Source organism: Lithobates pipiens, unplaced genomic scaffold, assembly GCF_037356315.1.
Source record: "Lithobates pipiens isolate NorthernLeopardFrog02 unplaced genomic scaffold, aLitPip1_a1.2 Scaffold_19, whole genome shotgun sequence".
NCBI lineage: Eukaryota > Metazoa > Chordata > Amphibia > Anura > Ranidae > Lithobates > Lithobates pipiens.
Window position 1 is genome coordinate 418,562,221 of NW_027507764.1, and position 144,179 is coordinate 418,706,399.

The following is a 144,179-nucleotide window of genomic DNA, read 5'->3' on the forward strand; positions in this document are numbered from 1 at the left end:
TCAGGGCCATCTAGTTCAACCAATAGTATAAAACAAATAGAAAAGCTCCATATACACAATCCTAATCCCATAGATGATCCACAGGAAGGCAAAAAAACTAACAAAACAATAAAGCATGATTCAATTTGCTCCAGTGGGGGAAATAATTCCTTCCTGATCCCCCAGAATACAATTGGATATTCTCTGGATTAATCACCCCTAATGTTATTACCTAGAAATGTTAATGGTCTATTCCATATTTTGTCAGCTCTTACTGTGAAGAAGCCTCTTCATATGGGGAGGTTAAATCTTTTTTCCTATAAGCATAAAAAATGTCCTCTTATCCTCTGTAATGACCTCCTCCAGACCATACCAGGCAACATGTCCCCAATTTGGGGAGTAAAGGGGCCCACAGAGACCAGCCTTCCTTATGTGATTATGTAAGGAGTACTCTCTCACAAAAAATGAACAGTAAATAAAGACACCACACTTTTTGACAAGTCCTTTAATAAAAAAAAATAAATAAATGTTGTAAAATGTACATCCACTCAATCACAATGAACAACCACTTGTGACAGAAAAAAACACTGGTGGAGAAAATAAAAAATCTGCCCGGACAGTCTGCTCCTGTCACTCATGCTCCCCAAATGACAGCTCTGGTCTCCGCTGCTAAAAAATAAACAAAGTGACTGGTGACATCTTTGATTTAATTGAGTATTCATTCTCTGTAGTCTACATAACCGGGGTTGTGGCAGGTAGTAAAGCCCGCTTTGAGATGTTTACCTACATGTAAGCCTATAATAAGGCTTACCTGCAGGTAAAATTAATATCTTCTAAACGTGCACTGTTTAGTAAATATTCACCCTGGATGCAGCCAGTGACATCACTGATGCATACGCTCTGAAGGTCCGGCATACCATGCCAGACCTTCAGAGATTCTAGCCAGAACCAAGGGCTCCTGCGCACACGCACGGGAGTGACGTCTTTGCGGCTCCAGCCACTCACACAGCCCAAGCCCGTGGATTCGTAAGAAAGACCGGGGGAAAGATGTCCTCTCAACAGTGACAGTGCACCTCTGGAGGGCTTCTTTCCAAAGTAAGTATTTCATAATGTACAGGTGTTTTTTTTTTTTTTTTAAACTGGCACGGTTTACTTCTGCTTTAAAGGTATCCATCAGCTCAGAAAGTTGCGAGGTATGCAGTTGCCAATGGCAATATAAACAAAAACCATATTAGCGATCATTATCTTATATTGGTTTTATCTATTTGTGCTGTCATTTGATTATTAGAGAATTGTGTGTTCTACAGAAAACAGCCAGAACAAGTTCACTCTCCCCTCTTTATTTCTTAGGCCGCGTACACACGGGCGGACTGTATGGCGTACTTAGTCCGTCGAAACACATTTCAGCGGACAGTCCGCTCGTGTGTGGGCTTCAGCGGACTTTTTCAGCGTGCAGTCTGGCGTACTAAGTATTTCGGATTTTTCGAAATTCTGTCCATCGTACTTTGGTTTCAGCGGACAATCCGCTCGTCAGTAGGCTAGTTCGACGGACTAAGAATGGCGCATGCCCAGAAAGGATTTACACGGCGGAAGGGTGCTTTGCTGTGTATTGGACTTCCTATTTCTAGTCCCGTCGTACGTGCTGTACACGTCATCGCGCAAGCTTTCGACGGACTGTTTGTGCATCCATGTGTGGTCAAGTCCGTTCAGTCGAAAGTATGACGGACTGTCCGTCGGATTGTATGATGGACTAAGTACGCCATACAGTCCGCTCGTGTGTACGCGGCATTACATATACAAAAACAATCAGGGATAGGCCCAGCAGTAGCACAGTCCTGTACTAAAATAATTATTAAATTGGATTACCTCTGCATCACATGAATTTCTCTAATTAACGGAATTGGCAGCCGGCCTCAGACTTGTCACTGAGCATCTCTCCTGTGACAAATCACACTGTAATTTCTCACATACAATACTTATCGAAAATGTCACCCCATTACAGTTAATCAGAAAATATTATCCTTGAGGAGACCTTGCACATAATTATTTACTTGGAGAAATTATCATGTTATTAAATACATTTTTTATATAGGGATCATTGTATTCATAATAACCTTAAAGGTGCAGTAAATTATTACTTTAGTGGGAATAACGTTACACTTATTGTAAAATAACATGGATCTAAACTCTATAAAACCAAGGCAACTGTGCAATTCCCAGTACGCTGCACAGCATGGATCTTATAGAAATGTTGATAAGAGAGTACAGGACTTTGTGAGATGTTGAGGGAAACTAACTTATAAGGATAATTATAACAAAAATCAAAGTTTTCCCTCAAGCTTACCAGTATCATAGCTCCCAATTGCCTCTTATTTGGAGGGACTGTCCATCTTTTGGAACCAAATATATCTGTCCCTATTTTCTCCTTGCTTGTTGGTACTGGTGCAAACTTCATTCTGGAGGGCCTGGAGGCCCAATTGTTCCAGAAACCTAACACAGTGGCTCCTAGTTCCCAGGGTCTGTCCCACCCCAGTCTATGACTTTCTCAGCTCTGCTCTGGTCTGAGGTGGGTCAAGGTTAACCCATCACATGGCTGCAATGGACGGATAGATAATAATTGCCTGGTTGCCAAACCCCAATTCTGTACAGTATATTGCATGTATGCCAATTGAATTAACATAATATATTAGGCTTTAAAGTGGTTGTAAACCCTTACAAACTACTTTGACCTACAGGTAAGCCTAGATTAAGGCCTACCTGTAGGTCCAAGAAATATCTCCTAAACCTATACGGTTTAGGAGATATTTGCCCGAAGACAGGCACCGCTGTCTACGGCACATGCGCCGTAGACAGCGGCGCGCAGGCGCACTGAGCGCGACATTTCCAATAATGGAGCTGCCGCACGTGTCAGCTCCCGTGCGCATGCGCGGGAGTGACGTCATCGCGGCTCCGCCGAATTACAGCGGCGGAGCTGCGAGACCCCACCGAAAAGATGGATGCGCCGGACTACAGGGGACAGCGGTGACATCGCTGGCTCCTGTGTCAGGTAAGTGACACATAATGGGCTACTATGCGATGCATAGTATTCCATTATGCTTTGCCTTTGCAGGGAATGAAAGAGGAAGTAAACCCATCAGGGTTTACTTCCTCTTTAATAAAGCAGTGCACAGTACAGTACACTATAGCAGCTAATCAGATTTCAAATTATAGTGAATATGATTTCTGATTTGCTGCTATGGGTAACCAGACCAGTACTTTTTGCCTTGCAATAATGAATAAACTTATATGGTACAATTTATATTTTCATTGTTTCATATCATGACCAAGACTTTTCACAACCATCATTATTTTTTTGTCAATACTAAAGCAATAAAAAAAAAACACTCACAACATAATGTATCGAACAAGCTAAATATTATATATTATTCCTAAAGGCTTAGCCATTGTACACACGGTCGGACATTCCGACAACAAAATCCGTCGGATTTTGTCCGAAACTTGTGTTGCATACACACGGTCGGACAAAGGTGTCGGAAAATCTGATCGTACGTAACGTGACAACGTTATTTCGTTACGATGGGACTACGTTCAGGCTAGTAGCCAATAGCTTTGGTGTAGGAATTTGATCTGAGCATGCGTGGCACTTTGTCCGAACGGAATTCTCTACACACAATCGGACAAAGTCCGATCGAAACATGTTGTCGGAAAGTTTTATAGCCCAGCTCTAAAACTTTGTCCATCGGATATTCCGACGGAAACAGTCCAATGGAGCCCACAGTCGGTGTGTACAAGGGCCAAGTCCACATTTTAGAGCATGTTTCATGTTACACCTATTTTTAGAGTGGAACATAAAACATGCTCACACACAATGTCCCCTAAATCTAAAACTCCCCCTTTAAGCTGAATCACAGGGGGCTTCTGGGAGAGGGCATTCAGGAGGCTCCATCAATGAAGATACTACAAATGCCAACTTCCACTCTGGAAGAGGGGACTAAGCACAGTGCAACAGCAGAGCGGTGACATCAATTGTAGTTTATTTGTTAATTCCGCTAGGCTTATAACAGATGGTTTGTATGCCAGCCTAGTACTGGAGACACGCAATGCAAGAACCCCTGCATTGCACCTGCTCTGCCACAGATCACAGCTCTGTAGGCCTGAATGCAAAAATGTAATGGAAAACACCAACCTTTACACCGGGTTACATGGTACATCCATATTTAGCGTGTAACATGGCGCTAAGTGGACCCCCTCCCCCCCACTTCATGACAGCACACAGGAGGTTCTTCTCCCCTACAGCAGCTTTTACTTTTTAAATCAGCAAGGCTGTGTGGGGCTGCTATGCAAAAAATCGCACATTTTTAAAGTTAGCATTGTTGGTGCATTTTTTTTAATTTGCCAAAAGGTGGACTATGCCTTTAATTTCACCTTGCACATGCAACTGATTTATGGCATTCACACACTGCATACTATAGCACACTCTAGTGGTATTACATTTTTACATAAGTATATTAATATTGAAATACTTTGGGCCTGTTTTAACATTGTGAAGGAAAATTATAGTGAATAAAAAGATTTCTTGTTTAGTTATCCCAGAGAATCGAAAATAAAATCTAAATTCTAAGGACAGGTTCCTCACTTTGTTCAAATTTTAATAAATATGCCCCACAATCAGACAAATTAATATCGCTGAAAGAAACTTCTTGCATTTGGTACCCTAAAAATAAAAAATCAAGGCATTTAGACATCAGAAAAACACAAGTTACTCGAGCCATTGTACATTATATACCAGCTTTGAAAGAGGACCTGCTGACATCAGTAAATGTAATCACAAGAAAATGATATTTCTGCTAATGTATTCTGTCCTTTCTCTTTATTCGACGTTATTTTCAAACACCTACCTGACAAATAGGAAATAAGAGTTGTAGGTAAAAGGAAGCGGGCTCACACTTTTGCAGCCCTCTTGCTAAATGCCTAGTACGTTAAGCTGGTACAATTTGCAGTGCGCATTTTTTTTTTGGCTAGATAGAAAAAAGAGAAGAAAAATTTTCACCCATCCATAATTACCCTCTAGTCTAAAACTATAACTTCATTCCTTAAAAAGTAAACCAGCTAACATACTGTAGCTGAAAAGCAGCTTTCCATTGCATTTTTTTTTCTTTGGTGATGTAGCGCCCTCCTCTAGTTATCCTGTTAGATTAAATTAGTTTATGGCTTCACTGTAACCAGTGGAGCAGTGATCTGTAGTTTCTGTCTGATCAGGGCTTTCTGGGCTGGGTGTTTGATTTCTCCCACCTGCTTCTGGGAGAATTGGTATATCATAAAAAGGGTACCTCTGTCCTAACTTATGTACACAAAAAAATTGGACAGAGGCATTTATGGACTTTCATGGTACTGTACAAAGGCTTGACATACACAAGGCAAGTATAAAAAGTCAATTTTATTACAAGCAATGAATTAAAATGAACATAGGTGTAAAACACAACAAATTGTGTCCTTATGAAACTCTAATTGGCTCTAAAAAATCACAGATGATGTGACACTCAGAATGGCCACTATCATGTTCACATGCAACGTGATAGTGGCCATTTCTCAGTGTGACTTCATTTGTGATTTTAAAAAGCCAATTAGCCAACACCTATGCTCATTTTAATTAATTGTTTGTAATAAAATTGACTTTTTATACTTACCTTGTGTATATCAAGCCTTTGTACAGTACCATGAAAATCCATAATAGCCTCAGTCCAAATGTTTTGTGCTTCTGGAAGAAGTGTCAAGTATGAATACTCATCATGACCCAGCCAATGCCTGGAAGGAGATTCCAGAAGGTGGCTGGGGAAGTGATAAATATTGGGAGGCCTTTTCAGAGGTTTCTTCCCTCTTCAGGGAAGGTTCCTGTTCTCCTAGGGTATAAGTCATCAAAGACAGGTATCCTGTCCCCCCTCCCCTCGAAAGGTGCCAATTGTGGCACCACAGGAGAGAGTCAAATGAGCGGAAGTTCCACTTCTGGGTGGAACTCCGCTTTAAGGTTTTTTTTTGTCCATCCAGCAGGTTGAATGAAAAAAACTTAAATCCCTTTATCAACACAAGCAACTCTTACCCGCTGAGTCATTGTATTATGACAAAGGGGGCTTCCCCCAGAATACACAGTTTAACAATACAGCCTTTGTTTGCAAGCACTGATTGAATGCTGGTTTTCCAATAGGATTGTTCAACAGAAATGGGTCTTTAGACCGGCTTATGCTGAACAGTCAGCGGTACACATGTACCAAAAATCGGCTGATTCCTGCTGAACCGTTTGACTTTCAGTACGTGTATACCCAACTTAACTGCCTCTTTTGTTCAAAAGCTTGGCCTGTTAAAGGGGTTGTAAACCCTTGTGGTTTTCCACCTTAATGCATTCTGTGCATAGAGTGATAGCAGCGCAGCCATTGGCTGGAATTGGGGCCGTGTCCTGCTGTCTGTGTCAATGGATGCAGCAGCAGAATTCGGGAGCATGCCTGCTTGGGTGTCCCCTTGGAATGCAGGTCTCCGAGGGGGCACTCAATGCAGGGAGGAGCACCGCTGGGGAAACCCAGAAGAGGAGGATCGAGGCAACTCTGTGCAAAACCCTTGCACAGAGGAGGTAAGTATGACATGTTTGTTATTTAAAAAAAGAAAAAAACAAACCTTTACAACCCATTTAATGATAGTAAAATAAATAATTGACGTAGGGCTCGTTTACACCAGATGCAGTCAAATGTGTTTTTAAACACAGTACAAATGCATATGCATACATTTCAATGAGCCCACTTTACCCTGTGGTGCTTTCATGTGTGTTTAAAAAAGTACAGCATGCCGCATTTTTTTTTGCACAGAAATGTACCGGAATGCACATAAACGACCATAAATGCACCTCAAATGTTTGTATTTCTAACTCAGTAAAAAAGAATAATGTCTAAAAAAAGCACCACAAATGTGGCAAAAATGCACGTGGAACTGCACACTGAGTGTGAAGATTGTGGTGCGATTTCTCTTGTGTCTGCCATTGCGTTGCAATGCATGACAATGGGAATCACATTCTTATTTAAATTGTCTGTTCATTAGTGCAACATGGCGCAGTACAATATTTGAAAAAGTGTAGTTGCTTATTATGGTGCAGCATAGTGTGTTTTCAGCCCCATAGACATCAAAAGGAACGCATGAAAAATGCATGTAGGCACGTTTTTAATGTGTTTTGGTAGGGTTTTTTTGTTTAACAGTCATGAAAATGCATCAAAAATGTGTAAAAACACAATACAAAAGCACACTAAAAATGGATAATTATACAGCTGCCCTAGTATAAACCTAGGCTTACTGGCTGAATATTTAGAAGAAAATAAAGGGAAAAAAAAATAAAAAAGGAAAATGAATGCAGCCATCACATCTAAAAAATAGTAAGCTGCATTTTTGCTGGGATTCGTACTGCTTTAAAAATTAGGGACTTGTTTATAAGCTGCAAGCAAAGTAAACAGAATATTAGACATGTGCAGAGTAAAATATTTCGTTTCGGAATTTCGTTTTCGTCTGAAAACTTAATTTATTTAGTTACTCCCGAAATTCGTTTTTATTTATTTCGTTTTTCGTTCAAAAATTGCATTCGTCCGAAAATCCACATGAATCACGGTCGAATCTGTCTTTGAAGGCTTATGGTGTCTGTCGAATGTATAAAGAAGATTCGACGGAGCTAGTATATAGCATACTTTAGAACCCTATTAAAGTCTATGGGACTCCAACGTTCAAAATCTAAAGTGCTCATTTTAAAGGCTAATTTGCAAGTTACTGTCCTAAAAAGTGTTTGGGGACCTGGGTCCTGCCCCAGGGGACATGGATCAATGCAAAAAAAAGTTTTAAAAACGGCCGTTTTTTCGGGAGCAGTGATTTTAATAATGATTAAAGTGAAACAATAAAAGTGTAATATTCCTTTAAATTTCGTAGGGGGGGGGGGGTTGTCTATAGTATGCCTGTGAAGGGGCGCATGTTTCCCGTGCATAGAATTGTCCCTGCACAAAGTGTCATTTATGCAGGAAAAAAAGTCCTTTAAAATCACTCGCAGCTATTATGAATTGTCGGCTCCCGTAATACAGAGAACACTCATTGAAAGTCATTGATAAAAAAATAAATAAATAAATAAATAAAAAAGCGTGGGGGTCCCCCAAATTCAATTACCAGGCCCTTCAGGTCTGGTATGGATATTAAGGGGAACCCTGCCTCAAATTTAAGAAAAAATTTGACGTGGGGTTCCCCCTAAATATCCATAACCAGACCCTTCAGGTCTGGTATGGATATTAAGGGGAACCCCGCGTCAAATTTTAAAAAAAATTGACGTGGGGTTCCCCCTAAAAATCCATACCAGACCCTTTATCCGAGCACGCAACCTGGCAGGCCGCAGGAAAAGAGGGGGGGACGAGAGAGCGGCCCCCCCTCCCTCCTGAACCGTACCAGGCCACATGCCCTCAACATTGGGAGGATGCTTTGGGGGTCTGTGACCCCTCAAAGCACCTTGTCCCCATGTTGATGAGGACAAGGGCCTCATCCCCACAACCCTGGCCGGTGGTTGTGGAGGTCTGCGGGCGGGGGGCTTATCAGAATCTGGAAGCCCCCTTTAACAAGGGGACCCCCAGATCCCGGCCCCCCCCTGTTTGAAATGGTAAGGGGGTACAAAAGTACCCCTACCATTTCACAAAGAAAGTGTAAAAAATGTTTAAATAAAACAAACACACTTTTGAAAAATTCCTTTATTAAAAATAAAAAAATAAAAAAAAGATTCCAGCGGCGGTAATCCACTCTTGCTATCCAGCGACGGACGGTCATATCTCCAGCGATGTCTCATGTCATCCAGCGCAGTTCAGCATCCTTCTTCTGTCTCCGTGTAGGAGACATTGCAGGCATTCCGGCGGCTGACGTTTGTTATATACGGAGGGCGGGGCCACCTGTCACCTGACCGCGCCCCCCTCTGACGCAAGGGGAAACCCGGGGTTCCCCGTGACGTATAGGTGACCCCGCCCCCCTCTGATGTAACGGAAACCTGCCTGTGTTACATCAGAGGGGTGCGGGTCACCCCTACGTCACAGGGAACCCCGGGTTTCCCCTTGCGTCAGAGGGGGGCGGGGTCAGGTGACGGGTGGCCCCGCCCTCCGTATATAACAAACGTCAGCCGCCGGAATCCTTGCAGTGTCTCCTCCACGGAGACAGAAGAAGGATGCTGCGCTGCGCTGGATGACATGAGACATCGCTGGAGATATGACCGTCCGTCGCTGGATAGCAAGAGTGGATTACCGCCGCTGGAATCTTTTTTTTTATTTTTTTATTTTTAATAAAGGAATTTTTCAAAAGTGTGTTTGTTTTATTTAAACATTTTTTACACTTTCTTTGTGAAATGGTAGGGGTACTTTTGTACCCCCTTACCATTTCAAACAGGGGGGGGGCCGGGATCTGGGGGTCCCCTTGTTAAAGGGGGCTTCCAGATTCTGATAAGCCCCCCGCCCGCAGACCTCCACAACCACCGGCCAGGGTTGTGGGGATGAGGCCCTTGTCTTCATCAACATGGGGACAAGGTGCTTTGAGGGGTCACAGACCCCCAAAGCATCCTCCCAATGTTGAGGGCATGTGGCCTGGTACGGTTCAGGAGGGAGGGGGGGGCGCTCTCTCGTCCCCCCCTCTTTTCCTGCGGCCTGCCAGGTTGCGTGCTCGGATAAAGGGTCTGGTATGGATTTTTAGGGGGAACCCCACGTCAATTTTTTTTTAAATTTGACGCGGGGTTCCCCTTAATATCCATACCAGACCTGAAGGGTCTGGTTATGGATATTTAGGGGGAACCCCACGTCAAATTTTTTCTTAAATTTGAGGCAGGGTTCCCCTTAATATCCATACCAGACCTGAAGGGCCTGGTAATTGAATTTGGGGGACCCCCACGCTTTTTTTATTTTATTTATTTATTTATTTTTTTATCAATGACTTTCAATGAGTGTTCTCTGTATTACGGAGCCGACAATTCATTATAGCTGCGAGTGATTTTAAAGGACTTTTTTTCCTGCATAAATGACACTTTGTGCAGGGACAATTCTAAGCACGGGAAACATGCGCCCCTTCACAGGCATACTATAGACAACCCCCCCCCTACGAAATTTAAAGGAATATTACACTTTTATTGTATCACTTTAATCATTATTAAAATCACTGCTCCCGAAAAAACGGCCGTTTTTAAAACTTTTTTTTGCATTGATACATGTCCCCTGGGGCAGGACCCGGGTCCCCAAACACTTTTTAGGACAGTATCTTGCAGAATCTTTTCTCTCTGTCAAATCTTTTTTCTCTGTCGAATATTTTCTCTATATAATCTTGGACTAATAGAGGTAAGGTTAGGCACATTCGAACACAGGTTCTATAGACACAGATTGTTGTCAGAGTCATGTCGAATCTCCTATTCTATATCGAACTGTTGTAACAATGAAAACGAAAATAAAGCATTTATTTATGTCGGATCTTTCGTTTTTCGGATTTTGTGCTTTCGTTATCGTTTGTCAAAACGAAAACGAAAATAGCTGAAATTCGGACGAAAATGCATTCGGACGAAAACGAATGCACATGTCTACAGAATATTGGCATGCATTAAAAAGGGGATTAACTCAAGAGATAAAGCAATAATTCTCCCTCTCTACAAGACTCTGGTCTGGCTGCACCTGGAGTATGCTGTCCAGTTCTGGGCACCAGTCCTCAGGAAGGATGTACTGGAAATGGAGAGAGTCCAGAGAAGGGCACTTCTAATAGAGGGACTGGAGGACCGTCGTTATGAGGAAAGGTTACAAGCACTGAACGACCACAACATACAGGGATATACAATGTAATACTGAAATAAAATCACACACATAGGTTGGACTTGATGGACTTTTGTCTTTTCTCAACCTTGCCTATTATTATTATACAGGTTTTATATAGCGCCAACAGTTTGCTCAGTGCTTTACAACATGAGGGCAGACCTTACAATTAAATTACAATTTGGTACAAGAGGAATCAGAGGGCCCTGCTCGTTAGAGCTTACAATCTAACAATACTATGTAACTATATAAGCAGAATTCTTATATATTTACCAGTTATTACTGCTACTACAGCTGTTACCGCAATCACTGGCAAGAAAGGGTTGCTTTAAATATATTAAAGGGTTTTATTTTTTATCACAAACTTTCCTCAGATGTGAGTGTTTTTTTTTTCTTGGTCTTTTATTTTCAAAGTAAAAATTACATGTGTGATTTATTGGTTCTAGTGTGTAACTAGAAGTTAGTTGAAAAGATGCTGAAGAGTCTGTCCTGGGAAATGCAGCTGTTTGATTTTCAGGAATGCATGGGTTAATACATTGCAGTGTGTGTGTGTGTATGCAAGTCAGCAGCAAGGGGTGGGCACGTGACCTTTGGTAATCTGCATATGAGGAAGTCTGGGTGCTGCACTCAAAGCTGTACAGGCTGCTAGCTTCCACTGTTGACATTGACGTTTTCCTGTTGCAGAATTAGAAAGCTAAAAGCAAATCACTATGGTTAAAGAAAAGATTACTGGACTAACCGTGACCGATGTCCGCTTCCCAACTTCTTTGGGTCACCACGGCTCTGATGCTATGGTAAGAATAAGAAACCATTTGCACTTAAAACTGATTTAAGCCAGCGATGTCCCTGACACTTCTTCATCTTCCTTTCTGTTGTATTTTGCATAGCTCCCAACTGTCCCTGATTTCAAGGGACTGTCCCTGATTTGGAGCAATGTCCCTCTGTCCCTCTTTCTTCCTCATTTGTCCCTCATTTTGGTCTGATCTATATAGTTGTATATAAAATGTACTTTTTATCTTTCAAAAAGTGTTTCCCAGCGCTAAACCTTTTATCAAAATTCTAAATCGCTGCATTTGTAAATTTCAAAAGCCAATATAAAGGAATAATAGTGGTAAAAAAAGCACTTGTTGATTTAGTTAACAATTTTTTTTGGTTAATTCTCCTTTAACCACTTGCCGACCAGCGCACAACGATGTACGTCGACAGAATGGCACGGGCAGGCAAATGGGCGTACATGTACGTCCCTTTAAATTTGCCACCCTGCCATTGGGAGCGCGCCGCCGTGAGTCCGGTCGCGGGACCCGCGGACTCGATCGCCGCGGGCATTCCCGCGATCGTCTCACGGAGCGCTCGAATGGAGAAGTGCCGTTGTAAACAACATTTCTCCATTCTGCCTAGCAACTAGTGACGCTGATCTCTGCTCCATGTGATTGGAGCAGAGATCAGTGTTCACTAAATGAAAGCCCTACCCCCCCACAGTTAGTAACACGCCCCTAGGAACACTTAACCCCTACATTGCCACCCACTGGTTAACCCCTTCACTGCCAGTGTCATTTACACAGGAATCACTGCATTTATATAGCAGTGATTACTGTATAAATGACAATGGTCCCAAAAATGTGTCAAAAATGTCCGATGGGTCCCCCACAATGTCGCAGTCACAATAAAAATCGCTGATCGCCGCCATTACTAGTAAAAAAAAAAATAATAAAAAATTATTAATAAAAATGCTATAAAACTATCCCTATTTTGTAAACGCTATAACTTTTGCGCAAAGCAATCAATAATCGCTTATTGCGATTTTTTTTACCAAAAATATGTAGAAGAATACGTATCGGCCTAAACTGAGGGAAAAAATGTTTTTTTATATATTTTTGGGGGATATTTATTATAACAAAAAGTAAAAAATAATGTGTTTTTTTCAAAATTGTCGCTCTATTTTTATTTATAGCGCAAAAAATAAAAACCACAGGGGTGATCAAATACCACCAAAAGAAAGCTCTATTTGTGGGAAAAAAAGGACGTCAATTTTGTTTGGGAGCCACGTCGCACGACCGCGCAATTGTCAGTTAAAGTGATGCAGTGCCGAATCGCAAAAAGTGGTCTGGTCTTTGACCAGCAAATTGGTCCGGTCTGAAAGTGGTTAAGAGGGTGTGGCAGGGGGCATGTGCTATGCCTACATACATTTGGTAGTAGGTGTCCCTCAGACCCATCTCAAAATGTTGGGAAGTATGTTTTTGTAAAGTTCACTTCAGTTATGTTGTGGGAGCAATGTATACAACTTTGATCAGTTCAAATAAAGACAAATAGGCTCAAATACAATATTAAATGTGTTAGTGATTGGCTAACAAGCAAACCTGCATCAACACATTTGTATAGCTGAATATTTATTATAATGTTTCTTCCAGATTTGTGTATAGTGCTAATTGACACAATTTGCCCATTACTGGAACAGTATGAGCCCCTGTACACACGGTCGGAGATTTCGACAACCAAATCCGTCGGATTTTCTCCGTTGGATTTTGTCCGTTGGATCTTGTCCGAAACTGTTGCATACACACGATCGGAAGTTGTCGAAAAATCCGATCTTTCAAAACGTGATGATGTAATTTCGTTACGATGGGACTACATTCAGGCTAGTAGCCAATAGCTTTGATGTAGGAATTTGATCTGAGCATGCGTGGCACTTGGTCCGATCAAAATTCGCTACACATGATCGGAGTATGTCCGACCGGCCCAGTTGGTCGGGAAATATTTCCAACATGTTGGAAAATTGGGTCCGACAGATATTCCAACGGAATCAGTCCGATGCATACCACACAGTCGGATTATCCGACGACGCGGTCCGATAGGACACTAACAGTAAAGAACCCTTTACGCAGTTTAATGTTAAACTGTATCTCTTCTAATTTTAGTAAATGGTTGTGTGTCTTTTTAAATTCCCTTCCGTTGAATAGTTTTATCCCTATTGTGGGGTCCACAGTACGGTATTTGTATATTGAAATCATATCCCCTCTCAAGCATCTCTTCTTCAGAGAGAAACAGTTCAGTGCTTGCAGTCTTTCCCCATAGCTGAGATCCTCCAGTCCTTTTATTAGCTTTGTCACCCTTCTCTGGACCCTCTCCAGTTCCAGCACATCCCTTCTAATGTAGAGTTAGCTTTATAAAACACCAAGCATTGAAAATAGGTCAGCTCTCCTCTTCAGACCTAAGGTGTATTAAAGTCCAACTCCAGATAAAATAAAACCCTCACTTATTCCTCCCTCCCACTACCCTATACCTGATTGTGAAATTAAAAAAAAATATATCTAAATACATTTTTATTTACCTAAACCAAAGGTCACATGACTTTTGGGTCTCGAAAATGGTAGGGTGCTCTCAGGATCCAAAAGTGGAGTTAGTCATCGTGAGGCGATTATAAGGGACGTTAAAGCGGTTGTAACCCTAAGGAAAAAAAAATATCCTGTTCCTTTAAAGCATGATAAACATCATGTCATTTGTGCCATTCTATGCTGTAAAATACCTGGCTGATTCTGCCTGTTCTGTGCCCCCCTAGGTGTGCTGACCACGGTAATCATAGCTGCTGATCCATGATACCTTGGTCAGTTTACGTTCCTCCATCATTCCGCTGTGTGGTCAGTCTCTCCCTCTTCCATTCCCTCCCTGCCTATCAGTTAAATAGTCTATGCTGTGAGAGCCAATCTCCTCCCTGCCTTGCCCCTCCTAACACTATTGCGTGTGACTGTAAAGTCACTGGTATTTCCTCTGTTATAGCAAGGTGTATTGTACAGTGTATGTGTTTTTTTTTTTTTTATAATGATGCTAAATACCTTAATTCATAGTGCCGTTGTGTGGTCATGTGACCTTCTGGGTGATATCAGAGGTGAATCTTAGCCCCTCCTGCTATAGTCCTTACATCAGGGAAGAAGAGTGGTGGGAGGTCACATGACCTTCGCCGAGCTTCATAATTAAAAAGAAAAAAAAAACACGTAGCTTGCTATAACAGAGGGGATTCCAGTAATTGTTCTCAGTGACTTTAGAACCACTTTAACATCTTTACTGGCGGTTCCGACAGCATAAAAATGCACTGGTGATAGTCCTGAACAGCGTACTCAGGTTCCTGCACGAGGTAAGACAGAAAAATCGGCTAATATGATAAGTTAGAGGGGATAGGAGATAGGGTTGGGAAATTTAAATTTTTGACTGGAGGTGGGCTTTAATCACCTTATTTTATTAAAGTATATACAAAGCCGCGCCAACCCTCCCCTACATATATAATATAAATTCAAATTAAAAAATAAAGACTAGTACAATTAAGCAAAAGACTTCAAAAAATGTGGAGATGACCAAAAAAGGCAAAAATGGCATAAAATAAAAATAAAAAGTCCAATTTAAGAAAAGTTCACAGGTGAATCCAAATAACAGACATAAGTGTTCTTAAATGACAGGACCACAGTGGTTCAACACTTTCCAAGGCGCGTGAGATACCCGTCACCATATGTTGAATGCGCTTACCAGAAAATATATGGAATGAAGCATATATAAATGATAAATGGATGACGTCCAGGTTAACCTTCCTCAGCTGGGTCAGCACTCCATCTCTTAGCGGTGTTTCCAAGATAATAATCTGTTCAGTGGTCTCGATATGAAGCACTCAGAGGCCCACAGAAAAGAAAGGGACTGACATAGCGTAATAACGTAGGAACAGTTTAATGAATAAAAGTAATGCACTTACAGGTTTGTAGATAAAATACAGCATATAGGAGCAAATGTAAAAAGCCGGCCGGCAAACAGGAGCCCGTCCTCCTCTCCTACAACGTGGTGGCGTCACTGCGTGCCTTCCCAGACGTGTTTCGTCATACCAGACGTTGTCAATGGGGAACGGGCAGCGCAGTGACGCTCTGCCTAATATAGCTAACGAAGGGAACCAAGCCTCGTATTGAGATACCTTATTTTATTGGCTGGGCTGATTGAAACTGCATAAACTAAAACAAAAATATAGTTACCTTTAGAAATATAAATTGGCAGCAATAACCCAGAGCAGTCCTTGTGCCCTGAAACCCATGTGGAGAGGGGCTCTATCATGCAAATATCAACTGCACTCATGAAGTTGGGGCACTTGTTCTGGTTAGTAAAGCTACCTATCCCAGTAAGGAGGCTCGAGATAAGGAAAGGGTGGGCCAAAGGGCCAACATACCTGTAGCATTTAAAAAAAATTCACATTTCAGGGCTCATAATGCATCCTAGAAGATGGTTGAAACTTAGTCAGGCATCAATAGATATACAGTATCTCACAAAAGTGAGTACACCCCTCACATTTTTGTAAATATTTTATTATATCTTTTCATGTGACAGCACTGAAGAAATTACACTTTGCTACAATGTAAAGTAGTGAGTGTACAGCTTGTATAAAAGTTTAAATTTGCTGTCCCCTCAAAATAACTCAACACACAGCCATTAATGTCTAAACCACTGGCAACAAAAGTGAGTACACCCCTAAGTGAAAATGTCCAAATTAGACCCAAAGTGTCTTAGTATTTTGTGTGGCCACCATTATTTTACAGCACTGCCTTAACCCTCTTGGGCATGGAGTTCACCAGAGCTTTACAGGTTACCACTGGAGTCCTCTTCCACTCCTCCACGACGACAACATGGAGCTGGTGGATGTTAGAGACCTTGCGCTCCTCCACCTTCTGTTTGAGGATGCCCCACAGACTCAATAGGGTTTAAGTCTGGAGACATGGTTGGCCAGTTCATCACCTTTACCCTCAGCTTCTTTAGCAAGGCAGTGGTCGTCTTGGAGGTGTGTTTGAGATCGTTATCATGTTGGAATACTGCCCTGCGGTCCAGTCTTTGAAGGGAGGGAATCATGCTCGGCTTCGGTATGTCACAGTACATGTTGGCATTCATGGTTCCCTCATGAACTGTAGCTCCCAGTGCCTGCAGCACTCATGCAGCCCCAGATCATGACACTTCCACCACCATGCTTGACTGTAGGCAACATACACTTGCTCTTGTACTCCTCACCTGGTTACCGCCACACACGCTTGACACCATCTGCACTAAATAAGTATCTTGGTCTCCTCAGACCACAGGACATGATCCCAGTAATCCATTTCCTGAGTCTGCTTGTCTTCAGCAAACAGTTTGCAGGCTTTATTGTGCATCATCTTTAGAAGAGACTTCCTTTTGGGATGACAGCCATGCAGACCAATTTGATGCAGTGTGTGGCATATGGTCCGAGCACTGACAGGCTGACCCCCCCCCCCCCCCCCCCCACCCCTTCAACCTCTGCAGAATTGCTGGGAGCACTCATATGTCTATTAACCAAAGACAACCTCTGGATATGACGCTGAGCACACGCGCTCAACTTATTCGGTCAACCATGGCAAGGCCTGTTCTGAGTGGAACCTGTCCCGTTAAACCGCTGTATGGTCTTGGCCACTGTGCCGCAGCTCAAGTTCAGGATCTTGGCAATCTTCTTATAGCCTAGGCCATCTTTATGTAGAGCAATAATTCTTTTTTTCAGATCCTCAGTGACCAATATGAGAAAGTGATAGCGATAACACAAAATGTAACACATCTTCTCCCCATTCACACCTGAGACCTTGTAATACTAACGAGTCACATGACACCAGAGGTGGAAAATGGCTAATTGGGCCAATTTGGACATTTTTTGTTGCCAGCGGTTTAGACATTAATGGCTGTGTGTTGAGTTATTTTGAAGGAACAGCAAATTTACACTGTTAGCCCTTGTACACACGGTCGGAGATTCTGACAACCAAATCCGTCGGATTTTGTCCGAAACTGTTGTATACACACGGTCGGAAAAAGTTGTCGGAAAATCCGACGTGATGACGTTATTTCGTTACGATGGGACTACGTTCACGCTAGTAGCCAATAGCTTTGGTGTAGGAATTTGATCTGAGCATGCGTGGCACTTTGTCCGATCGGAATTCTGTACACATGATTGGAGTATGTCCGATCGGAGCATTTTGTCGGAAAATATTTCCGGCAAGTTGGAAAAGTTGGTCCGACGGAAACAGTCCGATGCAGACCACACACAGTCGGAATATCCGACAAAACACTCCGATCGGACACATTCCGACGGAATCTCCGACCGTGTGTACAAGGGCTTATACAAGCTGTACACTCACTACTTTACATTGTGGCAAAGTGTCATTTCTTCAGTGTTGTCACATGAAAAAGGTATAATAAAATATTTACAAAAATGTTAGGGGTGTACTCACTTTTGTGAGATACTGTAAGTCAGGTACAATTTGCCTATATATTTTCCTGGTTCATTAGCTATCAGAATAAAAACGTACAATGACCCTTATGTCTAAGGTTGGGATGGTTATAAAAGGCAACTAAGGCATATTAATGACATAGCCTACTTCGGTATCCATAATCAAAGGTTGCTGCATCTATGATGCTTACATATTGGTGTCTCTTCTCATCATTACAAGTGCTGTGCCCAAGGATAAAAGGTATAAAGAGTTCAGTTCAATTTGTAGTTGTATTGAAAAAGTTAACTGTAGAAGGATGAACGTCCTACTGGAGCTCTCACACACTGAGAGGCCAGCCTTTTTGGCAAATACCAAAACATTCAGATTGTCAGTCTGAGCTAGCAAATGTGCCCCAACATCATATGTACTAAATAAACCTCAACATTATGAAAGATAGGTTTATGGTATTTTTTTTTCTCTTTTAAAATTCCACAACTAAATTCCTGTCTGTGCATTTCCCAAAATTATGTTTGCTAAAACTACCTTTTGCCTTTCACAGTGATGTTTAAGAGACCTGATATTGAACTTTGACTTCCCATTGCTTGTGGAAAGTAATCATTTACTGCCTTAACCCCAGACATTGTTTTCTCCTAGGAAAATATTGGTTCTCTTGTTAAGTGGACCATTAAAGCCATATGCACATTTTTTCAGAGATAATATTAAAAAGAAATTATAACCCGTGTTCCATACAAACATACCATGTTTTCAGGAGCAAACAACACAATTTTGGTTTGTATAAGGAACTTATAAAGAGCCAAAAATGCTACAAGAAACACACAATGTCCATTCTAGGTTACACAAAAACCAAAAAGGTATAGTTTAAATAAAAGATGCTCTGTTGTTGAAAATGTTTCCAGTCAAAATTCACAGTCATTGGGTCAACTATTACACATCGATGGGTATATTATGTACTTCTCTTTCAAAGTGGTGAAAACCCAGTTCTTGTCCATTTTACCACCTGTCATAAGTCAAGTCATCACTGTCCTTCCTTTGGTTATCTTCCATCCTACATGGCCAAAACAACCTATCTTTCACATGCCAATAAGTTTTCAGTGTAGACATCGAATTTAGAATGGACAACCAATGTATTTAGAAGGGTAGATGTTTTACCAAACATGACATTAAGAAGTCATCTGGCAACTTTCAAAAGAACTCACATAATTCAGATAATGTGGAGTAGCAGTGTACCTATAGTTAAACGCATCACTCCCTTTTCTGCAGAAGATAGAAATAGATTGGGACCTGCTTGCATGGAGCAACAAGCAGAAAACTTTCTGTGTTTGATAAGCCATTGCCAGTGAAAGACAAAGTGAGGGGGAGTCTCTTAAAGTGGACATTTGTCCAGAACACAGCTGTCAGTTGAGATATTAGTTTTTTCATTTCTGTCCTATAACCAGGACAAGAAGTGTGAGGAAATATTAACAACCCGGTCACCCAGAAAAGAGTTATACTTAGAAAGATTTATACTTTCTTCACTGTACCATGAGCAAAAAGATTACTTGACTGGAGCTCAAAGTTAAATTTTATAATAAATATTAAAAAAAAAAAAACCTAGTAACTAAACAATATTTTCCTCATTTCATATAGAGTGGGTAAACCTCTGTCAGGTTTAATTTCTGTCTGTGTCTCTGTCTGTGTCTCCACTGGGGAAGATTCACCTTCTCTATTTGTCTTGACGACCATTGCCACCAGCACTAAAGGCGAGGAAGACCCACAATTCTGAGTTACAATTTCAACTTCCCAAGAGAGGATTTCCTTTAAAGCTGCACTCTGCAAAGCTAAAAAGACCTCCCTTTCAGTGGGGACTTCAGGTTAACTGCTCATTTATGCCTAGGGAAAAAGCAGTTTTATTTACCTGATCCTACACTTCTACAGGCTGTCCACACTGCTAGACCTGTTCCTTCAGCCTCTGCACTCCTGCTCTCTGATGGTCACAGTCTAGGGTTATCTGACATTGTCAAAGCCGATACAGAGCCCTTAGCATTGAATGTGAGGACACATAGGGACAGTCCGCTGCTGGAGTGACGTTCAGCACCATTTGCTGGGTACCAGAGGATCATGTAAGTAAATGTGCTTTCCATGTCCCCCACACTAAACAAACAGCTGTGGGCACAGCTATCTAGAATTCAGCTTTAATTTATAGAGATTTCCTCTTACTTCTTTGTGTGCTTCTAAAAAAGGAAATGAATAAAAATCTGCTCAATAGGGGACAGACAGAAAAACTTGACAGGGATTTTAGCCATTTCATACTCTATCCAACTAAAGTTTAATGTAAAGAAAATGATTTAAAAATATTATATATATATATATATATATATATATATATATATATATATATATATATATGTGTGTGTGTGTATATGTGTATATATATATAATTATATATACTATATACAGTATGTGTGCGTGTTTATTTAGAATGTAACACTCTGAGTATATCTTCCTTTTTTGCCTACAACACAGCACACGGACCCTGACTACTCTGCAGCCTATGTGACCCTAGAAACAGATGCATCGGATGGTATAAAAGGATATGGCTTAACCTTTACTTTGGGCAGAGGCACAGAAGTTGGTAAGACATTTTTTTTTTTTTCCAGCAGACATGTTGAACTTTTCATTTTCCTTTCAAGAATTAGGGATGTATTAGGGAAGTAACACTTAGTGTGTTGTAATCAGTCTGGATGTGTTCACTTTTCACCCCAAAAGAGGTTTTCTTAAAAACAATAACAGGAACCAATACTTAAAACCAATCCGTTCCCTATACAAGAGCATTTGTTTGTCTCAGACTGTCAGTGTTTGGATTAAAGACCAGCTAAAGCCAACGATTTTCTTTACCACTTTCAGCCCCGGACCATTTTGCTGGCTTAAGACCAGACCACTTTTTGCAATTCGGCACCGCGTTGTTTTAACTGACAATTGCGCGGTCGTGCAGCGTTGCTGCCAAACAAAATAGACGTCCTTTTTTTTGCACAAATAGAGCTTTCTTTTGGTGGTATTTGATCACCCGTGCGGTTTTTATTTTTTGCGCTATAAACAAAAATAGAGCGACAATTTTGAAAAAAAACACATTATTTTTATTATTATTACTTTTTGCTATAATATCCCCCAAAAATATATAAACATTTTTCTCCTCAGTTTAGGCCGATATGTATTCTACATATTTTTGGTAAAACAAAACGCAATAAGTGAATATTGATTGGTTTGCGCAAAATTTATAACGTTTAGAAAATAGGGGATAGCTTTATGGCATTTTTATTAATAAATTTTTTTTTACTAGTAATGGCGGCGATCAGCGATTTTTATCGTGACTGCGACATTATGTCGGACACATCGGACATTTTTGACAAATTTTTGGGACCATTGTCATTTATACAGCAATCGGTGCTATACAAATGCACTGATTGCTGTGTAAATGACACTGGCAGTGAAGGGGTTAACACTTGTTGCAAGGCAAAACGGGGAAATGCTGTTTACATCGGCATCTCCCCGTTCAGCCTCCCCATGAGATGATCGCAGGTATCTCCAATAGCGATCGAGTCCGCGGGACCCGCGACCGGACTCACGGGGGTCCCGACCGGCACTCCTGCAGCTCTGTCAGTGTATCGATTTGCTAGTACCTCATACAAGGAAACCGATACATTCTGACAGGAAGACTCAATAAACTACCACTGCATTCACAGCGCTATGGCAGTTTGAAAACTACAAGCCGATAGCCGCAGAGGACTGTGAATGAGTGACGCGGCTGGGTGGGTGTAGCAGACACAGGCAGCAGAATTGTGGCAGCAGACATGGGGAGAAGAATCCCGGTCTGCTGTCTCAGGGAAGGGGGTGCAGGGCCTGCTGCATTCATAATTAGGATTAGAACCTCCTTCAGGTGTGTTCCTACCTTTCTTTCTGTCCCAGTTACACTCTGTCACATTCTGACGTGCAGGGTATCAACAGTATTGTTCATAAGTGGACACAGAAAGCATGAAAAGAACTGAAAATGCCCTAATAATTCTGCACTTTGCTAAAAAAAATCCAAAATCCGTTTATGTTGCTATTTACGGTACATGCCAGTAGGACCGGAAGAGAGGGAAATCTTCTCAGTAGGTTCAGATTCAACATTTAAAGGAGAAGTTTGAGGTACAGAAAAAAAAAAACCTTCACCCTCCAATATATGCTCCAGTCTTATGTTGGCTCTAAAACAGACAACTGTCTTAAGCCCTGTGCACATGGGCAGAATGTTGGGAGACATTTGCCAGTACAAAAAATACGACGAAAAACAGTTAATATCCACTTATATTCCAAGGCTGATTACATAACAATTGTAGTGCGAAGGTAAACTCTCATATTATTTTCTGCATGGTCTTAGCTTGCTTTGACTCATGTAAAGGCATGTTCACAGTAAAACACACGCACTAGTGTATTCCATTGACGTGTTTGAGATGCATTGTGTAATGCCTTTGGAAATAATTTTTAAAGGAATCTGGTACCAGAAGAAATATGGGTACTGACCGCTTTCCAAGATTGTTAATTGCTAGGCTGACTTTAACTTCAGTAGTTTGTTACTGACTAAGAGCAAGCGTTAGGAAAGTAAGAATGAAATCAGACCTCCTGATCTGAAAGCTTTTTCCTGGTCTATGCCTCAGAATATATTTATTAAACTTATTTTGGGATAATTTAAAATGCTGATTGTGAAGCGGGTCTTATCATCAACATCTGTACCTGATCTCACAAATTCTCTTATTTTCTTATGACTGAGTGGACACAAATTACCACAGACACCTAAATCTAGCAGTAGGCGGCACATTGGCTAAGTGGTTAGCAATACCCCCTAGCAGCACTGGGGTCGTTGGTTTGAATCCCAACAATGGCACTACCTGCCTGGAGTTTGCATGTTCTCCCTGTGCCTGCATGGGTTTCCTCTGGGTACTCCTGTTTCCTTCCACACTCGAAAGACATGCAGGTAGGTTAATTGGGTCCTGTCTAGTATGCATATGTGAAGGCAGGGACTGATGTTAATGTATAATATATGTGTGTGTGTATGTGTGTATATATATATATATATATATATGTGTGTGTGCTGCGTAAACTGACAGCACTTTTTATGTTCCTGACATAAATAATAGCAGAACACCTTTCCACTAGAGTAAAGGCTGTTACAGCAATAAGGAGGGGGAGGCAACCCCATATTAATGTCAATGGTTTTCAAATTGGGTGTCCAGAAAGCTCATATAGGTGTAATGGGCAGGTATCCTTAAACATTTGGTCATATAGTATACAGCAGTGTCAAATTCAATTTAATTGCGGGCCCCATCAGCATTATGATTGCCCTCAAAGGGATCGTTGTATGTGCAGAGCACCCCCTCTTATATCAGATTTCAAGAGCTTTGACCGCACCATCAGAAGTCAACCATCTCTTACATCACAATTCGTCCCCCTTACCTTGTGCTGCTGCTGGAAAGAAGCCAGGGACGGACCTGGGAAGCAGAAAATGCAGAATTAGGAGGAGGACCAGGCTTGAGTCAGCTGCTGGAGTCCGCTGAATGTTGAGACCAGGGGTGGTAGAGGGGTTGCTGCACAGAGAGGTGCAGAATCTGTAGGAAGAGATCTGTTCTCCTCTCTACTGCCGAGGGGGGTGAGTCAGAGACAAGAGTTTCTGCGGCTGCACAAGGGAGGGTGCCGCAGCTGCAGGAGAGGTGCAAGGGCCACATCAAATGGCCTGACACGTGTGGTTTACAGTATGTTTGTTTCTGTTTTTGTACCAAGATTTTAAAAGTATAAAAAAAGGTTATGTGCAGCTTTTCTGTGTATATCATACCATTGTAAAATTGTCACCTGAAACCCTATATAGTACATCATTAACTTGCTTGCAACATGACATAAATTTTTTTTTTTCAGTAGCCCTGTATATGACTAACTTCCATATATCATCTCATCAGAAATCAGTCATTTAGCCGAGCGATATTTTACTATAGTAATGTTTTTTATCAGTCATGCTATCTGCAAATGCTATTTTTCTGGGATCGCCAAGGTTCGTGATTATACAAAACAATTTTTGTTCCTCGTAAGCATGAGGGCCGTATTACTGTACCTGAAACAACACCATTAAATACCATTTGTGATACTTTTTTAATTTGCATGGAGAGTTTAATTTTTTAGACAACCTTTCGGGGCATTTCCCCCTTTTCCCGATCCAAGCAGTGCTGATACACTTTGGGGTCAATTTACCAAAAACCCACTGGACACATTTGACAAGTATTCGCCTGACCTTGATGAATTCTGGCCGTCTTATTCTTAATACAGTGATTTCCAATTATCATCCGCTCCATCTAGTGACCATAATACAATATTTTTTCTGAAATACTTCAATCAGAAAAAATACTGCATTATTGACGCTAGATGGAGCTGACAATCATAGGAAATCACTGCATTAAGAAAAATATGTTCAGCATTTGTTAAAGATGGGCAAATGCTTGTACCATACTATACATCCAACTAATCTTTTACAAATAGACCCCTTTATGTCACAGATTGTACTGAACAAATCAGGACATTGCAATACAACTGCAATGTACTGCATAGAGGTTTATTGTATTAACAAACAACCACTTATTCTAAAATAACATCTAAATACCATTGTGTAATAAATCGTATGCTGTTTTGCAGTGGTGTGTGCTGTGAAAGCTCTTTCAAGACATGTGGTGGGAAGAGCGTTTGAAGACATTGTCAACAATTTTAGGGGGTTCTACAGGGAGCTAAGCAGCGATGGGCAACTGCGCTGGGTATGGTGAACTTTGACTTGGTTTTTTTTTCTGTGTCTGTTTAAAATGTTTAGAAAAATACCTTGTTTGGAAAATCGGACATAGTGTAAGTACCGCATATACTCGAGTATAAGCCGACCCGGATATAAGCCGAGGCACCTAATTTTACCACAAGAAACTTGAAAAACCTATTGACTCGAGTATAAGCCTAGGGTGGGAAATGCAGCAGCTACTGGTAAACTATACCCATCTGCAGCCCCACTGTGGCCATCTGCAGCCCCACTGTGGCCATCTGCAGCTTCACTGTGCCCATCTGCAGCTTCACTGTGCCCATCTGCAGCTTCTCTGTACCCATCTGCAGCTTCACTGTGCCCATTTGCAGCTTCACTATGCCCATCTGCAGCCTCCCTGCGTCCATCTGTAGCCTCACTGTGCCCATTTGATTACACACAGTGGGTGTCTCCCGCTGTGTCATGCATTCCTCCTTGTCCATTATAAACGGAACACTGATTCAGTTTCCCAGTACTGTATCAGTGTTCAATGTTCCGTATGGGTTTTTTTTTCTCCAAAAGAATCGGAAAATAGTATCAAATATTTACCATACTTTTCCTTTCCTGACACCAGTCCATGGTAGCATATACAGTATGTGTTATAGCCTCATCCCTATCTCCACCCATAGGACCTGTTTAGATCTATAAAAGGTAAAGTTTGAGCAACCTCCTCCATTCTCCATAATAAAAAGATAAAATAAGGGAGGGTTCATATGCTGCCATGAAGTTGCTTCAGTAAAGGAAAATTGCGGTAAGTATTTGACACAATTTTCTGTTTTACTGACGCCAATATGGCAACATAACTAACGAGATAAGTAGGGAGGGCTAAAATGTATAATTAAACTTTGTTACAATGGACATGAAAGCCTGAACATGGAAGCCTGCTGCTTTGCAGATGGTCTCCAGAGACATTTTGCATGCGCTGTCCCTCACTTAAAGATTTAGAGATGAAGGAGATTGCTCTAGCTTTCCTTTTATAGATTTAAACAGATCCTGTAGGTGGAGATGGGGGCTGAGCTATATCACATGTATGCTGCCATGCTGGTGTCAGGAAAATCACATTCACAGTTAGAATTTCTTTTGAGAGAAGATATGCATCCTTCTCCTGTGAATTTTCTTGTCACTATAGTCGAAACCCATTATCAATTTGATCAAATAGCCGTTAGAAAGTCAAACAAACATTTTCTAACAAATGTCTCTGAGTGTATGACCGACTTTATAATGATTCTGAAAGTATTCAGTGAATATACAGCTTGCAGTTATTTGGAAATATTGAAACATGAATTTCATATGTGAATTTTTATTTATTACAGGTACTTTCATAACATCTATAATTTACTTAGCGCTCTACATATACAGTATACTGCACAAGTCCCTGCCCTCATGTAGCTTACAATTTAGGGTCTCTAATAGGGGTGCACCAAATGGGGTTTTTGGTGCCGAAACTGATACCGAAAATGGAAGATACACTAGGCCGAAAACCGAAACTGATACAGAAAATTACAGTTTAAAAAAAAAAGAAAAACATACCAAAATGAAATATTAACAAAAAAATAGGCATAATAAAAAATGCCAAAGAGTAGACTAAGAGCCTCTATGTTTGAGTAGATATACGGTATTTGCAATGATTACTTTATTTTTCAAAAATAGAAGAACCGAACCATAAAACAAGACAGAGGGCGCATTGGCTATTATACACATCATAATACTAAGCTGTCAGTTCTGTATCAAAGCTTGTTGTCAGAGTACTGTAAAACATCAGCTTCCAGTCCACGATACATCATCATTCACATCACATAATGGGAGTGCGACAACTGGAAAACCCAACAACAGGCTAAGGTGTTTCAAGGACTTCCTTAGAGCCAGAGCTCCGAGGAGACAAGGCAAGGCAATTTAGACAAGTCCTCAAAACATGTTAGCCTGTTAGATTTTCCAGTTGTCCTAGGCTATATGTGATGTGATGTATTGTGGACTGGAAGCTTACTTTGATGACAAGGTTGATAGAGTACACCTGTTGGTTTGTTGTATATTACTAAGTTACCATTATTAATAGAGAGGTCTTCCTTAATCCACTAGGTCGGGGTGCCCTCTGTCTTGTTTTATTTCGACAGTGTAAGTATATCCACTGACTTCCCTAGTCATAACTCATAAGAGAGAGTATTAAGAGGGCATCAATGTGAGGCATGTCCAGTAAACCCAGCAGGGAAAAATGTAGGCAACAGTCTGGGGCCCACTTCCAGGCACCAGAGATTGTGGATTTGATTTACTAAAATTGGAGAGATTGAAAAATATAGCGCAGCTGAGTACATTAGGTTAGCCAATGAGCTTTGAAATTCTTTGGCTTGTTCAAAGCTTTGACAAAAAAAATTGGAAGCCGATTGGTTACCTTAACCTGGCTTCTACGCATAGCTGCACCAGATTTTGCAGTCTCCAGTTTTAGTAATAATAAATCAATCAACCTCTGTGTGTTTTCCTTTTCAGTTTCATATCCCTTTACTTTAAATGGCAAAGTTACTGTACAAAACAAACTGTTATAAAATTAAAGAACGACTAACCATAACAAATATGGCAGAAGGCCGCTATTTCATTTCACAGTTTTTCTGTAAATAATTATATAACATATTATATGATATATATTATTTTTTTGTTATTTTATTTTCAACTTAAATGAGAACTAATTTCCCTAAGTTCTCTCCCTACGGTGTCCATGGCTGCATGTGCGATAAAACTGTATGTATATGTAATATGTAGCTGCGGGTTACATACATAGTCATACAGTATATATAGCACTGTGTTCCGTCCCTGGGTATGGGCAGAGACTTCCTGGAACAACACAGACTAGTCTATAGTCTGGTCTACAGTAGCGGCGCTCAACCAATCACAGCAAGCAATGTTGACTAATCAGTGTTTCTGGAAGTCTCTGCCCATACCCGGAACACAGTGCGGTATAATGTATGTATGTAGCCAGACACAGATACAGAACAGATATACATACAGTTTTGCACATGCAGCTTGCTGACAGTTTAGGGAGAGAGTGAGACATAGTTTGGCGCAACAACAACAAACTATGTGTACAGTAGTTCAAAAGCTGGAGCTCTCCTATATTGAAGAAGTTCCAAAAAAAAAAAACTGTAGAAGAACTACAATGAACATTGAATAACCAATGGCACAACTAGGCATTGGAACATACATTATTTGTTCCAATTGTGTCCACTAGCACAGTCTGACTCATACCAATTAATTTACTATGTTCAACATAGTAAATGAATTGGACTGTGCTACTGATTTATTTATAAATCAATTTCAGAGTAAAAGTGGCAGATTTCGCTTGAAGAACAAAAGTTGTTCAGCTTTCTCACAGGAGAGACGGTTTCTCTTCTCATCAAGAATATAAGATGCTTGACTGAATAGTCTCTCACTCTCTGTACTGGTGCTTGGGGCAGATAAATATCTGTGTGCAATCTGTGCAAGCAAAGGAAAAAGTTGTTTGTTGATGCGCCAGTACTCAAGGGGATTGGCATAATGCAATTGCATACTGTCAGTCATGTTTAAAAAAAATGAATGCGCTTGTCAGTGTAGTATATAATTTATATAACATATGAACAACTTAATGCTATTTAAATTAATTGATGTTTGACAGAGCTATATAAGTAGTAAAGTAGTACCTAAATAAAATATAATTATTACCTGGCCTGTTAATTTAGTAGTAGAAGAACTAGTAGAAGTAAAACAACTAACTATAATAGTACTACAAGTACACAATCACATACATACAGCTGAATATCACTATAGCAAAGTTTGTATTACATACATATTATTATATAGTTAGTACTAGATGGATTGTTTGTCACTGTCAGTTCAAGAGAATGCTCACCGGCAAACAGTAGTAAGAATAGCCATCCAGGAGGGACGGTGTCCACTTTCCATTGCAACCCTGTATGCAGCCTCCTGAGACACAACTGCGTTTCAACCATGAGGAACGTGCTCCCAACTCCAGCCACAGCGAACTTCAGCGTCTCGACCATGGGGAACGTGCTTACGAGTCCAGTCTTAACCATAAGGAACGTCCGTGACATGACACATTGTTGCGCGCACCACTACTGCGCATGCGCAATTTTTGGCAAGATTTTCCGTTCGGCAATGTGCCGAAAAGACCATTGTCGGCAAATATGTTTTGGTTCATCCCTAGTTCCTAACTCACATACTAGGGCCAATTAACCTAACAGCATGTCTTTGGAGTGGAGTGGAAGAGAACCACACATGCAAACTCCAGCAGGGTAGTGCCGTGGTTGGGATTTGAACTGACTACCGTAGCACTGTTAGGTGAAGGTGCTAACCACTTAGCTATTCTAAAATGCCAAGCTGCAACCAGTAATTCTAAATCCATGAAGACATGAAAGGTAAACATTTTTAATAAAATCCTTGGAAAATGTTTAAAATGCAGAGAAATGCCTTTGCAGTATCCCTTTAATTGAATGTGGTAGGCAGTTAGGAATTCTAGCAGAGGAAAACAGTAAAAAAAAATACCTAAGTGCCAAATACAATTATATTCTAGAACAATTCCAACCAGAAGCGTTTACTGCAAAGAATATCATGAATCATAGTTATGAGGCCATTGGGAGATTTAGCCACCCATATTTCATTGCATTGAACTTTTGTTCTAGGTAATTTAATAGGCTGAGTCATCTAAGCTCTGACGTCACCATTTTTTGGCTTTTCGCAATTTAATTTTTTTAAAATCTAATTTATTTAGCAATATGACTGACAGGACGCTTGTATTGGATTTTGTAAATAAAGCCTCTGAAAACAAAACTTTTCCTGTATTATTAGGATGAATTGAGGTTTTGGTGTAGTGCATGCTAATACATTTTTATTCTGCTAAATAAATACCATACTTCAAATTAAAGACAACAGGTATGGAGCGCTCTGGACCTCTGCAAACTAGAACTAGGCAACATCTGAAGAAAAAAAACATAATTTGCCCACTTGCTTCGAACAGTAAAATGATAATCCAAATACGTAGTTGAAAGGCATTTACCTAACGTTTAAAACAAACTGAACGGATATGCATATAAATATACTGTGTATCTGATGAAATCTCACCCTGTAGTTTAATAGTTGTTAAATGCCCTTGTAGATATGTATAACCAAGTCTAAGCTCCGGTGCTTGGTACGTACAGATTAACAGCAGCTCTCCGCTGTGGCTATATTGAAGTTGTTCCATCAACAATTAAGCTCATTGCACATGAGTAAAGTAATGCAGTATATCACCTTTCACTATTGTTCTATGTGTTTTTGAATGATAACTTGTCTCTTCCTGAGGACTGGGTGGCAAGGCAGGCTTCAATGGTCTGCTTTGTAGATCCGAACAGGCTACTTATCCACCCAGTACCTTCCATCCAGAACCTTACATCATTCAAAATCCGTTCTTGAGTTCCAGTCAAGTAACTTTGCCTAGGCTGAGACAATGTCATCAGTCTACTATAGGCAGGAGCAGGGCCTGTGCAAGAATTTTTGTCTACACAGGAGAAGGTGCGTTCCATTATATGGGCAACACTGACAGTTCTTTGTAGGGTAGTGGGGTAGTGGTACTGTGATGAACGAATCCTTTAATATGCCAGGTCTTGTAGGTAATGTAACTGCTGCAGAAATGCATCTTCTATGGGGCATAACGTCATTTTTTTTATTTGTTGTCAGATTGGACCAGAGAAGGGTGTAGTGCAGCTGGCAACTGCTGCAGTACTTAATGCAGTGTGGGACCTATGGGCTAAAAAGGAAAGAAAGGTATGTATATCTTGGCCATTTTAAATCTTGTGATATTGTGCTTTAAGGCTCAGTTCTCTTTTATATTAAAATGTACTATGCAGTCAAGGGACCCAGTACTTTTTAAAAATACTGAGCTCTTTACAAAACTGGTCCTCCATTTTTAATGCCATACCTGTAGGCCAAGCTTGGCTTCCCCACAGCACAGCTAAAAAACTAGCATTGGGAGTAATCTGCCTCATCCAGTTGAGAACTGGGATGTACTGTGCATAAGGCATGCCTCCAGCACCACAGGAGTAAGCACTCTCCTTCTTTCAAGACCTGCGCATGCACAGTGCACTGTCCACCTCCTGAGCTCAGCCGCTGTTAAGAAGGGCACAGAGTACGCTGTGCATGTGTCATATTTGTGAACAAGCACTCGTTTGTGTCATCCTAGGAGCATGCTCAACAGTCAGAGCATCCTAGCTTCTATGCTGGATCATGGTGGACCTGACAGGCTGAGGGGAAGCAAAGATTGGCATTACAGGTATTTCATGTAAACTGGGCTGTTTTTTTAAAGCTGGACATTGGTTTTCACACTACGGGGCCCTTGAGTACATAGTCATTTTTTAAAATAGGTGAACTTAGCCTTTAAAGTGCAACTAAAAGCAATTTTATTTTATTTTTTTAACCTCGTCAGTGTTTCTTATGCCATCTGTGTCCCATTGGGAAGATTTCCTTTCACTTTCTGTCCCATAGCTAAAACAGTAAGTAAGAGGAAATCTCCCAGAATGAGGGGTATGTTACCAGCCAGGGTAACCAGAACTAGTGTCCCTATGGGAAGATTTGCCCTCTTTTAGTGTTCTGATGTCAACTCAAAATTTGGGATTTTCGGGGGGCGTCGGCGGTAAAGCGACGCTATTTTTAGCGACACTTTACCGTCGTTTTAGCTGCGCTATTTGGGCACTAAGGCAGATAGTAATTACAACTGACAGCTGTTTTTATCACTTTCACTACCCAAAACTAAAAAAAAAAAAAAAAAAAAAAAAAGTTTTGCCTTTAGTTACACTTAAAATGATAAATCTTCATCAGTGACCATTTTCAATCAATGCAATGAGCTATCCATTGAGCAAGCTACAATGTTGCATGTGACAAATGTTTATTGGCAACATAAAGATTTAAATATAAAGATATCAACTACCACTTTACACCCTCTAATTGGTTAAATTGGTAAATTGTTAGCAATCACCTTAGAATGCTCACCAAAATCAATCACTTTTTCTACTATGATTAAATGGCTGGATACACATAACGCAGTCCCGAAAACATGATTATGTCATATCTACGAACACCTACACAACAGGTAGCAAAGTGAATGTCTCTGATTTTGCTATAAATAAAAAATAAATGAATGGAGAAAAAGGCAATAAAAATTAGCAACAATATATTATTACTACTTATATCATGATTTTTGTTTGTTTTTGTATTTTAGCCCCTCTGGAAGTTGCTGGTTGACATGGTAAGGCTTTATGTAAACCATTCTCCAGATAAATTGTTAGATAACGTTTTTGTGATTCTGTACAGCCGGTGTTATGATCTAGACAGAACTGCAGTTAAGCAGTTCAGCTTGGTCCAGGGCTAATCATAGCCTATGACTGGACAATGAAGGAGCTTTTGCTGATGAAGTCATTCCTGTGCTTTACACTCCTGACAAGTGGACAGTGTGCTGATATTCCCTAAATGCTTCTATGCAAGGGACTACAAGAGGGTGATAGCAAAACACATTTGGGTACTTATGATGATATACACAAATACAGTTAATTGACTACTTAAATAGATTACATTTTTATTATCTGCTTGAAGTTCGATCTTAATCAGTCCGTGGGAAAGTTAACCCACATCAGACTCATGAACTGCATTTTCCTCTGTGAAAAGCATTAGATGGAAGCGTTCATTCTCTGCCTCCTAAAATTTATACTTGTTCTAATGCAATGCAGTTCAATGTATACAGCTTTGCAGCGCACAAACCAGCATGGAATGCACTCGGGAAGGTCCGGAAAACAGAAGTGACGTTGGGACATGTCAGATGGCGCGTTTCAAAGCTTTTGCTTTTTCTTCAGATCGGATTAGTTACTGTAGTAGGGATGGGATGAACGGTTCGGCCCGAGCATAAGTTCAGTCCAAACTTTCGTTGTTTGGACGTTCGGTGAGCAGCCAAATAAACGGGTTGTCCAACCGTTTGTTCGGCCCCCCGAACCAACCACAATGCATTGCGGCACTGAACATTGCATTTCAAGCCCTAATTGGCTGAAGCAGTGAAAGCTTCAGCCAATCAGGGCACAGAGCACTGTCAGAGTCATGACTTTATCCAATCATGGCTCATTCCCACCCCACAGTATAAAAGTATTCTTTCAATGGCAGACATTTTCAGTGTGATGTTGGCATGGAGATAGAACAGGGCTCTGCTGAGTGCTATTAGTTAGTTAGTGTGATATACTGAGCTATTTTGCTTCAATTGTCAGTGTACAATATTAGTTTAGTGTCAGTCTAGGGATAGTGTGATTGTAGTGTGGAGGACCTTCATTCAGCTTTGCATGGTGTGCAGCTAGAGTAGGGACAGCTCAGATAGTTTCACTGTAGTCTAGTGAGACCGTGTCATTCATACATACATACATTAGTGTAGAGTAGGGGCAGTTCAGATAGTGTCAGTGTAGTGACGGTTGAACACCATCTATTTGATTACATTATTGCTAATTTAACGCCATTTACTTTTGTGTGCGCTACTGCCAGTTTAACGCCATTTACCTTTGTGTGCGTTATTGCCAGTTTAACGCCATATAGTTTTGCATGCGTTACTGCCAGTTTAACACCATATAGTTCTGTGTGCATTACTGCCAGTTTAACACCATATAGGTTTGTGTGTCACTGCCAGTTTAACGCGCCATTTAATTCTGTGTGCGTTACTGGCAGTTTCAAGCCATATTGTTTTGTGCGCGTTACTGCCAGTTTCACGCCATATAGGTTTGCATGCATCACTGTTGTTTGGCTCATTATATTGCAGTATATTGCAGTATATTATAGTGTATCCATGGAGTGTGTCTGTGTAGTGTGAGTACTCAAATTAAAGTACGCCAAACACCTCTTTACATTGATTAAAGTGCATCTACATACAGATTTCAATTTCTTCTTTACATTTGCTCATACGCACCCCCCCCCCCCCCCCAATAATTCCCTTGGCACTGTAAGGGGGTCAGCAACAAATGTGTCCACAGGCAATGGTGGATGTGGTGGTCAGTCTTCAGGCAGGGCATAATTTCCTCTGTTTAGTGAGTTTGCCCATGCTATCCAGCCATAGCATGCAGAGGAGGTGGTGGACTGGCTTACTAAAACTTCCTCATCCTCTGTCACGCAAGCAGATACAAGTGTGCAGTACCCTGCAGTTGCCAGAATGGATAAACCTGCCTCCTTGTCCACATCTCTTCCTGCCATAGCCCCAACATCAGCCATTGAGGAGTCAGCTGAGTTATTGAGTTATTTAAACCACAGCATCAGCCACTTGCTCCTTGATTATGCCCAGCCATTACTGGATTCAGATGTTGGTTCTGAGGTTGAGGATGATGGGAACATGAGCCTAGAGAAAGCGAGGAACACTGGTAGACAAATTGGCATTCATGTTCCCCAAGCCGCAGTGTATTGCCAAGTTGTCTCCAGTGGTAATAATGAAGATGGGGGAGACGGAGATGATGAGGTCACTGATGCGACTTGGGCACCAGATAGAGCAGAGCAGGAAACTGAGTCAAGAGTAGAGAGCAGTCACCCTATTCCATCACATTCTACAGCTATTATCTCCCGACCCACTCCCCAAAGCTGAACTGTCTGGGCCTTTTTCAGCACATCTGCAGCAGTTCACACTGTGTCTCAGGCTCATCGAATGTGGCAAACACACCATTTGGGTACCACATGCTTAACAATGCATATAACGTCAGCCCAATGGCAAGAGCACCTAAAAGCCACACAAAAGGGTCACAAATCTGTCCCTCATCTTCCTCCTCCTCCTTACCCACTTCAGTCTCCCCTTACGATACCGAGTCATTAGCTCTCAGCAGTCTCCACTGACAGGGATGATGGTATAGCACAGGGTGTCCCAAGTCCTAGCAGTACATCTACCAGAAGCACACCACTAGCTGTAGACTGTAGCCGGCAAATTTCTCTGGCCCATCTGCTGCAGCGGAAAAAAAAATACAGTCCCTGCCACCCACATGCCCAGCGTCTGAATGGCAAGCTTGTCAAAGCTGTTGGCTCTCCGACTTTTGCCTTTCAGCCTGGTGGATTCTGCCCCTTTCCGTGAATTCACACAATGTGCTGTACCACATATATATATATATATATATATATATATATATATATATATATATATATATATATATATATATATATTGCACGAATGGAAGTATTTTGATTGAATTTATATTTTTGTTGTAATCATTTTTTATTTATTTTCCTGTATATCATTTTGGAGGTATTAGAAATTCTAGGAGCACAAGCCATTTTCCGTTACGGCTTTTCACTTTTACAAAGGCACGTGATACAATTCACAACTTTGATTTTATTATTTATTTTTTCATTATTCTGTTTCTATTAAAAAATCCCAGAGGGTCTAACACAGGTTATTTTTATGACTAATTATTTTTTTGTAAATTAACCACTTGCCGACCAGCGCACGACGATGTACGTCGACAGAATGGCACGGGCAGGCAAATGGGCGTACATGTATGTCCCTTTAAATTTGCCGCCCTGCCATCGGGAGTGCGCCACCCGCGGCGCGCACCCGCGCTGGTCGGTACCCCCGTGAGTCCGGTCGCGGGACCCACGGACTCGATCGCCGCGGGCATCCCCGCGATCGTCTCACGGAGCGGCCAAATGAAGAAATGCCGTTGTAAACAGCATTTCTTCATTCTGCCTAGCAACTAGTGACGCTGATCTCTGCTCCATGTGATTGGAGCAGAGATCAGTGTTCACTAAATGAAAGCCCAACCCCCCCACAGTTAGTAACACACCCCTAGGAACACTTAACCCCTACACTGCCACCCACTGGTTAACCCCTTCACTGCCAGTGTCATTTACACAGGAATCACAGCATTTGTATAGCAGTGATTACTGTATAAATGACAATGGTCCCAAAAATGTGTTAAAAATGTCCGATGGGTCCCCCACAATGTCGCAGTCACAATAAAAATCGCTGATCGCCACCATTACTAGTAAAAAAAAAATTCTTAATAAAAATGCTATAAAACTATCCCTATTTTGTAAACGCTATAACTTTTGCGCAAACCAATCAATAATCGCTTATTGCGATTTTTTTTACCAAAAATATGTAGAAGAATACGTATCGGCCTGAACTGAGGGAAAAAATGTTTTTTTATATATTTTTGGGGGATATTTATTATGACAAAAAGTAAAAAATAATGCGTTTTTTTCAAAATTGTCGCTCTTTTTTTGTTTATAGCGCAAAAAATGAAAACCGCAGGGGTGATCAAATACCACCAAAAGAAAGCTCTATTTGTGGGGAAAAAAAGACGTCAATTTTGTTTGGGAGCCACGTCACACGACCGCGCAATTGTCAGTTAAATGGACGCAGTGCCGAATCGCAAAAAGTGGTCTGGTCTTTGACCAGCAAATTGGTCTGGCCTGAAAGTGGTTAATCTATTTATTACACCAGAGTGTTAACCATATCAGCTCTTGGTCTAATTAATCTAGGAAAACACTTCAGAGAGTGTAACACAAACACCCTAACCTAACCCTGTTTCAATCCATAATATACAGGAATTCCAAGGGGCAATTAATAGCCTAATTTTTCAAAATATAGAGGGAAGTAATAAAAGTTCACAGTATAGAAGTCAAGTGCAGGCTGAGGATCAAACACATAAAAGCATATAGTTCAGAGCGTATCTCACTACGGTGTGGGGCATATTAGGGATATATATCCCCAGCCCCACTAGGTTTGTTTAAGTGGACCTATTTAATTTTTGTGCCCTTTTTCATATACAATGTTATAACCTGCAGAGGGTATAACACAGTATTATTTGTTATTGGAACAGTGCCACACCTACTACAAAGAGGGAAATGGACCGTTAATAATGTGCATAGGAAATTGGTGAAAAATTAATAAAAATAATGGGTGATTAAAAATTGTTATTATAAATTATTATAAAGGCTTGTAACACTGCATAAAGGATTATAGAAAAGATTATAACACAGCATAGAAGAAAAGGATGGATGAAAATGAACCTACGGATATAGATATAAACAGAGATATGCAACAGGGGAATTTTACAGATAAGGTGATGAACAGACATATCCATTCAGTATTAATCATAATGAGCAACAATCATAGCAAGTGTGTTACAATTGTGTGACTGTATCTCATGCACATATACATGCATACATATACACATATATACATACATGTATATATGTCCCTAAGTGCATATATAACACAAAGGACATGGCCACTATGAACATTAATGGTATTGATGTGATTATCCATACCAAAATGTTTTCTATATACCGTATATACTCGAGTATAAGCCGAGATTTTCAGCCTCTTTTTTGAGGCTGAAAGTGCCCCCCTCGGCTTATACTCGAGTCATCGCTGTCTGCCCGCTCGATCAGCGTGTCGAGCAGACAGACAGCGGCCATTCTATTCAAAAGCCGCGCCTCCGGCTCCGCCTTCGCCTGTGATAGGCGGAACACTGAATTTCCCAGCAGCCTGTGTTCCGCCTATCACGGACATCGTATCATCCTCGTACTACGGACGAGGATGATACGACGTCTGTGATAGGCGGAACACAGGCTGCTGGGAAATTCAGTGTTCCGCCTATCACAGGCGAAGGCGGCGGCGCAGCTTTTGAATTTTACAATGGCCGCCGACGAAGAGGGCACGGGACGGAGGCAAGGCAAGGCACGGCACGGCACGGGACGGGACGGGACGGGGGCAAGGCACGACACGGGACGGATGCAAGGAGGCAAGGCACGGGACGGAGGCAAGGAGGCAAGGCACGGGACGGAGGCTCGGGACAAAGGTAGGCTGGACACACACACACACACACACACACACACACACACACACACACACACACACACACACACACACGGATGGACGGACACACAGGGATGGACGGACACACAGGGATGGACGGACACACACACAGGGATGGACAGGCATGTCTCACCCTCGGCTTATACACGAGTCAATAAGTTTGCCAGTTTTTTTGGGGGTAAATTGGGGGCCTCGGCTTATATTCGGGTCGGCCTATACTCGAGTATATACGGTATGTATAAGAAAGTGTATACAAATAGATTCTATGTGACTATTGTTATGACTATCTACTTACCACCCTGCAGAAGGAGGTGGAACCCCAAAAACACCTGAAAAATGATGCACAAATATGTTAAATGTACCATATCAATATAGCTGTACATATGAGAGACTCAATTATTAAATAACTGTATTGACCTCAATTTCTTTATTGAGGCCATGGGGCGTCAAAGTATTGAGAGTATAAATCCAGAAAGTTTCCTGTTTACAAAAGCATTGGAACCTTTCAGCTGGTGTATATTTATCTGGTATACATTCAATGATCCATATCCCTAGATCAGTAATGGCTTTTTGGTGGTGGGCAGCAAAATCGCATGAGAAACTATACTGGGGACTGCCTTCCTGGACTGACCGTCTGTGCTCCCCGAACCTGGTTTGCAAGGCCCTGGTGGTTTTGCCAATGTAGAGCATAACGCAGGGGCAAGATAGACTGTACACATGTGTCATGAAACAACTGTAGAATGAATTGAGCATAAATGTTCTGCAGTTGGCACTGAAGGTTTTTTTTACCATGGGGAACATGTGTACAGGTAAAACAGGGCCTTTTTACAGTGAAACTTGCCTACTAATGGGATTAAAGTAAGTTGTTTCAGGGTAGTGGTTTTAGCCTGGGATTTAATTTTACTAGGAGCAATTTTTTGCTTTTCACACTCGACGCCTTTCAATATGCAAACTTGGGTAAAGTGGACAGGGACGTGGTTAAGTGGGGGTCCTGGGATAGACTGGACCAGTGTTTTTTAAAAATATTTTCAATTTTTCTATGACTGGCATGATATTGTGTGATAAATCTGGTGGCAGATTCAGGAGTCTTTTTAGTCGAGATGGGCATGCTCTTTGATAAAAAGAGCTTGCTTTGTCAATAAGGTTGGGGGGGTAGCCTTTGTCAAGAAATGTTTTCCATGAAGTAAAACTCTCTTGCTTGTAATCTTTCAGTCTAGTTCAGCCTCAGGCAATGGAATTGACTCTTGGGGATGTTTCAGTCCCACCTGGGATGATAACTAGAATAGTGGAGGAATTAATTCCCAGCCATGGGTTTACTATAATTTTTGGCGGTTATCAAGGAATTGGTATAAAAAAATCTCTAGGTCCAAAAAAAACATATGGACACAGGGTCTACTACTGAACTGAAGGATAGACCAAAAATATTAGAATTACAATGGGCGACAAATTGTTGGACTGAGCTCAAGGGCCATGCAGAATGATCTTGATATCATCAATATACCAACCATAGAAGATCAGGTGTGCTGCAAAGGGGTTGCTCACCCAAATACACATAGTCTCCCACAGCTCCATGGTCAAGTTGGCATAGCTAGGGGCAAAATTGGCCCCCATAGCTGTACCTTGCTTTTAAAAATAATAATCACCTTCAAACATTACATAGTTGTGTCCCAAACAGAACTTGGTAGCCTGAAGAATAAACTCTATTCGTTGTGTATTGAGGAGGGAATCCTCATTAAGGAAATGTGTCACGGCCAGAAAACCAACTGCATGAGGTATGGAGGTGTACAGAGAACAGACATCTAAAGAGACCCACTGGTATGAAGACTCTCACATAAGGATGTAATAACTCTATCAGATGTGTACCATCTCGGATGTAGTTCACTGCAGTACTTCTTTTTTCATCACTATATGTCCCGAGTATTTTGAGTTAAATGAGGGCAAGCATCATTCAGCATTCTCTGAACCTAGGCTATCACTGGCCTACCCTGCCTATGACTGGACAGTAAAGGAGATGCTGCACAGTGATGAGTTTGGCTCTTTACTTTCTCTTCCTATCAGCATGTTTTATTTTTCAGTACATGAACTGACTGTCCTACTCCTACTCCTACCTGTACCTCTCCTACTCTGAGCTCTACAACACACAGACTGCAAGAGGCTGTAAAATTCAGGTGCCTAAAATATAATTAACTATGTATTAATACAGAAATGCATTAAAGTGATACTAAAGCTTCAGTTTTTTTTTTTTTTATTAAAATAATAAACATGTTATACATACCTACCAATGATTTTGCACAGAGCAGCCCCAATCCTCTTCTTCTAGGGACTGCCACTGGTGCTTCTTTTCCACAAGTGTCCCCATTGAAAGCTGCTTTGCATAGGGGCACCTTTGCATGCTCATTTTCTAGCTGCCCCATCTATGTCTGTTGACACAAATTGGGTGACTCAGCCCCACTCGCACAGGATTTGATTGACAGCAGTGGGAACCAATGGCTCCCACTGCTATCAATCTGCCCAGTGAGGAGGGAGACAGCGGTGAGAGCCGCTGCTTTTGTTCACATCGCTGGATCAGATCAGGCTCAGGTAAGAATAGAGGGGGGGGGTGGATTTTGCAGACCAGAAGGCACCTCATAGAGCTATTTAATTTTGTGATAGGCTGTTTCATTTTCCTAAACTGCAAATATATGTTATATCATAATGTGTCTTTTCCTTTTATATCCAACAGACTCCAGAGCAGCTGGTATCCTGCATTGATTTTAGATACATAACAGATGCACTGACAGAGGAAGAAGCTCTTGGTAGGCGACATTTTTACACCAGGGTCACAATATGAAATTATTATATTTTCCACACTGGGAATATTTTATATGCAATGATGTTTTACAGAAATACTTCAAAATGGAAAACAAGAACAAGAAATCAGAGGTAAATCGGAAAGCGTACCAAGCTGCTATATGCACTTGTTTATGATCTATATTTGTCATACTACTGTACATTCTGTTTTCCTGTGGCGCTGCCTATTACACTCTAGCACAGTGGTGTCAAAGTTTTTATTTTTTTAATGCATTCTTTATTTATAAAAATAACAATTACAATAAGCAGAAAAATATAGATATACTCAAGATACATAGACCTAACAATTTACATACAAATTCAGAAAGAGGACCATTAGGATAACACTATATGTCTAGGTCTAGATTAGAAAATTTTAAATAGGTACAAAATAAACCTATATTGGGCCAAAAGCATAGTCCAACACAAGAGACTTAATAAGACATTGAACAATAGCCCGTCATGAAAGCGAATGCAATGTGGAAGGGTATATGGGATGGACAATAAGGGAAATGTAAGCTTAGAAAAAAAGGAAAGGTAGAGAGAAGGGGAGGAAAAAAAATGGGGGGGGGGGGTTGGGAGGAGAAGAGAGAGGATAGGGGAAGGAAGGGGCAGGTGGGGCAGCACCTCCAGCAAGAGGAAAAACAGTACATCTATCGTCTAAAGAAATTACACCCAGCAGACAAATAACAATGTAAGGAGAGTGTAGCAGTCCAAGAGATTATCCCACCAGAATCTTTTTGAATTCATCTGTACAGGAAAATTCAAGCCAATAGAACCACATTTTAGTAAACCTTTCAGTTGTATCTTTGAGTGCACTAGTCAAACTTTCCATTTCCCTAATGTCCTCTACTTTAAGGATTCATTGTTGTAGAGTAGGTGGGTACACCGACTTCCATAAAGGCTGAATACATGCCCAGGCAGCGTTAACTAGGGGCCTCGCTACCATTATATATATATATATATATATATATATATATATATATATATATATATATATATATATATTGTGAGGGGGTTAGCTCGGTAGCAGGTGTGTGTGGCCCCCTGGATGGGTTCACAACACAAAGTCAGGCACAGCAGACAGCGGTGTAGGTGCAAAAAAACAAAAGATCTGGTTTATTTAGGCTACATGCAATGATACATATAACAGCCAAACAAAATAAAACAAGAAAATAAATCCTGGTCAGCTTGACCTCTAACTACACACGTAGACTCCCTGTCTAACAACTGGGTGCAGCCTTGTGCTGCCCCAGTCCCTGTCTCTATTGTAGGGGTTTGCCACACAGGCGTTAACTCACCGCACAGAACAGATCTCAGACTCCCCAGTCTATACACACAAAACTGGTTCCAGGATGGAGCATCTCCCTATGCATGCTGGTTTTTTTTTGTAGAGGTCTTAATGAGCCCACTTACTACAGCTGGGCTCATTAACTCTTCCCCTCTAATTGTAAAAGTCTGCATAAAGCCTGAATCTAGGACACACATATTTCCCATCCTGAATACAACAAGGTGATTTTACCTGCGTGCTGCCACATACCCCCCCCTCTTGTTTCAACCTTGGGGTTGTAACACAAGCAGCCAGACACGCATGTATCCGAGACAAAGCATCCACATTCCCCATTTTAACACCAGGGCGATGCTTAACTGTAAAGTTAAATTCCTGTAGGGCCAGGAACCACCTATTTACCCTTCTATTGGTCTCCTTGTTTTGAGCCATCCACTTTAAAGGAGCGTGATCAGTCACCAGGTCAAAGTGCCTACCTAGCAGATAGTACCGAAGGGAATCTAGAGCCCACTTCACTGCTAAACATTCCTTCTCAATCGTGGAGTAATTTACCTCATGGGACTTCAACTTCCTGCTGAGCTAAATGACTGGGTGCTCTTCCCCGTTCCAGACCTGGGATAACACTGCTCCTAACCCAACGTCTGATGCATCAGTTTGTACCACGAAGTCCTTAGAGAAGTCTGGTGAGTACAACACTGGCTGGCTACATAAGGCTGTTTTTAAGGACTGAAATGCTTCTTCAGCCTCTGGGGACCATTTAACCATAACCGACTCTTTCCCTTTTGTCAGGTTGGTGAGGGGCACAGCCTGAGAAGCAAAATGGGGAATGAATCGTCGATAATAGCCAGCGATTCCCAGAAAGGCTCGTACCTGTTTCTTGCTGTTGGGACGTGGCCAACTCTGTATGGCCTCGACTTTATTGACTTGGGGTTTTATCACCCCCCTCCCAATAGTGTACCCAAGATATTTGGCCTCCTCCTGTCCAATGGTACACTTCTTTGGATTGGCCGTAAACCCAGCTTCCCGGATAGAGTCTAGGACTGCTTGTACTTTTGGCAAATGTGAGACCCAGTCTGTGCTATGGATAATCACATCATCCAGGTAAGCTGCAGCATATTTCTGATGGGGCCTCAGAATCTTATCCATTTTCCGCTGGAATGTTGCCGGTGCATTCTGTAACCCAAACGGCATTCTCTTATATTGGAATGCCCCATCTGGGGTTACAAACGCAGTTTTCTCCTTGGCCGACTCGGCCAGGGGAATTTGCCAATACCCTTTGGTGAGATCAAGAGTTGTCATATATCGGGCTGTTCCCAGCCGGTCAATCAACTCATCTATACGTGGCATGGGGTAGGTGTCAAATTTTGTAACTTTATTTAATTGTCTAAAATCGTTACAAAACCGCCAGCTTCCATCAGGTTTGGGCACTAGTACAATAGGACTGGACCAGTCACTCTGGGACTCCTCTATCACACCCAATTCCAGCATCCTTTGAACCTCCCCACGTATTGCCTCCCGTCGGGCCTCTGGTATTCTATAAGGTTTTAGTTTTACCCTTTCTCCTGGCGGGGTGATAATGTCATGCTCTACGCCAGATGTTTGTCCCGGAAGCTCAGAGAAAATCTCTTTGTTACGAAGTACAAACTCTTTAACCTCCTGTTGTTGGGGTTTCGATAAGGTGTCTGCTATTCCAACCTCAGGAACTAAGCAATCAGGCTGTACTTGTGACAAAGTCTCTGCGACTAGGGATTCCCTATCCCTCCAGGCTTTCAGCAGATTGACGTGATAGATCTGCTCCGGCTTTCGCCTTCCTGGCTGTCTCACCCTGTAGTTCACCTCACTAATTTTTTCAATTACTTCATATGGACCTTGCCATTTGGCCAGAAATTTGCTTTCAACCGTAGGGACTAGCACCAAGACCCTATCCCCTGGGGAAAAAGTACGGGTCTTGGCCCCACAGTTGTACACTCTCTGCTGTGCTAACTGCGCTTGGGTTAAATGTTCCTTTACAATTGGCATTACCTGTGCAATTCTATCTTGCATCAGGGCGACGTGCTCAATCACACTCCTGTGAGGAGAACTCTCATTTTCCCAAGTTTCCTTGGCGATATCCAGCAGCCCTCTTGGGTGTCTCCCATAGAGCAACTCGAAGGGTGAGAAACCCGTAGAGGATTGGGGTACCTCCCTAATGGCAAACATCAGATAGGGTATTAGATAATCCCAATTCTTTCCATCTCTATCCACCACCTTCTTTAACATTTGTTTTAGGGTTTTGTTGAATCTTTCAACCAACCCATCTGTTTGGGGGTGATACACAGATGTACGCAATTGCTTCACTTTGTACAACTTGCATAATTCTTTCATAACCCGGGACATAAAGGGTGTACCTTGGTCCGTAAGCAGTTCCTTACAAATACCCACGCGGCTAAAAACAAGGGATAGCTCTTTGGCTATGGTTTTGGCCGAGGTAGTTCGGAGAGGAATTGCTTCCGGATAACGGGTGGCATAGTCCAATATAACCAAAATGTACTGATGCCCCCTAGCAGACTTCATTATCGGACCTACCAAATCCATTGCGATCCTCTCAAAGGGGACCTCAATGATAGGAAGAGGTACCAGTGGGTTACGGAAATGTGGCATAGGTGCCGACTTCTGACACACAGGGCAGGAGGAACAATAATTTTCTATTTCCTTCATGACCCCAGGCCAATAGAATCTCTGCAATACCCTCTCTCTGGTTTTCTCTGTCCCCAGATGACCTCCCAGAATGTGTCCATGAGCCAATTCTAACACCAACTTCCTGTAAGGTTTGGGCACTACAAGTTGCTCAATGGTTTCTTCTGCCCTTTGAGCCACTCGATATAGCAGGTCCCTTTCCATAGTGAAGTAAGGATAAGGGCAAGTCTTATCTGGGTTCACTAACTCGCCATCTACTTTCACCACATTTTCCCGTGCCTTTATTAGGGTGGGGTCTTTTAACTGTTCTGTGGCAAAATTTTCCCTGTGAACCTCAAGATCCGAAAACTCCACAGACGGCATGTTTTCATCTGAGGATGTTGGCTCCTCCCCAGTTTCTCGAGTTTCCCCCGCCAATACCGACAAGGGAAATTCAGGAGAGTCCTCACCACTCCCAGAGGAATTCTGGTCATCTTCCTGGTTTATAGGGGCACCAATGGGGGCCTCAGGACAATCCCAGAGTTCCCAGAATTTTGGAAAATCCCTTCCCACAATAGCATCATGTGGTAACTGAGACACTAACCCCACCTGATGAGAGAGGTTACCTTTGGGGGTCTCAAAAAACACTGAAGTTACAGGATACTCTCGGGTGTCCCCATGCACACAAATAACAGCCACCCTGTTCTTCCCAGAGACCTCTGTAGTAACTAATTCAGCTTTTATCAATGTTACCAGGCTACCTGAATCTAGCAACACATCAACATGTCTACCATTAATACACATTTTACATAAATGTTTCTCAGGTCCCCGAATGGCCGTGCATGCAACTGTCGCAAACAGCGACTGACGTCTCTCCCTTATAAAGTCACATTGCATAGGCTCATCCACAACTGGGCAATTGGCTGCAATATGTCCCTCTTGCCGGCAGCGGTAGCAAATAATTTTTTGCGCTGCATCTTGCAGCATGGGCTTCCTGGGCTGCTCCCGCCAGACCTTAGGTAGAACTCCTACTCTCTCACTCTCTCCACCCTCACCCCTTGGAGTCATCTTACCCGCCACTGGGGATGATCTGGTCTTAGGGGGGAAAGTCCGTGAGTCCCTGGAAGAGGTGGTCAAGTTCTCTGTAGCCAAGTACCTCTCAACCAGATCCACAAGTTTATCTGCATTTTCTGGGTCTCCATGGCTTACCCATTTTTGGATGGCAGTAGGAAGAGCTCTCAGGAAACGATCCATAACCACACGTTCCACAATGTTTGGTGCGGTCAAAATCTCTGGCTGCAGCCACTTCCTGCTCAGGTGAATGAGATCATACATTTGAGACCTGGGAGGTTTTCCAACCTGAAAAGTCCAGTTATGCACACGCTGAGCCCGGACTGCCAGGGTGACACCCAGCCGTGCCAATATTTCTGCTTTTAGCACCACATAGTCTTTTGCTTGGTCAGGCTCTAGGTCATAATAAGCTTTCTGCGATTCCCCAGTTAACAGAGGGGCCAGCAGTCCAGCCCATTGCTCCTTAGGCCACTTTTCCCTTTCAGCAGTCCTTTCAAATGTGGTCAAAAACACCTCCGGATCATCCTCTCCAGTCATTTTTGTCAGTAAACGGCTCACACCAAAGGATGCGGTATTATTGTACCCACTTGCTTCATTGGTCTGCGGACGTTGCTGTATCAATGTCTCTATTTGCTGTTGAAAATTCTGCTCTTGCTTCTGCAACAGGTCTATGAAGCGGGCTTCAGATCGCTGCTGGGCTTGTTGCTGAGCTTCCAAACTCTGCTGCAAAGTTGCATTTGTCTGCTGCTGGGCTTGTTGCTGAGCTTCCAAACTCTGCTGCAAAGTTGCATTTGTCTGCTGCTGATTTGCATTTGCCTGCTGCTGGAATTGTTGTTGAGCTGCAAGGCTCTTTTGTAAAGCCGCATTTGTTTGCTGCTGATTTGCATTTGCTTGCTGCTGATTTGCATTTGCTAGAGCCAGCTGTCTCAGTATCTCCTCCATGCTGGCCTTTTAAAAAAAAATTGAAAAAAAAACTGCCCGCATTCTCCACCAACTGTGAGGGGGTTAGCTCGGTAGCGGGTGTGTGTGGCCCCCTGGATGGGTTCACAACACAAAGTCAGGCACAGCAGACAGCGGTGTAGGTGCAAAAAAACAAAAGATCTGGTTTATTTAGGCTACATGCAATGATACATATAACAGCCAAACAAAATAAAACAAGAAAATAAATCCTGGTCAGCTTGACCTCTAACTACACACGTAGACTCCCTGTCTAACAACTGGGTGCAGCCTTGTGCTGCCCCAGTCCCTGTCTCTATTGTAGGGGTTTGCCACACAGGCGTTAACTCACCGCACAGAACAGATCTCAGACTCCCCAGTCTATACACACAAAACTGGTTCCAGGATGGAGCATCTCCCTATGCATGCTGGGGTTTTTTGTAGAGGTCTTAATGAGCCCACTTACTACAGCTGGGCTCATTAACTCTTCCCCTCTAATTGTAAAAGTCTGCATAAAGCCTGAATCTAGGACACACATATTTCCCATCCTGAATACAACCAGGTGATTTTACCTGCGTGCTGCCACAATATATATATATATATATATATATATATATATATATATATATATATATATATATGTGGACAGTGGTACTTCATTGTGGTGCAATAGGTAAAAGGAAGGTGGGAATGGTAATGTCCTGTCAGTACATTTTTCCGTAATCATGCGTACACTGTTCCAAAAACTAGTAAAAAGCAGGCAGGATCAGAATAAATGTAACTTGTCCCCACTCTCAGCACCACACCCCACCATGTTTCAGGCACAGAGGGATAAATCCGATGCAGTAATATAGGGTGCTGTACACAGGGATAAGATTTTATACCCCAATTCTTGAAATGTAATGCATATCTAGGGAATGGTAATCTAGGATGGAAAAGGACCTGGGCGTACTAGTAGATGAGAGGCTCAGAAATGGCATGCAATGCAAGCTGCTGCTATCAAAGCAAACAGAATATTGGTATGCACTAAAAAGAGGATGAACGATAATTCTCCTGCTCTACAAGACTCCTAGAGTATGCTGTCCAGTTCTGGGTACCAGTCCTCAGGAAGGATGTACTGGAAATGGAGCGAGTACAAAGAAGGGCAACAAAGCTAATAAAGGGTCTGGAGGATATTATTTATGAGGAAAGGTTGCAAGCCCTGAACTTATTCTCTCTGGAGAAGAGACGCTTGAGAGGGGATATGATTTCAATATACAAATACTATACTGGTGACCCCACAACAGGGATAAACCTTTTTTTGCGGAAGGGCATGTAACAAGACTCGTGGCCACTCTTTAAAATTAGAAGAAAAGAGGTTTAACCTTAAAGGGTTCTTTACTGTAAGAACGGCAAGCATGTGGAATCCCCTTCCACAGGCAGTGGTCTCAGCAGGGGGCACCAATAGTTTCAAGAAACTATTAGATAAGCACCTAAACGACCGCAACATACAGGGATATACCATGTAATACTGACATATAATCACACACATAGGTTGGATTTGATGGACCTGTGTCTTTTTTCAACCTCACCTACTATGTAACTATGTATCTATGTAACATATATCTGTAGATCAGTGACCATCAACCCTGTCCTCAGGGCCCACTAACAGGCCAGGTTTTATGTATTACCTTGCCTGTTAGTGGGCCCTGAGGACAGGGATGATGACCACAGCTATAGATGATTAAAAGAGAGGCTCAAGATCTTTCTGCATTCCGCCAGGGTCCGGCATAGTTGGAGGTCATTTTGCCATTTGTCTAGACTCTAGATAGCTAAGGGGGGTCTGTGAAGATCCTTCGAGTAACAGTTTGTAAGAGAGGGAAGTGGCCAACTTTCTTGATAAAGGGGATCACAAGTGCAGCCCTTGAGAGAACCAAAGAGTATGGATGTGCAGCAGGAGATGGACAGAGACTGCAGCATGCTATCTGAGTTATTGACAACTGGGAATATGCTTCAGGTCAGTCATAGACTGGAGACACATTACATGAGACTGCTAGAGATCACTGCTATTACAGTCTCTTTACAAATCAACAAATCCAAATTAGTACTAAATATAGACATTTAATGTTTGCATAATCAAGATTCATTAAATAGTATACATTATAAAATTAAGATGGTGTGGAAGAAACCTTTGCTGGCTTAAATAAGCACCTAGACAAGGAAAAAACAGGATAACATTTGAAAATTGTGTTGGCTATGGCCCCCTCCTTATGCATGTAATGTATGTCATGCTTGAACATAATATACCTATGTTTGAAATCACTGTTCATATCAAAGCTTTACACCCCTTTTACACCAGGGCGTTTTGCAGGCGCTATAGCGTTAGAAATAGTGCCTGCAATCCGCCCTAAAGAAGCTGCCCCATTATGTGTAGTGTGAAAGCCCAGAGGGCTTTCACACTACAGCGGTGCGCTGGCAGGACATCAGAAAAAAGTCCTGCCAGCAGCTTCTTTGGAGTGGTGAAGGAGCGGTGTGTTTACCGCTCCTCCACCGCTGCTCCCCATTGAAATCAATGGGGCAGCGCTGTATCACCACCGGCAAAACGCCGCTATTGCGGCGTATTGCCGGTGGTTTTAACCCTTTTCGCAGCTGCTAGCGGGGGTAAAAGCGCCCTGCTCGTGGCCGAAATGTGCCGCAAATCCAGCGGTAAAACGCCGCTAAAAATAGCGGCGTTTTACCGCCGACACAATGGGCGGTGTGGTGTGAAAGGGGTCTTAATGTATACAAAACTGGGATGCATGTGTATGGGCCCCCACCATGCTCATACCAGCTTTTACAGTGCATCCAGAAAGTATTCACAGCGCTTTATTTTTTCCTCATTTTGTTATGTTACAACCTTATTCCAAAAGGGATTAAGATCATTATTTTCCTCAAAATTCTACCAACAATACCCCATAATGAAATGAAATAAGTTTGTTTGAAAACTTTGCAAATTTATTAAAAATAAAAATGAAAAAGATCCCATGTAAATACAGTATCTCACAAAACTTTTTTTTTTACCCGTTCACATAGGGGGGTGGGATCATTAATAAGGTGCTTAGGGGGGACTCCAATACACCCTTCCTATATTGAGGGCAAGTGGCCTGGTATGGTTCGGGGTGGGGGGCGCTCGCTCATTCCCCCCTCCTTTCCTGGCCTGCCATGGCTGCTTTCTCGGATAAGGGTCTGGTATGGATTTTGGATGCCATTTTTTTATTTTATTTTGGCACTGGGATCCCCTTAACCACTTCAATACACTGTCTTATATATACTACACTGCCTGCTCTGACTGAATATTGAGTCTACACTGAATATCTAATCTACACTAAATGCAGAGTACATATATATATATATATATATATATATATATATATATAAAATATACACACACTGGACTGTGTATGTGTGTGTTTATGTGTGTGTATATGTATATGTGTATATATATATATATATATATATATATAATTAAATACACTGTGACTAACTAACCTGTCTGCCTAATCTAGCTCCATCCACAGTCACACACTATATGCGGCCACTATGTAAGCAGCCTTGTATAGTGTGGATCATGGCCTTAGTCCCCCTGAGCCATGATTGGCCAAAGGCACCCTGCCTTTGGCCAACTATGGCTCTTGCAGCAGAGCGTGCTGTGATTGGCCAAAGCATGCAGGTCAGGTACATGCTTTGGCCAATCATCAGATATCAATGCACTGCGATCTCGCAGTGCATTATGGGGTGTCCCGTGGCGCTCAAATTTCCTGCGAACGCTCCATAATATTTACTGCTCGACGAACACCAATGTTCAAATCGAACTTGCATTCCACTCGAACATCAAGCTCATCCCTATCCTTCAGGTGCCTATTGGCAAACTCCAGGCAAGCTGTCATGTGCCTTTTACTGATGAGTGGCTTCCGTCTGGCCACTCTATCATACATGCCTGATTGGTGAAGTGCTGCAGAGATGGTTGTTCTTCTGGAAGGTTCTCCTCTCTCCACAGAGAAACGCTATGGCAAAGTGACCCTTGGGTTCTTGGTCACCTCACTGACTATGAGGCTTCTCCCCGATTGCTCCGTTTGGCTGGGTGGCCCACTCTAGGAAGAGGACTGGTGGTTCCAAACTTCTTCCATTTACGGATGATGGAGGCCACTGTGTCATTGGGACCTTCAATGCTGCAGAAAATTTTCTGTACTTTTCCCCAGATCTGTGCTTTAATACGATCCTGTCTCGGAGGTCTACAGACAATTCCTTGGACTTCATGGCTTGGTTTGTGCTTTGACATACACTGTTACCTGTGGTGCCTTTTTCAAATCATGCCCAATCAGCTGAATTTACCACAGGTGGACTCAATGCAAATTGTAGAAACATCTCAAGGATGATCAGTGAAAACAGGATGCACCTGAGCTCAATTTTGTGTGTCATGGCAAAGGCTGTGAATACTTATGTACATGTGATTTTTGTTTTTTATTTTTATTTTTTTTAATAAAGTTGCAAAGATTTCAAACAAACTTCTTTTGCATTGTCATTATGGGGTATTGTTTGTAGAACTTAATTGGAAAATAATTTATTTATTTAATTTTGGAATAAGACTGCAACATAACACAATGTGGAAAAAGTAAAGCGCTATAAACACTTTCCGGATGCACTGTGTGTCCATCAACATGACAGACACAGCTATGGTTTTCACTTATGGGTCTAATGGGAAATTCCAAAAGTGAAGGTGGGTTTTATCTGCAACTTGCCTGTCCCCATGTGTAGGCAAATACCAGGCACGTTGTTAGCCTATCCCAGTGATTTGGTATAAGGGTTCTTTGGATCCCTTACCAAAACACTTATATGCAAAACATAAAACCTAAAATATAAAAAAGCCACACCTTTTAAAAGTTAACTTTATTTTAGAGAAATAATTCTCAATTTTTTCATTCTAAAAATAATATATATATATATATATATATATATATATATTACTTATCTCTTATATTAAATAATCTCACTCATGATGTTGGGGTTGGTAGGTAATTCCCATTATGTAATCAATAGCAAATATTGCGTTGATACTGTGTACAATGTTACTTTAATATGTATATTTTTGGATAAATAAACAGATTATACCTTGTAGAACATGAAATAAAATATTATAATGATAGATGAAAAATGTACCAGTGTATATAAAATAGATAAGATTGTTTTATTTGTTATTAGAGCAGTACATGCTAAAGAAAGGATACCCTGCATATACCACATCATGTGCCTGGTTAGGCTATCCAGATGAACAGCTAAAAAAGGTTTGAGTTAATGATATGGGAATCTCTTTGTTCCTTGGTTTTCATGTATATCCTCCATTATTGTTAGTGTGGCCATTGTAGAATGGCTTAATGCAATACCCTTGTGGAATCCCTAAAATAACTTCTGAATGAAGGGAAATGAGTGAATAATTAAAAATCCACTTCACTCGTTATTAGCCCAATCTAACCCTGCATTACTCTTTACCCGGTTCAAATTTTCTGTTCCATATTTTTGTTTTCTCGTCTTTTAAAAAGCCTTCATCAAAAAGTCTAGTGCATCAAAAATACAAGTTGAAATCCCATTCAACTATAGCAACAATTGGGAATCCCACTTCTGACACCGACCCTTATTCTTGTCAGCATCAAGACAATTAAAAACAAAAAAAAAACAGGGTGTATCTGGTTTTACTGGGTAGTACAGGATGAAGTGTTCAACTCAGCTTTGGGGTGGTGCAGATGAGACATTTGCAGTACAACAACTTCCTTTTATTTTAATATTGGGGTGTCCCACTCTGTTTTTTGGCCCCTTTCCATCTGACACTCTTGCCTAATAATTACTGTCATATCAACATAGCAGGTAGCCACCATTATTTTTGCTTGGCAATAAGGGTGACATTAGCAATTTATGTGGGGCTTATGAGAATATTTGTATGTATTCTGTTAAATGTATGAATGTATATTTTTTTGCATGAATGATTTCAAATGCAAATGTAATTCTGTGATTTGTCCTATTTAAAATTATGCTAAAAATATGTAGCTGGTACAGAGCATTCCAAATGATTTACAATGAAATAAAGTTTTTTTGTTACTTAATTAAAAAATATATATTATTCTACAATTCATATGTAAGTTTACATATGAATGATTAAAAAAAATATTAGACATAAAAAACAACTTTGCTATATCTAAGGGAAGAAGACAATGAAGTTTTTTTTTAGGCTGATTAGGGGTTAACTATAGATGAGTAAGAGGTTAGTTAAGTTTTATTAGCTGATGATATGTGTAGAACAATGCACATTCATCTGATTTTCACATCAAATAACCAAACAACCTCACTACCTATAATATAACTGTAATATTGCTGCATGATATTTATCAGTGAAGCTGTAAACGATTTTTGCAGCATTCTAATACGCAGGAACAATCCTGAAGTTCCTAAGACACATTGCAGTTTAGCCGGATCTCTAACTATATTATGTAGTACTGACCCCCAAAGAAGCTGCTGGTTTGATTGGGCTTACCGTTACCTTCATGATTGTTTCTCCGTCTTGGGTTTCCCATGGTAAATGGCCCAAAGAAATGTGGAAACTGACATTGAATCTTCTTTTGGGTTATTTATTTAAAGTATAAACAGAGTCTCTCAGTTTAGGGTAGAGGGTTTGGATTAAGTTCAGGTGCTTTGGATTGCAAAAATGATAAGTCTCTTATAGAAGAAATCCAGAGAATAACCGTTTCACAGCTGGATTTTACAACCCCCGGATAGACCTCCTCTCACTAGGCCCAGCAGCCGGTGGGGTGTTAAGTAAAGTCTCTGACACAGACTTGAATGTAGAATCCTTAAGAGAAAAAGTCTCTGCCACAGACTTGAGTGTAACTGAGGGACGTAGACAAATTTAAAGAGCTATCATACAGTACCAGTATCTCTCAGCCAATCCGGCGATACCGCATGAGTGCAGATCCATGAAGTGTCCTTCAACTCCTTCAGAGAAGCCAGCCTTGCGCACAGCCTTCTCCTGAAGAGTCCTCCCCTGGGTGCTCCTCCAGTTGCTGGGCCTCTCCATTAGACGAGACGGTACTGAACCACCTTTGAATCAATAAGACCCCGATATCCATTCAGGCCTGTCCCTGCAGTTGCTTCACCTCGGGCCAGCAAATTCAGAGACTTGGAAATGCATGATTCCGCACCCCAGGCCAGGAGAGCCATGGGGGCTGGTCAGGAGGACCAGAACCAAACAGACAGAAAAACCTCTCTGGACCGGAACCCTGGACCACGTGATGTCAGTACCTTAAATACCCCCTCCCAGAAGGCACAGCAGGAGAATACTCCCACTGGGCTGGTTCCAGAGAGAAACGTGACATTCAATACACCCATCTAGACTGCGTTCTCAAACTTGCTGGGGGTGACAGCGACACCTGCGGTCAAGGAGAACCCAGTGCAACCCAGCCAGACTGGTACTGAAACCATAAATTTTGTAAAATTAGCCCCAAATCCCAACTGTGGTTTCAGGAGAATTAACTTTGAAAACATATAGCGCATGCTCGTCAGGAGCCAGCGCTACAATTATAAGTTGTATGGGGGAAGTAAGAGGTACACCTAGCAATGTAGATACATTTTGTTGGTTAAACCTTGTATGTACAAGGTGTATCCTTAACTGATTACAGGCTTTTTTTTTTTGCCATTATCCCTACAAAATCCTAAATGTGACCCTGCATTCTTCTTGAAGATATTAAGGCATCCTCCAGTGCTGCTTAGAAAGTCTTCTGGTCAGGCAAGCACTAGAGAGAGTTAATGGGAGAATGACTTTACTTTAGGCATCTTCCAAACCTTAGTAAATGGAACACATCAGTCTGTTCAAACATGGTGCAACTTCCCCTTTAGTGTTTTTTTCCCTGCAGCCAACAGGGACAGTGACACGTGAAGCATCTGTACTGAGACTGTAGGTATCCTGTTTGCCAGACAAAATAAAAATGCTGGTACATTATATATAAATGTTTTTTATGTTTTATTATAGGACATTGTTTATTTTTTGTTTGAAAGCACTGGTTGTATAGGTTTAATTATAATATTTGCTGTTATATTCCAGTTGTGTACAGATGCACTGAAGGAAGGGTGGACAAGGTATTTTTTTTTTTATATTTTTTTTTTCTATGTCTGTATGTTGTAGATAATGTTAAACATTTTGGAAGTTTGTGTATATACAGTGCCTTGAAAAAGCACCCCTTGACATTTTTCACCTTTTGTCAAGTTACAACCAAAAATATAAATTTATTTTATTGGGCTTTTATGTGATAGACCAACACAAAGTGGCACATAATTAGTGGAAGGAAAATGATAAATGGCTTTCAACATTATTTACAAATGAATATGTGGAAAGTGTGGCGTGCATTTGTATTCACCCCCCCGGAGTCAATACTTTGTAGAACCACCTTTCTCTGCGATTACAGCTGCAAGTCTTTTTGGGGATGTCTCTACCAGCTTTCACATCTAGAGAATGACATTTTTGCCCATTCTTCTTTCAGAATAGCTGAACAGCAATCTACAAGTATTGCCACAGATTCTCAACTCTGACCAGCTTCCCTGTCCCTGCTGAAGAAAAGCATTCAACATGATGCTGCCCCCACCATGTTTCACGGTGGGGATGGTCTGTTCAGGGTGATGTGCAGTGTTAGTTTTCTGCCACACCTAGTATTTTGCTTTTAGGCCAAAAATATTAATTTTCATCTCATCTGACCAGAGCACCTTCTTCCACATGTTTACTGTGTCCCCCACATGGCTTCAAACTGCAAATGGGACTTCTTATGGCTTTCTTTTAACAATTGCTTTCTTGCCACTCTTCCATAAAGGTCAATATTTGTCCTGTGGACAGATTCTCCCACCTGAGCTGTGGATGTTTGCAGCTCCTCCAGAGTTACCATGGGCCTCTTGGCTGCTTCTCTGATTAATGCTCTCCTTGCCCGGTCTGTCAGTTTAGCTCGACACGCCATGTCTTGGTAGGTTTGCAGTTGGGCCATGCTCTTTCCATTTTCGGATGATGGAAAAAACAGTGCCCCGTGAGATGTTTAAAGCTTGGGATATTTTTTATAACTTAACCCTGCTCTAAACTTCTGCACAACTTTATCCCTGACCTGCCTGGATGTGTTCCTTGGCCTCCACGATGCTGTTTGTTTACTAATGTTGCCTAACAAACCTCTGCAGGCTTCACAGAACAGCTGTATTTATACTGAGATTAAATTACACACAGGTGCACTCTATTTACTAAATAGATGACTTCTAAAGGCAATTTGTTCTACTTAATTTTAGTAAGGGGGTATTAGAGTAAAGGGGGCTGAATACAAATGAGCACCACACTTTTCAGATATTTATTTGTAAATAATGTTGAAAGCTATTTATAATTTTCCTTCCACAATTATGTGCCACTTTGTGTTGGTCTATCACATAAAATCCCAATAAAATACATTTACGTTTTTAGTTGTAACATGACAAAATTTGGAAAATTTGGGGTATGAATACTTTTTCAAGCCACTGTAGAATGTTGGTATTTTATTTTAATTTAGTATATCAGTTCATATCCAATTTTAATTCCAACTTCATCCAATACCTTTTTTCTTTGGGATAGGATAGAATACAGAGGAGTTAAACCTCTGTCAGGTTATAATTATTTTGTCCTAATACCGCCAGCAATAAAATCCTTAAAAAGTTCCCACCCTTTCCACTCTATACTAAAAATGTAGTTTAATCTCTGTGAATTACCTCTACTTCCAGTTGAGGTGAAGTTATTGAGATACAACCAGTGCTGACAGGTAAACATATCAGAAATACATGTATATTCTGAGTATATGTTTGTCCTTCTTGTCTGGACATGTAACATTAGGTTCTGATGCCAGCAGGTTTTAGAAGTAGCATCAACACTGATATAAATCTGCTAAAATAATTTTATATTCATGTTCTTTGTTATTCATTTTATCCTTTTTAGATTTAAAGTGAAAGTAGGGGCAGATTTACAAGATGATATTAGAAGGTGTAAACTTATTAGAGATATGATTGGGCCTGACAATAAACTGGTGAGTAATCAAAATATATTTTAACCATTTACATAATGCTCATATTTTGTAAACCACCGTATAGCATGCCTGGAACTGGTCATTGAAGTATATAATTTTCTGTTACTGAAGGTAAAACTGACTTTCATGCAAGTATATGGCTACTTATTTCTCCTCCTGAAGATGCTGTCTACCTGGCTGTCATACCACTTCAATAATTTCCGACTTATTAATAAAGAAGAAGATACGGTTGGCAACTAGCATCTTCAGAAGGAGTCCAACAATGGCAATCTACCTATTTGTCTCAGAACAGGCTTCATTTTATTAGAAATCCCTCATGAGTTTTCTGACCTCAAAAGGTCTCTATATCACAGGTCCCTAGAGGTAGTGGGACAAAGTTTTTTTCAACAGTTGGAGAGAGATTTCAGGCAACAAATAAAATCAGTGAAATGCTATTGTTAATCTTCTGCACAAAGGTACACTTCAATTACAAATAAAAATGAAGTGTTGATAATATGTGTGCTGGGAGCACAGGCTACCTACTTCGTTTGTTGGCAATTTGGTGGTCTAACTCCTTGTCATACAAGAGAGGAATTCTTAAACTCACACCCCTGCCAACATCTTGCCTTCTTCTATATATGTAGAATGTCTTATGTGAAAAAGTCAGGAGCTAAAAAGTTCTCTCTAATGTCCCGTACACACGAACGGATTTTCCGTCGGAAAAAAACTTGGATGTTTTTTCTGATGGCATTCCACTCAAGCTTGGCTTGCATACACACAGTCACACAAGTTCTCTGTATTTATTCGACCGTCAAGAACGCGTTGATGTACAACACTACAACGAGCCAATAAAATGAAGTTCAATGCTTCCGAGCATGCGTAGGAATTTTGCACGTCGGAAATTGTACAGACGATTGGATTTTCTGATCTGAATTTTTTTCCGACCGAAAAATAGACAACCTGTTCTCAGTCTTTTGCTGGCGGAATTTCTGATTGTGTGTATGGGGCTTTAGGAGACTATAGTGTCACGTCTTGGGGTAAGTTTATTAGATCCAATAAGTGATGACCACATATGAAAGTTTTTAGCTTATAAACCCAAAATGATTGGCTATTGAGTGGTTGAAAGACGCACTGAGCTAAATTAAAGCAGAACTAAATGTGCAGCATGCTCTATAGCTTTTTCTATAATATCCAAGTATGCATATTGTGATAGACTCACCCCCAAATGTGCCCTTCCGCAATGGCCACACTGCTGCTGCCTTCTTCTTCCAGGTCTGGCATCTTTCCTCTTTGGCCATTGGGTGGTTGGTAATGATGATCCTGCATGTGCAGGATGCCAGGAGTAAGCTAGGAACATATACGATACTGTCTTTTTGCCTCAGGCAGTGAACACCATGCCAAATTTTGATAGGAGTTAAGTAAAGGTGTTGTAACATATCTTCTACCAAAAAACTCTGCCTGCGATTTTATTTTTAAGTTTAGTTTCTGTTTATCCTACTAAACCCACTCCATAACTAGAAATGACAAAAAGTTGATGCTGAATTAGGATCATTACATTTTTTAGATGCTTGATGCAAACCAGAGGTGGGAAGTGAATGAATCCATTTCATGGGTGAAAGAGTTAGCTGTTTTCAAACCTCTCTGGATTGAGGAACCCACATCCCCAGATGATATACTTGGCCATGCAACAATCTCCAAGGTACATTTTTTTTTTCTTCAAATAAAAACATTGGATGATAATGTTTCAAACCACTAGTTATTGGAAGCGACCTAACATTATGGATATATGATTCCAATGCATTGGGAAAAAGATCAAACTTTAAAAATAAATTTGCAGTGTAGTACAGCAACCTAGCCTAAGGCTTTGGTAGTACATGAAAAACTGCTATAACCTCACCCATTTTACTGTTAGTTTGTCTCCCCAGTTTCATCAAAATCCTGGAAAATCTCCCTTCCGGCTATAAAAACAACAGGCACACAGTGTCGTGTTTGATGCTAGGAGTGGAAATGTGACCCATACACACGGACGTTTTAAAAAAACGAGCTGTAAAGCTAGTACCAATGCCAGAAAAAAAGTGGAGTTAAAAACACAATTTTATCCGTGTTTTACATTGGCGTCAATGCGCGTTTATCCACAGTAACTTTCAGCCGCGTTTCTCTGCCTCTATTCATAATCAATGTTCCCTATGGGAGCCCAATATAATAGAAGTCGCACCAGAAGTTGGATTAAGAGATCAAGTCGGATCAAGATGATCCGACTTGCGGTGCGACTTGTGTGCCGAGAATCTTGAAGGGGAACCCACCAAAATGTAAAAACATTTTTTGCGTGAGGTTTCCCCCCAAGGCAATATGAATCGCCCCCTGTCACTAGAGCTGAAGAAAATAATTTAATATGTTTGTTTTTAAAACAAACTACAGAAGAGGTGGTGGCAGATAAACAGGTACAACTTATGTAGGAGGATTTGTTTCATCTCTGTATTGTCACCTGAGACCAGTCACTTCACTGGGTATTTGTAAGGGTTTACAGACACATTAGGCTTAAAAATGACATCCTTGTCAAATATCTACTCTATGTTAACCACCTCGCGCCCGCCCTATAGCCGAATGATGGCCGTAGAGCAGGCGCTTTCGTCCGGGTGGCCGTCCCTGGACGTCCTAATGTTTACTTCCGCAATGTGCGCCGCCGCGGGCGCGCATCGGGGAAGTTCTGTGTTTGCCGTGTCCCCCGGGGACAGGCAAACACAGATCACTGTAAACGGGCAATCACAGCGGCCGTTTACAGTGCTATCGGCGTGTCCAATGGGAGATGATCTCATATGTAAACATATGAGATCATCTCTCAGCGCCGCTCTCCCTCCTCACACAGACAGAGTGTGAGAGGGGAGAGATGAACGGCTGCAGCGGCAGCCGTTCTGCTTTGGTTTGATTTGATAAAAAAAAAAAAAGTAAAAAAAAAGTGCCATCCTCCCCCAGTGCCATCCTCCCCCAGTGCCATCCTGCCCCAGTGCCATCCACCCCAGTGCTACCTGCCCCCAGTGCTACCTGCCCCCAGTGCCACCTGCCCCCAGTGCCACATAGTGCCATCTGTCATCAGTGCCACGTATTTGTGCCATCTGTCATCAGTGCCACGTATTAGTGCCATTTGTCATCAGTGCCACCTGTCAGTGTCACGTGCCATCTGTTGTCAGTGTCACGTGTCATCAATGCCACTTATCAATGCCATCTGTCATCGGTGTCACGCGTCATCGTATTAGTGCCACGTATTAGTGCCATCTGTCATCAGTGCCACGTATTAGTGCCACGTGTCATCAGTGCCACGTATTAGTGCCACGTGTCATCAGTGCCACGTATAAGTGCCACGTGTCATCAGTGCCACATATTAGTGCCATCTGTCATCAGTGCCACATATTAGTGCCATCTGTCATCAGTGCCACATATTAGTGCCATCTGTCATCAGTGCCACGTGTCATCAGTGCCACGTATAAGTGTCATCATTGCCACATATCAGTGCCATCTGTCATCAGTGTCACGTGTCATTGTCCTGGTGCTTCAAAAGTGTAATAAATAGTCAACAAGTTAGATATGTAATTTATGTTCCTAGAACACATGATGGCGCTACCTGCATGTTGGGCCTCTCTATGTGGCCAGGCTGTGAAAAAGTCCCACACATGTGGTATTGTAATACTCAGGAGGAGTAGCAGAATTTTTTTTGGGGTGTCATTTGGTGTATACACATGCCATGTGAGAGAAATAACCTATTACAATGACAATTTTGTGGAGAAAAAAAAAATGAAAAATCTTAATTTTGCAAAGAATTGTGGGAAAAAAATGACAACATCAAAAAGCTCACTATGCCTCTTACTAAATACCTTGGAATGTCTACTTTCCAAAAAGGGGTCATTTGGGGGGTATTTGTACTTTCCTGACTTGTTCGGGTCACAAGAAGCGATATAGGCCACCAGTACATCAGATGTGATCAATTTTGTGCGATTCGCACCACAGCTTGTAGACTCTCTAACTTTCACAAAGACCAAATAATATCCACTAATTTGGGTTATTTTTACCAAAGATATGTAGCAGTATAAATTGTGGCCAAAATTTATGAAGAAAAATTAATAATTTGCATAATTCTGTCACAGAAACAAAGAAAATGCGTTTTTTTTCCAAATTTTCGGTCTTTTTTCATTTATAGCGCAAAAAATAAAAACCCCAGAGGTGATCAAATACCACCAAAAGAAAGCTCTATTTGTGGGGAAAAAAAGGACAAAAAATTCATTTGGGTACAGTGTTGCATGACTGAGTAATTGTCATTCAAAGTGTGAGAGCACCGAAAGCTGAAAATTGGTCTGGGCAGGAAGGGTGTTTAAGTGCCCAGTAAGCAAGTGGTTAAAATATCAAAATGAGATTATTTACCTAATATATAAACACACTGTAATAATATTTAGCTTGTTAAAATACATACAGTAAATGATCATATTTCCTTTTTCAATAATCTTTATTATGTTTAGGAAAGTGAACAAAAGTAAATGAAGATATTTCATAATGGTATTATTTCTTAATTAGTCTTTAGCTCCATACGGAATCGGAGTTGCCACAGGGGAGCAAGTAAGTCTTTAGTGTTTATTCATGTGCCTATATACCATATTCAAGGGATGGCCAAGTGACTGATTCCAATCCTCTAGTACATTTAAAGGAGATCAAAATAATGAAAGACCACAGTTTTGGCAAGTGTGTTTTCTAATGCAATGCACAGGGCTGTGAGAATGCTTATTATTATCACTGCAGCAGGAACTAGGAAGGCGCACTAGTGCATTTTTCTAGTTCTCAGACTGAATTTCAAAATGGTAAATTAATCATAAAATTAGTAAAGTTACAGTAACTGCTAAATTTGACTTGTATATGTAAGCTTGTACAAACTTTGGTAACAAAGGGGTTAATTAAGGTAAAAAAAAAAATTAATTAGTATCTCATAAACTAGTTAAAAAGTAAGTCCAGTAAGCATGTGCTACAACTAAATTCTGTTTCAGGAATAGATATTATTTAAAACACAAACAAACCCTTGAGTGAAAAAACTCTAGCACGTTGGTCTCCAAACTGTGGCCTGTGGGCCGGATGCAGCCCTTTGAATGGCTCTGGGGCACAGGTCCTACCACTGGTATAAGGCTCTGTTACTTCCACTGATATGAGGGGATTCCTTCCATTGTCACCAACAATGAGGCACCATTTCTTCCACTAACACCAATGATGGGGCACTATTCCTCCACTAACACCGACGATGAGGTACCATTCCTCCAAATAATACCAATGACAGGACACTATTCCTCCTCCTACTGACCACCAAGTCTGGGACAATGTCTAATCTCAATGACGAGGGGGTATTTTTTACTCTTATTGGCCACAGCCTGGCCCCGGGACTAGCTATAGCAGCTAGGAATGCAAGGAATCATTACGTGATTAGGAACCACTCTGATTGGATTCTGATTATTAGCAGGGACTAATTATGTCAGTGACAGTCATGTTTGGCAGCTAACAGGCACACAGAGTGTCAGCTGGTAGCTATTAAATGACTGACATTTATCTATATATCCTCAGACCGGGGCATTATACTGAGGAATGTGGTTACAAGGAACCTCTTTTTTTAGACACATAAAAAAAGATGAGTTTAAGGCTAGGTTCACACCATAGCGATGTGGGAACGCCGCAAATCCGCAGCGTTTTCCCGCATTGCATGCCTCCCGCCGGCAGTTCACACTGCCCTATGCGGACTGCTGGGAGTGTCAATGAAATGTTAATGACACCCCCAGATCCGTCCGCATATCGCAGTGCGATCTGCACACTCGCACAGGAATCGGATCGCATGGTGTGAACACCCATGCGATCCGATTCTGCTGCGGACCAAAAAAAGGGTCCCGTGCGAGTTTGCGGCGGGAGCGATGCGAATTCAGCCATACTATCTGTATGGCTGAACTCGCATCGCTACAGAGATCGGATGTGATTTGCACTGCAGTGCGGTGCGAATCACATCCGGATCTCCCACCCGCAGCAGTGTGAACCCAGCCTAATATTTATAACCTCATTAGTGTGTGTTAATGCTTTAAAAGTGTTTGGGCTGTTTAAAGGAATACAGATTGTTAACTTAGCAAAAGCCAAAATAGCACAATGCAAGCTTACGAGTCGGGGCCCATTGAAAACGATGAAAGTATTGTTTGTCTTATCTTATTGCAACAGTTTTTAGGAAGAGTAACAAAGGTAGATTATCTATACTGCCTCTAGTGGCAACAAATCTCTACATGGAATAGAAAAAATAAAAATATGCAGGCATGTAAAGCGTGGATATCACAATTTATTTTAAAGAACTGTTATTATAACTGAAATTGTGTTCAATAAAATTACACTATAGTTTCCATAAATGCTAACTATTACAGGCTCAAAGAATGTTTAACTATCTATTCATTTCTTATCTTGCCTTGGCTACTGTATGTGTGTTCTTCCTATTGCATATTTATGTACATTACGGTTAAACTCTTCTTTTTTTTTTTCGGTCTGTAGTGTCAGAACAGAGTAATGTTTAAACAGTTTCTACAAGCTCGTGCTCTGCAGTATCTTCAGATTGACAGCTGCAGATTGGGAAGTGTGAATGAAAACCTCTCTGTTCTTCTCATGGCAAATAAATACAATAGTAAGCCTATATATATATACATTCCAGAAACCAGACAGCCGTTGAGACCATCATAAATATGTTTCATGACAAATGTTAGTTTTTATGTTAGCCTTAAAGTACACAAGTATGCTTTTATTTTCTGCAATGTTTAGGGTTAGGATATATCTTCGTGTTCTATGACTGTTCGTCATCACTGATCTGTCTGCTGCCATTTTTACCACCCAAGAATTTATGGGGTAACTGCATGCACTTTTGTGGAAAATATCACAAATTAAATTAAATAAATAAATAAATATATATATATATATATATATATATATAGCCATGGCCAAAAATATTGGCACCCCTACATTTCTGTCAGATAATGCACCACTTCGGCCAGAAAATTGTTGCAATACAAATGTTTAGGGATTCTCTTGTTTTGTTTCTTTTGTTTTTTATTGGTATGACACAGAAAAGTTGAGAAAAAAAAGCCAAACGTAACACATTCCACGCAAAACTCCACAAATGGACTGGACAAAATTATTTGCACCCGCAATTTAATATTTGGTAGCACATCCCATCGAAAAAATAACTGAAATCAATCGCTTCCTGTAAGCAATAATACGTTTTTTACTCCCCTCTACTGGAATTGTGGACCGCTCTTCTTTCGCCAACTGCTCCAGGTCTCCCAGATTGGAAGGGTTCCTTTCCCAACTGCTGTTTTGCGATCTCTCCACAGGTGCTTTATGGGATTTAGACCTGGACTCATTGCTGACCAGTTCACTACTCTCCAGCGCTATGGCTTAAACCATTTCTGGGTCCTTTTTGATGTGCGTTTTGGGTCATTGTCCTGCTGTAAGACACATGACGTCTGACGAAGACCCTACTTTCTGACACTAAGCCCTACATTGCACCCCAGAATTATTTTGTAGTCTTCAGATTTCATAATGCCACGCATACAGTCAAGACATCCAGTGCCTGAAGCAGAAAAACAACCCCAAACATTCAGTGAATAGCCACCATATTTGACTATAGGGACTGTAATCTTTTCTTTAAAGGCCTCATTTATTTTTCTGAAAACAGCAGAATAGTGGGCTTCGCCAAAAAGCTGTAATTTTGTTTCGTCTGTCCACAGAACATTCCCAAAAGTCTTTTGGCTTCCTCGGATAAGTTTTGGCAAACTCCAATCTGGCTTTTTTATGTTTCTGTGTCAGCAGGGGGGTCCTCTTGGGTCTCCTACCATAGCATCCCTTTTCATTCAGATGGTGACATATAGTGCAATCTGACACAGTTGTACCCGGTGCCTGAAGGACAGTTTGAATTTGTCTGGAAGTTGATCGAGGTTCTTTATCCACCATTTGAACAATCTGTTGTTGCAGTCTTTGATCATTTTTCTCTTTTGTCCATGTCCAGGGAGATTAGCTACAGTGCCATGGGCTGTAAACGTCTTGAAAATGTTCTGCACAGTGGACACAGGAACAAGAAGATCTCTGCAGATGAACTTGTAACCTTGAGATTGTCCATGCTTTTACACAATTTTTGTTCTCAAATCCACAGACAATTCTTCGCTACTCTCTCTCTTTTCCATGCTCCATGTGGCACGCAGAGACACACAACAGAAAGGTTGAGACATTTTTTCATCATTTTAATTGGTTGCGTAATTTCTATATTGTCAGCACCTGTTGCAGGTGAGTTTAATTACAAATTACAATTACAATTATTTCTTACAATTTTGAGAAGGTGCCAATAATTTTGTCCAGTCCATTTTTGGAGTTTTGTGTTGAATGTGTCAGATTAGTTTTTATGTCATAGCAATATAAACAAAATAAACAAACATGAGAATGCCTAAGCATTTGTAATAGCAACAATTTTTTGGCCGAAGTGGTGCATTATCCTACAGAAATGCAGGGGTTACAATATTTTTGGCCATGACTGTATATATATCTCCTATACAAGCCATATTGTACTTTAGTGTTATTAAAAATCACCTTTCCTATTCAAACTGCAATGCTGTAATTTCCTGTAAAATTCAATGCAATGTGGCAACCTTGAGGCATTCTGCACAGTTTGTGTATGGACCGTGGACCCTGGACCCCCCCGGTACACAGTTTGTTTATGGAACCCCCCAGCCCCCCCCCCCACCCGAGATGTAATTTCCTGCTCATGTGATTGGCTCACTGATTTTTTGAGACGTCTGCAATAAGATACAGGTCGGATTTCGCAATAAGATGCAGGTCGGATTTCAGGCATCCTCCGCAACAAAAATTACAGTTTCGGTGATATGCTCCCAAAGGTTTAATCACTTCTAAAGGAATGCAGATCCTGCAAGTTTCCTCATTAGAGCCCTGCAAGTGCATCAGCTGATCAATAATGAAAAAGTCACTCCCATCCAGGATAAGTCCTACACAAAAAATGATCTAACAAAGCGTTAGTCCTTCAGAGCAGAAACAGGAAGAACTCTGCAACAATTGTTTCTGATTACTTTGCATTCTACAACCATAAATATGGGGGAAAAATGCTTTCATTTGAAATTGTTATAGTGAAAGTGCTGACGCCTTCTGTCACCTTTAAACTGCGCTCCGGAAAGATATTTAAAAGTCATAACACAGTTACATGCACAGTGAAATGCATTAATGTGTAATAGTTCAGGCTGTCTGAGTACCTGAATTCTCAGTTGATATGGTCCTTCTGTAATCCTGTGCAAGCCGCTTTGCAGCGGCAACGGAGAAAACGGGAAAAAAACGCATCCAATTTGCATAGGTGTTAACCCAGCCTCAAACAGAGTTGGTGTAGCACACTAAGCCAGTAAAGGTTCTGTTGCTTTGTAAAGTGCTCTGCGTAAAGCATTGTGAACATGCTGTGAGGAGGGTAAAACACTATTATTATTATTATTATACAGGATTTATATAGTGCCAACAGTTTGCTCAGCTCTTTACAATATGAAGAGGCAGTACAGATACACTACGTGAAGGTTGCAGAGGCTTTACCCATGAGAGCTTACAATGTAAAAGGGAGAGGCAAGTGATACAAAAGGTAATAACTGTGTGTAAATGAGTTGATGGAAAAATTTCAGTTCCCAGGCAGAGGTGACATAGGCTTCCCTGAGGAGGTGAGTTTTCACCATTGCCTACAGGAGGCCAGAGTAGGAGATAAACGAATACCTGTAGATTGAGGTAGAGAAGCTCTGTAGAACACAAGAATGACCTTATCCGTGTACTGCTACTTTAGTAGTGTTGAGACACTTTATTGGAGAAAAGTGAGCCCACTGACCTGACTGGAATGGTTGGAAGAAGTGCCTGTATCACAAGTCACATAATTACAAATGTTTTGGCAGTAGAAGCAAGTCACACACATGTATTTCAATTACATACTTGGCTATTGGCTTGGCGTTCAGCTTAAGCCAATTAAAGAGTTTGCTTTTGTTTCTCCATAAAGACATAAGTAATATTCCTGCTATATTTGAAGTGACTGAAATATTCCGATAAATGTAAGATATATTCATGAAAACTATCAAGCCTTTCAAAAACTTTAAAGTATCACTTTTCCTAGTAGACAAAAGAAATGAGAGACCTCTAATAATCAGCTTGTATAAATCTGGTAATAATCAATTTACGATATGCATCAATTGTGCTTTCTATTAGTCCCTGTTTGCCCTCATGCCGGTGGAGTCGGTCTTTGTGAACTGGTACAGCATTTGATTATATTTGACTACATTTCAGTGTCGAGAAGCCTAGAAAACAGGTTGGTTAATTGAATGTTATGTTCTGTCTTCACTAAATAATGCAGAGCTATAATGAAATGTTAGTAAGGCAACAGTCATATGGGACTTTGTTGTGACTGTGGTATGGAATCTTAATGATAATAAATATGGGGAATTTGAATTAAATAGAATTTAGTGTTTTGGCGAATGGTAAATTATAAATAAAAGGGTAGTGTCTGACTATAAGTACAGTGTATTTACAGTGCTTCCAGACAGTTACGGCAATTGATTAAAAAAAAAGTGAACTTTGTTCAATCAGTAACATACCACAATGAGTTTGTTAATATATGGGGAATTCTTACCAATGTATAAATATCTCCCAATTAAATGAATAAGTAAATACATTTTATTAATTTGTATAATTATACAACTTCATACAAAACCGGAATTTCTGGTGATTAATATTTCATACACGTTACCAAAGATATTAACGTTTCAATAAACTATTTTCCTTAATATTTGACAAATAACCCTAGGGTAGCCCCAATCGACTATGTTAAAAAAGGTTGTGGGTAACCGAGCCTTAAATTCAAAAACACAATATCTCTTGTCGCTTGGAAGACAAAATATGTCTTGCGGAGCCAACAGATAGATATTATCAATTTGAAAGAAGTCTTAATTTAACAGGGCTGCCAGATTGGATTGGGCAATAAATAACTTCCCTAGGACCACAATAGCCAGATTAGTTACAATACAGGTTGATATTAATTTCACCCACACGTGGCTTCAACACACGACAAGACAAATAATGTGGGACAATTATTAAATACTAAACTACCCTTCACACAGTACTTGATAAGATTAAAATATAAACAGTAAAATATGATTCCTATAATTTTGGGGAGAAAAAGTTGATCAATATTTATATGGTCAGTATCTCACCACTGTTTAAAGGAAAGGATGTATATTCGATTCATCCTAACAGCAACATCCAACAAGTTGGGGAGTGGTCACATATTACCAAGCTTGTGTTTGTCCAGAGAGTGTATGTCAAGCATGTGGATCTGTGGTCCTCAGTCCCCTGAATCATGTGTGTCACTTTTTTGTATGGTGGAAATTGTTGGATGGTTACCTCCCTCTCCTCATGTTTACCATCTCATGATTGGTTGGTTCCAAATATGGGAGTTAACTGCCCTAATTCTCACCTGCCCATTGGTGATCATGGTAAAGGTGTAATCTGAATATGATGTCTAGTGTTATTATGAAATGTATTTTAATATGTTTCATGTTAATATAATATGGCGATTGCGTGCCTTATGCCCTGTCATTTGTTGTCCCCATCTCGAGTACCTTGCTGGCTATAAGAAATTTCTACCTAGCCAAATATATTGAGATTAACAGAGATTTATGGAACCAAACACCACATGGATGACTACAGATTCTTACAAAATGTGTTGCAAAATTGTACTTTAATATATACTGTGTATATATATATATATATATATATATATATACACACATATATACACACACACATATACTCTTGGTTCTGTTTCAACTTGTGATTGGTGTCCTTCTGGTGTATAATTAACTGGGCATTAATTTGGGTACAATGTTGCAAGCCCGAGTATCATAGTGCTGAAAACTGGAAAATAGTTGCACAGGAAGGGGGCATAACATGCCCATCTTCAAGTGGTTACAATGACTACAAACAGCTTTATTGACTCCAAGACTCCAAGACTGTAGGAGATAACTCCCTATACAAATAGGAACTTGTCTAAATATATATGTATATGTAGCACGGTCCCCTTAAGGACTACTTGGATTTATCTGTTTTTCTACATTGCCATGACCCTGTGAACATTCCAACCCACATGACAATCCGGGTTCAGACATCTTCCACAACACCTTTAAGTGACATGTCACACAAGTCAAATATGATTATAGTATATACACTTTTACTGGAGTAAGTGATCTGGTATTGATACACAGAAAATAGAGAATTGGTCAGCCGAGTGCTGGAAAACAGCCTAGACTCGGAAGAATAATTTCCCTAAAAGGCAGCTTAAAACAGCACAAAAAGCACAATTTACACATAAAGTATGTACAATGAATTAACACTTGAAACATAACCTGTAAAGGCAGTAAAAGGTTAGCTATCTAGCACAGGCAGATTCACACTAAAGGGGAACCCCAGGCTGGCCTATTCAACCTTTATATCCTAATGAGATCAGAAAAAATAGGAGATAGAGTAGGGTCCTTTATATCAGTGGTCATCAACCCTATCCTCAGGGCCCACTAACAGGCCAGGTTTGCAAGATAACTGAAATATATCACAGGTGATATAATTTGCTACTCAGTGATTGCAGTATTCTAGTCTTCATCTCCCCAAGGTAATACATAAAACCTGGCCTGTTAGTGGGCCCTGAGGACAGGGTTGATGACCACTGCTTTATATGGTAATAGCAGCAGTGTCCAAGATGCAGGCCTGCGAGTCACGGGAAGTTGGAGCTCATTAAATTGTATCCGATACGGCACAATGGTGTGGGTAATAGCCGAGGGGCTTAAACAAGCTAGTGATACTCCTTGAAGTAATTTTAAGCAATGGTGTCCATGTACAGTGTTTCAAACAGTAATGCAATAAAGTGTTCCTAAGGTAAAAGTGCCTGTACAGTGTTCAGATATAGTAGCAAAGAAGGTTTATAATGGATGGGCAATTGCCGTCTTACCAACGACCAGACTGGTTTCCACCTTGCAGACAGTTATCATGGAAGAGACATCCGTTAGCAAATGACCAGTGATGACTCACAGCTGTTGGATGCAGGCGACCGCAGTGTTGATCTGCTGGGTAGGTGCCATGTGGATGCAGAACAGCAGGCAGTCTTAGGCCCTCCGGAGCCGGGTTAGAATCACTCATTCACTGCGTGGTAGGCCATAGCCTTTCCCCTCCCGAACAGGGAGATGTGTGCACAGCAAGACCCAGGAAGAAGGGAGTGCTGCGCGGATCTCCCGACCCTTTTATAGTTCCTCCCAGGAGTCTCTTCAGTTTGTAGCAAGGATCCCTGGGATGTGTGGTCCAGATGTCATATCATGGAAAGGAAACTCCGGTCTGAAAAACTACTAATCCTACAATCCTTTCTGGTCGGACTCACAGATGTGATGACAGTCACTGGCGGCCAGCACTAGAGGGATATGTCTATAGGTAAAGAATGATGGGGAATTGTACCATGTTATAACTGTAGTCCATTTCGCTACATCAATTGCTCCTTTTATGTTAGTAGAAATAAACAAGCAGCTGTATGTGATATCTGTATTTACAGAGCTCATTAACTAGGTCTACACTATGTTCTTTATGTATATTGTCTTTTGGTTTCAGGATGTGTGAGTACGTGGATCACCTCCATGAACACTTTATGTATCCAGTGGCTATCCAGAATGCTTCTTATATGCCTCCAAAGGTAACCAACATTTTATCTTCTTTTAGAAAACTGGCTTAAATTGCAGCTCCAGGCAAATAATAAATATAACAGAGAAAATAGAGAAGAAAAAAAAATAATGGTGTGTAAAAGCCCTTGAAGTAATTGCTAAAAATACAAACTGTTATGCAATTAGGAATACGGCTATGCACATAAGCTTACCACTCACATTGATTTATTTGATGGGCAAATTATCATGCACAAATGGAGCTTACAAGTGGAACTACTAGCCAAACTTTTTTGTTTCTAGATAGATATTCTAAGCCTTTCATATATTCTAACAGTTATTCACTGCATTTTGTATCTCGTGTTAGAAATTTTCCCTAAGGCCTTTTTCACACAGGATGGACTCCCTTTTGATCAGCTGATTCACTGCTGATCAGAGCAGAGCGGGTGAATAATAAAGCCCATTCTGCTCTGTCAGAAGCTGGATGGAAATGGACTCCACTGTCCATTTACACCCAACTACCACTGAGCTGATCCACCTAGACGGAGGACAGATCCCCTTCTGTTTGTTTGCTTGTTGGACCCAAGTCTGTTTACACCCACCAGTCCAAGGGGTGAACGGACCATTCGATCAGGTCCACCGGAAAAATTGACAGATGACCTTGTCGTGTGACAGGGGCCCAATTCTTTTCACTGAGATCACTAACACAGCAAATGAGGTAAATGAAAGCAAATGAGAGCACACCCATACATCAATAGGAACACTGTCATTACAGTGGAGAATGGTTAGAACCTGTCAGGTTTATATAGCTGCAAGAATCCCTGTTTGGGGGATTCCAGTCTGAAACCCTTTCTTTCTGTGACAGAGTGATCATCGGGAAAGAAGCTTATAGAAAATCTACCCAATAGAGATCAATAAAAAAGCTGATTGGCTGTACAACTCTCCTGAAATTTTTTTCAAAGTGAAAGAAGTTTAGGCTATACTTATACTTTTAAAGGAAATCTATATTTCGGAATGTGTAGACTTTTATTGCTCTTTTCGTGAAAATGCTAATTACCTGTCTGTCTCCTAAACCAAAGAACGGAGCAAATGACACACACCAGTTTCAGCATCAGCAGTCCATTTTATTAATTAGGATGGTTAAAACACAACTCTACCTACTCATTTCACCCATTGACAGCCAGCTATCTAAGATTAAGCCCTGTTTATGCCTTTAATACTTTTTAATCACTGACCCTCAACAATTATGGAGCCAGTGGAGTATTAATTCCACTTCTGCATAACTGTTATGAGTTGGTGCCTTACAAAGTATCAATGTCATTGGATCGACATGATGTCCAGACAACCTAAAACTTTAAAAGGAGAAATTATTAATGATGCCTTACACATTTCTTGGTAATTATTTAAATTTCAAATTAAGTTTCTCATAAAAAGATGTTCAAAATGACAGCTCTTATTACGCAAGAACTACTGGTAAGTATTCATTATTTTTGTGTTTATTACCTAAAAAGATGATTCAAAAACAGCAATATTTTTATTTGTCTTGGGTAGTTTTTTGATTAAGTATAAGTAATTACATTTTATCTGCTCATGTATCTTTTAGGATCCTGGATATTCCACAGAAATGAAACCAGAATCAGTGTCACAGTACCAGTTCCCAGGTGGAGATGTTTGGCAGAAGCTAATCATGGAGGAAAGGGTTGAAATATAGCACCCTTACTCATAGTATTAATGGTTTGATCTCGGTTTACCTCAACACACAATGGTTTCTAATACCAGTACAATTGGATTAACAAGATAATACACAATGACCAGAAAATCCTAACCAATATATATTATAAAAAAAAAAAATATATGAGGATCCAGCGTTAACAGCTATAATCCAACTACTTAACCACTTACTGACCAGCGACACACCCGTATGCCGATGGACTTCAGGTGGTTATATCCTGGTGATATATGATAGAGGAACAATAAATTATTATTCCCTACCCGCGCAGTTGGATGTTGTTAATTAATTTAATTAAAGCTACCCGTTCCAAAGTTATGAAAAAAACAATGATGTGAAAATGTGTGTGTGATGAACCGTGCTTATTGAAGGTAAATAACTTATTATTAAGTGCAAATAAACCTGTATAACCACCGGATGCACGCCAATGGAAAATAACTCAATCAATCAATCATAAATGTGCATAACACCTGTGATCAAACATATATATCAAGCAACTTAGTGAAAATCACAAATCATTAGTGTCCATGTGACCAAAGCAATATAATTCAAGTCCAAAAAGGTCATCCAATGTTTTGGAGTGAATTAATCCAATCATTCAGTGACTGTAGGAAAAAAGTATGTCATAAAAAAGCGTGGTTTATTTAACCACTTCCCGACCGCCGCACGACGATGTACGTCGACAGAATGGCACGGGCAGGCATATGGGCGTACCTGTACGTCCCTGCCTTCCCGCGGGTCGGGGGCCCGATCGGGCCCCCGCCCGGTGCCTGCGGCGGTCGGTATTCGTTCGCGAGCGATCCGGGATGAGGGGGCGGCTATTCATTCATGGCCACCCCCTCGCGATCGCTCCCGACGAATAGAAATCCTTCGTGACATCACTTCCTCTCCTGTAATGTAAACACAGGAGAGGAAGTGATGTAATCTCTCCTCCGTGTCGGTATTTTTTGTTCCGACACCGAGGAGAGAGGATCGGTGAGTTGCACCAACACGACACTTCACAGTAGAACATGCCAGGCACACTCACACCCCCCCGATCACCCCCCCCCAATTACCCCTGCCCCCCAGTCACAGTGACACCAATGTCATTTTTTTTTTTTGCATTGGTGTCATTTGTGACTGTAATAACTGTTAGGGCAGTTAGGGTTAGCCCCCTTTAGTTCTAATGTACCCCCCTAACCCCCCCAATAAAGGTTTAACCCCGTGATCACCCCCCGTCGCCAGTGTCACTAAGGCTGGGTTCACATTGCAGCGGTTTATGAGAACGAATGTGATTCGCACTGCACTGCAGTGCAAATCACATCCGATCTCTGTGCAATTCGAGTTCAGCCATACAGATAGTATGGCTGAATTCGCATCGCACCCGCCGCAAATTCGCACGGGACCCTTTTTTTGGCCCGCAGCAGAATCAGATCGCATGGGTGTTCACACCATGCGATCCGAGTTTGCAGATCGCACTGCGATATGCGAACTGATCTGGGGGTGTCATTAACATTTCACTGACACTCCCAGCAGTTCGCATAGGGCAGTGTGAACTGCCGCCGGGAGGCATGCGATGCGGGAACCCGCCGCGGATTCGTGGCGTTCCCGCATCGCTCCAGTGTGAACCCAGCCTAATAAGCGATCATTTTTCTGATCGCTGTATTAGTGTCACAGGTGACGCTAGTTAGGCAGGTAGGTATTTAGGTTCGCCGCAGCTTTTTATAGCGCCAGGGACCCCCATATACTACCGCATAAAGCCCCCTGATTGCCCCCTAGTTAACCCTTTCACCAGTGATCACCATATAACTGTTACAGGTGACGCTGGTTGGTTAGTTATTTTTTTATAGTTTCAGGGCACCCGCCATTTATTACCTAATAAAGGTTTAACCCCCTGATCACCCGGCGGGTGTCATTTGTGAGTGTAATAACTGTTAGGGCAGTTAGGGTTAGCCCCCTTTAGTTCTAAGGTACCCCCCTAACCCCCCAATAAAGGTTTAACCCCGTGATCACCCCCCGTCGCCAGTGTCACTAAGGCTGGGTTCACATTGCAGCGGTTTATGAGAACGGATGTGATTCGCACCGCACTGCAGTGCAAATCACATCCGATCTCTGTGCGATTCGAGTTCAGCCATACAGATAGTATACAGATAGTATGGCTGAATTCGTGTCGCACCCGCTGCAAACTCGCACGGGACCCTTTTTTTGGTCCGCAGCAGAATCGGATCGCATGGGTGTTCACACCATGCGATCCGAGTTTGCAGATCGCACTGCGATATGCGAACTGATCTGGGGGTGTCATTAACATTTCACTGACACTCCCAGCAGTTCGCATAGGGCAGTGTGAACTGCCGCCGGGAGGCATGTGATGCGGGAACCCGCCGCGGATTCGTGGCGTTCCCGCATCGCTCCAGTGTGAGCCCAGCCTAATAAGCGATCGTTTTTCTGATCGCTGTATTAGTGTCACAGGTGACGCTAGTTAGGCAGGTAGGTATTTAGGTTCGCCGCAGCTTTTTATAGCGCCAGGGACCCCCATATACTACCGCATAAAGCCCCCTGATTGCCCCCTAGTTAACCCTTTTACCAGTGATCACCATATAACTGTTACAGGTGACGCTGGTTGGTTAGTTATTTTTTTATAGTTTCAGGGCACCCGCCATTTATTACCTAGTCTCACTAGTGTACCCCTAAATTTAGGGGTGTCTACTTTCCAAAATGGGGTCATTTGGGGGGGGGGGTTTGTGCCATCTTGGCATTTTATGGCCTTCAAAACTGTAACGCCCTTAGAAAGCCTGAAGGCGGTGCTTGGTTTTCATGATGGTCAGAGCTCCAAACCTCGATTTGAGACCCAATAATAGTAATGCATAGAAGTACCTATGAGAATTTGGGGCCCACCTCTAAAAGAAACATGGAAGTGACTAGACTGCAATGTGGTGTGAGTCACGTCAAAAAAGGCCACGAAAATGGACTGAAAGATCACATGGCATATATAACCTATCACCACATGATCTGTACGGGTATCCCTGTGACGTCACGCCGTAGTATGGAAAAGCGTCCAGTAAAAGAAATGGCCGGTCTCGGCATCACTCAAGATCTCCAAAGAGACCGCCCATCCCACTGCCCTTAAAACGTCAAATGGTGTTCGTGGTGCAACTCCAAGCATCGCGCCACGTAGTAAGCGTAAATAAACTCAGTCATGTGGCCAGGAGGGAGCCGCCTACCCGGCACTCACACACGTCACAGAGAAAGTGTCTGCCTCCAAAGCCCCCTGCCCACCTGGCGCTCACACACGTCACATGGACGGCGTCTACGTCCAAAGTTCCATCACTTAGTAAAAACAACGGGACAAGGGCGGGACGTAGAAGAAACATATGACTGGATACGGAGTGGCCACAATGAATGTAAATAACAATAACATACCAGATATGGAAACCAGAATAAAACACTAAAACGCAAACCCATCTTCAGACTAATTAATCCCACAGGTGGTGACACATATAAGACCTAAAAAGGTCAGGTGTCAACAATACCATCCGGAAACACTTAGTGTCAATAGCCAGGGTAATATATGCAAAAAAATAAATACAAATGAAGTAATAGAGTACCCAGCACCAGGTATATAATATTAACAATGAGGTAAATTTTATACTTACCTAGCGGTAATTTTCCTTTCCTGATGCAAGCATGACAGCATATACGTATGGATAGGCTCTGCCCCCTGCCATATCTCAGGACCGGCTATACTATAAGAGTAGGTCTCCTCCCTGCCCGCAGAATTCTTGTAACTTAATATCACTGCAAAGCCCTTTTTTTTTTTTTTTGTGTTTTGGGAGGGACCTATGCTGTGATGTTTGTATCAGGAAAGAAAAATTACCGTTAGGTAAGTATAAAGTTTTCCTCATTCCTGACACAGCATGCAGCATATACGTATGGGATGTACCAACTCACCAGACGACAAGGGTGGGTATTGCTGAAGTGTTTAAGTTGAGGATTAGATCTATTCCCACTAAGGACTGAGTTGTATTGTAGTTAAGGCTGCTGGGTCCACAAGAATGTCGAATGTAGACTAGGTCGTAGTTTACATATTAACTCTGGAGGGACTCCTGTGGAGTCCCGTCCATGTATACGCAATCAGTTTGCAAGAGTGGTCTCTGCCCTTATCTGATAGATTTGTCCTAGCCATCTAAGCCCTTTGACTGACTTAATTCGCACCCCTGTGACTGTCTTCATTGGACAGTGCTTGTCTTCTGATGTCATTAGGCCTGACGAGCCTATCATTTTTCTCCTTGAAGAAGGGCCAATTCTATGTCTCACTGCAACCTTGAATCTATTTTCAATGTTTGAAGTACCACAAACACTTTAGTTTGGATATGCCAGAAGGACGATCTTCTAAACCAGGTTTCAAAAGATGCCAACCTTTGTATAGTGTTGAGGAAGAGACTAGAGCCATTTTGCCAGAAAGTTTCAGCAACAAGCTAGTTTATAGCTTGACATTTGCATATCTAAGATCCTTCTAGACCTATTAGCCATACAAAATACTTATTCCGTGTGACTGACCATATTGAGGATGTCTTATCCCTCTGAATGGAGAGTGAAACAATATGTCTCACACTATTTGGAAGACCCCAGGGGGAAAGAATAATCTGCCCAGGTCTTTCGGAATTGGTTTGTAAGATATGCAACCATTACTGGATCCCAGAGATTGAGGACACGGCTGAGTTTCATCTATCCTTTAATCCTGTCTCTAAGCTTACTAGTATACAATTCAATCCTTACAGCAAGGAACAGAGAATTCCATCCTTTAAATTCTGTAGGGATTTCTCGTATGTAATGTACTTGAAGTCTGGAGTAGGCGCTCTGACTTCCATAAGATTTCAAAGACTAAAGGTGAGACCTCCACTTCCTGGTCTCCAGTATCTAGAGTTAAGTTACTCCAATATATTATATATATATATATAATATATATATATATATACCAATATATTGATAGCTTTACTTGTTTCCCATCCCTTAACTCGCTTTTTTTTTTAGACACTGTCCCTTGTCATCCAACGGCTTTTGTACCTTACGCTCTTTGGCAGTAAGTTCTAGAAAACCCTAACGTAACGGGCTGGTAGACCTGACTGGGAGATACCTCTGACAGAAGTTGACTAGTTTTGCATTCCTTATGGACAGCGAAGATAGTCCTTCCCCATTTTACAGCATAGTTGAGGCTCTTTTTGTTACGTTTTAGAAAGACTTCCGTCTACGACCACTGCAACTCTGACTTTTGGACCCTTGTCCTCCATTGGCATGAATACCCGGCGAGTAACATCTTGTGCAGGCTACTTTACCGCTCTTGCGACCTTGGGAAAGAGCTATTTGTTCAAGTAAGATACTTATACTGTTGCTCTCTCTGAGGGTAACTTTATTGTATATTTTCAGAAATTCAGAACTGCTTCCCGGTAGGTCATTTTTGTAATGAGACTAGTTGGTCTCTAGATGATGGCCCCCCCCTTTCGCTCAGAGTCTGTACTAGGACTCTTTTCCCAGAACCTGGAAGACATTGCGCCAGTCTGTTGCCAAAAAAAGGCTCACCAGAAGTCCTTGCTCCTGCAAGTCGGCCCCTACTGGACCCAATTTCCCGGGAAATACCCGGAGTTTGTGGAAAGGTCACAGTCTGCCAGATGAACTTGTAGTGGACTCTAGCACAGTGGTCATCAACCCTGTCCTCAGGGCCCACTAACAGGCCAGGTTTTATGTATTACCTTGTAGAGATGCAGATTAGAATACTGCAATCACTGAGCAGCAAATGAGATCACCTGTGATGTATTTCAGTTATCTTGCAAACCTGGCCTGTTAGTGGGCCCAGAGGACAGGGTTGATGACCACTGCTCTAGCGGCCAAGCGAAGGTACTTACCGAAACATGGGCATACAGTATACACACTTGTGAACGACCACAACATACAGGGATTTACAAGGTAATACTGACATATAATCACACACATAGGTTGGACTTGATCGACTTGTATCTATCCTCAACCTCACCCACTATGCAACCATGTGATTATGCAACTTGCTAGGTCTAAAGACCATCTACAGTCTTATCCTAGGTTTCCACTATTGCGACCTAAAAATCGCGTGACTTTACTGTGATTTCTATGCGACTTGAATCAATGCCTGTGTATTCTTGATGTCCATGGCCCCAAGTTACATCACAATCGGATCAAAAGTAGTGTAGAGACTACTCTGAAGTTTCTGCGAATTGGAGTCGCACGGCTATGAACGATACTCCTTGCAAATCATGGGATATGATTTGTGGAAGCCAAGCCTAACTGACGGCCAGACAAAGCCTAGTGCTCATGGGCACAGCATGACCTCTCAGGATTTTTAGGAAAGACCAGGAAAGTATTTAAAAAATATTTTATTAAAGACATTTTTTTTTAATAATAATAATGAAACAGTAGAAATCAATCACAGAAATCAATTTCAGTGCAGAGATACAAACATAACTGTAGCTGCCCTCTATTGTGATAGGCTAGTGCACGTAGCTGTTAGAGATGATGCCTGACATGTTTCAGACTCATACGTCCTTCTTCATAGGCACAATGTCATCTAAAGCATACATGTTATGCATGAGCTGATTACTACTGAATACAGAGGGGGTCGGCAGTGTGGATTTGGCCTGCATTACTGCTACCTTGCCGTAGGGAACAGATGGTATGTAGCTGAGATAGTGAAACAAAAGCATGAAAAAGCGGGGGCTAGGCAGCCCCAATATGACCACGAGAACTATCGCTGATTGGAGTGATCACTCCCATCAGCATAGGGTTGGTCAACAAGTACCAAAATTGAACTTATGACTTCCTGTCATGTATAGGAGTAATCGCAAGTCTGTTGGAACTGTCAGCAAAGCACCAGCAATACAGGACCACCACAAGGTAGCAGTAGTGCAGGGCAAATACACACTGCTGACCCCCCTCTGTATTCAGTAGTGGTCAGATAATGCATAACATGTATGCTTTAGATGACATTGAGCCTATGAAGGATGTAGGAGTCTAAAAAATGTCAGGTGTAATCTCTAACAGCTACGTGCACTAGCCTATCACAATAGAGGGCAGCTACAGTTATGTTTGTATCTCTGCACTGATTTTAATGTTTCTACAGTTTCATTATTATTATAAAAAAGATTTATTCAATAAAATATTTTTAAATACTTTCCTTGTCTGTCCTAAAAATCCTGAGGGGTTATGCTGTGCCCATGACCACTAGGCTTTGTCTGTTTGTCCATTGGATTGGCTAGACCAGGTTATACATGTACTATTCCTTAATTTTCAAAAGCCTTACGGACGGCTGGAGAAATTAATTGCAACGATGGCCTATGCAATTTTGGATCCTCATCCTTCTGCTTGTTATTCAAGTCTTACTTTTGACCAACGACCACGTAGTCACAACCCTTGTGCTCTAATACGTCATGGAGGGAATGTAATAAATTGGCAGAGAGGAATGAAAAATTCCATCGGCTTCCTTAATGCACAGGACCCCACGGATCCGAAGCTCAAATTTCCACATAACTCTGTCAGCTGACCCTACTGGGCAAGCCTGGGTTTAGGCAAATAAAGACGATTATTGATTCTTTATTCTCCTATATAGTTCTCCCAGGTTTACCCTGTTATTTATTCCTGGTTACTTTGCCTTTTGGCTATCCTCTGGTTATTGGCAGGGCCGTCTTTAATTTTGATTGGGCCCTGGGCAAACATTTTATTGGGGCCCCCCCTCCATTCTGAGACATACAAAAAATAGCAGGTAGACTCAAAATCAGTTTACTGCAGCAGATCACGCAGTGATTGCAATTGTTTGCCAGAGGTTACAGCCTATCCTTACTGCTCGCTGGGTGGTTGCTAGAGGTTACAACACATAATTTCTGCTTGCCGATTGGTTGCTAAAGGTTAATGCACATCATTACCACTTACTGTTTGGCTGCTAGAGATTAAAGCAGATCACTACTGTTCGCTGATTGGTTGCTACAGGCTAATACACATCATTACCTCTCACTGAGCAGTGGAGCAATCCTAAATAATTGAGCAAGTAAAGGGGCACATTAATGCACATACTACAGGAGAGTGTCAGAGAGTGCAGACATACTACAGGAGAGGTTCAGAGACTGCAGACATACTGCAGGAGACAATCAGAGACTGCGGACATACTGCAGGAGACAATCAGAGACTGCGGACATACTGCAGGAGACAATCAGAGACTGCGGACATACTGCAGGAGACAATCGGAGACTGCAGACATACTACAGGAGACAGAGACTGCGGACATACGGCAGGAGACAATCAGAGACTGGCGACATACAGCAGGAGACAATCAGAGACTGGCGACATACTGCAGGAGACAGAAAATGGGGACATAATACAGGAGACAATCAGAGACTGCGAACATACTGCAGGAGACAATCAGAGACTGCGGACATACTGCAGGAGACAATCAGAGACTGCGGACATACTGCAGGAGACAATCAGAGACTGCGGACATACTGCAGGAGACAATCAGAGACTGCGGACATACTGCAGGAGACAATAAGAGACTGCGGACATACTGCAGGAGACAATAAGAGACTGCGGACATACTGCAGGAGACAATCAGAGACTGCGGACATACTGCAGGAGACAATAAGAGACTGCAGACATACTGCAGGAGACAATCAGAGACTGCGGACATACTGCAGGAGACAATCAAAGTCTGCGGACATACTGCAGGAGACAATCAAAGTCTGCAGACATACTGCAGGAGACAATCAGAGACTGTGGACATACTGCAGGAGACAATCAGAGACTGCGGACATACTGCAGGAGACAATCAAAGACTGCGGACATACTGCAGGAGACAATCAGAGACTGCAGACATACTGCAGGAGACAATCAAAGACTGCGGACATACTGCAGGAGACAATAAGAGGCTGCGGACATACTGCAGGAGACAATCACAGACTGCGGACATACTGCAGGAGACAATAAGAGACTGCGTACATGCTACAGGTGATGGTCAGAGAACTTTCGGCAACGCACAGCTTGACAGTTGAATAACACAGCTCAGGGTTTAAGCAGTCAGGCATTTTATGGGTGCAAGGACATACCTGAGCAGCCAAACACACTACATACATTTAGAGGTATGTGTGCGGGGCTTCCATTCTCTGATCTCACTACAACACTGATGCTCCACTGATGCTTTGTAGGGGGGCCCCATTACCCGTGAATTGGGGCCCCAAATGAAGGTTTTGCAGAGTGCACAGAGGACAGAGAAGGTTGTATTCCCGCGCTAGCCAGCTGAGAGGGGGCGGGGCCGGGAGCTCCACTGACGCTCTGACCCCGCCCCCGTGCAGCCTGTATGCTGGGAACAGAGCGGCTGTAGTGAGAGCCAGTGATCGGAGTGGGAGCGTCAGTGGAGCTCCCGGCCCCGCCCCCTCTATACTGGCTGGGAAATAGAGGTCCGGGGGCGGGGCCGGGAGCTCCACTGACACTCCCACTCTGATCACTGGCTCTCACTACAGCCGCTCTGTTCCCAGCATACAGGCTGCACGGGGGCGGGGTCAGAGCGTCAGTGGAGCTCCCGGCCCCGCCCCCTCTCAGCTGGCTAGCGCGGGAATACAACCTTCTCTGTCCTCTGTGCACTCCCACTCTGATCACTGGCTCTCACTACAGCCGCTCTGTTCTGAGCATACAGGCTGTACGGGGGTGGGGTCAGAGCGTCAGTGGAGCTCCCGGCCCCGCCCCCTCTCAGCTGGCTAGCGCGGGAATACAACCTTCTCTGTCCTCTGTGCACTCCCACTCTGATCACTGGCTCTCACTACAGCCGCTCTGTTCTGAGCATACAGGCTGTACGGGGGTGGGGTCAGAGCGTCAGTGGAGCTCCCGGCCCCGCCCCCTCTCAGCTGGCTAGCGCGGGAATACAACCTTCTGTGTCCTCTGTGCACTCTGCAAAACCTTCATCGGGGCCCCAATTCACGGGTAGCAGTGCGGGCCCCCCTACAAACTTTGGGCCCAGGGCAAGTGTCCCGTTTGCCCTGCGCTAAAGATGGCCCTGGTCATTGGCAATTAACATAAGCGATTAATCCTCCTTCTAGATATCACCAAATCCGACTTGATCAGTCACCATTCTGACTTAAAAGCGGTATGTGTTTACTTGTGGGATGAGCCATAAGGGTTCACTGACCACAATGATTACTGAAGAAACAGAATACAGTCTTGTATTCACAGTGGCTGAACTGCATCATTGGCTACTCCACTTTCAATCTAGGATCCTCCATCATAGAGTTTATCACTGACCAGAGATCTGTTTTCATCCTGTCTGTGGTCCTGACAGTCTGGCTACCGAAGTGAGCACAATCGCAGGTCACAAAACACTACCTAATAGTAGTATGAACCTTCTTCATCTCCCGATCCATTTGCTGTCCTAGGGTCTCTTCTTTTGAGGCAGAGGTACCCTTTAGATGACTTTATTTGAATAGCTTAGTACCTGAGTTCCACACAGTCAGTTTGGACGGGGTTAAAGTATCCACCTTTTGCTTCTGATATGAAAACTTGCCATAGCAATTTCCCAGAAGCAAGCTAAGGCTGACCCCTCTGGCCAGTCTGATAAAGACTCCTTGGCCAACTGCTTCTGAGGTAGAGGTTGCCTTTAAATAAGTACAGATTTTTGATTAGCTTGGTATGCAACTATTAGTGACTGTAGGCTTCTCAGTCTCTGCCCATTTGTCACTGCCTCTGACCTGCAACTTTGTTTTGCATTTTAGCCAACACCACCAGACAACTATGATTACTGTAGAGATTTCTTGATCTGCCTCTTCTGGCAGTTAAATACATAGTAGTTCCTTCAGGGCGGAAGAGGGCCTGTCCCTTACTGCAAAAGCAGGTTGACTGGTGTTGGTGTTGAGAGCTGGAGAGATTTACAATCATTATGCCCATAATATGCACTCTTTTAGGATATAGCATATACCTACCTCCCCTCATCTTAGTTAAAGTTGCTGGTCTCTAGGAAGGTTGATTGCTACTAGTCCACAGAAGAGCTGAAAGCCTGGAGCCATGCCTGGGAGTATTTGCCATCAGTAGTAACCACTACAAACCACATATCTCTCTGTGGGGGTACCACAACTAACACAAGCAATTTTCATATTGCTACAGGTAAGGACTATGGAAATGCGACTAAGCAGATCCTGGCTTTTATTTTAGCACCAAGGTCAGCATGTAAATTCATAGAAATAAATACATAGCAGTCATTCATACTATAGAGTTAATGTAATCACAGGCATGCATCGCAAGTTAATAGTCATCCGACAATTAGCACTAGCAGGCTAACCTACCTTAGACACATGTATCGCCAAGGACCATACCACAACCAAGCATCAATACACAGTGAGCCCAGCCTGCAGGGCCAGGCCCTGCATTAATAGGAAAGGGCTCAATATCACCTGTTATCAGTCTAAGTATTGGCAATATTTCAGACACAGACTTCAACCTGTGAAACATTAGTAAACACGGTGGCCCTACAGACAGCCAGTAAGATTTGCATGTGTGATATATGCTTTTCAGAAATGAAAACTAACAGCATACCTGTAGACAATAAGTCAAGCCTGTCTTGTAGCAATAACTGAATATTAGGGATTTGTGCATCATGTGGTGCCTAACCACCTACATGCTTAATGGCCAAACAGTAAGTCCAATGAATGTCCATCCATAGCATCATGATGAAGGAGCAATCCCTAGAGACCAGATACCCTCACCCCCCCCTTGCTTCCTGGATCCTGAGCGGAGAGGTCTCCCCCATATAGGCGTTTATGTCTGTGTATATAGCGGGGAGCTTCGACACAGGAGAGGCTTGAACCTGTGCGGCTTGGCCAGAAGCATCTGGCGAGGTGAGCGAAAAATAAAAACCCTGCTTTTAGCAGTAGCATAACCAGCTGTAGCAGTGAGGAAAAAAAGAGACTGCTGCGGGCAGGGAGTAGACCTACTCTTATAGTATAACCGGTCCTGAGATAGGGCAGGGGGCGGAGCCTACCCATACGTATATGCTGTCATGCTGTGTCAGGAATGGTGAATGTGAAATATTCAAGCTTGATTCGTAAACGAGTTTTTGTCCCACTCGACTTTCATCCCGAATAGCGAGTAGGACCTAAGCTCGTGGATCCAGTAGGTATTCGAGTCGGAAGACACCGCATATGCGTGACCCCCCCTCCCCCCCAATGTGGAGCAAACTTATCAATCACCAAAACTGGGTTCCTGTGGGATCCCTATTATGGTGTTTGAGGTAGTGGCGAGTCACGCTATGATTAGTCTTCCCTAATCTAATGTTGGTCAAATGCTCAGTAACCACTTAAGCCCCGGACCATTTTGCTGGCCAAAGACCAGAGCACTTTTTGCGATTCGGCACTGCGTCGCTTTAACTGACAATTGCGTGGTTGTGCGACGTGGCTCCCAAACAAAATTGGCAATCTTTTTTTTCCCCACAAATAGAGCTTTCTTTTGGTGGTATTTGATCACCTCTGCGGTTTTTATTTTTTGTGCTATAAATAAAAAATAACGACAATTTTGAAAAAAACGCATTATTTTTTGCTATAATATCCTCAAAAATATATATTAAAAAAAGTTTTTCCTCAGTTTAGGCTGATACGTATTCTTCTACATATCTTCCCTAATCTAATGTTGGTCAAATGCTCAGTAACCACTTAAGCCCCGGACCATTTTGCTGGCCAAAGACCAGAGCACTTTTTGCGATTCGGCACTGCGTCGCTTTAACTGACAATTGCGTGGTTGTGCGACGTGGCTCCCAAACAAAATTGGCAATCTTTTTTTTCCCACAAATAGAGCTTTCTTTTGGTGGTATTTGATCACCTCTGCGGTTTTTATTTTTTGTGCTATAAACAAAAAATAACGACAATTTTGAAAAAAACGCATTATTTTTTGCTATAATATCCTCAAAAATATATATTAAAAAAAGTTTTTCCTCAGTTTAGGCTGATACGTATTCTTCTACATATTTTTGGTAAAATCGCAATAAGCGATTGATTGGTTTGCGCAAAAGTTATATAAAATAGGGGATAGTTTTATGGCATTTTTATTAATATTTTTGTTTCTAGTAATGGCGGCAATCAGCGATTTTTATTAGGACTTAGACATTATGGCGGACACGCTGGACAATTTTGGTGTGATTTTGGGACCATTCACATTTATACATATACAGCGATCAGTGCGATTAAAATTGCATTGATTACTGTGTAAATGTGACTGACAGTGAAGGGGTTAACACTAGGTGGTGCTGCAGGGGTTAAGTGAGTCCTAAGGATGTGTTCCAATTGTAGGGGGGAAGGGCTAGCTGTGACACATCACTGATCATAGCTCCTGATCACAGGGAGCTATGATCAGTGACACTGTCACTAGGCAGAATGGGGAGATGCTTGTTTACATTAGTATCTCCCCGTTCTTCCTCTCCGTGAGACGATCGCGGGTATCCCCACGGACATCAAGTCTGTGGGACCCGTGATCCTACTTACGGAAGCTCTCGACTGCCATTCTGCCAACGTACATTGGCGTGCGCTGGTCAGAAACCGGTTAACACAGATAGAAAATGTTCTAATTGTACGTCCTATGTACTGCTTTTTGAAGGGGCAGGTCAATAAGTACACTACAAACTTAGTAGTACAGGTGGCGAAATGCTTCATAGGATATATTCGTTGGGGGAACGATGATTGTAATGTCTCCGTTTTGCATTTCCCACTGATCTTATGGAGGCATACGTTACATTTCTGGCATGGATATCCTTTGCATTGTTGAAAAAAAGAAATATTACTAGGGGAGTCAATCACATTGGGTGCAATTTGCCCCCATATGGACCATGGTCCCCTGAATATCACACCCGATTGTTCAGGAATGGCGGGTCCCAAGAATTGTTCCGGAGAACGCCCTAGTGTTTCTGGATAATCTCCTTGATTTGTTTAGACTGAACCGAATCTGTGGTAAAAAAAAAAGGCCATTGAACTTTAATATCAGTGGTAGCTTTGGGATGCGTTTTTAATAAGGAGTCCATATCAGTCGATACTATCCTATTGCTTTCTACATCTAGCTCACTAGATTTGTATCCCTTTTCAAGAAATCTATTCTTCAGGGTCTGTGATTACACAAGAATGTCTCCCATACGGGTACAATTCCTCCGCAGTCTAAGTAACTGGCTGCATGGGACAGATTTCAGCCATTGGACATGGTGGCAACTGTCACCCAGAATGAACGCCGGTCAGTTGGCTTGAAGTAGGTCTTAAATTCCAGATGTTGGTCTACCACCATGATCTCAAGATCCAAAAAATGAATAGATGTAAGACTGGCCTCATAGTGCAGGCGTATACTCCTACCATTCATATGAAGTAGGGACATGAAGTTCCAAAATAAAGTTGCATTGAATAAGGGAAAAAATAATTTTGTGACAAATAGTATTCCACGGCAGCAAAACCTAAATCATGGGGATACATGTGTATAAAGCAGAGACATCATCTTTCACCAAAATCGTCATTCCAGGAAATCAACAGATTTGAGTAAACTAATAGTATCTCCGGTGTCTTCCAGATATGCAAGTGTTAAACAAACTAAGGGTTGGAGATGAAAATCAACATATCTCCCAATCCTGGATGTTACGGAGTCAATCCCATTGACTATAGGTCAGCCAGGGGGATTGACTGAGTCCTTATGGACCTTCGGGAGATGGTAAATGGCCGGAATATGCGGTGCCAAGGGTACAAGCAAATTCCTCTGCTTTTTTTATCCAAAATTCCTAGGGCAAAACCTTCATCCATAAGTTCTGAAAGCCTTCTTGTAGCGAAAGGTGGGATCAATAGGAATAGGACTGTAAGTATTAGGATCACCAAGAATTTTGCCCATTTCCTTAATGTAATCGTCTTTGTTTAATATGACAATTTCCCTGCCTTTGTCTGCGGAGGCGAATGATAACATTTTTGCGTTCACATAATTGTTTCAAACCTTTTCTAATGCCTGGATGCGTGTCTTCTAAATCTTGTAATAAAAGGCTGCGAAAAACATTAATGGACGGAGCCATAGTCCCAGGCGGGTTAAATAAAGAAGGATTGGATAAGCCTGTGTGTACTTGGCCACCTGTAACTGGAGAAATAACATTTGGATGTAGAGTTAAAAAATGTCTCTGAATGCTGAGTTTACGAATACATTTTTGAACATCTATAAACGAAGAGAACTTGTTAAGTGTTTTTGGGGAACATATTTGAGTCCTTTATCCAACACTAATTTCTCTTCATCTGTCAGATGCACAGAACCTAGGTTGAAAATACCGGCACGTGTCAAGTTCTTTTTGCCTTGGATCCTCCACCTCCTTCGGGTGCCTCTCTTCGTTCTGGGCTTCCTGGGTACTTCTGCTTGGACCTTGGAAAACCTGAATGCTGAGGGTCCCGGATAGCTCTGATTATAGTTATAGGGTGACCTAATACATAAGTCTCCATCCCTATCGTCATATCTGTATGAATCCTGATATGTTTCTCTGGTACTTTTCTCCTGTAATGGAAAGAACCGATTCTGGGTATGAATGGACGTTGTTGAATTATAATCATTCTCGTGTCCTCCCTGATTATAATCTTCCTGATAATTATGCCAACCTGATGGTTGACCCCTTGGACTCTCATTATAATAAGAGTTCACTGGGTGTCCATGTTGTTGTCCCCTGCCTCTACCCCTATTGGTTGGAGGGTAGAATTGGTGGGCATAATAAGGCTGTGCAGGTACGTGTCTAGATTCTTGTGTTTTGGATGTTCCACCTCTAGAACTTAGTGTATTATTGTGTGGAAATACAGAGCCCTCTGTATGGCTTGGTTCAAAAACAAGCCCCTTGTCCAAGTTCTTTATTTCAGGGTTTGTAACCTCCATCACAGATGCATCATTTTCAGATGTTACAGTGACATTGGTTTTCTTCTGCCAATCAAAGACAAGATTTGTCTTATAATCAGTTAGATTTCAGTTGTATTTCTTTTGTTTCTTTTTCCTTCTGTCTTTTTCCAAGTGATTTCTCAAACTTGTTAAAAGAAAAATATATCCTGAAGAGGTTTTATATGGAGTAAGTTTATATTTAAGTTCTTTAATCTCCTTATCAATAACGGATAATTTAAGTTGTTTTTTTTTTTTCAACCAAAAACTCAAGTTTAATCCCTACCTTATTAAAATATCCAAAACCTTGTTGTGGAAAAACATCCCAACGCAAGCCTCTAGGAACCATTTGCTCTTTAATGTACTGTTCCAAGAAGGCTGTGTCCTATTGTAGATGTACTTCCGTAGTCATCACATTTTTCAATCTCAGAAACATCCCACTGATTTCTGTATCAGAACCAGTGGTGGTGAAGACACCAGCTGTGTTGAATGACCTGGTAGTTCTATACTCAAAAACATCCATAGTGAAAGGATGTAAAAAATATTTGAAGCCATAAGAAGGGTCAAAGGAGAAATGTGAAATAAAACAAATATTGTGCTAACTAGTGCAAGGAAAGTGGATTTCTAGAAAAAAAATCAAAAAGCTGCTAGATAGCAATATGACGAGTATTCAAAGTGAAGCAGTGATATGTAAATGGAGCGCTAATAATGTGTGCAATGAATATGCAAACAAAATGACTGATCAAAAGTCCACATTGCATAGAGGGTGGTTCACATAAAGAAAATGCTGATGAGTTGGTTGGGTCCTTCTGTTCCGGTCACCTACTCTCCAGCCCAGCTGATATCTACCTGTCGTCTTGGATGTACCCTCTGAATCCTTTGGATCGTCTGGATGGTTCGGTCGATTTGGATATCTACGTTTATTCCATCAGCATTTCCTTTATGTGAACCACCATCTATGCATTTTGATCATTCATTTTGTTTGCATATTCATTGCACACATTATTAGCGCTCCATTTACATATCACTACTTCACTTTGAATACTCGTCATATTCCTATGTAGCAGCTTTTTGATTTTTTTCTAGAAATCCACTTTCCTTGCACTAGTAAGCGCAATATTTGTTTTACTTCACATAAAGGGGTTAAACCTTTGATCAGCCACTTCCTAAATGTGCATCTGCAACCTGTCAACTTAATAAAGTAAATAAGTAATAAACCTGCAACAGCCATGTAGCAGTTTGCGGCCCAGGAATACAGGTACAAAGGTAGCAAATGCACAGAAACTGTTGCATACAGTACTAAAAGAAAGACAGATTGATTTGCATGTGTGTCACCAATTTGTTTGATAAATGTCCTGATGTGACAGTCTAGGTGATTGTATTGAAGCCAGGTCTGGAATGTTCTTCAGTGACTAAGACTCGTTTCACACTTCTCTGGATGAGACATGCCAGAAGATTAAAACTTAGCTGTCAGGGAACTAGGCTATCACATACTGTAAAGGCACATTAAAGATGGGGCCACAGTACTGGATGGCCACAAAGAGAACATTGACTCCCTCAAATTAGAGATCCAAACCCTCCACTGTAAACAATATGTCAAGAACAGATCAAGGCAATCAAATTTTCAGGATAAGAGGGATCCCAGACACCGTAGATCTTAATGTGATGGTTGCAGGCTTGTTTCAAGAACTGTGTCCAGAAATTCTATGTGAATGGACAGAGAGTATATAGAGCTCTTACCAGGCATTCTCCATATGAACCGTTGAGGGATATAGTGGTTAAACTTCATTACGATCACACAAAAGAAAGGGGCCAGAAAGACAGATACCCTCGAATTTCAAGGCTATTCCTACTGGCTTTTTGCTGACCTTGCACCATCTACAATCCAAAAATGATGTGAAATTAAAGGGGTTGTAAAGGTTTGTTTTTTTTTTTCTAAATAGGTTCCTCTAAGCTAGTGCATTGTTGGTTCACTTACCTTTTCCTTCGATTTCCCTTATAAATGTTTTTTTTCTTTGTTTTCTTTGTCTGAATTTCTCACTTCCTGTTCCTCCTCAGTAAGCTGTTCTGGCTGACTAACCACCAGCTCGGATTATGGTGAGAAGTTTACTGAGGAGAAACAGGAAGTGAGATATTCAGACAAAGAAAAAAAACATTTAGAAGGGAAATCGAAGGAAAAGGTAAGTGAACCAACAATGCACTAGCTTAGAGGAACCTATGTAGAAAATAAAAAACGAACCTTTACAACCCCTTTAAGCTGTATGTGCATTTTCTGCAAAAGCACCAGATTAACCACTGCTGAAGCTTTCAATTTAGGATGATCTTCCCCAACCAAGGCAAGCAACATACAATGCTAACAGAAGCTACAGAATGCCTCAGGGACCTGGGCCTTGTGTCACTAGGTCTGATATATTAAATGCCTGCAAGTATGGGATGTGACTGGTTAACCTAATGCCTACATTAAGACTGTTCCACTTCTTCCTATATATGGAACCACTTATGCCCCATACACATGAACATTCCCACCACAAAATCTGTCAGATTTTTTCCAACAGATTTTGGCCAAAACTTGTCTTGCATACACACGGTTGCACAAAGTTGTTGAAAAATCCAATCGTTCTGAACAAGGTAACGTAAAACACATACATCGGGACTATAAATGGGCCAGTAGCCAATAGCTTTTGTCTGTTTATTCTGAGCATGCATGGCCCTTTATCCATCAGAATTATCTACACACGATCGGAATTTAAACGATAGGATTTTGTTGTCGGAAAAGGGGACCGGTCAGTGTCAGAAGTTTTTTCACCTTAATGCAACCCCTTTAAGCTCAACACCATTTAAAGCCTTACTGAAAACACAGCAGCATTGAACTCCTGCCACTATCGGGCACCCCTCTATTTACTGCTTCCAACAGAACTGCCCAGCCTGAACCCATTCCTCATACCTACTTATTCTACTCAGAGAACCTTATAATGAACATCCAGACTGAACACGCATGGCACCTGAATCTAACCTGTAAACAGCCGTACCACACTGGACACTTATTTGAAACCAATGTTCTTGCCTCTATGTTTTGATATATTGCTCCTCTGGTGTTTGCTCTATAAGCTGGTCAGTTATATTTTGGGACAGGAGCTCCATCTGGTGGTATCTATATGTCACTAAATGTACTTTGAAAGTGATCTCCTTGAAAATGTGTATCACTTTGTTCCACATAAGGTAACATATGTTGTTTGTCGTGGATGCTGCAACAAAGCTACCTTTTATTATGAATGTAGTTACGGATTTGTCATAATTTAATTGAGGTTAAAGTGGAAGTAAACCCTCCTATCATTTCCAGCCATGGAAGCTGCCATCTTGGCATCCGTTTAAGTTTCAGCTGCCATGATGCTGCACATGTGATCAGTTATGACACCAGCCATTGGATGGTTTGACAGTTTGGTTGACAGTTCAACCAATGTGACAGTTTAGGGAATGTAACTTTTTTTTTTTTTATTATTATTAAATCGATGGGTTTACTCCCACTTTAAATACTGAAGATGCCTTAGCTTAGTAAATGGGGCCTAGGGATGGAGCTACTACATACTGCACTATCATAGTTTGGTCTTACCAGAGCTATGCCCCTAATGAGAAGCAACCCCCCCCCATCATTCATACACCCACAAAAAACACCCACACTTTGCAGTGATTTCAACACGATTCTTTCCCCACACTTACATATGAAATCCACGGCTAAATCCTCCCATAACAGTAATACAGACACCAACATAGATTTAGTGCTCTCCTACACCAAAGCGATGATGTAGGTTCATGGAGAACTTCATCCAGCAAAATATATTAACACATGTACATTTTGGAGTACAGCCAGCACTCCCCCAATTCAAAGTGGATCTTCAGCCATAGGGTCACACCAAAGGCTGTGCAGTGTACTAGACCTGGAGAGCGATCTACAGTTCTCTTAACCAGTACATTCTGGTGTGGAAAGCACTACAATGCAGAAACCCATGCCTGAAGGTTACATGGTAGGCAAGGCCCACAGCGGCCAGTCCAACACGGGCTAGATGTGGCACTCCCAAACATCAGGCCGTGGAAAGGCTAATCCACGTAGCTACAAAAGGCAGCTGAGTAGCAGAAAAGGGGTTAGGGCTACCCATACATTATATAAAATTTCCTTTAGCTTTACCAAAACCATAGAATATATGAGGTCAAATCCAGACACTTTCAATTTGTATGCAATCAAGCAGGCCCTTTATTGTTGAGGGTAAATTTAAAGGAGATGGAATAAGAAAAAAAAAAAACGTATGGCTAGCTTTAGACTTGCTTCAGTAGAGCAAATTGTAGGCAGACATTCATCCTCCTCGGGCATTTGCAAACAAAATAAACAAAACCTGAAGGGATTATACAAGACCGCCCCACAATTTTTGTTTTCCAGCATCCAGTACTCTTGTAGGCAGTGGTTTAAATCAATAAATGAGAATTTGCAGAGGAAGTCACGAGACCGCAATGAAAAATCAGTAGGAGGAGCTTGATCAGCTGACATAAGAGGTACCAGGAAGTGTTGCAGAGCAGGCACAAGACAGGGGGGGGGGGTGTGCCATGAAACCAGGGCTGCAGAACCGGACCACAGGTGACCCTATCACCCCTCAGCACTATAACCACTTCAGCCCCAGAAGATTTGGCGGCTGAATGACCAGGCCATTTTTTACGATTCAGGACTGGGGCGCTTTAACAGACAATTGCGGCTCTGCACCCAAACAAAATTGACGTCTTTTTTTCCTCCACAAATATAGCTTTCTTTTGGTGGTATTTGATCATTTCTGTGGTTATTTTTTGCACTATAAAAAAGCAACAATTTTGAAAAAAAAAAAAAAAACCCCAACCACACTATATTTTGTACTTTTTGCCATAATAAAATATCCCATTTATTTTTTTTTAAAAGGGATATTTTATTATAGCAAAAAGTACAAGATATTGTGTGGTGGTTGTTTTTTTTTTTTTTTTTTCTTCAAAATTGTTGTAAAAGGGAAAAAAAAAAAAAACGCACTAAACATATATTGATTGCTTTGCGCAAAAGTTATAGAGGGTAGATTTATAGCATTTTTATTATTTTTTTAATACTAGTAATGGCAGCGATCTGCGATTTTTATCAGGACTGTGACATTATGGCAGACATTTGTTGGACAAATTATATAGCGATCGGCGCTATAAAAATGCACCGATTACTGTATAAATGTCACTGGCAGGAAGGGGTTAACTGTTTTCCCTGACTGTTCCAAGTGTAGGGAGAGGGGATGAGAGATCATGGTTCCTAGCTATTAGGAACTCAAGATCGGTCTTTCCTCACAGAACAGGGATTTGACATACATCCCCGTTCTGCCTCTCGTGCCCATGATTGCTCGTGGCCGGTGATCATTGCGACCGTCGGCCATGAGCATCAGCATCCCTGCAGTCCAGTGGGCACACGCCTGCTATTACGCTTAAAGGAGCCGACTTATAGCTACGACGGCTCACGGGATTGCGCCAATCTGCCGCAGTATAATGATGGCGGCTGGTTGGCAAGCGGTTAAAGGCGATTTTTTGTTTTTTTATTTGAAATGAGAGTTGTATGTGTAGTTCTTTTGAGCTGGGCTGTTATCGGTAGAAGCAAGTGGCCTATACACAGGATAAAGAAAACAAAGGCTATTGCTATCCATTACAAGCTTTTTTTTTTTTTTTTTTTTTTAGCCCTTAAGATGAGGTTACACCTAGTGGGGGCTGTATTGCACATCACAGGAAGAGACCATGACAACATCAACCATGTGATAATTGACTTTTGCTGATTAGTTTATTACCTTATGGAGGACTAAGTGACAGTCAGAGCACTAGATTTCTTTATAGGAGGTCACGTTTTATATAATTTATGCTATATATGGTCTTTTATTGGTTATATATTTGTATTAGCAATTGTTTTATTTGATGCATATTAGCGCTGCAGTGTGTCACATATAGTGGTTTAAACCAACTCTATCCAGTGTTCCTTAACCCTTTCATGACTAAGCCTATTTTTGACATTTGGTGTTTTCTAGCAAAAAAAAGACTCAGTTAGACTTACCGGTGACGGTATTTCTAAGAGCCTTTCAGGACAACCCCGGAGAGAGTGTAGCTCCACCTTGCAATCAGGAAACACATGCCCACTTTAAAAACACCTCCTCCTCCTCCATGGCTTCAGTTATTGTGGCCTTCCGACGCTGGAAAACAAAGCACAGAAAGCACAACACCATGGTAGAACTTAATACATTTACTAAGCATAACCTAGGGAGGGAAGTAACGGTTGTCCTGAAAGGCTCTTAGAAATACCGTCACCGGTAAGTCTAACTGAGTCTTTCTCAAATCGCCTTTCAGGACAACCCCGGAGAGGATAACCGAGAAACTTACCCTAGGGCGGGACTACTGCCTGCAGTACCTTCCTGCCGAAGGCCTGATCTGCTGCAGACAGTAGATCTAACCGGTAATGCCGGAGAAATGTCGAATAACTGGACCAAGTGGCAGCCTTGCAGATTTGTTCAGGCGTGGCACCGGCCCTTTCAGCCCAGGAAACTGCCGTGGATCTAGTAGAGTGGGCAGCAATACCTGAGGGAGGTATTTCTCCTTTTGCTTTATAGGCTTCTGTTATAGCCAACTTAAGCCACCTACCCAGCGTACTTTTAGAAGCTTTCTCCCCCTTGCGTGATCCAGAAAATATCACAAAGAGGGCGTTTGATTTTCTAAATTCTTTAGTAACTTTCAGAAACTGTAAAAGACATCTTCTCACATCCAATGTGTGAAAAACTTCCTCTCCTGCATTTGCTGGGCTTGCAGAGAATGTAGGTAACACTATTTCCTGTGATCGATGGAAAGTTGAGGATACTTTCGGTAGGAATGCTGGATCCGTCCTCAGTACCACCCTGTCCTGATAAATTCTAAGGAAGGGTTCTGTAATAGCTAGAGCTTGGAGCTCGCTGACTCTCCTGGCCGAGGTGATGGCCACCAAAAAGATTGTTTTTAAAACCACCTTCTGCAAAGAAGCTTCCTGTAAGGGTTCAAACGGTGCTCCCGAGAGACCCTGTAAAACTGTAGACAAATCCCAACTGGGAAAGTCTTTAAGGGCTACTGGTCTATTTCGAGCAAGAGCCCTAAAAAATCTAGAAATTAAAGTTTCTTTAGATAAAGTCTTTTCAAAGAAAACTGATAAGGCAGCCACCTGAGTCTTCAGGGTACTGGCTGCGAGACCCTTCTCCATTCCTTCATGGAGAAACTCCAAGACTGACACCGTGCTCTTGACCTTGAGTTCTCTAGAACTGCACCAGGAGTTGAACTTTTTCCAGACCTTCATGTAAATTGCCTGTGTAACTGCCTTCCTACTGGACAGCAGGGTCTTTACTACTTTATCTGAGAGACCTTTAGCCTTTAACAGGTCCTCCTCAGAAACCAGGCGGTTAGCTGCAGGAGTTCCACTTCTGGATGACTTACTGTCCCCTGGGATAACAGATCTTTTCTGAGTGGTAACCTCCATGGGGGCTTCGAGGCTAGGTTTCGAAGACCCGCAAACCAGGGTCTTTTTGGCCAAAAAGGAGTGACTAGTATTAAGTCTGTCCTTTCTTCCCTGAATTTCCTCAGTACTAGTGGAATTAGAGGAAAGGGGGGAAAGGCATAGCACAGCTGGTAATGCCAGGGGTGAGCGAATGCATCCAACCCTATTGCTGCATCTCCTCGGTGAAGAGAAAAGAATCTGTCCACCTTTGAGTTCTGCTGGCTGGCAAAAAGGTCTACCTGAGGAACCCCCCAGGCCTCGGAGATCATCAGGAACACTTCCTGATTCAGACTCCATTCTGCCTCTAGCAATTTGCGCCTGCTTAGGAGGTCCGCAAACAAATTCTGAGAGCCCTTCAGATGCACTGCCGATAGTGAGGCTGTGTTCTGTTCTGCCCAGGCTAACAACAGATTGGCCAGCTCCATCAAGCTCCTGCTTCCCCCTTGCTTCATAATGTAGGTAACCGCTGTTGTGTTGTCTGACAACACCTGAACATGGTGGCCTCTCAAACTCTGCTGAAATGCCACTAAACCCAGAAAGATCGCCTTCAACTCCCTCCAGTTGGATGATCTTTGAGCTTCCTGTTTGGACCAGACCCCCTGAGATGTCTGACCATCCAGATGGGCTCCCCAGCCCCAGGCACTTGCGTCTGTAGTAAGGCGCTTGTCCACAGGAAAGGTCCACACCAGGCCCCTTGAGAGGTTTGCCTGGTCTCTCCACCACCAAAGAGCCCTTTTCGTCTTTGACGAAATTTTTAGCTGTTTTTCCAAAGGATCCTGATGGGACCAGCTTGACAGAACCTCCCTCTGAAGGGGTCTGGAATGGAACCTGGCCCACTGAACAGCCGGGATTGCTGCCGTAAGCAGGCCCAGAACTGCCATAGCCATCCTGACTGAGACTGTCTGGTTGCTCTGTATCCGCTGTACAGCTAGCTGTAACTTTCCTGTTTTTCCAACGGCAGGAAAACTTTCTGGAGAATCGAATTTAATGTATACCCCAGAAATTTCATTTCCTGTGAGGGGGTCAGGATTGACTTCTCTAGGTTTAGAAGCCATCCCAGGCCCTCGAGGTGAGACTGGGCCCTCTGGAGATTGACTAGGACCTGCTCCCTGGAGTCTGCAAAAAACAAAAGGTCGTCCAGATAAGGAACGACTGGAATCCCCTTCAATTTCAGGGGTTCCAAAGCCTCTGCCATAATCTTCGTAAAGACCCTGGGAGAGGACGAGAGTCCGAACGGCAGAGCCCTGAATTGGAGGTGCCATACCGAACTCCCTACCTTCAATGCCAGGTGCAGGAACTGCTGCGATGCCTGATGAATTGGTATATGAAGGTAGGCATCCCTTAGGTCCAGGGATGCCATGAAGCATTCTGGGGTCAACAGCTTTGTGATGGAGAAAATTGTATCCATCCTGAAATGTTTGTACCGAATGAACCTGTTCAGGAATTTCAGATTCAGGATTAGACGGTACTTCCCTGAGGGTTTTTTCACCAGAAAAATATGTGAATAAAAACCCCCGCCCTGCTGGCTTACTGGGACTTGAATCAGAACCTCTTGCTGTATCAGCTCCTGTAACAACAGCTTCATTGCAGAGGCCTTCTCCTGATCCCTTGGCAATGTTGTCACATAAAACCTGCTCGGGGGTAGTTCTGAAAACTCCAACCTGTACCCCTGATCGACAACGCTCTTCACGAACAGATTTGGAGATAGCCTGTCCCATTGTTCGCGAAAAGCTGACAGTCTCCCCCCCACTGGGGAGATATTGTCACTTGTTCTTAGGGGACTGCTCTGGGGGAGATCTAAAGAGGACTCCACCCCTGCCTTTGCCCTTCTGTGAACCCCATCTGCTCTTGTGCTCCTGGTCTTTTTTATGGGACTGCTGAAAAGCACGAAAATTCTTTTTAGCCATCTGCTTTTTCTTAACTGGAAAAGCCTTCTTTTTATCAGCTGTTCTATCCAGCACAGACTCTAAATCAGGACCAAAGAGCAAGTCACCCGAGAAGGGAAGACCACACAGCTTGACCTTAGAGGCAGTGTCCCCAGACCATGTTTTCAGCCAAATTGCTCTCCTGGCTGAATTTACAAGAGCCGAAGACCTAGCGGCCAGTTTAACTGATTCTGCTGATGCATCCGCCATGTATTTGACTGCATTCAGGATCAGTGGAAAGGACTCTAAGAGATCCTTGCGGGGTGTCCCCGCCTCAATATGGCTCTTCAGCTTCTCTACCCAACATTCCAGATTCCTGGCCACCACCGTAGCTGCCATTGCTGGTTTTAGACTGACTGACGCAGCATCCCAAGCTTTTTTAAGGATGGAGTCAGCTTTTTTGTCCATTGGGTCTTTAAGGATCCCCATATCTTCAAAGGCTAGATCCGTTCGTCTGGATACCTGCGAGAAAGCTGCATCGACTCTGGGTTTCTTGTTCCAAACCTCTGAGTCCTTATCTTCTAAGGGAAACCTTCTTTTGAGAGCTTTAGAGAAGAAAGGGGCTTTTTCTGGGTCCTTCCACTCCTTTCTCACCGAGTCTAAAAGGACCCTGTGGACAGGAAAAACTCGCCGTTTTGTTTCGTCCAACCCCTGGTACATTTTGTCATGAACTGACAGTTGTACTCTTTCTTCCTGAATTTCTAGAGTAGTGTAGATTGCTTTTAAAATATCATCTACTTCCTCTAGTGATAGCTTGAATTTGGAGCCCCTGCTATCTTCTTCCTCTTCCTCCTCCTCAGAATCCCTGAAGGAGATGAGAGTACTACCCCCTTCGTCTACAGACTCTTCAGTTTCCACCTGTCTGGATGACGACGCCCTGGGGCTGGGCGGTAAGTTCTGAGGCTCGGTCTGTGCGGGAGGGTTTTGTATCAGGATGGACTTGACTGAACTCAAAGAGTTTGTCAGCTCTTTAACCGAAGAAAACAAATCCTTATATTGTTGAGATGTTTCCTCTTCCACCAATTCTCTGATACAATTTCTGCACATTGCCTTCTGCCATGAATCTCTGAGGGGGGTTTTGCAGGAAGGACATTTTCTCTGACCTGGTCTAGCTTTTCCTAGTGATTTTTCCTGAAACGACATACAGGTTTAATTCACTAAAAGCTCTCAACAACCAGTTGCTTAACACCAAGCCAGTGCAGAGACCCACCACCAAACAGACCTACTAGTGAGACCCCAGAACTAGGCTGCAAAAGGTCAGAGCGAAGTCCACCTCTGACCTGCAGCGACAGGCCCCCAAGAGGGGGGAACAAACAAAGACATACCCACAGTAAAGCAGAGGGTGCCAGTGCACCTTACGTACCTGGGCTGGACCGGTGCTGGGGGCGCCTGTCTCCGCCATAGCTGGCTTGCACTCTTCCATCGTTTGAGTGAGGCAGCTATTTTACAAACAGCTCTCATTTTAAATTTTCCCGGCCGCCGCGTCATCAAGGCCGGCCGGAAGCGGAAGCACACGGTCACCTGACCCGCCCCATGACCCCTGCGTTCCAGGCGCTGAACCACGGCGCCACGCCCCCTCAGAGCGCCCGCGCGTCACCGTGAACGACGCCGTCGCCGCCCGGGACCCGGCGCCGAAAACGGAGCCATGCCGCTGACCTGCAGCGGCCTCCGCCAGCAACAGAGCCCTCCCTGCGCTAACAAGCGGACACCGGGCACCCGACGCCGGCACTCCGAGGGTCCTTACTCCCGTGAGATGGCGGGACCAGGAGCTCCAGGAGTCCTCTCCCCGTGGAGATGCTGCTGGGGGTCAAAGAGAAACAACCTGCAACAAAAGGTAAGCCTTACTCCCCTGCAGAGAGTGTAGCTCTCCCTGGTTCAGGCACATGCTTCCTCCAAGGAGGAAACACAATAACTGAAGCCATGGAGGAGGAGGAGGTGTTTTTAAAGTGGGCATGTGTTTCCTGATTGCAAGGTGGAGCTACACTCTCTCCGGGGTTGTCCTGAAAGGCGATTTGAGAAATATGGGATTTTAACTTGTAAAATTACTTGGAACCCCCAAACATATATTTTTTTTAGCAGAGACTCTAGAGAATAAAACGTTGATTGTTGCAATATTTTATGTCACACGGTATTTGCGCAGCGGAGTTTTAAACGCATCTTTTTGGGAAAAGGGACACTTATGAAAAAAAAAAATAAAAAAAAAAATGATGTTATGCCGAATAGATAACAAACATGTCACGCTTTATAATTGCACGCACTCGTGGAATGATGACAAACTATGGTACCTAAAAATCTCAATAGGCGACACTTTAAATTTTGTTTCCGGTTAGTGTTACAGAGGAGGTTTAGTGCTAGAATTATTGCTCTTACTCTGACAATCGCGGCGATACCTCACGTGTGATTTGAACACAGTTTACATATGCAGGAGCGACTTCCGTATGCGCTTTCTTTGCTGCGGGGACGTTTAAAAAAATAAATAAAATCTTATTTATTCTAAAATTAATAAATTGTTTCTTTTAAAAAATAAAATTTTGATCACTTTTATTGTTGTCGCATGAAATGTAAACATCCCTTGTGACAGTAATAGGTGGTGACAGGTACTCCTTATGGAGGGATCGGGGGTCTAAAAGACTCCCAATCCCTCCTTTACACTTCAAAGTATTCAGATCGCCGTTTTCGGCAATTCTGAATATTGTATATATTTTTAAATCCAGCACCATTGGCAGCCGAGTAAACTGGAAGTGACGTCATGACATCGCTTCCGTGTTTACGCCAATGAGACTGGAATGAAGCCGCTTACGGCTTCATTCCAGTTCCTCCCTAGCCACCAGAGGCAGATTGAACGGGAGCCCCGGTAAGAGCGGCGGGAGGAATGTCCCCTCCCGCATAACAGCCGAGCGGATTTTAGCCGCATCGGTTCTTATGGCTGGAAAGCCAATCACCTGCTCTAAAAATCAGTACTGGGATAATGCCTGCAGGTGCGGGACATCATCCCGGTATAACCCCCGGAAGCCGAGTACGCACACCTGCGTATGCTCAGCGGGATGAACCAAGAAATCAAAATAAAAAAGCATAGCAGTCTATTCATTGGAAGCCTGCAATTCATGTAAAATTACTATAAAAAAAAAAAAATGATTTTATTGAAACAGTCATAGCAGGGTAAATTCTGCAAACTTTCTTCAGACAGCCATCCTCAGAACTTATTTTTTTCTCTACTTTTAAAAATAAAAAGTTATTTTACTGCCTCCATTTGTGATATTACTCCTAATTTTCAATCTAGGTGAAGGAAGGCTGTCAGAGAACAGGAAAATATATTTGAAAGCAGGTAGACATTCTAAATCTTCAAACGAACATTCTGTGGCTGGAGTGGTGCTAAAACCAGAAACTCAGTGGACTGCTGCTAAACATCCACTTCAGGCATATACAAGAATAAAGTTGGCATAGTATGCATGAGTGTTTGTAGGAAGCAGTCACAATTTATACAAATGAATAAACTTTAGAATTTTGCCACATAAAATGAACATACACAGCCATATACAGTATACAAACGCGAACCTTTAGTGCATAATTGCAAATATTAGTTTACTATACAAAGACTACTATTAAAAAACCCTCCACATTATACAGCCATTTCCATTTTGATAGTAGGATGAGGATCATAACCTTCAATCTTGAAATCCTCTGCTTTGAAGTCATTGATGTTTTCCACTTGGCGAAGGATTTTCAGCTTAGGGAATGGCCTAGGTTTTCTTTGAAGCTGGAATTTACAGCAAAAAAAAAAAAAAAAAAAAAGTAAAAAAAGGGAAGCTTTTGTATAAAATTTTCACATCCAGAAACACCCAGACTATGAGGCCTCATGCACACAGAACATTTTGAAAACTCTCCTAGAAGCCTTTCCTCCTGGCAGCAGAAATTTAGTAGGGAAAAAAATAAAATAAAAAAAAAGTCGGATGTTTGTAAAAGTGTCTATTATTCACGCCAATGAACTGAATGAATTAACACTCAACCTCTAAAATGCATCTAGTGTTTAGCATTTTTTTTTTCTGGCAAAACTCTGCTGCTTCTGAATGCACTGGAAGTGGGTTTTTCCTGCCTCTAAACACTGCTAAAAAGCCTATGGGGTTCATTTACTAAAGGCAAATCCACTCTGCACTGCAAGTGCACTTGGGAGTGCAGTCACTGTAGATCTGAAATGAGGGGGAAGCTCTGCTGATTTTATCATCCAATTATAAGCAAGCTAAAATGCTATTTTCCTTGCATGTACCCCATGGCCCCCTCCCCCCGATCTACAGCGAATGCACTCCCAAGTGCACAGTAGATTTGCTTTTAGTAAAATAGCCCCTTATGTGTGCATGGACCCATAGGCTAAAATGCAGTAGAGCGTAGCTGGAGGGAAGGAAAGAAACCACCCCCCCCCGCCCCACACACACACCAGATGCTCCCACCTGCATAAACATCCAATGTGCATGAGGCCTAAAAGTGTAAAACATTTTTTTTTACTCAAACACATGACAATTGCTTTCAGAGATCAATGTTTTTTTGGGTAGCATGGCATCAGTGCTAAAAAAAGTTTCAGCCACAAACCTACCTGCTCACTGAAATGTAAGTTTACTTCCATAAGAAATGTAGCTCATTTCCCTAGTCCTTCACAGCTCTCTTTTTCAGCAGAATATATTAGTACTACACTTGACATTTCATGTGTAAACTTACTTGAGTTTTTAATGGTTCAACGTGATTGAGGTAAACATGAGCATCTCCCAGTGTGTGGATAAAGTCACCAGGCTTTGATAAGAACAAAAAAAAAAAAAAAAAAAAAGTGAAATGTCATTAAAGAAGAAAACATATTGCTCCTTATATTTTGTTTAATTCAACATTAAAATAGATGCATCTATACAAAAAAGTTTTATGACCATAGATGTATTTGAGAAACCACCCCTTGTGAACTCCAAGCTTACACAGAGCTATGATCTATACCCACCCCCAAGTGACAGCTGGGGTGCTCAAGCACCCTTGTCAGGCCTGCATAGGCCAAATTTATCAATTTACAACACATGTATACTATATACCACCTTTAGACAGAATAATAAAAAAATTGTATTCAACATTACCTTCAATCCTGTGATGTGTGCTATCATATAGGTTAATAGAGCATAACTTGCAATGTTGAATGGTACACCTAGGCCCATATCTCCAGATCGCTGGTATAACTGACACGATAACTCATCATTGATGACATAGAATTGGCAAAGAGCATGACATGGGGGAAGTGCCATCAAAGGGAGATCTAAAAAATAAAAAAAAAAAGTGATTGTAAGCTTGTCTGATTGAGTGAAGATTCCCAAAACTGGCTTAACCCAAAATTTCTATAGATGCCGAAACATTTTATCTGTAAAAAACACCCATTTACAAGGGAAAGTACATGGGGGGGGGGGGGGGGGGGGGGGGAGGGAGTAATCATATAGTAGTATTTTAAAAATAGACAACCTTTGGGATTCCAACTGCACATAATGATCCTCCTGTCATCCGGATTGTTTTTAATTGTTTCAATGACTCTTTGCAACTGGTCAACACCCTGTCCTGTGTAATCTGTAGGGGGAAAAAAAAAAAATCTGATGTGAAAAACAAAGATCAAATGTGACTATGCTCACCTATGTGCATGTTAATACACATTGAATGGAGGGCACCCAACATGTAGATGCAGAATAATGCATAGATGTGAATATACGTCTTAAAGAGGAAGTAAACCCTGATGGGTTTACTTCCTCTGTCTCCCTGCAAAGGTAAAGCATAATGGGCTACTATGCATCGCATAGTAGCCCATTATGTGTCACTTACCTGTCCCCTGTAGTCCGGAGCATCCATCTTCCGGGCATCGCTGCTCCGGCCACTCAGCGCCGGAGCAGCGATGACGTCACTCCCACGCATGCGCACGGGAGCCGCCACTAACGGCATACGCCGTAGACAGCTGTCACTGTCTTTTAGTAAATATCTCCTAAACCGTGTAAATTTAGGAGATATTTCTTGGATCACAGATAAGCCTTAATCTAGGCTTAGCCTGTAGGTCAAAGTGGTTTGTAAGGGTTTACAACCACTTTAAGGCTCATTTACACTTGCTTTGATGTCACACATTAAAGTGCCTACCGCTTCAACATGCTTTTTTTGAACCGTGGCAAATGCCCTGTGCGTATAGATTTTCTATTTGTTTTAACCGCTTGCCGATCAGCCGCTGTCATTATACTGCAGCAGGTCGGCACGATCCCACGAGCCGCCGTGGCTGTACGTTGGCTCCTTTAAGCAGGACAGCAGGCGCTCGCATGCTGCACTGAGGGGGTGCTGATGCACATGGCCGACAGTCACGATGACCGCCGGCCATGAGCGACCACGGGCACGAGAGGCAGAACAGGACGTGTGTGTAAACACACAAATCCCTGTTTTGTAGGGAGAGACAGATCGTGAGTACCTAATAGCTAGGAATCACGATCTGTCATTTCCTCTAGGTCAGTTCCCCCCCACAGTTAGAAATAAACAATTAACGCCTTGATCGCTGCCTAGTGTTAACCCCTTCCCTGCCAGTGACATTTTTACAGTAATCAGTGCATTTTTATAGCACCGATCGTTGTATAAATGCCAATGGTCCCAAAAAGGTTTCAAAAGTGTCCGATGTGTCCATGTCGCAGTCCCGGTAAACTTTATATAATAACAATGCTATACATCCCCTATTTTGTAGGCACTAGATCTTTTGCACAAGCCAATATACGCTTTTATTACTAAAAATATGTAGAATACATATTGGGCTAAACTGAGAAAAAAATTATATGGATATTATAGCAAAAAGTACAAAATAGTGTTTTTTTAAATTACGCTTTGTTTATAGTGCAAAAAATAAAAACCGCAGAGATGATCAAATACCATCAAAAGAAAGCTCGATTTGTGGGGAAAAGAAAAAAAAAAAAAAAGGACAGTTTTGTTTGGGTGCAGCGCCGCGCAATTCTCAGTCAAAGCGACGCAGTATCGAATCACAAAAAATGCCTGGTCATTCAGCAGCCAAATCTTCCGGCACTGAAGTGGTTAAAGGGGCCCATTAGAACCCCAACTTTGTAACCCCACTCAGCTGTTCCCCTGCACAGCATTACTCCCCACCCACATGGTGAACCCCACATAGTAGTAACCCCCAGCTGTGCTGATCCTCCCCTTCCTATACCATGCTCACCTCCCACTATATTTCTCCCATGCTGTTCACCACCTGTGACATTTACTAGCTTCTCCTGCACCCCCCCCCCCCCCCAGGTCTCTCTAATGTCCCTGCTCACACAATGTGTGCCGTCTGCCAATTGCTCTGCTCCAGACCCCATTCACCTTCCTGCTGCTCCACACCAGATGCGACGTATGCACCTGACACTTCCAGAATAAACACACATGAACCGGAAGTGACTGCTGAGGTCTTTCCAGTTCGCTTGTTGGTTTCCCTGTGCATCCTGGGATCTCATAACTGCAATACCTCCAAAACAAAGCTAATCAAAAATTTCAGGTGCCGCTAACGAGCTTTGTCAGACTTCTAGGGAGACACTTTAAAACACTAAACGACATGTAGTCAAATTTTTGAAGTCAAACAACCCTTCTTCTGACCCCCATTGGCCAGCAGTTGTCACATGACCACACTGACCATAAGCCATTGCACGCTTACTTGTATGAAAGTCTTTGTATTCGGCACCAAAATGCCTCCATTGAAAACCATATACAGGTCCAAGGTCCCCCTCCTCTCGTGAAGTAAAGCCTTGCTTGTCTAAGAAATCTCTAGAACCATTTGCATCCCAGATTTTCACCCCTTTTTCAGACAGCTCTTTTGCATTTGTAGAGCCCTGAAAAAACAAAAAACAAACAAACATTCAAGCAGTAATAAAAAAGGAGATAAATAATTAAGTCCCTAACATGTATGCATTATAACAGGACACTGCATTTTACTGTGTGACTAACACACACACACACACCACTGCGCTTTAGTGGAACTGAATCAGAACGGTACACCAATGCAAATATAGTAGGGTCCAATAGGACTACATTGCAGCACACTGCAAAACATTCTGCATTATAAAATTTGCTGCAGATCTATTTCACTTATGCGGTGCTGCCAGCCTATTCAAAATTGAATTGGCTGGCTCAACACAACGCATGCTTAATGCCACAATCTAGAACTAGATGTTTAGGGCCTAAAAATCCTACAATAAATGAAATTGAGTAGGTAAAAATAAAGAATGAATGTACTTGGAAAAGAAGGCAAAACAATGCCCTTGAACAGATAAATAAAGTGAACAGAGATATCCTGATTGACTAGCAGAAGTAAAAGATCTTTATTCAGATGGGCAAATAGTGCTGCTGTTTAGGTGGTGTGCTGTTCAGCTGCATCTGAACACAGCAGCCTATGTCCTAGGACTGCATACAAAAAAGGTACAAATCTGGTAACGCAGTTTCAGGCTACTCACACTGGTTGATTCGGCCATTCACTTGCAAGGTAATTTTCCATGGAGCTTAATGAAAGAGGGGAAGCTCTGCCGACTTTCAGCATCTAATCACGTGCAAGCAAAAAGAAAAATGCTCTTTCAGCTGCCTTTACCTTGCAAAGCGAACCACCTATTTGCCCTTACCAATTCAACCCCATGGTGTTCATGCATCTAGTTTGGGGTTTGCACAGGAGGCCGGTGCACACAAAAGAGTGAGGTAGTGGATAATGGTCTGAGATACATACAGTATGTGGATTTGTCCCATTATTTAGGAAAACTGAATTGCTGACCAATCTCCCGAATGCGTCAATATTATATACATATACACTACCGTGCAAATGTTTTAGGCAGGTGTGAAAAATAAATTCTATGAATTAAGATGGCTTTCAGAAATCGAAGCGTTTTTATATATTTTTTTTTCTCAATTAACAAAAATAGACAGTAAATGACTAGGAGAACTCCAAATCAAGAAACGCAACTCAATATTTGGCGCCACTAGATTTTGCCTTCAAAATAGCATCAATTCTTGCACACTTGCACTCAGTTATGGAAGGAACTCGGCAGGTAGGTTGTTCCAAACAACTTAGAGAACTAATCACAGATGTTCTGTGGATGCAAGCTGCCTCAAATCCCTCTTCATGGAATCCCACACAGACAGACAGTGTTGAGATGGGGGCAAACCCTCACTTCCAGGACTCCTTGATCTTCTTTACACTGAATATAGTTCTTAATGACATTGGCTGTATGTTTTGGGTCATTGTCCTGTTGCAGATGGTATGGCATAATGGATAAAATATCTGCCTGTATTTCTCAGCACTGAGCTTGACCAAACTTCCAACTCAATTTGCAGAAATGCACCCCAAACTTGGAAAAAAAACCTCCACCATGCTTCACTGTTGCCTGCAAATGCTTATAATTGTACCGCTCTCCAGCCCTTTTGCAAACAAACTACCTCCTGCTACAGCCATATATTTCCACTCATCAGTCCAGGAGCAGCTGCTGCCATTTTTTTGCACCCCAGTTCTTATGTATAGTTGAGTCGCTTGGCCTAGTTTCCATGTTGGAGGTATGGCTTTTTTGTTAACAATTCTTCCACGAAGACCACTTCTGGCCAGACGTCTCCAGACAGTAGATGGGTGCTGGTTTCCCCCAGTTGTGCTGAGGCAGCGTTGGACATCTTCTGATGTCCAAGGGAAGCAAGCATGACATGCCTTTTACCTGCTGCATTACATTTCCTTGGTGGACCACTGCATCTATGATCCTCAATATTACCCATTTCTTTGTGCTTCTTCAAAGGAGCTTGAACAGAACATCTTGAAACCCCAGTCTGCCTTGAAATCTCCACCTTGTGTCTGTGCTCAGTCTTGCCATGGTTTTTGACTTGCGACATGAAATTTCACAACCTCATCACCATAGTAGCAGAGTTTGGCTGTTCTTCACCCAACTGTAAGCCTCCTACACAGCTGTTTCAGGTAATAACGGTTTCAAACTATATATGAAATTGATGATCCTGCTTGATATACATAGTTAATCATATCTGGCTAACCCTTCAAAATCCTTAACTTTGTGCAAGTGTAGGAATTGATGCTGGATTGAAGACAATAGGAGTCACACTGAATATGGATTTGAATTAGATTTTTCTTCTGTTCGCTCACTGTGCATTCTGCAAATTGATCAATACAACTAGAATACATATACATTTTGAAAGCATTCTTACTTTACAGCATTTCTTCACACAGTACTGTATAAATATTTTTATATCACATACTCATTGGCACTCGAGAGTTAACCCCTGCTTAAAAAAAAAAAAAAAAAAAAAAAAAAAAAAAAAAGTTAAAAAAGTGTTACTAAACCCACAACAGTAAAACATGTCTGTATATGCAGCATAGCATGCTTGTTATGCTCACTGTGAAACTTGAGGGATTAATCCTCTGCAGTGTGCAAAAAGGCGTTTTTATCTTGTATGCATAGATCCTTCTCCTGCACTGTCTGAAGAATGCCAGTCAACACAGGCAGAGTAGCCAACCTGCACATGCTCAGTTGTGTCTTATGCTGGAGAGAACATTTAATTGTTCTCAGAGATAGCCAGGTCACATGATATTGGCATTATGCCTGTTGGCATGTATACAGGCTGCAGTGGAAATCACCTCATATTGAACTCTCAGCACGGGAGAAACTGCAGTTTATCACGGGCCGTGGTATGTAGATCAGCCAAAAGGGTATATAGTAGTAAGATGTTAATGTAAAAAGATTTATAAACTGGGTGGGGGGGCGCACGTGGATGAAATGTTTTCATATTACTGGGTTTAGCAACACCTTCAATTTGTTACACACAGTTAATGAATGTTATGCCAAAACTCATGAAGCAGAGCCATGTAAAGAACAAACAGTTCTCGTATGGTGTGTTGCCCATAGTGTATCGTTTGCTCTTGCCACAGATTTTTGGAAGTAGTAGCTTTGATATTATAATTCAGGGGTTGACAAATTTGCTTGGAATCTAGGAGCCAGCTTAAAAAGTTAGGAGCCAGGTCCGTGACGACGATCCGGACCTGTCCCTGGCCTGACATGGAGACGAGTGAGGGGAAGATAGCAGCGCCGTCGCCGCCCCCCCCCCCCGTCTCCAAGTCATTGCCCATAGCTCTTAGAGGGACATTTTAATTTTTTTCAAATGACAATTTTTTTTTCAATTGCATTTTAGTGTAAATATGAGATGTGAGGTCTCTCTGACCCCAGATCTCATTTAAGAGGACCTGTCATGCTTTTTCTATTACAAGGGATTTTTACATTCCTTGTAATAAGAATAAAAGTGACACAACATTTTTTTTTAAAAGAACAGTGGAAAAAAAAAAAGTTAAAATAAAGCAGAAAAAATAATAATTTTTAAACGCGCCCTGTCCTGCCCGCATATAAAAATCGGTGTTCGAACCACACATAGGAGGTAGCGCCGTGATCGGTAGGGCGAGAGCAATAATTCTACCCCAGACCTCCTCTGTAACTCAAAACGTGCAACCTGTAGAATTTTTTTAAACGTCGCCTATGGAGATTTTAAAGGGTAAAAGTTTGTCGCCATTCCATGAGCGGGTGCAATTTTGAAGCGTGACATGTTGGGTATCAATTTACTCGGCGTAACATTATCTTTCACAATATAAAAAATAATTGGGCTAACTTTACTGTTGTCTTATTTTTTTATTAACTAAATTATTTTTCCCAACAAAAGTGCGCTTGTAAGTCCGCTGCACAAATACGGTGTGACAGACAGTATTGCAACAACCACCATTTTATTCTCTAGGGTGTTAGAATAAAAAATATATATAATGTTTAGGGGGTTCTAAATAAAGGGAAGAAGAGGCAGGTAATATAATACAGGCAGAGGAATCTTCATTAACATTGCTGGTTTGTCATACCAACGGCGACCACAAGAGGGCGCCAGATTCCATAAGGAATCATAGGACCGCAGAAGGCCTCAAAGCCGCGGCCTAAATTTTCGGCCGCCGGCGGAACGGCCCGACGCGATCACGCTGGGGGGGTCCACAGACACAGGATACCCCCAGCTGTGCTGCCCCAGGCGCGAGGTCGCTATTTCTAGTCGCCAATGCGACCTGGCGACCGGGTTTTGTCGAGCCCTGTTATAATTAATGATACAATCTGAAAACTGGAGTTAGTACTTACCGGTAACTCCTTTTCCGGTGGTCTTCCAGGACAGCCCTTGAGAGATGGAGCTCCTCCCATCGACACAGGAAACACATTGCCACAGTTCAAAAAGGTGGTCCCTCAGGTCCCTGGTCAGTCATTCACCAAGAACCGAAGGGTGGAACTGCAAAACATAAACCATAACAGGTAATAACATTAGTACATCACTATAATCAAATAAAGGGTGGGATTGTGCTGTCCTGGAGACCACCGGAAAAGGAGTTACCGGTAAGTACTAACTCCAGTTTTCCCAAGTGTTCTTCCAGGACAGACCTTGAGAGGATCCCCAAGTACTTACCAGATTAGGGGGGGGGACCACGGCCTGGAGGACTTTCCTCCCAAAGGCCTGATCCTGACTAGACATTAGGTCCAGTCGGTAATGCCTTGTAAAGGTGGAAAAGCTTGACCATGTGGCTGCTTTACATACCTGCTCCGGGGTGGCACTAGCTCTTTCTGCCCAGGATGCAGACAACGCTCTTGTGGAGTGAAATTTCACACCCTCGGGAGGATCTCTATTCAAGGCCTTATACCCCTCTGCTATAGCTAGCTATGGTTACTTTTGAAGCTTTTCGCCCCCTACGCTGCCCGGAAAAAAGGACAAAAAGGGAGTCAGATTCTGAAAGGATTTGTTACTTTTAGATATTCTAGAATACACCTCCTCACATCCAATAAATGAAAATGTTCTTTCTCATTTGCCGCATTTTGACAAAATGAGGGGAGGACAATATCTTGGGACCTATGGAAGCTAGATGCTACCTTTGGTAAGAACCCAGGGTCTGTCTTTAGAATGACTGTCTTCTAGGATCTGTAGAAATGGTTCCCTGATGGAAAGGGCTTGGATTTCACTGACCCTACGGGCTGAAGTGATTGCCACCAGGAGTACTGTCTTAAATGTAATAAGCCTTAGGGAGGCCTCTGAGATGAAGCTTTCTTGGGGTCACCCTTTGAGCCTAAGTACAACTGCTAAATCCCAGGATGGGACTTTGCTGACTCTGACCGGCTTACATCTAGCGACTGCCTTACAGAACCTAGCGACAAAAGGATTTTCCTGTAAGCGTTCATCTAGGTACACACTTAAGGCAGCTATCTGTACCTTAATAATACTTAGGGTTAATCCTTTGTTTACATCTTCCTGTAAAAACTGTAGAAATATTAGCCGTATTTATGTCACGACTATTCAGCCAGCTATTAAATTTTCTCCAGACTTTTTTGTAGATAGCCCTCGTGACTGGTTTGCGACTCTGTAGTAAGGTCGCAAATACCTCATCTGTCAGGCCCTTACTCCTTAAGATTTCCTCCTCAGTAACCACGCTGAAAGCTTCAGTGTGGCCACCTGTGGATGATAAAGAGGTCCCTGCGACAGGAGGTCCAGTCTGCAGGGAAGCCTTATGCCGCGTACACACGATCAAACAAGCGGGTGGAAAAGTCCGGCAAACTCAAGTCCGCCAGACAATCCCCCCCGTGTGTAGCCTCCGGCATATTTTTTGACCCGAAAGTACGGCGGACTTAGAAGTTTTGCACTCCAATCTTCCCGCCGGACTCGCATTTCGGCGGACAGTCCGGTCGTGTGTATGCCAGTCCACCGTACTTTTGAAATGAGCGGACTTTTCCCGCCCGGAGAAAAGTCCGCTCATTTCGAGCGGGTCTGCAGGTAGGCGGGGCCCGCGAAGGAGACGCCGCTGGATCCGCCACCTGGTATGGACTTAAAGGGGAACCCCAGCGCCGAAAAAAATTGGCGTGGGGGTCCCCCCAAAGTCCACAACAGACCCTTGTCCGAGCACGCTACCCGGCCGGCCAGGAAAGGAGGGGCGAGCGAACGCCCCCCCTCCTGAGCCGTACCAGGCCGCGTGCCCTCAACATGGGGGGTGCCTTGGGGAAGGGGGGGCTGCGCGGCCCCCCCACCCCCAAAGCACCTTGTCCCCATGTTGATGAGGACAAGGGCCTCTTCCCGACAACCCTGGCCGTTGGTTGTCGGGGTCTGCGGGCAGGGGGCTTATCGGAATCCGGGAGCCCCCTTTAATAAGGGGGCCCCCGGATACCGGCCCCCCACCCTATGTGAATGAGTATGGGGTACAATGTACCCCTACCCATTCACCTGTCAAAGTACAAAAAAATAAAAAAAAAATAAAAATAAAAAACACACAAGATAAAATAATTTTCGGCGTTGGGGTTCCCCTTTAAGTCCATACCAGGTGGCGGAGCCAGCGGCGTCTCCTTCGCGGGCCCCGCCTACCTGGAGAGGCGCTCGAAATGAGCAGACTTTCCTCCGTGTGTGTGGGCGAGTCAGTTCATTTCAAAAGTAGGGCGGATAGTACGGCGGACTTAGTACACCGTATTAGTCTGCTCAAAAAGTGCCGTGTGTGGGCAAGTAGCCCGTTTGGAAAGTCCGACGGACAGTCTGGCGGAAAGTCCGCCAGACTAAGTACGTCGGACAAACGGCTACGTGTGTACGCGGCTTTAGAGGCGGACAGTCTGTCAATTGTAGCAACATTGTGAACCATGGTCTCCTGGGCCAGAATGGTGCCACTAGAATCAAACAGGTTTTTTCTGTGAGGAATCTTGCTAGGACCCTGGGAATGAGATGAAGAGGGGGAAATGCATACGCCAGACTGAAAGTCCATGGAGTTTGCAAGGCATCTACAGCCAGGGGCTGATCTCCGCCGTGTTGTTCAGCTCCCCTTTCAGGTGAGCTGCAGAAATGGATACCAGATTGGCTTCTGCCCACTGAAAAATGCGTCTGGCTACCAACATCAAACGAGGACTTCTGGTACCTCCTTGTTTGTTTATGTATGCTACAGCCGTCATGTTGTCTGAACGGACTTGTAGATGGTGACCCTGTATTGTGGGCTGAAAGGCTAAAATAGCTCTAAGGATTGCCGTTAGCTCCTTCCAATTGGAAGAGAAACATTTCTCTTCCGGGGTCCACTTGTCCTGGACCTAGCTTGAGCCAAGGTGGGCTCCCCAGCCCCAGCTGCTCGCATCCGCTGTCAGTGTTGAAGTGATAGGAAGGACCCAATGAACCCCTTTGTTTAGGTTCTCCCTGTCCTTCCACCACCAGAGGGAGCGTTTTATCTTTGAGGGGATCGATACCTCCTCCTCCAGATCTCTGCCCTTTAATTGTTCCAACAGAAATCCCTGAAGGTCTCTTTGGTGGAACCTGGCCCATTGTACGGCTGGAATGGCTGCCGTCATAAGACCCAAGACAGACATTACTTCCCTCACCGTACATTTGGGGCTGCATTGAAGAAAAGATGTTCTCTGCCACATATTCAAAATCTTTTCTTACGGCAGTATAATTTTCTGATCTACAGACTTGATCCAGTAACCCAAATACAGGATCTCCTGTGTTGGGGTTGTCTTGGATTTCTCCTGACTGACAATCCACCCTAATTGACTCAGGCTGAGTGGAGTCAACTCCAGATCCTGAGAAAGACGACTCTCCGAGTGTGCTGTTAGGAGCAGGTCGTCTAGATAGGGAATAATTTAGCTTGATTGAAGCCTCAGTGGAACTAGAGCCTCTCCGAGAACCTTGGTAAAGATTCTTGGGGAGGATGACAGACCGAAGGGGAGCGCTCTGCACTGAAAGTGGTAAACTTGTGTTTATCTGCACTGCCATCCGAAGGAATTTCTGGCATTCCTCCCTTATTGGAATATGCAGATAAGCATCCCTTAGATCCAGGGTGGCCATAAATATCTCTTTCTGGAGAAGATTCTTTATGGAATAAATGGACTCCATCCGAAATCTCTTGTAACGGATGGAGCGATTCAGTGGTCGGAGGTTCATAATTAGTCTGAACCTCCCTGACGGCTTTTTTACCACGAAAATGTGCGAGTAAAAACCGTCTCCTTGTTCCTGAATAGGGGCTGGTGTCAATACCTCTTGATCCACCATTTCCCCTATCAGTAAAGGTAAGGCCCTGGCCTTTTCTGAGTGACTTGGAAGTTTTGTCACCAAAAACTTTGAGGGAGGGCTGCTGTGGAATTCCAGCGCGTGACCCCTTTTTATTATATTTAAGACAAACTCGTTCGAGGTTGTCTCTTCCCACTGTGGAAGAAATTTGCTTAATCTTCCTCCCACAGGAACCCTGACGTCACTGGGGTTTGGGGTCCTGATTGGGGCGGCTAAACAGTATGCCCCCTTTCCCTGTATGTCCCGACCAATGCTTTTTGGGGGTTGAACTCTTCTCTGATTTAGAGGGTTCCTTAAAAGGGACGAAAAAATTTTCTTTGAAAATTTCTTTTTTGCGGGAAAGGTTCTATTTTTATCCGCTGTCCTTTCTAAGGTGGAAGCTAACTCAGGCCCGAAGACTAAGTCTCCTGTAAAAGGGACGCTGCACAGGCGGGTTTTAGACGCCGTGTCTCCCCCCCCCCCCCCCCCAAGTTTTCATCCATACTGACCTCCTTGCTGCCACTGAAAGTGCTGCTGACTTAGCCGTAAATTTTACGGAGTCCGTGGAGGCGTCAGAGATGAAACTAGTGGCCTTAAAAAGCATAGGGAAGGATTTCAAAAGCTCCCCCCTAGGAGTGCCTGCTTTTAGATGTTCCTGCAGTTGTGACAACCAGAACTCCAGGTTTCTAGCTACACAAGAAGTGGCTAGAGCTGGTTTTAAGCCTGCCATAGAGGCATCCCAGGCCCTCTTTAAGACAATGTCTGTTCTCCTGTCCATTGGATCTTTCAGATGGCCCATATCCTCAAAGGCCAGATCAGCCTGCTTTGAGACTTTGGACAGAGGGGCGTCTAGTTTAGGATTTTTATTCCAGACCTCCTCTGGGCTCTCATCAAAAGGGAACCTTCTCTTAACCACTTAACCACTTCAGTTCCGGACCAATAAACACCTTAAGGACCAGAGGTCTTTTTGCAATTTCGCACTGCGCTGCTTTAACTGGTAATTGCGCGGTCATGCAATATTGCACCCAAACGAAATTTGCGTCCTTTTCTTCCCACAAATAGAGCTTTCTTTTGATGGTATTTGATTGCCTCTGCGATTTTTTTTTTTTGCGATATAAATGAAAAAAGAGCGAAAATTTTGAAAAAAAAAAGATATTTTCTTCTTTTTGTTATAAGAAAAATCGAATAAACTAAATTTTAGTCATACATTGAGGGCAAAATTTATTCAGCCACATGTCTTTAGTAAAAAAAATGTCAATAAGCGTATATTTTTTGGTTTGCGCAAAAGTTATAGCGTCTACAAACTAGAGTACATTTTCTGAAATTTACACAGCTTTTAATTTATGACTGCCGATCTCATTTCTTGAGGTGCTAAAATGGCAGGGCAGTACAAATCCCCCCCAAATGACCCCATTTTGGAAAGTAGACACCCCAAGGAAATTGCTGAGGGGTATGTTGAGCCCATTGAATATTTATTTTTTTTGTCCTAAGGGATTGAATAATGACAAAAAAAAAAAATCAAAAATTTTTTTTACAAAAAGTTGTCACTAAATGATATATTGCTCACACATGCCATGGTTATATGTGAAATGACACCCCAAAATACATTCTGCTGCTTCTCCCGAGTACGGGGATACCACATGTGTGGGACTTTTTGGGAGTCTAGTCGCGCACGGCACCCCGAAAACCAATCACCACCTTCAGGATTTCTAAGGGTGCAAATTTTTGATTTAACTCCTCACTACCTATCACAGTTTCGAAGGCCATAAAATGCCAAAATAGCACAAAACCCCCCCAAATGACCCCATTTTGGAAAGTAGACACCCCAAGCTATTTACTGAGAGGCATGTTGAGTCCATGGAATATTTTATATTTTGCCAAAAGTTGCGGGAATATTACAAACTTTTTTTTTTTTGCACAAAGTTGTCACTAAATGATATATTGCTCACACATGCTATGGGCAGAAGTCAAATTACACCCCAAAATAAATTCTGCTGCTTCTCCCGAGTACGGGGATACCACATGTGGGGGACTTTTTGGGAGCCTAGTTAACTAGCTACCTAGCGACACTGATGCAGCGTTCAGAAAAATTATCGCTTAGTGACACTGGCAAAAGGGGGTGAAAGGGTTAACTAGCGGAAATCAGGGGGTTAAAACCATTATTGGGTAGTATATCGGGGTACCTAGCGCTATAAAAACCTGGCGGTGAACCTAAAAAAATAACTAGCTACCTAGCGACTGTAGCGACACTAATGCAGCGATCAGAAAAACGATCGCTTAGTGACACTGGCAAAAGGGGGTGAAAGGGTTAACTAGCGGCAATCAGGGGGTTAAAAACATTATTGGGTAGTATATCGGGGTACCTAGCGATATAAAAACCTGGCGGTGAACCTAAAAAAATAACTAGCTACCTAGCGACACTAGCGACACATGCAGCGATCAGAAAAATGATCGCTTAGTGACACTGGCAAAAGGGGGTGAAAGGGTTAACTCTAGGGGCAATCAGGGGGTTAAATCTTTATTGGGGGGTGATAGGGGGCTACCCTGGACCTAACACTAACTGTCCTGACAGTTTTTACTGTCACAACTGACACTGAATGCATTGATCAGTAAAGAAATGATCAATGCAATCAGTGACACTGTGACTGGGGGGGGAGGGGGGGCGATCGGGGGGGGGATCGGGGGGGGGTTTGTGTGCCTGTGTGTACCTACATGTCAGTGTAGTGTTCGTGCAGACTTACTTTTACTCTTCTCCTCGTAGTCCGGTCAAAAAGACCGCCCCGAGGAGAATGACATCACTTCCTCCTTCCTGTGTAAACAATACACAGGGGAGGAAGCTTCTCATTGGCCAGGAGCGATCCAGAGGGGGTGGCCGAAAACGAACGGCCATCCCCTCATCACGGAGCGCTCCTGCACCGAATCGGACCGCCGTATCCAGCGGGAGGGGGTCCGATGGGACCCCCCACCCGCTGGAAGGCAATCACGTAGATGTACGTGATTCTGCCTGCCTGTGCCATTGTGCTGACGTACAATGGCAATACGGCGGTCCTGAAGTGGTTAATAACCGCCCTATAGCCAAATGACGGCTACAGGGCGGTTTCTCATCTCTGGGAGGCCGTCATATGACGTCCTCCCAGAATTCCGCTCTCGCGCGCACTCGAGAGCATCCGTGACCGCCGGGTCCACAGGACCCGGCGTATCACGGATCACGGTAAACGGGCGTTTACCACGTGATCGCTCCGTCAAATTATATAACATAAACATAACATGACGCCGGTTCCTCCCTCCCCCTCTCTGTACCGATCGGAACAGCGGAGGGGGAAGAGATCGGTGTCAGCAGCGATGTGGGCTGCATCTGCAGTGCCCACATCGCTGCTCACCGAAAATTAACCCCTCAATTCCCTGCAACACCCACCAATACCCTGCAACACACACACCAATACCCTGCAACACTCTGCAACGCCATACTCTGAGATACCCAGCCATAGACACCCCCCCCCTCCCGCCGCCCTCCGGTGCTTCTACCGACTCGCCAATACGATCAAATCCAGAATCTTTTTTTTTTTCAGGCTTCCCAGCTTAGAGATGAGATGCGGGGTCTTATTGACCCCATATCTCACTGTAAAGAGGACCTGTCATGCCATATTCCTATTACAAGGGATGTTTACATTCCTTGTAATAGGAATAAAAGTGATCAAAAAATTTATTTTTGGGGAAAAAAAAAAATGTCAAACTAAAATAAATAAAGTAAAATGAACAATAAAATATATATATTTTTTTTTTTAAAGCGCCCCTGTCCCCATGTGCTCGCATGCAGAAGCGAACGCATACGTAAGTCCCGCCCACATATGAAAACGGTGTTCAAACCACACATGTGAGGTATCGCTGCAAACGTTAGAGCGAGAGCAATAATTCTAGCACTAGACCTCCTCTAACTCAAAACATATAACCAGTAAAAAAAAAAAATTAAATCGTCGCCTATGGGTATTTTTAAGTAGCGACGTTTGGCGCCATTCCACGAGCCTGTGCAATTTTGAAGAGTGACATGTTAGGTATCGATTTACTCGGTGTAACTTCATCTTTCACATTATGCAAAAATTGGGCTAACTTTACTGTGTTTTTTTTTTTAAGCACAAAACTTTTTTTTCCAAAAAAAAAAAAAGCATTCGAAAAATTGTTGCGCAAATACCGTGCGAGATAAAAAGTTGCAACGACCACCATTGTATTCTCCAGGGTGTTTGCTAAAAAAAAACATATAATGTTTTGGGATTCTATGTAATTTTCTAGCAAATAAATGATGATTTTTACATGTAGGAGAGAAATGTCAGAATTGTCCTGGGTGCTCCAGAACGCCTGATGGCACTTCATGCATGTTGGGCCTCTGTATGTGGCCACACTGTGTAAAAGTCTCACACATGTGGTATCACCATACTCGGGAGTAATAGCAGAATGTGTTTTGGGGTGTAATTTGTGGTATGCATATGCTGTGTGTGAGAAATAACCTGATAATATGACAATTTTGTGAAAAAATAAATAAAAATAAAAAAAAAGTCAAAAAAATAATCTTGATTTTGCAAAGAATTGTGGGAAAAAAATGACAACTTCAAAAAACTCATCATGCCTCTTACTAAATACCTTGGAATGTCTTCTTTCCAAAAAGGGGTCATTTGGGGGGTATTTGTACTTTTCTGGCATGTTAGGGTCTCAAGAATTGAAATAAGCCGTCAGTACTTCAGGTGTGATCAATTTTCAGATATTGGCCCCATAGCTTGTGGACTCTATAAAACTTTCACAAAGACCAAATAATATCCACCAATTTGTACTTATTTTTACCAAAGATATGTAGTGGTATAAATTTTGGCGAAAATTTATGAAGAAAAAATTACTAATCTGCTAAATTTTATAACAGAAATGAAGAAAAATTCATTTTTTTTTTTTTTTTTTTTTACAGAATTTTCTGTATTTTTTCTTTTATAGCACAAAAAATAAAAAACCCAGCGGTGATTAAATACCAAAAGAAAGCTCCATTTGTGTGAAAAAAAGGACAAAAATTTCATATAGGTCCAGTGTTGCATGACTGAGTAATTGTCATTCAAAATGTGAGAGCACCGAAAGCTGAAAATTGGTCTGGTTATTAAGGGTGTTTAACCACTTTCAGACCGGACCATTTTGCTGGTAAATGACCAGAGGTCTTTTTACAATTTGGCACTGCGCTGCTTTAACTGGTAATTGCGCGGTCATGCAATGTTGTACCCAAACAAAATTTGCGTCCTTTTCTTCCCACAAATAGAGCTTTCTTTTAAAGGTATTTGACTGGGACGCGAATGGCGGCGGACGTGTAGTTGAGGAGCTCCCGCCGGTCACGGAGCAATCCGTCGCCATCCACCTGCCAACGAGCACAATCTGCCCAGAAAATTGTTGCGCCCGGTCCGCGCTGTGCCGCCACGGGGTCCTGGACGATTTTCCCTCGGAATTGAGGCCTCCAGCCGCCCGGACCTGCCACTAGTTTCTCCGCCGGCCGCCGCCATCTTGGGCCTCCGGGATCGCCTGAAGCCATCGGAGCCACGCCGGCGGGTGAGGTAAGGGGCTGTCATCGGTCCCCTCCAGTTGTCTCCCCCCCCCGCCCGGATCCTATTTGGGGTGGTTTCGAGCTTCCGCGGCCCTCGGGGGGCCCGCGGCCGGCCCCGGCCTAATGCGGCCTACTGAGGCCTGAGGATCCCCAGGGTTTCCTGCAACTGCTGCCCAGAAACGTGCTCCGCGGATGTTTTGGCTCGCATCTGCGGTCTGCCTGCTTGAAAACCCCCCCTCACGGAGGATTGCTTTAGTAGACTTATCTCTCTGCTTGTGGTCCCCCATCCACCTTTGATTGTGACCCCAGCCTGCTCTCCTGGTCCACTACTCCAGGCATCCCCTGCAGCCCTCTGCACACAGACTCTGCTCTGGCTCCCTTGTCTATTCATTTACTCTACTGCAGCAGGGGACTGACCACTTTACATTCCTTCTACCTGGATGATCCTTTAATCCTCTCAGATACTCAGCCACTATACCCCACAGAATTGCTACGGCGGGGGTCACCTTGATCTATCTCAAGATTGTACCTATAGAACCACGTTCTGCTTTATATGCAAGCCCCCCTGAATGATCTGGACTTTCACCTCTAAAGACCTGCCCCCACGTATGGAGAGGTAGGTCGGGCCTATACTCAGCTCCTGGCTCCCCCGGCCCTTCTTTCGGACAGTAAACCGGACTATACACAGCACCATGGGGAAAGACAAGCCCAAAGCACACAAGAGTGGCAATAACCGTCACCCGGGAGGGGATCTCGATGATTATTTTGGCCATGGACGGTCGTCCTCTCAGCACCGACCGGCATCCAAAGGGACGCCGGCCCCTCCATCCCCGGCACGCTCTGAATCAGCTCTGCAGTCTCAGGTGCGTCCCCACAGCCTGCTCTCACACTCTGAGGACACTGCCCTCTCCCCCAGGCTTACCAGAAGCCGCTCTAATGCCTCCCTAGGATCGGGGGATGGATGGGACATGGAATCGCAGATTAGATCTCTGCACAGCTACATGAGGTCTCTACCCACCAAAGCTGACTTTGAACACTGTGTACTCCGGATCGAGGAAACATACCGCAAGGAAATCTCTGACTTGAGAAAAGATGTGGGGGTGCGCTTTGATGATGTGGATAGCACAGTAGATAGCCTGCGGGACACTGTACAATCACATGATCGGATCCTCAATACCCACACTGTCCTGCTTCAGCAACTCTCATACCAACAGGACGACCTCGAAAATCGCAGTCGCCGCAACAACATCCGTATACGGGGGATACCCGAGTCGGTTGACCCCAAAAACCTGCCTGCAGCTGTGACGACTATCTTCAACCAACTGCTCCAACGACCCAAGGATGACCCGATCGAATTGGACCGGGTGCACCGTACATCGGGTCCCCGTACCCCTGACCCCTCCTTCATTCGTGACACGTTGTGCCGTGTCCATTTCTACAAAATAAAGGAGAACATTATGAGGGCCGCCAGCACGCAGCAGTCGATCCTCTTTAATGACGCACCCATCATGCTCCTTCCTGATCTCTCTCGCCAAACACTGGCTTTGCGGAAATCCCTACGACCCCTCACGCAACTCCTGCAAGCAAGACAGATCAAATACCAATGGCGTTTCCCGTTCCATCTTCGAGTGCACCACGCGGGTAAAACCGCTGTATTTCGTACGTTGGGGGACCTGCCTACATTTCTTAGTACGCTTGAACTGCCCCAAGTTGCCCTGCCTGACTGGCCGTTTGCACCGACCACTCCAGGTCTACCCTACACCCCGCAATGGCAGAAGCAAGGACGCAAGCGCACCACTCGGTCCCCGCAGCTTCAGGATCCCAACGACTGACCCGATCCAGTGGGCCCCCCGGGCCTGTTTTCTCCTCCCGCCGCTGGGGCCTTCCCCTGTGATGGCCTTGGACCCGTATGGGTCGAATATCTCACATGTTGATTAACCCTTTTGTTTACAGGTTTTTTGCATATCTTTTACAACCCCCGTTGCTGTGTTCCCCTCCCCCCTTTCCCTATAGTTGGGGTTATCCGTTGTGCTGATAGTTCCTGGACTGATCTCAAGACTTGTCTTTGCAACCCACTGTATACAACGGTCCCCTCCGTGTTGCCCTTGACATACTTTATGATTATTGTTTTGTTTAATCTGATCCCTTTGTTGGGCCTATTGCATGTTCTTCCCCCTATGACTCATAGATGTTCTCTATTTTATGCCGGTTTACAATTGCATTTATTGATGACCACTAAGATGTTTATGCTTACTATGTTCTTTAGTTTACTCTTTAGGTCGCAACTGATACTGGTTTACCCATGGGGCCGGGGTGCTGGGAGCTGCCCGACTCTGTGTTTTTATCCCACACTCCCCCCCCCCCCCCCCCTTTACGGGGTTTTTTTTTTTTTTTTTTTTTGTGCGCCCCACGGTGATCCTATGATCACTGTGCGATGCACTGATTTGTGCCTTTATGACAGGCTTCTTTTCTTTGTAATGTTTGCCTTTTGGAGCCACCTAGTGGCCTTTTTTATTTTTATTTTTATTTTACTTTTCTTGCCTACTCCTCTTTTCTGCCTGACCTACTGGGCCCGTCTCCTATCACTGATGTTTCTAAATGCCCTGTTTCATGTCCCCCTGCTTATTGTGCTGGGAACGGGTTACCATACCTGCCACTGTTGTTACTACTTATGCAAGGTTGTCATACTGTTCTTTCTCTCTATTCTTTCTTTTCTTCTCCCCTTCACCTTCTCTCTGCCTTTACCCTCCCACCCCTCCCCCCCTCCCTTACCTCCCCTGTACATCCTCTATTCCTGTTCCTTACCCCAATGGGGTTTGCCCATAGTGTCACTTATCCTATTGATCCCGAGCTCCACCCTAATGATCCCCCATGGCTAGTGACGATTCGATAACTTTTGCTTCCTTTAATTGTAGGGGTTTCAACACTCCCGAGAAGCGGAGCCAGACACTTTACCATTTTCACAAAAAGCACGCGAAAATTCTGTTGCTCCAGGAAACACATTTTCGAGCTGGAGCTATTCCGGCACTGCGCAATAGGTACTACCCTCAATGGTTCCACAGTGTTAATCCGCAGGCCAAATCCAAGGGGGTGTCTGTTGCCTTTCATAAATCTTTTAACCCGGAGGTCCTGGACTCTCTCATAGACGATTCAGGCCGCTATGTATTTTTGAAATTGAAACTAAACGATTTTCTCTTTACAGTAGCTAACGTTTACGTGCCGAACGTGGGCCAGGCTCGGTTCCTCTCTTCAGTCCTCACCAGACTATCCTCCTTTGGAGGGTCGGCTTTTATTGTTGGAGGTGATCTCAATGTTGCCCTCTCCCCATCCGCAGACACATCCTCGGGTAAGTCTTCTGTACCTTGCTCCACCTTGACACGTATTAAATCACTCCTCCATTCCTCCCATCTGGTGGATGCCTGGCGAGTCCAGCATCCCACGGAAAGGGATTACAGTTATTTTTCAGTCTCACACAACTCCTACAGTAGATTGGACCACTTTCTCATATCGCAATCACTTCTAGACACGCCTCTCCAAACGGCGATCGGTAACCTCCTATGGTCCGATCATGCCCCCGTCTATCTGACTCTAGTCCGCCCCCCTGTTGCCCGCCGGGGGGCGAGCTGGAGGCTTAATGACAATCTGCTGCGGGACACCGTGTGCGTGGCGGATGTCTCCAAAGTCATTAAAAATTTCATAGGTGACCACTCCGCGGACACAACCTCCCCTTTGAACCAGTGGGACACACTCAAATGTGTGATCCGGGGTACCCTCATACAACACGGCTCCCGCCTTAAGAAGGCCCGCGCTCATGATATACGCAAACTCCTTTCTACCATAGCGGACCTTGAATCCCTTCATAAAAAAGACCTGGACCCTACGGTTTTTGTCCGGCTTTCCAACGCCCGCAGAGACTTGCTACAGCTCTTAGACGCGCACTCCCTCATTGCCCGGGATAAAGCGCGGAATCACTTCTACTCCCTGGCGAATAAATGTGGTAAACACCTGGCCAGAACTATTCACCCTAGACCCCCACGACATTCTATCCCCTTTATCGTCCAATCGGACCTTAGGAAAACGTTTAACACCTCCGGGATATCTGAATCCTTCCGGCAATATTATTCACAGCTTTATAACCTCCCGCGTGCAAACCCCTCCGATCGGTCCCCCCCCTCTCCCGACCCCACACAGGATTATATTATGGAAACTGCTCTACCCACTATTGATGATGCAGACGCGACATCCCTAGATGAGCCCCTAACTACTTCTGAATTTCTGCAGGCCATCAAAGCCCTTAAAGTGGGCAAATGCCCGGGTCCTGACGGCTTTACACCCCGGTTCTACAAGACATTTGCCCCACAACTTGCACCCCTTCTGACAAAGGCCTTTAATTCGGTAGACAGTCTTAACCTCCCCTCCAAGGAATCTTTATCTGCCAACATCTCTATTATCCCTAAACCAGGCAAGGACCCATCCCAATGCAGCAGCTATCGACCCATATCCCTGCTCAACATAGATATTAAGCTATTTGCGAAAGTTCTGGCTACCCGTCTGTCCCCTTTATTGCCTAAAATTATTCACAACGATCAAGTGGGTTTTGTCCCTGGCAGAGAAGCGAGGGACAACACCTCCAAGACGATACATCTTATCTCCCTGATCCAACGTAAAGGCCTGAAAGCTTGCCTTTTATCTTTTGACGCTGAAAAGGCCTTCGATAGGGTCAGCTGGAGGTTCCTACAGCTGTCTCTACAACAACTTGGCATCGGAACTCCCTTCATCTCTAAAGTTATGTCCCTATATTCACGACCCTCGGCTACGGTCCTAGTCAACGGTACCACATCAGCCCCCTTTGACATTGCAAACGGTACCCGCCAGGGCTGCCCCCTGTCCCCCCTCCTCTTTGTCATTGTTATTGAACATTTAGCCTGTGCCATACGACAAAACCCCTCCATTCTAGGTATCCACACTCCGTCTGCGCATCACAAACTTTCCCTGTATGCTGATGACCTCCTTGTGTACCTTCAGAATCCGCACACCTCCCTACCATCCCTACTCAGAGAATTTAAACGTTTTGGTACCCATAGTAACTTCAAGATCAACATTACTAAGACTGAAGCCCTTAACATATCCCTCACCCCCTCCACACTGTCCCTTCTAAAATCCAATTTCTCATTTAAATGGCAGACCAAGGGGATTTCTTATCTAGGGGTTATTATACCCTCCAACCTAGCTAACCTGTTTTCCCTGAACTATATTCCCCTGCTTAACCGTATACGGAAGGACCTTGAGGAATGGGGGGGGTCTCCCTTGCCCTGGTTCGGAAGGATTAATATCCTAAAGATGGACATCCTGCCCAAGCTCCTGTATTTATTTCAAACCATCCCCATCCAAGTCCCCAAATCATTTTTCATCTCCCTGCGTTCGATAGCCATCAGATTCATGTGGAACAGGGGCCTCCCCAGAGTTAAATTTAAACTGCTTACACTCCCGAAGACTATGGGGGGAACAGGCCTCCCTGACTTTGAGACTTACCATGCAGCTGCTCATATGACTCGCATCATAGAATGGTTCCCCCGTCCTCCTTGCAAGGCCTCGGTGGCCGTTGAACAGGACCTTTCTCCTGTGGATCTCCGAGCTCTTCTATGGGGATACAATCAGGACTACTCTAGTATGACATCCTTATCCCCATTGACCTTGGCCTCCTTGAAATTATGGTATAAGACAGGGCTAAACACCACCCTTTCCTCTGATCCGGGCCCCCTGACGTCCCTCTTTGACCATCCTGCTTTACCACAAAGTACAGGGGCAGCCTCCCTAGGACCCTTTAGGCGTGCGGAGTGGCCGCAAGCTCACACATTTGTGCATCCCTCTCAGGGGACCCCGGTCCCCCTGGCAGACTCTGGAGATTGGCTCACGGCCCTACAGGTGTCCGCATTTACCAAACGCCTACACTCCTCCTCTCAAATACACCGCAAGCTTACCGACTTTGAGGTGTTGTGCTCGCTCCCAGAAGCCCCCAAACACCTGCTATCCTCCTTATATAACTTACTACAGACTTTAGCGCATGATCAGCTCCCACCTTATACTAGGCTGTGGTCTGCGGATTTGGGTGAAGACATCACTGTGCCGGACTGGCAAACTTCTTTCCACTTCACACACAAGTCGACCATCTCCTGCTACTCTCAAGAGAAGAACTATAAGCTGCTGTCCAGATGGTACAGAGACCCTGCTACTTTACACAAAATCTTCCCGTCTACGCCAGCCACCTGCTGGCGCTGTGAAGCCTCAGTCGGAACCTATCTACATGTCTGGTGGGACTGTGAGAGGATCCGCCCCTTCTGGACACAGGTTTTTGAATGTTATAATCTTCTAGCTGATACTCCAGTTCCTATCTCTCCGAAAATTGCATTACTCTCAATATTGCCCGGGTCTATTAAATCGCAGAGACAAAGATTGCTTCGTTTTTTTATGTCCTCTGCTAGGCAGCTGATACCTGCTTATTGGAAGACGACGACTACCCCCCCATTGTCACGGTGGGTATCCATTATGAATGACACCATGAGAATGGAGGAGATGTTGGCACTGGACAATGACACTTACACCAAGTTTATATCTCAATGGTCGATCTGGCTCCGCTTCTCTTCCTCTGACACCTTAATGGAACAAATTTTGAATGCATGAGGACGCTGTGGGCTCTCTCCTACCCTTCCCCCCCCTACCCGTATCCCTTCCCCTTCCCCCCTTTTCCCTCTCCTCTCATCTTGATATTCATTTTTCCCTGTATCACTCTGTTCCTCTTTCTTTTGCTCCTCTCTTCCCTTTCTTTTCTCTCTTTCTTTCTGTCTTCTTCGTAATGCTAATTACACGTTGTCTCATGTAGTAACCCATGAGTATTTTGTCCCTACTGTGGCCTTGTGGATCGGGAACAGGCTGTTTTCCCTGTTTTCCAAACTTTCCGACGGGGCCGACTGTGGTTGATAGTCGTTAGCCGTCCATTCATAAATGTAGTCCTGTTACTGTTCCTGCTTGTATTTGCTTCATGAAGGTTACTGTCTATTATTGTTTTTACTTGAAATGTTCAATAAATATATTTTCAACACTAAAGGTATTTGACTGACTCTGCGATTTTTATTTTTTGTGATAAAAACGTAAAAAGACGGCAAATTTTGAAAAAAAAAATGATATTTTCTACTTTTTGTTATTAGAAAAATCCAATAAACTCAATTTTAGTCATACATTTAGGCCAAAATGTATTCAGCCACATGTCTTTGGTAAAAAAAAAAGTCAATAACTGTATATTTATTGGTTTGCGCAAAAGTTGTCACATCTACAAACTAAGCTACGTTTTCTGGAATTTACGCAGCTTTTAGTTTACGACTGCCTATCTCATTTCTTGAGGTGCTAAAATGGCAGGGCAGTACAAAACCCCCCCAAATGACCCCATTTTGGAAAGTAGACCCCCTAAGGAAATTGATAAGTGGCATGTTGAGCCCATTGAATATTTTATTTTTTTGCCTCAAGCGATTGAATAATGACAAAAAAAATTATATATTTTTTATTTTTTTATTTTTTTTTACACAATGTTGTCACTAAATGATATATTGCTCACACATGCTATGGGCATATGTGAAATGACACCCCAAAATAAATTCTGCTGCTTCTCCTGAGTATGGGGATACCACATATGTGGGACTTTTTGGGAGCCTAGCCGCGTACGGGGCCCCGAGAACCAAGCACCGCCTTCAGGCTTTCTAAGGGCGTTACAGTTTTGAAGGCCATAAAATGCCAAGATGGCACAAACCCCCCCCAAATGACCCCATTTTGGAAAGTAGTGTTATGTACAGCCTTGAAATAAAAGACCTCTACGAAGTTGCATTCATCTCAATGTATATTTACTCAGAAAATCTCCATACAGAGGATCACGGGAAAGTGATCCTGAATTCATCACGGTTACAGGGTTTTATAGGAAAATTATAACATTACAGTCTATGTGTGGGAAAGAGTGAAAAATAGAAAATACACAATACATTCCAGGATAATCTATTTCATATTTCACATGGTCATTTTCGCCATAACACAATAACAACTTTAAAGGTCATGCTTTATCTCATGTCAACAGTACAGGACATCTCATGTGAAGCAAACAACAAGTGAATAACAAGATATGTGTTGCAATATTGAGAATACCCAAGAAGAATTAAAAAACATTATATAAAGAAATACATTCTTATATTGAAGGGGGAACTCTGGGTTATATACAGATATGTGTTACATATGTCTTCATATCTTGACAGTAGACACCCCTAAATTTACGGGTACACTAGTGAGACTAGGTAATAAATGGCGGGTGCCCTGAAACTATAAAAAATAACTAACCAACCAGCGTCACCTGTAACAGTTATATGGTGATCACTGGTGAAAGAGTTAACTAGGGGGCAATCAGGGGGCTTTATACGGTAGTATATGGGGGTCCCTGGCGCTATAAAAAGCTGCGGCGAACCTAAATACCTACCTGCCTAACTAGCGTCACCTGTGACACTAATACAGCGATCAGAAAAACGATCGCTTATTAGGCTGGGTTCACACTGGAGCGATGCGGGAACGCCATGAATCCGCGGCGGGTTCCCGCATCGCATGCCTCCCGGCGGCAGTTCACACTGCCCTATGCGAACTGCTGGGAGTGTCAGTGAAATGTTAATGACACCCCCAGATCAGTTCGCATATCGCAGTGCGATCTGCAAACTCGGATCGCATGGTGTGAACACCCATGCGATCCGATTCTGCTGCGGACCAAAAAAAGGGTCCCGTGCGAATTTGCGGCGGGTGCGGCGAATGGCTGAACTCGAATCGCAGAGATCGGATGTGATTTGCACTGCAGTGCGGTGCGAATCACATCCGTTCTCATAAACCGCTGCAATGTGAACCCAGCCTTAGTGACACTGGCGACGGGGGGTGATCACGGGGTTAAACCTTTATTGGGGGGGTTAGGGGGGTACATTAGAACTAAAGGGGGCTAACCCTAACTGCCCTAACAGTTATTACAGTCACAAATGACACCAATGCAAAAAAAAAAAAAATGCATTGGTGTCACTGTGACTGGGGGGGCAGGGGTAATTGGGGGGGTGATCGGGGGGTAAAGGGGGGGTGTGAGTGTGCCTGGCATGTTCTACTGTGTAGTGTAGTGCTTGTGCAACTCACCGATCCTCTCTCCTCGGTGCCGGAACGAAAAATACCGACACGGAGGAGAGATTACATCACTTCCTCTCCTGTGTTTACATTACAGGAGAGGAAGTGATGCAATGCTTCACTCCCATTCATCAGGAGCGATCGCGAGGGGGTGGCTATGAATGAATGGCCGCCTCCTCATCACCGGTCGCTCCTGCACGGATACCGACCGCCGCAGGCACCGGGCGGGGGCCCGATCGGGCCCCCGGCCCGCGGGAAGGCAGGGACGTACATGTACGCCCATATGCCTGCCCGTGCCATGCTGTCGACGTACATCGTCGTGCGGCGGTCGGGAAGTGGTTAAGTGCCCAGTGGTCAAGTGGTTAAGGGAATTAGGAAAGAAAACCTTTTTATCTGGTTCAGACCACTCCTTAAGGACAAGGTCAGAAAGCACCTCATGTATAGGGAAAACCCTTGCTTTCTTTTTCCCCAGAGCCTCATACATCTTATCATGTCTGGATAACTGAGTTTCTTCCTCCTCAATTTCCAGTGTATCATAGATAGCACCCATTAGCTCATCTACTTCCTCAAGAGACAATCTATACTTTGAGGCTTTAGACGTTGCTTGATCCTCTTCCTGATCAGAATCTGTGTCAGAGGAATCAGGGCTAATCAACGTGGGGCTAGGCTCCCTGACCATACGAGGCTCCCCTGAGCTGGGTGTTGTAAGGCATGGTGAGGAGGAGATTGCAGTTCTATTAGTGGAGGCAGCTGATCCTACATCAGTGATTAACTCCCGGAGGGACTTAAAGGTCGACACCATTTCCTCTTTAAAAGGAGCCCAGAAATTTTGCTAAGGGGGAATCTGCCTCAGATTTAAGCAAGCTTGCAATACATTGCTTGCATAGGGCTTTGTTAGAGCCAGAGGACAACCTATTCCCACAATTAGGGCACTTTTTGCGGCCTGCCTTGTCTTCCTTTGGTAGCTCCATGTCCCTCCTTAGAATCACCACCAACTGCATACATCCTTAACTGTGAGTTAACCACCACCGTGGGGCACTACAGATCCCAGCCTACAAACACCACCACTCCTTAAACCACCAGAGTAATAGCATGCCCAGCAGCCTACCTGGGATTGGCTGGTGCCTGCCTCCGCTGGAGTGTCCTGGGGAATAGCCTCCATGGTCCCCCTCTGCCGCTCAGCAATACCGGACTAGCGGCGGGATCCGGGACGCTGGTCGGGACTGGACAGGCACAGCGCTGGCTCTCCCTCTCCTCCTTGTACCCTAGAGACCCGGAACCGGAAGTCTCGGCACACAGTGATGACGCGGTTCCGCCGGAAATGACGCTCGGCATCTCAGACCCCACCGCAACAAGGAGCAGAGATGGAAGGTTCCACTCACCGCTCCTGGGGGAAACCGGCATCATTCTGCCCCTGGCCACCTCGGCACTGGAAGGAGGAGGGTAACGGGTCTGCTCCGATTCAGCTGGACGGTACCCGAGCCACAAACAAACAGGTATGGACCCTCTGCAGCCAAAAAAACAGGACCCGGTCCCTTATGGCTTACAGGTTCTCAGGCAGCCCCTGAGGGGGGCCTCCAGGTTCCTGGCAACATGTTCCTCTGACGGAGGAAACACAAATGACTGACAAGGGACCTGAGGGACCACCTTTTTGAACTGTGGCAATGTGTTTCCTGTGTCGATTGGAAGGAGCTCCATCTCTCAAGGGCTGTCCTGGAAGAACACTTGGGAAAGTGCGTTTTACAGTAATAGGTTACAGGTATATGTCCAGTTGAAGTTTAGATGCTTTTTCAGATTTGGTCAAGATTCAAGAAGGAATATAACATTTTTCAGATCAGCTCCTTGTGCCAAAATTTAAATTTACTGCGCTCAAAAATACTATGCCTATTAGCATTCCCTAGAAACTGTCTTCAGTGAGTTTCCTTTTTAGTCATCCTCACAACAGGCTGCCAAATCTAATCATCTTGATTCTCTATATCTACAATATATTCATCTGCATGTAGCACCCTGAAGCTTAGACAAGATTTTTATCTAATTTAGTTGCCAGGCGAGCGTTGCCTTGGCCAATTGTTAGATCAATTGATTTCCCCCCAATTCTTTAAGTCTCTTTAGTTTGCCCAATAGTAATTGTCCTGGCTAATTGTTAGGAGATCTACTGATTTCCCCAAATTCTGGAATTGCTACAATTCTCTCTTGTCACTAGGTGGCATTGTAGCTGGTGACATTAGATAAGACTAGGGCCTAGTAAGGACAGATCATGAATGGATGGGGTGTCTCAGCCAATAGGCAAAGGTTTGTTTAACTCCCTTGATCTGCTGGCAGAGCCTATTTATTTGGGTTGTCAGGTGATCAGGGTTCTGTGCCACCTGGATGGCTGTCTGGGTGGAGGTGTGTTGTACTGCCACCGGCTGCTAGGCCAGAAGCCTGAGGCCTATCCCAGGGGCATCTGGCTGCTTGGCAATTTGAGACCTATCAAGAAGCAGGAGTGCAGCATAGGGTTGGGGCTGCTGGCCTGCAGTCCAACCAGAAGTAGCAGTTCTGCCAGATGGGGAACCAGCTGTCGGAGGTGGAAGGGGAAGCTGACGCCACTAAGGGACCATCCACCTTATTAACAGAGACCACTAAATAATCTGAAGCTAGTATCTAAGCAGTCTTCTCATCAGCCAGGGACGACAAAGAAGTGAGAAAGCTTCAGTGAGTGCCAAGCCAGGGACCCAGCGGGACAGAGGTGACGCTTGCCCAGCATCAGTGGGTGCCAAGCCAGGGACCTAGTGGGCCAGCAGGGGTGACACTTGAAGAGTATCTGAGTGCCAAGCCAGGGACCCAGCAGGGAAGAGGGGGTGATGCTTGAGGAAGATACTGAGTGCTAACAGTGAAAGTTCAAGGGGTCCAGTGGCTATTGGATCTGAAGCCTAGTGAAAGACTGGGAATTCACTGAGTGAAGATCCACAGTGAGCGATTGTGGAATAAACATAACCGTGTGTTGTCAATGGTTGAATATACTACCGTTAGTAACTACTACAAAACTGTTGCCATAGGAGATAGCAGTCCTACCTATACAGAAGTGGTGTCCGGCTGGAGGCCTACACCTGTATAGCTGTCTTTCCTTTAGCAGTCTGAGACTGCTAATTAGCATTGCATCTGCTTAAGGGTGTCCTGGCCCTAACCCTCTCTCCCCCAGTTCTGTTCCAGAGACAAATCTCTTTTTGCATTCTAAAAGTGTCGGGCGCCCACCATTTCATCTTGCACTATACCCACCATTGCTTGTAACCCACTCTACACTGAAGGATGTCACCATTAGGCCTCTGGACTTTGCTACATGCAGTTCACAATTTTTTTTTTTTACTACACAGAGTTTAAATATTTTCTTTTAGTTCATAAAAAATAAAAAATAAAGTTACCTTAACGAACCACAGAAGCTCCTCGAGCACTCCTTTCCAGAATACCCGCTTTGTCGTAAGCAAAGGAAACTGATCTGAGAGGAAAGGAAGTAAATATTCAAGTCACTGAGTAATGAATGTGTACAAACACAATGTGCATGTTATGGCTCTTTATCTCAATCTTTCAGTAAGTAAATTAACCTGGCCACATTCAGCATGGACCAGATTCATTTTTATTCATATGTGGCCACTGTGGATGATCAAACATGTATCTACTTAACCGCCCTGTTGGTATATTTTCATTTGATCAGAGCTGATCGGTGTATTCCTATGGTGGATACGTCTTCCCACTATCAAAATGCAAAGTAGCATCTTGTAGTAATCTATACATGACTGAAGCACTGTGGGATAATGAGAATAATTGCTGCAGCCAGTTAAGCGATTTAAAAGGGGTGTGCTTGTGGCAACTTGAATTACGGTAAATCATTTGCTATATCTTAATTCTGGTACTAAAATTGATGTGTAGCTCTAGCTTAATGAGGTTTCAATAAAAAGTTTACAAGACCCAATGGTTTCTGATTACTCATCGCTATTAGGTTGCCACACATGCCAATGTTCCCGCCCCCCCCCCCCCCCGTATCCCCCTTTCCTTTGAATCCCCACCTCTCCTCTTTCTTTTTCTGATAACTTCTATGCATTTTGAAGGTCTTGAACGTTTATCTGGAAGCGTATTCCTGACTGACCAACATCTTACACACGGTTGACGGTCCCCTCATTAGCATAGAATCCATCACTTTTTACTTTAGACCTCACAATGTTATCAAATGTTCAGGAAAACTGTTCCACTCTACATGAAACATTGCATAGCTTTTGTTTGTTTTTTTGTCTTCTTGCATTTCAATAAAAATTTATTAAAAAAAAAGGTTAAAAAGTTCATGATGGGGGGGGGGGGGGGGGAGAATCATACTCCCCTAAATGGATGCAGCATTTGTCCCCCCGCCGCCTCTAGACCAAGAACTGAGAAATCAAACACCGCCGATCGGTCAGCTCTCAGTCTTCAGTGAGCAGAGAATTGTAACGGTCAGTCTCCAGCTCTCACTGTAGCTCCAGGCTGAGCAGGGAATGGGAGTGGCTGGCTCAGGCTCCCAACAGCACGCTGAGGGACAGAGCCAGATGCTGGTTCAGACATCTGGGTGGATTCCAACATTAAAGTTGGTAACTCTCCAGAGCTTGTACTGGCTGAGTGACATCAGCGAACAGCAGGCTTTAGCCTGCTGTCAGCTAAATATGGGTCACATCAGTGCAGAACATCATGGACTCCTGTAAATAGTGCTTTGTCCTTACTTCTCTTTTAAACAATATGCAATTATTTGGCTCACTGACCAAGGAGGCTTGGGGGGGGGATGGGTGTATTTCATACATACATCATGTTGCTTGCTGTGTCGATGTGTGTTATAGCATATGTACCCATCCAGTCTCTTGGGTCCCCGGAGAACACCTAGCCACCACAAATTAATAAAGGAAGTCTACTGGTGTATGACCTGTGGTGCACTGACAGCCATATGCATAGTTTGAGCCATGGATACATGTTAGTAGCCTATTTGGAATTACTTACCCGCTCTGTGCGATTGTTTTGCAAATCCTCTCTCTCTTTCTCGGGTCTCCAGCCAGCACTCCTTGCTCCTCCTCCACAGGCACTTGTGTGTGCTCATTCTTGAGCCCCACTCTGTATTCATTGACACACAGAATGTGGCTAGGCCCCGTCAAGATAAGAATCTGTAGATTATTCCATCCACACTAAACAGGATGCATGGAGGAATGTCTGATCCCAGCTATTGTTTTCAAGCATCAGTGACAATCATGGCTGAATACCGGCAACAGTGGTTGCAGTTAAGTTTGAAAATTTTCACCTGGCTCAGCCGATTTTTAGTGGTGCGGACAGGGCTAGCCATGGCTCCAATTTTGGCTGCTTTAGCAAGAATATGAGCTGTGTATGGCTATCTCAAGGGTCTATGCACACTGGCTTAACCGCTTGCCGACCTGCTGCAGTATATTCGTGGCAGGTTGACTTGTACAGGCACAATCGTGTATCTGTATATTGCTGCTTTGTTCTGGGTCTTCTTGCAAACGTGCACGTGGTCCCAGAAGGCAGTGCAGTCATTCACTGCAGCACAAACCGATCAGCGGGCCAATGATTGATGGCTGGGACCCACTGATCAGTTGAGCGAATGACAGAAGAGAGCCCTGTGCTGGTAAACAACACAGGGCTCTTTTTATACACGAGTGTCCTGACATGGAATAAAGACCAGCACCTTGCTTAGTCAAACACCACACAGTGAACACACACTAAACATTGTTAGGCACACATTTAACCCCTTGATCATCCTATGTTAACTTTTCCCATCACAGTTCCACTATATGTTTTTTTTCTCTGGCCGATATATGATGCCAATATGTTAGGCCGATTTTATTTTATTTTTTTCCACCTACATCTTATAAAATCTAACAGTTAGAGACACCTTTCACACTGGGGCTTTATTCAGGCGCCTTTAGGCTAAAAATAGCACCTGTAAAGTGCCTGCAATATGGCTCCCCTGCAGTCTGTGTGATATTCTGTATGCTTTCACACCGAGGAGATGCGCTGGCAGCCCCCTAGCAACAGCCAGTGAGCAGGGCGGCCCCCAGCATCCTAGCAACAGATAAACTGTAGTAACACTATATTTTTAAATATTGGCCACACAACATGCATACAATGGACTTTGTGCACTAGATATTGCATGCCATTTGCAGTATTCTCACACATCCTTCTATCCTCTACAATTGGAACTCCCCATCCCCCTCCTCTTGTCTTCATTGGATGTAATAAAATACAGATCACTGACATGCGGCTGTTCGAATTGCTGGGACTTGTAGTCCCTCTCTCTCACCTCTCAGGCTGTATCTAGCTTGCATGCCGAACACAGATAAAGTCCCGGTACCGGTCCGGTCCTCTTTGCGGTAGCCCCTGGTGAGGATATGTCGGATCTGATCCAGGTATTGGCCCTCGTCATGGGGGGGCTGTTCATGGTGAGGGGGGTCCTGAGATAGAGGAGCGGAGAGATGATGATCATATACACAGCACACATCGCCTCATACAGCCCCCTCCGTATATACCTGCTCCGGGCGCACACACACCGTCTCCTCCTCCGCTACCGGCATTCTGTATGTCCGAGAAACGCGGGAAATACACTGCAGGGAGACTCAAACCTGGCGCTCAAATTCCCGCCAAAATTCTCCTGTCATGTAAGGAGAGGCGGAGCCCCAGGCTCCCCGCTTCTGTGGAGGAGAGCATTCTAATGGTTTATCTGCAGCTATGCATGTTCGTTTCCTTTTACATTTACCTCCCTGAACATGGACAGTCTGTGTGTGTCAGTGTATATGTACTGCGTCCATGTGCTTACATGGTGTGTACCTTCAACATTTTACTCTGGTACATTCTATCAGCTTTAACCACTTGCTTACTGGGCACCCAACCCCCCTCCTGCCCAGACCAATGCTTACTGGGCACCCAACGCACCTAACCCCCCTCCTGCCCAGACGAATGCTTACTGGGCACCCAACCCCCTCCTGCCCAGACCAATGCCTACTGGGCACCTAACCCCCCTCCTGCCCAGACCAAAGCTTACTGGGCACCCAACCTCCCTCCTGCCCAGACCAATGCTTACTGGGCACCCAACCCCCCTCCTGCCCAGATTAATGCTTACTGGGCACCCAATCCCCCTCCTGCCCAGATCAATGCTTACTGGGCACCTAACCCCCCTCCTGCCCAGATCAATGCTTACTGGGCACCTAACCCCCCTCCTGCCCAGACCAATGCTTACTGGGCACCTAACCCCCCTCCTGCCCAGACCAATGCTTACTGGGCACCTAACCCCCTTCCTGCCCAGACCAATGCTTACTGGGCACCCAACCCCCCTCCTGCCCAGACCAATGCTTACTGGGCACCCAACCCCCCTCCTGCCCAGACCAATGCTTACTGGGCACCCAATCCCCCTCCTGCCCAGGCCAATGCTTACTGGGCACCCAATCCCCCTCCTGCCCAGGCCAATGCTTACTGGGCACCTAATCCCCTCCAGACCAATTTTCAGCTTTCAGCGCTGCCACTCTTTGAATGACAATTGCGCGGTCATACAACACTGTACCCAAATGACATTTTTATCTTTTTTCCCCACAAATAGAGCTTTCTTTTGGTGGTATTTGATCACCTCTGCGGTATTTATTTTTTGTTACAAAAATTAAAAATGACCGAATTAAAAAAAAAAAAATACAAAACTGTTTTATATTTTATTAATACATTTTGCAAACAGGTATTTTTTTCTCCTTCATTGATGTACGCTGATGAGGCTACACTGATGGGCACTGATAGGCTGGACTGATAAGGCGACACTGATGGGCACTAATAAGAGGCACCGGTGGGCACTGAAGGGCACTGATGGGCGGCAGTAATGGGCACCGATCAGCACTGTTAGGTGACACTGATAGGCAGCACTGATAAGGCAATGATAGGTGGCACTTGTGGTCACTGATTGCTGGCACTGTCAGGCGGTACTGGTGGGCACAGAGGCTCTTCCTCTTCGGGACCGATGTCCCTTCAAACAGAAGCTGGCGGTCAGCTTTTTTTCTCCTCACACTGTCAGCATGAGAAGAAAAACAAAAACGATTACCGATCTTCTGTTTACATCACGTGATCAGCTGTCACTGGCTGACAGCTGATCACATGGTAAGGTGCCGGGATCGGCCCCTTATTCGGATCTGCGATCACTCGGGTGGTCAAATCGCGTGCAGGGTGCGTCCTACAGGGGGCATTGCGAGCCTGAAAACTGGAGGACGTCAATAGACATACTCCTGGAAAAGCGGATCTGAAGCAATTAAATGAACATGAAAGGTGAAGGGAACCACTCTAAGGACACTTGTGGCCCTTTTCTGCCTCTAAATGCTGCTCTATGTTAGAATATTTATCCTTGCACCCATAGGCATTTACAGGCATTTAGTGACATTCATAGGCAGAAAAAAAAAAAAAAAGATCTAGTGCCCGCGTGGTTTGAAGAGGAGCATTTTTGCCACAAAAACCTCCAACTTAAGTGCTAGGTGTGTTTAGCACTTGAATGTTCATTCATTCCAGTGCCCAGAATAAATGAATATTCTGGCCAGTGGAATGAATGAACACACAGGCTTTAGGCGCATTTTATAACCCTGCTTTTCTAAAAAAAAACTTCCTGTGTGCAGGAAGCCAGACCACCAGTGATGCATTGTGAGTAGGTGCAACTACAAGAGGAGACCTGAAGAGGGAGACAAATACTCAGAATATGTCACAGCATTAAAAATATGAGGTCTTTCTTTTTGGTAAAAGGCACAATGTGAATATATTGTTACAAATGAATCATTAAAAAACAAACAAAAAAAAGTTTTCTTTTAAAATTTTCCTTGGTGTGTTCATATTCCTCTATTATGGCCCCTTTCACACATGTGGACCGTTCATTAATCAGCTCAGTCATGTCTTTTCAAAGAAAAAGACAATGAAGTTTTTCTTTAGCTGCTCATCAGTTTCTCATCAGTTTTTTTTTCATCCACTACCAATGCAAAAACAGATGGAAAAAGAACTGTTTGTTTACATCCGTTTTTAGTCCATTCCATTTTTTTAACGGATGAAAAATAAAGCTTTGATCAAAAAACGATGTTGACGGATGCGGATGTTAACTTATGATCCTCCATTTACATCCAATTTTCCATAGAGATGCATTGATATCTGTTTTTTTTTTTTTAATTAGTTTTTATTGAAAGGTTTCAACAAAAATATAAGTACAACAAGTATATATATTATACGTATTACACAATGGACATACAAGAAGTTGTGTCATACACTAATTGTCATGACATTCATGCATACATAAGTGGTAGTCTTACCATTGTGGAATTGTAATAGAACAAAACACAAAGAAAATTATTAGGGAAGGGTAAGAGAATCAGGGAACTCGGATCAATGGATGGATGGATGGACAAGGAGAGGACAGACGTAAACCAATACCGCTAAGCTCGTCAATAAGCTAGTATTAACATGGTTATAATCGCAATCAAGAGCAATAAGAGACATCTATTCATTCATTGATTCATTACAGACCAGTCAACCCAAACTCTCCATTGGCTGTCCAGGCTCTTTCGGGCCCCACCTCTGCCAGCTAGTAATGATTCAAAGATATGATTTTGTCTGGTAATACCAAGTACTTCAGAGAGATTAGGGGCTCTGTTGGATTTCCAATTTCTGGTGATCAGCAATCTAGCCGCCAATAGGATGTACGTAACTACTGTTCGACAGCTAGGAGGTAGGCTCTCAATACCCAGGTCCAGGACTGCTAGCTCGGGTTTCAGTGGTGTTAATATCACTGTAATGCGTGAGATACATTGGAACACATTGCCCCAGAAACTAGAGAGGTGTTTACAGAACCAGAACATATGCGAGATGTTGCCTACCTCTCCGCACCCTCTCCAACACAAGGGGGAATTGGATGATGAGAATTTTGCCATGAGGTACGGTGACAGGTACCATCTTAGGGCTATTTTTTGTGAGAGCTCCCAGTGGTTCACACATTTGGAAGCTTTATATATAGTTTGAAATGCTTTTTGCCATTCATGAGGAGCAAAACTCTTATTGAAGTCTGACGACCATTTAATGTAAGGACGAGAGTTAGTGAAAGTGAGTTTATTTTGAAAAGCGGAGTAGAAAAGAGATATCCCTTTAGGAGGGGGAGGAGATTTTGTGTAAAATTGCCACAGTTTATCTAGAATAAAAATATGGGGGGATCCTAATGATTTAAGAAGATGTATTGTTTGTAAATATCGATAATGGTCCATAGGGAGCAAGCCAAATTCTTCTCTAAGTGACTCAAATAGTTTAGGTGAATTGTCCTGAAATAGGTTAGCAATGTGGGAGATACCTCGAGCCTTCCATCGTGAGAAGTCTGTGTATGGGATCATGTGGTGTAAAATCTCTATAGGTACGGGGAGTTCTGCAACTTCAGAGGATGCATCAGTTAAGCTATGTAAATCCCTCCAAGCTAGCAAGGAGGCCTGAAGTGTTGGAGAAAGGTGGCGTAAGGGGAGGGGTCTCCATGTGTCCAGAAATAAAAGCAAACGCAGATCGTTTGTCGGGCTGAGGGCCTGTTCTATAAAACACCAGAGGACATCTGGTGAGGGGGAGAGCCAATATTTAAGTGAGGTAAGTATAGCTGCCCTATAATAGTCCTTCAAATCAATCAAACCCATTCCGCCCACTGATCTATGCTTAATTAGGAGAGGTCTGGAGCATCTAGGTCGCCTACCGCCCCAAATATATTGTCGGAGAATGCCATTGAGCGCTTTTAGGTGACTATTCTTAAGAGGTATAGGTAACGTGTGGAACACGTACAGTATTTGAGGAAGTAGAAGCATCTTGAAGGATGCTAATCTGCCAGACCAGGTAAGTTCTGTTTTAGTTAGCCTTTTCGCTTCTTTTTCTATCTTGGCAATTAACGGGATATAGTTGGCATCAGCTAGTTTAAGTGGGTCAAGTGTAATCTGCAAGCCTAGATAGGGGATACTCGACTCTGTCCACGTATAAGGGAAGCTTTTTTGTAGACTAATTTGGAGTTGAGAGAAGAGGTTTAGGCCTTTGTAATAGGATATGCAACTGAAATCATGAAGAATAGAGTGAGCACATGGCAGGGAAGAGTGTGGGGAGGATAGGAAGAGGATGACGTCGTCCGCAAAGAGACTTATAGTATGGGATTTACCTAGAAACGTAAACCCTGATATGCCAGGGTGAGTTCTGATTTTTTCAGCAAGGAGCTCTATAAGAAGGTTAAAAATGGAGGGGGACAGGGGGCAACCCTGCCTAGTTCCATTTGAAATAGGGAAAGGGGAGGAAAGCATATTAGATGTATAAACCTGGGCGCAGGGGGAAGAGTACAAAGCAAGAATTGCCGACAAAATGGGACCCGAAAATCCAAATTTACCCAGAGCCTGAGACATATATCCCCAATGTATCCTGTCGAATGCCTTCTCCGCGACCAAAGACAGCAGCAGAGAAGGCATCCGACAGGACCCGGCGTGATGCAAAATATTAACCACCCTCCTTGTGGCGTCCGATGCCTGCCGTCCCTTTGTAAAACCAGTTTGTTCCGGTTTGATCAAGGATGGAAGGATAGGAAGAAGCCTGTGGGACAGGATCTTGGCATATAGCTTCACATCAGTATTTAATAGAGAAATAGGCCTGAAGTTAGCTGGAATAGTAGGTTCCTTCCCAGGCTTTGGGATGGTGACAATAAATGCCTTGAGCATTTCGGAGGGAAATGAGGCAGAGGTTCAGGTTCTCTCCCCGGCTCTAGAAGCAGTTTACTCAGACGCCGTAACTGCTTCTAGAGCCAGGGAGAGAACCTGAGAGAAGGTCTTGTAGTAACAATTCGGGAGCCCATCAGGGCCTGGGGACTTTCCATTTGGAAGAGTCTTAATGACCCGTCGGATCTCAGGTTCCATGATAGGCGAGTTGAGGGTCTCTAGCTGTTCCTGTGTCAGAGTGGGGAGCGTAAGCTCAGCAAAAATTTTTTGAATGTCATCCTCAGTAGGTTGTGAGGTAGATGGGTCATTCTTGAGATTATACAAAGAAGAGTAGTAATCTGCAAAAGAGTTTGCAATGTCCATGGGGTTATACAATTTACTGTTATCTGAGTTACGAATTAAGAAAGGGATGTTAGTTTTACAATCTTTTAGTCTCTGGGCCAATAATTTGCCGGCTCGGTTGCCGGAAGAGTAGTGGGATAGTTTCAGAGAATGGACATGTTTGTCATATTGCTCTAACAAAAGGAGCCTGAGATCCCACCGTAGGTTGTTCAATTTATGCATTACACTAAGATCTGTGTCGGTTGAAGTTTTGTTTTGGGCCTCTAGTCGTCTGATATCAGAAAGAAGGGAATCTAATTTTTGTGTCCTCTGCCTCCTTGCCCGTGAACTCATTTGAATGAGAATACCTCTCATAAAAGCCTTATGGGCACACCACACAGTAAATGGACTAGACACAGAAGCGGTATTAAAAGAAAAATATTCCTTCAGTTGTTTAGTAAGGAAGGCAACGTGCTGCGGCTGTTGAAGAAGGCGAGAGTTGGCACGCCAGACACTTGCAGGTGTCAGAGGACGCTCCCCATCCACCGTGATGGACACGGGAGCGTGGTCCGACCAAGTAATTTCATGAATAGCCGAAGAGGAGATTCTTTGGAGCAGTAGCTTGTCAGTCAAGATTAAATCTATACGGGAGTATGAGTTGTGTCTGGGGGAGTGGAAAGAGTAATCTCGTTCGGTGGAGTGTTGGCATCGCCAAACATCATATAGTCCTTCAGAATAGAGCACAGGTTGCAGAGTAGGTAGAGAACGTTGCGCTTTAGAGGTTGTGTCCATTTTGTAGTTGGGTGTAATGTTGAAGTCCCCGCAGACTATTAGGTTGCCTCGCATTAGTAGATCCACTTTGCGGAGGAGCTTTTTCAAGAAGCGCAATTGGTGGGTGTTGGGTGCGTATAAATTGACTATCGTGTAGAGTTTGTTATTGAAGCTGCCAATTAAGATTAAGTATCTTCCCTCAGGATCAAGGAAGGATTCCTGTAATGAGAAAGCAACTGAGTCCTTTATGGCGATTAGTACTCCCTTCTTTTTGGTAGAGGCAGAAGCCCTGAAAATATGCGGAAATCTGTTGTGTTTGAAAGTGGGTTCACTAGAGGATAACCAATGCGTTTCCTGGACACACAGGACATCAGACCTCAGTCTGAGAGCCTCCCTCCACAGCGAGGCACGTTTAGCGGGATGATTCAGGCCACGGACATTAAAAGAAGTCACCTGGATGGACATCATTTAAGTAAGACGGAATGCCATAGAAAGTACCTTGGTGAGTCCAGGGCTGCTCCACGGAAGCCAAATTCAGTGGGGTGATGGTATAGATGTCTGAAAGATCGTCTCCTTGTGTGGTCTTCTACGTCCATTTCCGAGTGGTAGGAAAAGGGAATAAGAGGGTTAAATGAAAAAAAAACAACGGTCAAATAGGAACAAAAAAACAACTTGTAAAGAGATAAAAAGTTAAATTCCTTCTGGAATCTGGTGGCAGAAAAACTGCGCATATTTAAGAATGGGGAGATATACGGGCTAAGAGCTCCAAGGCGAAAGGGATCTTGCCGATCAAATAGCCATAATAGTCTAAGTCTAACCGAGGCAGTTAGTTGTCAGTTTTCTTAGTATGCCTTTTGCGGGACACAACTTGCCAATCGTCGCTAACATTCAACGTTGAAGCAGCCGTGATGTCGTCTGAAGTTTGGGCTGGCAGGATATCCCACGAGCGAAGCATAGCTAAACCTTCAGCCAGTCTGGAGATTACAGATACCCTGCCTTCTCGTGTGGCAATGAGTTTGGTTGGGTATCCCCATCTGTATATGATATTATGGTTCCTAAGTGCCTTGGTAACTGACAGAAGGGACTTGCGTTTTTGCATAGTATATTGCGAAAGATCCGCAAATAGCTGAAGAGTGGAATATTGTCCCGGGGGATTAGGGTTCTTACGGTAAGCCGCCATAAGATGTTCCTTCACGTGGTAGAAATGCACCCTCATCAGAACATCTCGGGGGGTGTTGTCTGGGAGATGAGACGGTTTAGGGAGGCGGTGGATCCGATCAATGACCAGTTCAGTAGTCGGGATTGAGGGCAGAAATGTCAGCACAAGATCTTTGGCGTATTGATGTAGTTGGGCAGGAAGAACGGTCTCAGGCACGCCACGCAACTTAATATTATTCCTGCGGGACCTGTCCTCGAGGTCAGCGAGCTTAGCCTTGAGCCATGCTACTTCGTCTGCCTGATCGTTATGGGAGTCTACCAGTGTATTGTAAGAAGTTGCGTATTCCCCCATCTTTTTCTCAACATGGTCGACTCTGCTCCCCAGTTCGTTCACTTCAGATTTAAAATTCCTCATGCATTCCATCATATCAGAGTGCAGCGAACCCCGCAGGGAAATTAACATATCTTTTAGAGTGGTATCAGATATGGGCTGGTTCGCAGTAGGGAAGGAGTTAATAGTGTCAGCCAATTCTCTCGTATCATCTAAAGAGCCCTGCTGTGCACTGACCTTATCTCCTGGTGGATCGTTCGTCAGGCGAGGCCTCGATTTAACTGGGCTGCACGATAGAGGGGTTGAGGCAGCAGGGGATTGCCGCTGCGAGTCCCTGTCTGATCCCGGACTCGGCGTCGCAGACGGGGATGGAGATAGAGGTCCGCCTGTAGGAGACAGAGAGCCGCCGCCGGCGCCATTTTGGGCCTCGCGGCCTTTAGTAGTAAAGAAGTCCCGGAGTTTCTTCGGCTGGGCGGCATTAATTTGCTTGCGGGTCATCTCCGGAGGGTGAGTAGGAGTTCAGCCCCGGTCCGGTGTAACCAGATCTGAGATTCCCTGCCTCGGTATGCGTTAGATCCCTTCGCTGGAGCGGAGCTCTCGTGCTAGACGTCCATACCGCTGCACGCTGGCCACGCCCCCCCTTGTTATCTGTTTTTCATCCGTCAATAGATGGATGAAAAACGGACTGCATGTGTGACAGTCATTTCTGATCAGTTCAACTACCGGCAACTGAATTTCAAATTTTTCACACTATTGACAGGTAGTGTTATTATGGAAAATGTTGCCCTGTACTTACCCGTACTTTTCTGTCTGTTTTTCATCCGTCAATGGATGGATGAAAATTGGACTGAATGTGTGACAGTCATTTTCTGATTAGTTCATCTACCGGTAAGGGAATTTCAAATTTTTCACAATATCATTGACAGGAAGTGTTATTACGGAAAATGTTGCCCTGTACTTACCCTTACTTTTCTTTGTTAGGTTATCCCCATGTCTGTGTACAGAGGGTCAACCCCACTGGACCACCTCCTACTGAAGTAATAACCAAGTAAGACCAACAAGAAGAGTATTCAATAACTAGTATGTAACAGTATATTGTGGGGAGGGGGGGGGAATTATGCTGACACTAGACAGGAAGGGAAAACTACAGTAAGAATAGACCAACAATTTTCTACATTACTGGCTCACCTCATATCAGCATGCAGTGGGACGTAACTAGTTAAATCTCAGGGTGGGAAAAAGAACACATGCAAGTTAAATTCTGAATAAAAAAAGTATAAGTTCTTCAACAAGGCTACAAAAACACCCGAGGAACTAAATCAAGCTGAGCTAGTCTACATCCATAAATATAGAAGAAAATCAGCCGCACACCACCAGGAGCTTAAATGTGGAAAAGTCCTTTATTCACATATGCCAGAGATAGACAGGATATAGGGTATACGTGTTTCACACAAACACAACGTTCTTGTTCACTAAGCTAAGGTAGTAAGCTGAGATCCCTCACCAGAATAAGCTCACACTTTAGCCGGGGGGGGGGGGGGGGTGTAAAGCCCTGCTTCAATTTTACCCCTATAAAGCCTTGCTTTACATACATACCACA

General features: G+C 43.1%; 2 protein-coding genes across 4 annotated transcripts; one reads left to right on the plus strand and one right to left on the minus strand.

Annotated features, from left to right (window-relative positions):
• Positions 1 to 11,415: 11,415 nt before the first annotated feature.
• ENOSF1 (enolase superfamily member 1) lies at positions 11,416 to 72,334 on the plus strand. 3 transcript variants are annotated; one of them, XM_077492541.1, is made up of 16 exons: positions 11,416 to 11,605; positions 20,564 to 20,672; positions 24,752 to 24,867; positions 30,594 to 30,680; positions 32,131 to 32,157; positions 40,460 to 40,532; positions 40,621 to 40,659; positions 51,734 to 51,816; positions 54,621 to 54,655; positions 56,511 to 56,598; positions 58,142 to 58,276; positions 61,141 to 61,182; positions 63,127 to 63,256; positions 66,862 to 66,961; positions 70,297 to 70,378; positions 71,947 to 72,334. In XM_077492541.1, exons 1-16 carry the CDS (start codon positions 11,522 to 11,524, stop codon positions 72,052 to 72,054), a joined length of 1,338 nt encoding a protein of 445 aa, XP_077348667.1. In that variant the 5' UTR covers positions 11,416 to 11,521; the 3' UTR covers positions 72,055 to 72,334. The 3 variants fall into 3 exon arrangements, with proteins under 3 accessions (XP_077348667.1, XP_077348668.1, XP_077348669.1); XM_077492542.1 differs by lacking the exon at positions 66,862 to 66,961; XM_077492543.1 differs by lacking the exons at positions 70,297 to 70,378; positions 71,947 to 72,334 and having other exon boundaries at positions 63,127 to 63,330.
• A 28,638-nt stretch (positions 72,335 to 100,972) lies between these two features.
• On the minus strand, positions 100,973 to 134,948 carry TYMS (thymidylate synthetase). Its single transcript, XM_077492544.1, has 8 exons — positions 134,803 to 134,948; positions 134,577 to 134,727; positions 131,671 to 131,744; positions 105,122 to 105,296; positions 102,922 to 103,023; positions 102,546 to 102,721; positions 102,148 to 102,219; positions 100,973 to 101,194 (listed from the first exon to the last, which is right to left on the minus strand). Exons 1-8 carry the CDS (start codon positions 134,845 to 134,847, stop codon positions 101,057 to 101,059), a joined length of 933 nt encoding a protein of 310 aa, XP_077348670.1. The 5' UTR covers positions 134,848 to 134,948; the 3' UTR covers positions 100,973 to 101,056.
• Positions 134,949 to 144,179: the final 9,231 nt, after the last annotated feature.

Bases quoted from the DNA above. Each gene is read 5' to 3' on its own strand.
- ENOSF1 (XM_077492541.1), top strand. From the start codon at position 11,522: ATGGTTAAAGAAAAGATTACTGGACTAACCGTGACCGATGTCCGCTTC. The intron at 20,673-24,751 runs GTAAGACATTTT...GCTGTTTTGCAG, and splicing joins GGGCAGAGGCACAGAAGTTG to TGGTGTGTGCTGTGAAAGCT. The intron at 63,257-66,861 runs GTAAGCCTATAT...GCTTTCTATTAG, and splicing joins CATGGCAAATAAATACAATA to TCCCTGTTTGCCCTCATGCC.
- TYMS (XM_077492544.1), bottom strand. From the start codon at position 134,847: ATGCCGGTAGCGGAGGAGGAGACGGTGTGTGTGCGCCCGGAGCAG. The intron at 103,024-105,121 runs GTAAGCGTGCAA...TTCCCCCTACAG, and splicing joins ATACAAAGACTTTCATACAA to ATTACACAGGACAGGGTGTT. The intron at 102,220-102,545 runs GTAATGTTGAAT...TTCTTATCAAAG, and splicing joins CACACATCACAGGATTGAAG to CCTGGTGACTTTATCCACAC.